The following is a 144,179-nucleotide window of genomic DNA, read 5'->3' as shown; positions in this document are numbered from 1 at the left end:
TCCCAAGAGGAGGAGATCATCATGGGTATTTCTAGATCATTCATACAACCTTTATTCAGGGATTGGTTCAGACACTCAGAATGTCTTTTGTGCCCTACTTCATCTATTCAATAGTCTCTTGACTTTGGTGAATTCTATGAGGGAGGGTAGAAGATAGGGAGACCAAGAGTGGGGCAGAAATCTGCTCAGAGTCTAGGAGGGCAGTCTATGCCAGGTCAGCTTCTGCTTCCAGCACTTTAGTCTGCGTCTGGCTCATCAGAGCCTGGCACTACGAGGCAGATATGCTGGAGTACCCGCTCTCAAAGTTTGAGGTGAATAAGGATCACCAAGGGAAATTTAAAATCTATAATCCCTGTGCCCTGATTCCAGAAATTCTGTTTAAGTAGACCTGGAATAAAGCCGGTGATTGGCATTTAACCAACTACCCAGATGTTTCTGATGCTCTGACCCTGTGTTGAAAAATAATTGTAAAAGGAAATTAACTAGAGTATTACCTAGTCAGTTTTTTAAAAAAAAATACTTTAAAGTATGTTATTTTCACGAAAATTTGATTGAGATAAGCAGTCATGGGGACAAATTCATGTTCTCTATAAGCTTTTGAGTTACAACCCTGATGTTATAAATTTCTGAGTTTTCATTCATTTAGAAAGTGAACAAAACTAAAAATATGGGACATTTGACACATTAGATATGTTTTCCTTATTTTTTTATTTAAAATAAGTTGTGATGGCTTTATTCACTACTTTTCTTAGTCTGAACAATGGTTTTAACATTTCCTGAAAATATAGCATTGTTTTTCATGCTCTTATGGCCAGGAAGTCCCAGGGAGTGTTGGATACATGTTTGCTGTAATGGTGATACGGTAACAGGAACTATGAATATATGTGCTGCATTGGCAAAAGTATGCAATTTGGGCTAGACGTCTGGTCTCAACTACTATTCAGAGATAGTACCTATCATGAGTGTCATGGGAGACAGTCTCATCAGCATGTTCTTGGGAAAAAATCAGGTATGGACCAGTGGGCCACTAGGAGTGTTTCTTTTGCAAATAGATCTGGTGATTTTTTTGGAAGAGACTGTGAAACCTTTATGACTTGGCTCCCATTTCAAGCAACTTCAAATAAAAAGGCCTACCAGAAAGTGAGGGAGCATCCAGGTGGATGGAGTCTCATTTTGATAGGGGACAAATCTGAGATGTCCAGGGTCAGTACTAAATTCACAGTTGGCTGATAAAGGGGGAAGGCACTAATATCATTGTACCCTCCTCACAAGACACACCTAATGTGTATGTTGGCCAATAAAAATTTGTAGAAGTTTCTAGAGAAGGGAGGTTAAAATGGAAGAAATGTGAACAAAAAGTTTACTGAAAGGAGGTGCTCTGCAGTATGATTGAGGAGAACAGAGGCTCTGGATTTGGATGCCCTGGTTTCATGTCTACAAATGAGCTGTGTGGCCCTGAACAAGTCTTTTAAGCCTGATATGTTTCTGTTTCTTAACATGTCAAGTGAGTAGATAATATTGTGAGCACTAATGATATCATCTATACTACAGTGTAATAAATATTAGCTATTTTTATTAGAAGCATTAATAGGGCTATGCTATTAATATAACACAGTAGAAAATTAATAATACCATCAATGGTGCTATGTATATAGGGTATCCTGGAGAGGAGTCCTTGAAGTCCTAAGCATCTCCATCTTGCCAGACTCCTTCCTAGTCCACTTTGAGAATGCGATCTGAGCAGTCAGAGGAATGTTCTTTGTTGATTTGGAGGGAGAAAGGGTTTCCATTTTTAGAGCACTGAACCTTACCCCTCTTCTGATGGGGGTGATCAGCGGGCCTGAGTAGAGTTCTTCAGAACCACCTACCTCCCATTCAGCAACACTGCCATTGTCTTTAATGAGCAGCATCACCTCCCACTCTGGCAGGCAAGACACTCTTCACCTCTAAGCATCTCCCCCCCAGGTTGGTCCACATTGTATTCTGGCTGGGATTTTTTTTGAATTTGTGGAGTAAAATGAAGGGGTTTTCCTAGAGTCTGCATAATGAATGCTGGTTATCCCCCCATTGTTCTCATAATTATCATATGAGATATTATAAAAGGAAAGGACTGGAAATAATTTTAGATGTGCCTTTTTTTTTTTTTTTTAAATCTGCAATTCCCAGAGCTGGCAACATTTTTGTGAAGTTGACCCATTGTTAGGGTGATATTGTTTTGAAAATAAATGTAAATGTTTCTGGAAAACAACCTGACAATATGTAACAGAAACCACAGAATATTGGTTTTCCTTTATCCAGTCATTCTTCTCAGTGGAACTTATCCTAAAGAGATGATCCACCACAAGCAGCAGTTGGCTTCACAAAGAACTCGTGCGTCATAGACACAACCTAAAAAATTGACAATAAGAGAATGGTTAAGGCCGTGGTGGAATTTCCACTCCTTGTACATATCAATTAAAACTAGTCACTCGGGAATCTCTTTTAAGCATGAAAAATATGTAAACTCTGCAGGTGAGTAAAAGAGAAAGCAATCAAAAACAATACAGATTTTTATAATTTAAAATGTGTTCACATATGTAACTCAATGGAAAACACACATACCAAATCACTGGGCAAAGCCAGTGATTATATATTTTCTACTTTTAAATATTCCCCTTTAATGCTGAATAAACCTTATTTTTTTGACATTAAAAGTAACAACGAATTTTAGAAAACTAAGTTGGGAATTATTTGAGTTCAACATTACTTATGTTCATGAGTGTGTGTTCACCACGATGATGTTCACATGGCCTTCATCAAAGCAGAAACACAATGATATGAAGAGATCTTGGTCTTGAATTTTCTGTCTTTCCCTCCTTCCCCACAACCCCCACCCCCAGGTAATTCAGTATACATCCCTTCTCTTTATGGGCCATGTCCCAGGCCAGTCCTATGTCATCTCCATGTGGAGGCCCTGCCAAATTGTCAACTCACCGACAGCTAGAGGAGTAACCAAAGCCCCACTGGAGGCAAATCTCAGTGAAATGATGGAGAAACCACCATTGTGTTAAAGGGTGTGTGTGTGGAGGGGTCATTTTCTCTCTCTGTCTCTCTCTCTCTCTCTCTCTCTCTCTTTAAGATTTTATTTATTTATTTGAGAGAGAGCATGAGAAAGAGGGAGAAGCTGACTCCCTGCTGAGCGGGGATCCTGATGTGGGACTTGATCCCAGGACCCTGGGTTCATGACCTTGGCAGAAGGCAGATGCTTAATGGACTGAGCCATCCAGAAACCCTAGGGGTCATCTTCTCTTTTTCAAAACAAAACAAAACAAAACAACAAACAAACAAACTAACAAAAACCTGTTCCTGTCTCTCTCCACCCCATTTTTCCTAGAGTAACATTAGGCACTGGGTTTGCACAACTTGGAACCTGCAAGTGGATTCTGCTCTGACATCTGTAAGGCCTCAGGGAGTCTGCCTGTTGGGAACAAGATGGGGAGCCTTCCCATATGTGAATTTGTCTGCTTTATTTATTCACGTCTGCGTCTGTGTTGTTTTGTTTGTTTTCTGCTTGGCATAAGAAGCTTCTTGTCCTTGGGGATCCAGGCCCCACCCCAAATGGCTTACACTGGGTAACCCTAGGGGTAGGAATCCAGAAGTCTTCAGTCCATCTTTCTCTTGTAGGATCAATATCTGGAATGAGGCATTCCCTTCTCTGCCTAAGGAGTGGGAATCTTGTTGTGTTTTTGCTCCTGCTTTGTGATATCCAAGAATGCTAATGATTGTGCAAAGAGAGAGAAACGACATAATAAGGGATTTCTACTCATTATAGATTCCTCTAAATGTTCGAATCCACTTAACTTGCTATAATGTATGTTTTCTGTCTATTATAACTTACTGGTTAGACTGTAATATAGATGGCTATGGGCTGCCAGCTGAGAGGGAAGCAGGCTTGGTATAGGAAGGAAATGAGAAATGAATGCTCAGCAGAGTGACTTCAAGACCAGGGTCTTCATGGGAAGACAAAACAATAGAAAAGTGCTGCAGAGAGAAAAGAGTATAGATGAGTTGAAGTCACTAGCTATGTGTTTATGGGCAACATGGCCTCCAGGAAACCCAGCTCCTTCCCTGTGGCTGGGCCCGCTGGTGCTGATGGAGTTAATGCTGTTCCTGCTCTGATGGAAGCAGGGGGAGGCAGCTGGTGGGTGCTGGGCTTGGCACAGGGCATCAGGCCTCGCTGTACCCTCCTCTTCTGGGGCTGCTGGATCACTGCATTGCTGAGCAGCTGTTATGCTCTGGCTGCCAGAACAACCTTTGGAAATGTACTTCCAGAAGCAGCAGGGGTTTCTGTTCAGGCCCGCGAAAGGCGAGTTAAGGAAGACTTTGGAACTGCACTTCTCAAGAGAGATGCAAAAACAGTTTTTCAAAAATCCTCAGTCCCAGGCCCCTAGGCCTCTTTGTCATGGGTGCAGCCCTTCAGTTGCTGGCACCAGAAGGAGAAGTGAGTGAGGCACTTTCTAGGCTCCTGTTAGTGCTCACTGGCTTGCAATCAACTCGGAATAGATGGGTTTACAGAAGCAGGAAACTTAGCAACAAAGCTCTGAGGCTGGTCCTAGCCCAGCAGAGAGGTTTGAGAGTGACCAATAGGATTCACTGCACTTCCTTACTGGGCAGGGATTGGGATCAGACCCACCAGTCCTGGGCTGGAGCCAATGGAGAAGATATGAGAACAGACTTGGAGCCAGCCACTTATTTGAATTTTAGCTCTGCCATTTACTAGCTGTGTGATCCTAGGAAAGTTTCTTAATCTCTCTGGCTCTCCATTTCTTCACCTATGAAATGAAGATAAAAATCACAACTACGGATGAGATGAGTTAAAGTGTGAAAAGCGCTTAAAGTAAAAATCACCTTGTCTACACGGGTCATCAAGGTAAGTCCCTGTGTTAGGCAAATAGAGGCTGAGTGTGCCCCTCTCGGGCTGCTTGTATATTCTGAACTGGCGAGAGAAAGGCCTTGGGTGGAGGGAAAAATAGCCACGGTGGTATGCAGCTCGAACTGGATTGGCAATTCCCAATTCCCAATTCCATGTTCCGTGACACCCCCTCAATAGCTTGAAATCAGCCATGCTGGGAGTGTTTACACCGCAGAAATTGGCAAATCCTCCAATCACTGTTTTTGTTTTGTTTTAAACAGCCAGTTGTTAAACATTTTACCAGCCTACCACTGTCTTCATAGCTTGTGTTTCTACAGGTCCAGGCAGTAGCAGAATCTCTGTCTCAGCAGATTTCCGTTCTATCTGGCCCAGATCTATCCAAGCATCCTAGCATAAGAAAAGGAATTCTAAGCTTCTACTAGAATATAAGGTAGCATTTCTTGAGCACCTGTTGTAAACCAGGCAGTGTGTAAACGCTTTGTAGGCATTAGGCTGTTTAATGATTACAGCAACCTCAGGAGCATTTTCACTTTACAAGGGAGGAAAATGACACCCAGATTGGGTAAGTAACTTACTGAAGGGGATGGCAGAGTGTGCTACATGGCAGGGTGGCTCCTGGCTATGTGTCAGTGCGTCGGAAGATGTAAAGTCATCACCCACCTGGAGTTTCACGAGCTCATGGCATCCAAGGGCTCCATATTGAGCACACTCCATGGTGGTTTATAATGGAACTAAAATTACCTTCTAAGGAAATACTTAGAAACACCAAGATCTATTTTAACTCGGCTAAAAGCTGTTGTTAACCTAAGGCAATCATCCAAAATAAATCTTTGACTTTTTCTATGTGCAGGATACTGTCCTGGGAACAGATTAATAAAGAGAAGCATACGACTTAGTTTCTGGTCTTAAGGAGCTCTCAGTGAGGTGTTGCATGGAAGGTCATTCCTATCCCAAAGCAGGTGATCTGGGAAATCTTTAGGTGAGAGTTTCCCAGGAGCCAAGGTGAGAAGAGAAACTCTCCGAGGCTCAGGTCCTCATCTGCACAATAGGATCAGAACTATACCATGGCCCCATAGCCTTATTATGGGGCTCAAGTGAGACTGTACCTTATTTTTTTTAAGATCTTATTTACTCATGAGAGAGGTAGAGGCATAGGCAGAGAGACATGCAGGCTCTGCACAGGGAGCCCGATGCGAGATTCAATCCCAGGACTCCAGAATCACACCCTGAGCCAAAGGCAGATGCTCCACCACTGAGCCACCCAGGTGCCCCGCAACTGTACTTTATAAACGTTAGTTCAGTGCCAGGCAAACAGTAAGAATCTTTACATCATCCATACTAACTGATATTCTGATGACCATTCAATAGGTTAAGAGGTCTGCAGAGGCTGAGAGACACTAGATCACAGTGAGGGGAAAATAATTTGAAACAGCCCTTCATCACTTTAGAACATTTATAATTAAAGAGGAAATACAGTATAATGCTTACGAGTGAAATACACTTGAATTCTGGCTCTGCCACTTACTTGTATGACCCTGTAGGTTAGGGTCTTGACTCTTTATAGTAGTGTCCAGAGCAGTTCTTTTGAGAAGTCAGATGAAGTCACTCATGTGGTCAAAACTCTCTGATAGGTAGTCATTTCATTCAGAATAAAAAGTCCTCAAGATAGTTGCAAGGTCCTGTGATCCAGGGTCATTGCTTCTTTGGCTTCCTTCCTTTCCCAGTCTCTTATTCTGCCCATACTTGGCTTCTGAGCTGTTGATCCTGCCTCAGGGCCTTTGCATTTGCTATTCCCTCTGCCAGAAGTGTTTTTCTCCCAGATATCCACATGGTTCTTTTCTTCACCTGTTTAAGCCTCTGGTCAGATATCACCATCCCAGTGAAATACAGTCTGATCTTCTGTTTAAAATTACAATGCTGGGCAGCCCAGGTGGCTCAGTGGTTTCGTGCAGCCTTCGGCCCAGGGCATGATCCTGGAGACCCGGGTTCGAGTCCTAAATCAGGCTCCCTGCATGGAGCCGTCTTCTCCCTCTGCCTGTGTCTCTGCCTCTCTCTCTCTCTCTCTCTGTCTCTCATGAATAAATAAATTAAATCTTTTAAAAAAATTACAATGCAGAACCCACCTCCACACTGATTCTCCAGGTAGCCTTCATTTAGATCTTATTCCATGTCCATAGTACTTCTCATCACCAAATATTCTAAGTTATCTTGTTATGATTACTGTTTTCTGATCTCCCCTCCATGTGGGCAAAGGACTTTTTATTTCATTTGTCGATATATTCTAAGTCCTAGAAAAATGGCTGGTACAAAGCAAACATTCAAATGTTTGTGGTATGAACAAACGAATTCCTTAACCTCTGTAAGTCCCAGTGTCCTCTTCTTTAAAATAAGAGCATTAATAGTAATTTGTGGGATTATCAGGAATTAGGTGAGCTGATAGAAAGTATTAGCACAGTTTTGTTACATGATGAACCTTCGATAAGTTATTACTAATCTCATTTATACTAGTTTAGGTATAATCTCCATTTATAAAGTAGCTCATCTGTTAGTCAAGGATTGTTTTAATTAGTCAACATCAATTGCTTACATGATCAATTACATAACCATCTATGAAATAGGAAGCAAATTTTAGCCAGGCCACAGGGTTTTCAGACTGGGAATCAGGGAATGAAGCTATTCCTTTTATCTCCTGGGTGCTGCAGGATGCCTCTGGCATCTGGGCATGTGCCCATCCTTTTGCTTTTCCTGGGAAGGCTCACTGCTCCCTCTGCTCCAGGAATTTGTGATGCACATGGCTGTGTATGACCTGGTTGTCAACTTTTACCCCAACTCTACACCACATCCCCCATGATTTGTACATTCCGTGGATCAATTCTAAATTCTAGGAGCGAGCATACGGTTGATCTTGCTGGGCCAATTGTCCATTGCTGTCTCATTTGGGCAGAGCTCCTCATATATAAGCTTCTCCTTACACTGGGCTGTGGGAAGATAAGTGACAGAACTTGGAAACGTGGAAGACAAGGACTGTCCCAGCTCTCAGGATGGCAATATAGCACAGTACTCAAGAACCCAGACTAACTTTACATGTTGTCTTTGCCGCTGACCTCAGCTAGGCCACTTGACTATTTGTACTTCAATTCCCTCATTTGTAACATTGGGTAATGATTCTAATAACCATAACCTCATAGACTAGTTGTAAAATTAAATGAGCTGATGTTTTATTGGGTGGTTTAGAATATAGACAGATGTATATAAGTACGTGATTTTTAGAAGCCCCGTCTAGGAAGCCGATGAATATTTCCAAAGCAGCTGAACCCATCCAGCAGGAAGTCAGCATATGTGAGCATATATATAAGATGCACGCCTTCTCTCCCCCTGTGCTCTCTTCATGTCAGTTCTAATGAGTTTACACCAGAGTATGTGCCTGGAGAATCCAGGGAGCAAGGCCCCTGATCCCTGCTGCTCTGAGAGATTAATCTGTCTCCCAGTACCTTCCGATCTTACGGGAAAGATCAGGCCTCTGAGTTGAACTGTGTGCATTTCTTGGGAACTGCATGCTGGAATATCTCTACCATCAATATCCCTCACAGATTAAATACTCCTTTTCCTTTTCTTCAGTCAGCTCAGACCCATTATCTTTGAATCACTGCTCTATATCCTAGACCTGTGCCTCTCTTCCTGGCCTAAACTTAATCTCTGCCCCTAAAAGCCATCAATTGCTCCAGGAGTGCAAACTCTGCCAGCTGTTCCTGGAATGGTAGTTTCCCCAGGCCCCTGAACACCACTATCTAAGAATTCGAATCCTGGAAGGAATCAGGGGAGGTCAGAGACCATGCATCCATCTATCCATCCATCCATATTTGCCTTTTAGCAGATGGCAGCCAGCGCCCGAGGGTCTTTCTGCTGGCAGAGTTGTGTCTGTGACATATGCACCAACTCCTGAAGTATGTTTCACGGCAGCCTCTGTATTCAACAGGTGGGTGTGGCATCCTTCATTGCTTAGCCAACAGAGGTCAAGCCTGGCTACTCTAGTGGCTGGGATGGGATTGAGACCCCTGCTGCTGAGTCTCAGGCTGCAATTAATCAGAGCCAGGGGCCAATTCAGGGTTTGGATGTTAAACTAGGCAGTTAAGCAAAGGGAGCAATTAGGAGCCAGAATCAGGGTACTTGGGCAGGGCTGACGATATGGAGGTCAGGACCTGGGGGAAACACAGGCTAGAAATGGAATTCAAGGTCAAGAGTGTAAGAGAATGGAGTGTGAATGTCAATCAAAGTAAAGAGCATAGGGAAGCAGAGTGAACAAGGGCAATGGTGACAGTTGTCTTGTTCATGAGCTAGAAAAGTAGAGAACCAGAAAGGCAGAGCCCCAGTGCAAGACATGAACCAATGCCCAGTTGCCTGGTGGTGTGGCCTTTCCTGAGATTCTTCATTTCACTCTTTAACTTTCCATCGACTCCTGGTCCTCTGGGTCTGCCTTAACCCCACCACCATGGAGACTACATGTGGAAGGATGGTCAATGGTGATGAGCACAGGCTTGGAACCCCAACAGCCTGAATGCAGATCCTACCTCTGCCCTGTACTAACTGATTAACTTTGGCTGGGTCACTAAACCTCTCTGTGCCTCAGTCTCCTCATCAGTTCAGTGGACATAGGAATAGTACCTCATTGAAGGGCTGTTAAAGGAGATTGAATTTTAGTCAATATATGCAAAGCACTCAGAACAGAGCCTGTCACATTAATATGCATCATATACATATTTGCTTATTATTATAAAATAAATGCTTTGGTCCTTGGAGAAAGGGTCATGTACAGGCCATTAGAGCTTGGACATTTTCCAAATCTTTTGGAAGCCAAACTGTGCCAAGATTGAGGAGGGAAAAAAAGGGTTTCGAATTTGGGATATTGTTATTATTGTACATACGGGGGGGGGGGGGAGTTCATTTTTCCAAGATTTCGCCTGATTGCCCCAGAAAGAAAACATTTTCATTGTGTGGTCATGATTGGGAACACATGTGAACCACACCCCGTGTAGCTCAGCCCCTTTCCATCCTTAGTCTGTTTGCCTCACTCCCTCTCTCTGTTACTAATTAGAAAGAAACCAAGTAGAATTTGGTGTTTCCTTCCCAGTCTTGGTAGGGGAGCCTGTAGTGGATTAATTACCTCAAGCAGTTCTGGCTTCCCTAAGGAACAATCAGTGATGGGGCTTGGGGTCCAGTGGCTTAGGGAGGCATGACAAATTTAAATCTCTACCCGAAGGGAACAGAAATTAATTTTAATAGGAGGCAGTGTGGTCTGAAGTTTAGTGGAGGAGGATAAGCAATCAAAAGTTATGTTTTCTGTCTTAGCTCAACCACTAACTTCTTGTGAGACTTGGCTCTGTTGTAGAATTTAGCTTGTGGGGAAAATAAATCTACCTTTCAGCTAAGAAGTGCTGATGGTGGACAATGACAGCACTAACATTTAATGAGTTATTACTGTTAAGTTCCAGGCATGGTACTTACTATTTATGTACACTTTACATATAAAATACATGTACACATTTACATATACATACATGTATGTGTATATATACATAATATATACCTATATAATCATGTGTATATAATAATACATACACATATATATTTAGCCCTCACAGATAGGGCAGTGATTAACCCCACTGTATAGGTGAGGAAACAGGTCAGTAAATGATGGCATGTGGTTTGCCCAGGGACCCAAATCTGGAATGTGAGGGCACACATACATTATTTAGTTTTGACATAACCTCAAATCCAACATCATAACAGCTTCATCATGTTGTGTATTAATGCAGGCAGGTACACTTATACATCTTAGAATTTTTTAAAAAGAAAATCAGGAGGTGTATTTGAAGGGTTAATAAGATGGTTCAGTTGGCCAAGCAATCCATCCCTCAAATATTCCCTCATTACTTTGTATTACTCTACTAATTTACTTTGGATACGATTTTTGGCTTTGAGGTTTTAATAAATGAAACTAATTTTTAGAAAGTTTCCAGAAAACAGCTAGTTCCCAACCATATAAACATAGTATTTCTCCTGAAGGGATAAGAGGCCCAGAGCTGGAGCAGATTATGAGCAAGATACTAGTACTGAAATCAGAAGGCAGTGCAAAGGGAGGGAAGGAGAGCAGTGGTGGATACAGCAGAGCTTCAAAGGCCTTGCCGGAATTGAGGAAGAACTGATGTCCCATGGCAAATAGGAGGTAGAAGCCAGCACAGTCAGCTGGTCATCAAGAAAGAGGAACCATATAAGCATTGGTTTGGGTGTTGTCTACAAATGATTTCTTTGCTCCCAGAGTCACTTCTGATTGGCTCAGGTTTATGTGCAAGCACATTGCACAGCCGTGGCCATGAGCCGCTTCCAGTAGAGCATTGCAGCTATGTAATTTTGTGGTATTACCAGTGGCCCAAGATCTGCAGTCAATGGCCAGTGGCCAGATGCAATCTTCCTAATCCCTCTGTAAGGACAACTCCCAGGTCCCTCTTATTCTGGAACCTTTGCAGTACGAATATTGTACAGAGCCTCCATCTTCCTCAGCTTGCTCACTCACGTGCTCCGAAGAACTCTAACAGAACATTATTAAGGGATAAGGAATTCCCTGGGGACATGAGGGAAACGAGGTAATTTCTTTACTGGTGGATATTGTGTGCCCCCATTAAACAGCAGCAAGAACCCCAGAGAAGAACGTGTACTTGACAGTCTAAAACATAGCTCAAAACGGGGAAGGCAGGCTTGTTTCAATCATCTGCCCCTTGTTCTGTAATAAAAATGTATTTTTTTTTCCAGAGAACAATTTAGTGTGGCCAATAAAAGCCCAGCTAATTTCTAAATCAGCATGGAGCCAAGTCAGCCACCCAGGAGCTCTCTCCTAGGGCAATATTTCTGAGGCGCACACAATCTATACTAAAGCGATCAGCTTCCCTCCATCCTGCCAAGGGGATACGTTAGCGAAGCCCAAAATATGACAAGAGGAAATTTATGTGCAACTTTTACACATAATATCTCATTATGACTCTTCCCAATCTTTCAATTTTAAAAATAAACAGCCTTTGTAATGATTTTACCAGGAGAACATCTAAACTAAGATTAAAAAGGAAAGAGGGAAGAGTTCAGTTGCTGTGATTTCTTTCTTTCCCTCTCTTCAGGGAAATTCACTCCTTCCCTCTACCTTCCTTCTCTCCTTCGTCCCCTCCCTCCCTTCTCCCTTTCTCTTCTGCCTTCCCCTACTTCTCCGTTTTCCGGCTCCTTCCCCTCATCTAAGGAAAAGGAAAAGGAAAAGTTTTGGGATCTGATATCTCACCTAAGGGAACAAGATCTTTTAGAAGCAAAAACTACTCTGATTCTTTGGTACCTGAGAAAAGTTCCCACTTAGAATTCAGGGTCATTTGTCCAAGGCTCTTTATATCCTATCCCCAAAGTCTCCTGTGTCAGTTTCCTTCTCTTTCCTGTTCTCCTGTCTTAAAACACGGTTGCAGACAGACACACCCACAGACACAGGAAAGCCCATGGGCCTCTTGTGTTACACACCCTGTGTTGCCTACCCTACTTATGCTGGGCCCAGGACTCCTGGCTTGGTGTCCCCTTGTTTTGTGAAACAGCCAGCAGAGCAAGAAACAATGGAATGTGGTCACTGGGTGTAGCCCAGCTCTTTAGAAAGACCCACCATTTCTTCCTTTGGTATTGTCTTGAGCTTTATGACTTTGCCCATTTTTATTTGATAGAGACATCCAGCTCCTGGGCTCTCCCCTCCTTGCACATACACATCTCTCCTTTCTGCCTGGGCACCATCTCCTGGGGCCTGTATCTTGGGACACAGCTATCCCTGAGAACATCTCCCAAAAGTAGAGCTCTGGGGCTGATTGTTTATATTCATTAACTTATTTGTTCAGGCATTGTCCACAGAGAGGAGACTGTGTTGGGTCTTGAAATCCACAGGTGAATTAAACAGCATAGCTAAACAAACAAACAAACAAACATACATACATACATACATACAGCATAGCTTGTCCTTTAATAACTCCTTTTAGCTGGGGACACAGTCATAAATGATTCAAGCCATTACATCATGAAAGTGCCAGAATGAAGGGTGGATTGGGGTGGAGCAGGTGTGACCAGCTGTGCTTGGGAGTCTCAGGCTGGCCTTGATTCGGAAATGGTTTGCCTTTGAGTCAAACCCTGGGATAGGACTTTCTGAGGAGCACTGAAGAAGGAAGTGTTAGTGAAACTTTCCAAGCACCATATTTCCTTAGTATCTATGACTTTGCCTTCTCAATCTGAACTAGACTTCTGTGATTGGGGTTTTACTTCAAGCTGACAAAGCACGGTTTCCTATGTGTATAAGAAGGAAGGTCTATTTTTAAGGGCACCTGAAGCATCAGATAGATTCATTAAATGAGGGGTGCCTGGATGGCTCAGTGGTTGATCATCTGCGTTTGGCTCAGGTCATGATACCAGGGTCCTGGAATTGAGTCTTGCATCAGGCTCCCTGCTGAAATCCTGCCTTTCCCTCTACCTATGTCTCTGCCTCTTTCTCTGTGCCTCTCATGAATAAATAAATAAAATGTGTTTGTTTTTTTTAAGGATCCAATCAAATTAGAGGCAGAGATACTGAGACAGAGGTGCTGGTAGTTTGATCCATGGCTTGGAAATCTAAAGGCCGTGGTTGAGGCCATGAGAAGAGTCAGAATTACCACAGTGAGCTGGACAATGGTTGTTATCCTTGGCCTCTGATGGAGACTCTAAAGCCCTACAGAGTATGGCCCATCTGCCTCACCTCCCATTCATCATGTTCTTTGCTGCCAATAAACAGATTGGCCGTACTTAATTGGGCATATGTCGCATGTGGAGTATCATCTAGATGGCACTTGTATCCATGACCTCATTTAACCTCCTTGGAAGGAGACCCTCTCATCTCTATGATATGGATGAAGCAACAGGTTCATAGATATTTAACAACTTGGCCATGACCCCATAGTCATCAGTGTCAGGGTGAGGATTTGGTTCTTGGATTTCTAAAAGCCAGGCAGTATTTCTTAGGGCTCTCTTGCAGCCAAACTGTTTACTTCTGGTTGCATCTTTTGATTACCCATGCTCTTTCCCTGCCTTCACTCCTCAGCTTGAGTTTCCTAACCAGCTATCCCTGCACAACCACCCTGATCTTCGAAAAATGTCCCTCTGTGCAACCTTGACCTTTTGTGAAGTCTCTTCTTGAACGTTCATTGAGTAGCTACCCACTGCTAGGCTCTGGGGTAGGTGTTCTCATATGTGGATTGGCTTTAGTCTTCATCCTAAATTTGAGAGGTAGGCCAGAAGCAGGCCCCTGCTACCCATTAAACAAAAGTGGAGGCTGAATTCATAAAGTCCAACTGACATGCAGAACATCACATCTGTGTAAATTATGAGATGAAGCCTTACGTCAAGCTCTGCCTCCCTCCCCTAGACAAAATTCATTACCACCTCCTCTGTGCTCCCCTCACAGCTTTGCTTTGTTTCAATGATCGCTATGGTGCATGGCATTCATAGACAACATATTTTGAACAGTGAATGGATAAATGAATCAGTTTATATTAGGGAGGAGTTATAGTTTAGTAGGAAAGCACATGGATTCTAAAAATGGACTGGGAGGGCTCAAACACAAACTCTGCCACTTGCTAGCTATGGAATTCTGGACAGGTGGGCTTCCCCTCTGTGTCATTGGCTGGGATGGACCACCTGCCTTCCTGTGACCAATCACTAACAAATTCCTGAAACTGGTCCAAGCTTCCTCTGTTTTAAATATTTGCTGTGTTTTCTATCACAGAGACACACAGTGTACCCCTATCATCATCATCATCATCATCATCATCATCATCATCTCTATTTTCATTCAGAGGAAATGTGCTAGCCTGTGTTTTTCACAGAATTGGGACATGGGAACGACATTGAGGGAAGAAGAAAGGAAAGAAAGAAGATAGTGTAAAATTAACATTTGCTAAGCACTTACTAAGTTTTGAATTCCATATTTGTCCATAGATGCCCATTCTCTAAACCTTCCAACCAACCCCCTTTCAATTAGAGAAATCATGTAGATTCAGAAATAGAATCTGTCTGAGATCATAAAGCTATTGAGTATCTGGCCAAGATGAATATGTCTTCCAGTTCCAAACCCAGTGCTTTCCTAGTCACAGAATGAAGAATTCTTACTCTCTGAAATTCAGTGTTAGGGCATGGGGTCAGAATTCATGATCTGAGTGAAACTTGATGGACAGTAAATTTTGATTCCTGAGTAGGTCCTATGTACCAGAAGGCAAACAGATCTCAGGACACGTCACCTAGAACTGCTCTTCTGAATTTTTACTTCACCTTATCTCTACTCTACCAACCCAAAGGGCAAAGGAAAGACAGTCTTGCTCTTGAAAAAAATACTATATATGAAAAACCCCATAGTGAAGGAGTTAACTGTCTCCCTTCTTTTTTTCCCCCCTCAAAGTGTAAACAGGCTTTTCTCCTCTTTCCTCTTTAAGTGATAAATTTGAGTCTACAACACAAAGTGGAGCACATTATGTAGAAAGTGCTTATTTTCTTCTGATGTTTGATAGGAATTAGGATTGGTAAAAACCCAAACTCTGTTTCCCCTTTCACGCAGCCTGTCATTTTTGTCAAACAAGAAGCTGATTAACTTTCAATCAAAAGAACAAAAGTCTCCAGAAAGATTCTTCTTGAAGAAGCAGTGGCTTAGGTAATTACCCCATGGAAAATAAATTTAGTGTTGAGCTTGTGACTTAACTCTAGAGCTGGTGTACCCTTTCTATGTAGGAAACATGCTGACCATTAATGCATTTAATCCAGCCTCTGCCACGGGAGAACGTTATTAACGAATAACACTGAAATCTCTGGATATTCAGCAAGCAAGTTGGAGAAATTCCTGTTTTATGAATGTAATTCAGGTCAGCCATTGTGAATGGAAGGAGGAGGTGATTCTGTCAGAAGGAAATAGGATGAGTGGAAGGGAGAAAACACTTGTGGTTGATTATAAAAATGGCTGCATGTGATTTTCCTTCCTCTATCCATGGTGGTGCCTTCCCACACTGTGTCTGGACTGCCTTCATGACTTGACTTGCCAGTGTGACCCAAGCAATGCTTGGAAAGTGGATCCACATTAGGTTCTATCTAGCCACACTTAGAACCTTGCGACCAAAGCCATGTACATGAGGCTGAGCTAGCCGATTGGTCTATGAAGAGATATGTGGTCAAGTCAACCTCAGAGCCCCAGCTGACTTTGTGCCAACCACTAGATGTGTCAGTGAGGCCATCCTAGACCACCCAGCCTCTGCCAAGCCAACCCTGACTAGAAGAGGTCTCCCCTACCCCTACCAGAGACTCATGAATATCAAGAATCTCAGGAAATCATGAGAAATGATAAATGTTTACAGTTATAGAGGTTTGGGGGTGGCCTGCTATGCAGTGAAAGCTAAGCAATCCAATGATCTTCTCTTTCCTTTCCAAATTTCAATCTTAGTCTATTTACTATGACACGGTATAGTTGTAATTGGAATATCAGAATGCCTAGTTTTGAGATTTACCATCAAAGACTCTTAGGCACAGAGCCTATACTTAGTAAATTCAAAAAGTTGACCCCCTTGTTTATGTCTTTCCTCTTTCAGAACTGGTTTATTTTGTTTCTGTCTAATCATTTGACTATAACCCATCCAATTTTCTATTATATAATTCAGTCCTGATGCCATCAGGTAGGAGATTCCAGACTGATGAGACATCAGGTACCCAAGCTGCTTCTGTCTTGAATTATCTCATAGTCATTGACCCACCTCCACCTCCCACCTCCCCAATATTTTATTTTTCCTCAACTCTAAGAGATACATCCTTATGTCATATTTTAAACTATGTTGGAAGGGGTGATGATTCAAGAATGGGTAAGTTCCCGAACTCTTTGGCCTACTCTCTTATGAGTGATTTAGACATGCTCCATAAGACAGTAGCCCCTTGTCTGGCCCCAGGGAATCTGGGTTCTGGCTTGCTTTGATGAGCTACCTTTCCCTGGTACAGACTGGTATGAATAACTGGTCAAATCCAGGATCTCTTCCCATTCTGTCTTCATTTCATGAGATCTAGCAGTCATCACAGTCACATGTGTTCTCTTTAGCTCAAACCAACTTTCATTTCAGGGTCATTCCCTGGCCCTGGAAAAACCCCAAAGACTGTGAACTCAAGCAGGTTAGGAAAATCACCAAACCCACACAGCTTTGAGTTTGCTAGGTGCTAGAAACCTCCTGCATTTTCTGCAAAATGAGGAGACACCCCAAGCCTCAATGCCAGACCAAATGGCCCATTTTCATACAGATATGGGGAGAGAAGCTGTCACATGTGTTTTCCTACTGGCAGCCAGCCCTGCCCATCTCTGGTCTCACCACAGCCTGCCTTCCCAAACTCAACCAGGAAAACACGTCTGTTCACAATCTCACTTCATTTCTGGCTTTATTCCTTTTTTTTTTTGTAAAAGAAAGCTCAAATAAACTTAACCTGGGGTTTCTCAGGGGATATTTCATGTTCTTGTTTAAAGCACAGAGTATGCCAGTAACAACATGGGAAGGACACCAGAGTTATAATAGAATGAATGATACCTTCTTATTAGTCTAATGGAGAGGGAAAATAATGTTGTGGAAGCATCTAAGACCTCTGAGGCTTTGTTTCTAGGTCAGACAGTGAAAACTCCAGCTATATATCTGAGAATCCAGCTTTTTTTTATGGGCATAACATTATGTTGCTGGTTGTCCATACCAGTGCTGTTTTGGAGATGCCTGGATAAATGGCTTTTGGAGTCTGACCCCAGACAGTAGCTTCCATATGAACAATTTCTGCCATAGCTCTTTCAATTCTTTTATCAGATAATTTCTCAAAAGTACATTATAGTTTGTGTCCCAAAGCAAGGACAGCTTTAGTTGACCAAGCCATCAGGGATGGGGCTGTGGGTCAGAGGTGCTTTGTCTCTTATGGAGGAAACTCTTAGCCATCTTACTCTTTTTAGTTTTTGCTTTAGATGTAATTTTGTGACATCAAGAACTGAAATGGGTGAGGATGAGCTGCAAAGGAACAGTGTTGGTATGTTATTGAAGTTAAGTTGATATAAACTTAAATTAGAGTATTAGAACTATAGGATGTTAAGTGTAGTCCCCATAGTAACCACAAAGGAAATAGTTACAGAATATACAAAAAGAAATTAGAATGGAATTAAAACATTTCACTATAAAAAAATCAACTAAAAAGAAAAAGAGACAATAATATCAGTAGCGAGGAACAGAATGCTATAGAGTATATAAAAAACAAATAGAATGGGATCCCTGGGTGGCGCAGCGGTTTGGCGCCTGCCTTTGGCCCAGGGCGCGATCCTGGAGACCCGGGATCGAATCCCACGTCGGGCCCCGGTGCATGGAGCCTGCTTCTCCCTCTGCCTATGTCTCTGCCTCTCTCTCTCTCTCTGTGACTATCATAAATAAATAAAAATTAAAAAAAAATAGAATTATTGAAGTCCTTTCTTATCAGTAATTAATTTAAATGCAGATGGGTTAAACTCTCTGATCAAAAGACAAAGCTCAGTAGAATGAAAAAGATGGTACACTTTAGATCCAAAGACACAAATGGTTGAAAGTGAAAGGTTGGAAAAGACATTCCATACAAATAGCAACCAAGAGAGAGCAGGGGTGGCTGTACCAATATCGGAAAGAAAGGCTTTAAATCAAAAAAGTTGAAGAGACAAAGGACATTTTATATTAATGAAAGTTTCAATGTAGCTAGAATATGGTCATCAATATAAACAATACCAACCATCAAAAAACAGGCAGAAGTTGAATGAACAGAAGAGAGAAATAGTTTTACAGTAATAGCCAGAGACTCCAGTTCCCCGCTCTCAGTAATAGATAGAACAACCAGACAGAAGAAGAGTAAGTAACTAGAGGATGTGATCACACAATAAAGCAACCAGATGCTCAAAGCAATACATTGCATGTTGTTCTTGATTGCACTTTCTGGGACATTATCTATGATCAATGATATGTTAAGTCACAAATTAAGTTTTAGTAGATTTTAAAAGATAGATATCATACAAAGTATCATCTCTGACCTCAGTGGGATGAAGTTAGAAACCAATAACAGAAAACTGGAAAATTTGTAAACTTGAGGAAATTAACACTCTTAAACAGCCAGTGGATCAAAGAAGAAATCACAAGGGAAATTAGAAAATACTTAGAGACCAGCAAACAGAAAACATACTAAGACTCTTATGTTGTATCACATACAGAAATGAATTCAAAGTGATTCAAAGACCTTAATGAAAGAGCTAAAACCATAAACTTCTTAGGAGAAAACACAGGGGAAAATCTTCACACCATTGGATCTGACAATGATTTCTTTGATATGACACCAAAGGCACAGACAACAAAAGAAAAAAATAGACAAACTGGACTTCATAAAAGTGAAAAACTTGTGTATGTCAATGGACACTATGAACAAAGTGAAAAGGCAGCTTACATAATAGGAGAAAATATTTGTGAATCATATCTGATCAGTGATTGGTATCCAGAATATATAGAGAACTGCTAAAATTCAACAACAAAAATACAAACAAACCAATTAAATGACTAAAGGATTTGAATAGATAATTCTCCAAAAAGACATACAAATGTCCAATGAGCACATGAAAAGATACTTAACATCACTAATCATTAGGCAAATGCAAATCTGAACAATAGTGATATATTGCCTCACATCTATTAGGATGGCTACCATTCAAACAAAACAAAATAACAAGTGTTGGCAAGGATCTGAAAAAATTGGAATCATGTACATTGGCAGGTATGCAAGATGGTGCAACCACTGTGGAAAACAGTATGCTGTTTCCTCCAAAAATTAAAAATAGAATTACTGTATGATCCAGCAATTCCACTTCTGGGTATATAGTCCAAAGAATTGAAAGCAGGGTCTAGAGTTATTTGTATATCAATGTTGACAGAAGCATTATTCATGTTAGCTAAAATGTGGGAGCAAACCAAGTGTCCATTTACAGATGAATGGATAAAGTGTAGCATATACCTAAAATGGAATATTAGCATTAAAAAGAAAGGAAATTTTGACATTTGTTGCAACTTGGATGAACTTCAAGTATGTTATTCTGAGTGAAATAAGCTGGTCAGAGACCAATAAGGTGTGATTCCACTTATGTGAGTTTCCTGGAGTAGTCAGATTTATACAGAAAATGGAACATTGGTTGTCAGAGGCTGGGGAGAGTGGAGAATGGGAAATTACGGTCTACTGGATACAGCATTTCCACTTTATGAGATTATAATAGTTCTGAAGATGGATGTTGATGATTGCACAAAATGAGTGTACTTAATACCACTGGACTGTGTATTTAACCATGGTTAAGATGATAAATATTATGTTATATGTATGTACCACAGTTTTAAAAAATGCTTTTTTATTTAAATTCAATTACCCAACATATAGTAGTACATCAGTAGTTTCAGATGTAGTGTTCAATAATTTATCCATTGCGTACAACACGCAGTGCTCATCACATCACATGCCTCCATCACCCAATTACCCCATCCTCCCACTCAACTCCTGTCCAGCAACCTTCAGTTTGCTTTCTAGAGTTAAGGGTCTCTCATGGTTTTTCTTCCTCTCTGATGACTTCCCATTCAGTTTCCCTCCTTTCCCCTAAGATCCTTTAGGCCGGGTTTTATATTCTACATATAAGTGAATTTTGTTTTAAATGTCAGAGCACATCATCCTGGTCCCAGAGAAGAGATCATAATAGTGAATGAAAGAGTCAGTTTGAGCTAAGGGGTCTGAGGTGGAAGGTCCATGAGTGCATTGGAACTGACTTAGAGGAATGCCTGATGCATTTGCTCTAGTTCCTCTGGGAACACTGGGGAAGATGACAGTTCAGTGGGGATACATGGACCAACCGTTCACTATGGATGGGCTTGGGGGCCTGAAACAACCAGACTTTGAGTTGAGGATCTTCAGTGAAAGGGGTTTGGAAGCTAGAAACTTATCCAACCAGGGCCAGGACTCTATTCCTCAATGTGCAGCCCCTTTCCATGTTTTCCAATGTTGCCATGGAGCTGTGGCTTGTTTCAGGCAGGGCCGAAGATCCAGAGATACATTAGCCTTGAGAGTTGGGTATCCCAAGACTCTGAGTTCTTAAATATGCAAAAATGACTATTAGTGTCCTCATCACTGAGGTGTATGGACGGGCTAGGGTGGAGCTAGCTAGCTGAACCAACTCAGCAGGGAATTGTTTTATGAAAATTCAGACTCCTACTGAGATTGCTATTTCAGAATTAATTCAAACAGCTGCAGAGACATCATTCATGGGTGTGAATCAAAATGATACAATTTGCCATCTTTTCCCCTGAGGAAGACCCTGATTTCTCCCAAGGGCTCTTTAGAATTAGATTTCTCAAAAAAAAAAAAAAAAAAAAAAAGGATTAGATTTCTCAAACTATCATGAAAAAGTTGCTACCCTGGACTCAGTCTTTTTTTTTTTTTTTTGGTCTGCAGTAAATATATTCTTTGTAACAGTGTGTTTTGTTTTTGTTTTTTTCTTTTCTCTGTCCTTTGACCCATGGTGTAGGATGAGGGTGTTCTGGAATCTGGGGGTGGCTGTGAGTCCCCAGATGTAGAACAGAGGGAAGTAGAAGTGGGTGGAACTTGTTTACTTCCTGCAGCACTGTGCTGCTGGATGTGTACCAGCTATGGATTTGGAGTGACTGCTAGAATTTCACTCCAGCTGCCAGCAGAAGAGGCAAAGAGCGTTCCCTTTCTACCCGCACCCTGCCTTCTCCAGGCTCTGGGAAACAAACAAACAAACAAACAAACAAACAAACAAACAAGACAGGGAGGATGTGGAGCCATCAATGAAGGAAACCACATATTATAATTTCAGCAATGAATGCTTCAAAGTGGGGAGTGAGGTTAGTGTTACTTTGTGCAAGAAAAGGTTAAAAAAAATCAATTCATTCACTTAATAATAACTATTTTTAGTAGACATGCCAAGTACTAAGCATATTCTATGTGCCAGTCACTGTGTAAAGAGCTTTGCATGCATTTACTCATGGAGTCCTCACCATACCAGCTTGAGAGAGACTGGGACACTCAAGTGTGGAAAAGGAGAGTGAGACACAGAGATGTCAAGTGGTTTGCCCAGTTTTTTGCTGGTAAGGTTTGAACTCAATCTGATTCTAGAAACACATTCTGAAAAAACTGGCATCTGGTCACCTGCTCAGTCTGACTTTGGCTTTGGAGAAATTCTAATTTTAAAGTTGCCAGGGTACTTGCTATTCATGTTAGATACAGGGGTTTGGAGTTTGGGTTTGTTTTTTGTTTTTGTTTTTTTTCCTTTTACAGCTGAGTTGTCAAAAGACAATTGTACAAAATAAAAATATGTCTGCTTTGTTTTTTTTAACATTACAATAAAACATCTAGAAATAATCTCTGGACAGAGCAGAGGCAAAGAGACCACATTAATTCTGGAGGCCTCAGAGAGGCAAATTGTAGTTTGGAAATAAGATGGTGCTGATTTGTCTGCTGTTGCTTCAGCCTGGCCTAACCACAACTTTGGGCTGGCCAGGCAGGGGTAGTGAAGTGAAAGTCTTTATGACTTTCTCTAAGGTAACAAAGATACTGTGGCCTGGACAAGCTATGAAGATGGGTAAGCATTAATCTCACAAAGACAAAAGAAAAACAGATGCCTCTAAGAGGGAATTAGGAACTATAAAGATCAGAGATAGCTATAAGAATTAAAAAGTATGTAACATCCCATTTTCTCCCTACCATTAATTTTTTTCTTCCCACCTTGCTGAAGGCTATGTCTGATTCCTTTTCCTCCTTCTTATTAACTTAATCAAATAATATTCATCAGATACAAACAGGCATAAGTGGGGTTGTCTGGCACATATTTCAGGGTGGCACAGAGTAGGGAAACCTTGTATAGATAAGGTTGATGTAGGTATCCTGTTAGAAAATAATTGTGCCTCAGTGAAAGACATCATTCACTTATGAATTCATCTGTTCATCCATTCATCCATCCCCCAGTAAGTGTTCCTTAAACATTTTTTATGTGTAGGAAATGGGGAGATACCAGGATTAATGTAAAGTCCTGATCTCACAGAGCATATATTATAGGAAGGGAGGTAGAATTATTGTCATATATATAATGGACACTACAAGCATCCATTGGCATGTGTGCTATAGAGAAAAATGAAGCTAGGCCATGTGAGCATGTGAGGTTAGATTATGTGGTCAGGAAAGACCTCTCAGAGGAAGAGATACTGAAGCAAAGATCTGCATGATGAGAAGAACCAGTAATGTGAAGAGCAGAGTAAAACCACTATAGGCCAGAGAGTTGCCTGCATGAAGGCAGGTCTCTGAGACAGACACAACCAACCATATTTGCAGCATTGAAAGAAAAACTGATGGTCTGCAGCATACTGAGCAATTATAGAGTGTTTAGATGTGAGGTCAGAGAGGTAGAAAGTGGCAGAAATTGTTGAGTGTTAAAAGTTCAACTGAGGAATCTGGCTTTTGTCCTAAACCTGATTAGACACCATTGGTGGATAGAAGCCTGGGAGTGGTTAGATCTGATCAGTGTTTCAGAACTGTCTGGTACGTGGATGCAGGATTGTACCAGGGACAGGAGTGGGTAGCAAGAGGGCTGTTGCTACAGGCATGAAAGGATCTGTGGAAGTTAGAGATATTTAGAAATGGGTAAATTATGGAGAAGTAGAGGACAGGATTTCTGTGGTAGAAATCATGAGTTCTCTTTCATCTTCTCATTCTTTCCAAAGAAATGTATTGAGTACTTACTTTACTATGTACCTGCTATGCAAAAATTAGTAAGTTAATTTTAGCATTCCATGTCAACTGTATTCAAATAAAAATAATTTTTTAATTAAAAAAATCAGTAAGTTAAAATCCTTGACCCCAAGGAACCCAAAGTCCTACTGGGGAAAACTGGGTGACAAACAAATAATTAAAATACATTTTGATAAATACTGCAATCAAGGGGTATACAAAGGGGCTATGAGAGTCCAAAGGAAAGAGTGATTAGCTATTTTAAAATTAAATATGTCAGCCTTTTGACAGACATTATTTTTATTGAATTCTAGCCATTGGTCCATTGGGTTGGGTTAGTATGATAAAGCTCAATAAAATTTATGTCAGTCAAATGTTTACATTCATGTTCTCAGCATAAAATTGTTTGATAACTCTAGACAACTCATTTCTTTTTTTCTTTTCTTTCTTTTTTTGTTCTTAATTTTTTATCTTCTTTTTAAATTTTTTTTCCTTTTTTTATTCTCTCTCTCTTTTTTTTTTTCTGGACAACTCATTTCTGCTTTCTACACATCTGTAAAATAGTTTAAGTCATTACCATCTCCAGCCTTGTACCCTGGGATAGATTGTGGCAGTCAGACCCTGGTTTCACCAGCTCAACAACCTGGGTTAAAGCCAGGAGCTCTGGAAGCCCTAGGTGCAGGGGATGCTCATGCTCTCTCTGTGGACCACTGGTGATGAGAGAGAGGTTGTACTATTTCCAAATTGTCCTCTTTCTTTACTTTTTCTTTAAATTAAAGTCTAGTATTACATACAGTAAAAATCACTTTTTCTAGTTATATAGTTTTAGGAATTTTGAGAGATAAGTAAACGTAAGTACCACCAAAATCAAGGTATAGAACATTAACTACTCCCCCTCAAGTCCTCCACCTACCCCCAACTCCGAGTCTGCTTTGTCTTCTGTTCCTATAGTTTTTGTCTTTCCCAGAATATCATCTGTCTTGGTCTGTTCAGACTCCTATAGCAAAAATACCATAGACTATGTGGCTTATATAAAATAAATTTATTTCTCAAAGTTCTGGGAGCTGGGGATCCAAGATGGAGGTGCTGACAGATTCAGTGTTGGTGAGTGCTTGCTTCATGGTTCACAGATGGCTGTCTCTCATTGTGTCTTCACATGGAGGAAGGGGTAAGGTGTTCTCTGAGGTCTCTTATAGAGGGGTGCTAATCCCATTCATGAGGGTTCCATCTTTATGACCCAATCACCTCCCAAAGGCCCCATCTCCAAATACCATGACACTATGGATTAAGTTTCAGTATCTACATTTGGGGGACATATTTAGTCCATAACATCCTCTAACAAAACGATATAGTATGAAGCTGTTTTTATTAGCAATTGTTTTTTTTTAATACTGAATAGTATATCAATGTATGGATGTACCAGTTTATCAGTTCTGCAGTTCAAAGACATTTGGGTTGTTTCCAGTTTTTGATGATTATGAATAAAGCCACTGTAATATTCACAATAGCTTTTTGTTTGGTTGATAAATGTAAAGTTTCATTTCTCCTGGGTAAATACCTAGGAGAAAAATTGCTGTCATATACGCCTATATGTTCAACTTCGTAAGAAACTGCCAAACCATTTTCTAAAATGGCTGTATTATTTTGCATTTCCACTAGCAATTAACAAGAGTTCCAGCTAATCCATAAAATTGCCAGCAGTAGATAGTGTCAGTATTTTTTTTTCATTGTAGCTATTTTAGTGGGTACCTCTTTGTGGTTTTAATTTGCATTTTCTTAATAAATTAATGTTGAGCATCTTTTCTTGTGCTCCTCCCATATATAATGAATTGTATAAATGTAATGCTTGTTATTCAAATAAACCAATATGTGTTTAGTTTTCTCCTTGCAGTGCTAGAGATGCAGAAATAATTAAGTCTCAGTGTCTCCCCTCAGAAACTTCTTGCTATGTAATGCAGATAAATATATCATATATCCAAACGTAATGGGAGTGGTTTTATGGGAGTTCTGAGTAAGGTAAGACTGCAACCTTTTAGGACAACAGGAAAAGTATTCAGAAAGTGCACAGGCTTTGAGAGGGCTTCAGAGTTTCATTTGGAAAAGCACACTGGGACCAGGCCATTAGAGAGTGGGTCCCCAGGAGAGGGAGGAATCCCATAAAAGATGGAGACAGTGAAGAAACTGACTATAGTGGAAGCAGAAGTGTATGTGCAGGACAAAGATGGGGAAAAGGAAATTGCACAGAGTATGAGCACAGATGTCTGATTTAATCAGGGAGACAGGCTCACAGATGAAACAGAGGTAAGAGACAATGGTGAAAATATAGCCTGCGGTCAGAGGGAGGAATATTGAGAGGACTTGACATAACAAATGGTTGTCACTATGTTCTCTAAGAACGTGAGGAGAGATGAGGTGGGGCTCAGACTTGGGTGAAGCAAGAAGTATGCAGAGGCTCTGAGCGTGTCCTGGCTCCACTTTCCCTCAGCCTGGTTCTTCTGCCCTGACTGCCAATGCTCAGAATACCCTGATGGCTACATCCCTCAGGGAAGGGGTGAAACAATTTCATCCACAGCTAAGATCCTTCCTTGCTCCCTCAGCTCTGTTTCCATCCCCACCCTCCAGTCTGGGCGGCAGCCAATTGGGCAATTTGCATTTTCCTCCTACATACCATGGACATCACCATGTTCATCTTCAGCTGGCTGTCAGGTCAGAGGCTCCTAAAAATGAAAAATTAATAAGGCACCTCCCAACACCGTCTCCACTGGAACAATCTCCATTATGTTGGGGCCAGGGCAGAACCAGTGTAGAAACCTCCCACAGATCCCACTCTGTTGTTAACAAAGTTGTCCTGTAGTTCTCAGAGTCTCATTTGCCATATCACAAAGATAAATGGGTGATGCCACCAGAGAAAAAGTCCAGGGACTGATGGCATGATACTGGCAGTAGAGGATCTTCTCTCACTCGGAAAGAAGACTCAGGCAGAAAGGTGAGGCATGCAGGCCACAGCCATAAAAGACTTGAGCTGAGAGCTTGTGTCAGTGCGACCACAAGTCTGCCCCAATCATTGCAGATACCATGCAGTTGCTTCTGGGAACCAGGCTCTGTGACAGCACTGAAGAACAAGATGGTAACTTGAAGCCTTGTCAAAAAGTGTGATTTGGTTTTGCAGCCAACTCAGACATGTGAAGCTTTTGCGTTCTCATCTGTATTGGCACCATGTAAGAGATACTAATATCACTGGATGATATTTGTCATCTTGCTGTGTGTCAGTCACTCCGTTAAGCATTTTAGTTTCATTGAGTAGTTCATTTGACCCCCATAAAAGCAGTATGGGTAAGATTTATTTCTCCATTTTAAAGATATGAAAACTGAGCTTTAAAGAGGTCAAGTAACTAAAAAGAAAAAAAAAGAGGTTAACTTGTTCAGGGTCATCTTGAGAAAGGGACACAAGTAGGGTGTAAATCCAAAAGATCTGATTAAAGAAAATGTATTCTTGGGCAGCCCGGGGAGCTCAGCGGTTTAGCGCCGCCTTCAGCCAAGGTGTGATCCTGGAGACCTGGGATCGAATCCCACGTCGGGCTCCCTGCATGGAGCCTGCTTCTCCCTCTGCCTGCGTCTCTGCCTCTCTCTCTCTCTCTCTCTCTGTCTCATGAATAAATAAATAAAATCTAAAAAAAAGAAAAAAGAAAATGTACTCTTAAGAGCCCTCTACATGAAGTCACTTCCTTGTGATGTGGAGCAGTCACCTCTAAGGAACTAGACAGACTTTTTCTCACTTTGAAATGAGATTACAGTGAAATATCAAGTGACCCATCAATGTCGGGCTTGAGATTATTTTGAGTGATGGTTGCCATGTTCATTATACTCTGGCTAACTGTGACATAAGAAGAAATATATATTTGGTCTCTGTCCCTGGTTCTTGACACATAGCTCTTAAAACTCTGGTAATTTCTAGAGTGATAGGGGTACTAAGAGCATCTTTTCTTCTAATATTTGGTCTTTGACCCTGGTTCCTGACAGAGCTCCCAAATTCCTTGCAATTTCCTAGATGATGAGAGTGTCTTAGGTCCTAATGAGGTGACTCGTGGTAGGCTTCTGGATGGGGGCTGGCCACCAGAAAGACCAGGCATGTTTAGAGACTTAGAATTTTCAGCCCTATTCTCTATTTTGGGGGGGAGGAGAGATTGAATTTATAATCAGTTATGCCTAAGTAATGAAAACTCCACATAAAAATCCCATAATGATGGGGATTGGAGAGCTTCAGGATTGGTAACACAACCATGTGCCAGGAGGGTGATGCAGCACAAGCACACGGGAACAAAATCTCAGAACCCTTCTGGTCCTCACCCTATGTTCATCTTCACTGGGCTGTTCATCTTTATTCTTGGTAATATCCTTTATAACAAACCAGTAGAATAGGTACTAAAACTCTGTAGGTTAACTAACTGAGCTCATTATCCAAGTCTGTGGCTGCCATTTCTTTATTTTCATGCTTCTTATTCTGCACAGTCTATGTCCATTTTAGTGTTTTAACATATCATGTTTTTCATTAGGGATATCTAAGAAAATCTGCCATAATTGTCTTTCACATGTTTTTTGTTTTTAGATATTATCCCTAGATATCTTATATTTTTATTTATATTAAAAATTATGTCCTTAAAAATTAATTATTGTAAATATCTCTTGCCAGTTATAAGGATGTCAGCTTTTTAATATATTAACTGAATGGTCAACTATCTGGCTGTACTCATATTGCATCCACTGGGTTCAGCCAGGAATACATAAACCACTCCAGGATTTCAAGCAAAACTGGCTTTGTAGACGGGATTGGATGGCTCATAAAACCCCTGGAAAAGCTGAAGAATGTAAAATTAGGATGAGGGGCAGCACTGATTTTCAGCTTTGGGTTCAGAATAGCAAGGAAGGAATTGTCTTGCCAGATATTGAAATATACTGTAATACAACTGTAATAATGCCAGGTTGATATTAACATAACAGAAATCTAGGAGATCAGAGAAGCAGAATAGAGTGCCCAAAAGGATTCTAGTGTAATGGCCATTTAATAAATTATAGTAGTATTTCAATCCGGTGGAAATTTAACAAATGATGCCTGCATAACTGGTTTTCCATCAAAAAAGAAAAAGTTAGATATTCACTTTATGTTATATTTTAAAAATTCTAGCTAAGGTAAAAACACATTTTTTCAATGTAATGAAAAGTTAGGAGATAATGTGTTGAAACCTAAGGGTTTGAGAGACCCTTATAACTAAAACAAACCCCAAAAGCATTAAAGAAAAGGCGGACATTTGACTGTATAAATATTAAATGTTTTAAAATATTTTAAAATCAATACTGAAGCAAATCCAAGAAAATAAATTCTACACATATGCTAGATTAAAGATTAGAATATATTAAAATAGATAATAAATACAATGGAATATTACTCAGCCGTCAGAAAGGCTGAATACCTACCATTTGCTTCAAAGGGGATGGAACTGGAGAGTATTATGCTGAGTGAAATAAGTCCACTGGAGAAAGACAATTATAGTATGGTTTCACTCATATATGGAACATAAGAAATAGCGAAAGGGAAAGGAGGGAAAACGAGTGGGGAAAAATTAGAGAGGGAGACAAATCATGAGAGACTCCTTACTCTGGGAAACAAGCAAAGGGTTGCAAAAGGGGAGGTGGGTGAGGGGATGGTGTAACTGGGTGATGGGCACTTGATAGGATGAGCACTGGATGTTATACTGTGTGTTGGCAAATGGAATTTAAATAAAATATTTAAAAAGAATATATTAAAAATAGACAATAAGTTGATAAACCATTCTTATTTGACCCAATAATCCCACTCCTGAGAATCCAATTTATAGAAATAAAAATACCAACATGTAAGGATCCACACATGGAAATAAACATTCATTGCAGGATTTTTAACCTTAACAAAAATGGAGATGAGGGAGTGAATACCATTCGGAAGTATACAGGTTGAAGAGATTGTGGTACATTCACAATAGGGAATATTATTTTATCCCTAAAATAATACCAAAGAGCCAAACCAAATGATTTGAAAGGATTACTATAATCTATGTGAGGGAGAGAATCAAGATAGAGGAGCAAGATGTACTGTGGTTTTATATATATTATATAAATAAATATATATAAATATATATATATATAATAGCAAAGCATTTGCTATCTATAACCATAGTGATACTTAAATCTAAATAATAGTTAAGCCTCAACTGTAGGCACTGGGTAATGTGATCATTGAATAGGCTATAAAGTCTGTGATATGTAAACTTCATTATTAACTTTCTGGAACAGGATGAGAGGACAGGAAGGGAAAGCAAGAGGTACACATCAAAAGTTGAAAAAGATGTCTAGGGGTGGTGGAAGGGGAGGAGGGCGGGGGGTGAGGGTGACTGGGTGGCGGGCACTGAGGGAGGCACTTGACGGGATGAGCACTGGGTGTTATTCTGTATCTTGGCAAATTGAACACCAGTAAAAAATAAATTTATTATTAAAAAAAATAATAAAAAATAAAATGTGACGGAGAAAAAACTTAAAAAAAAAACAATTGCACATTATCATTGCAATATTGTAGATTTTTTAAAAAGTTGTAGATATATACTTGGAGATAAAATATCTCTGATCAAATATATTTCCTGAAGCTCTTTTAATAGATTGTAAATGCTAAATAAACATTTTAAGAAATCAAAAAAAAAGCTGAAAAAGAAATCTCTACTAAAGTATTTAAAATAAGAAGCAACTTAGTATTTGTATATATATCTATACACATATACAAAGAGGTTCATGAAAAGGTGATCAATAGCATTGATTTTGGTCATCTTGGTACAGCAGGTCAAGGGACCATTTATTTTTGCTTCACTTTATTTTTACAATAAAATGTATTTACATAACCATAAGAAACTGTGAGGCTAGTGTCATTGTTGAAAAATAAGAAAGAAAGAAAGTTATTTTGTTTCTTGCAGTTGTCTACATAAGCCTGCTTGGTCACCTCAGTGGTACCCAGAAGAGAAGTCTCTGTACATATCTGATTTATTTTCTCCTTTCCTGAGTTTTCTGCTCAGTGTTAGCTCATCGGAGTGGACTTTCCTGACCGCTTTATCCACTTGCCCACCACAAATCATTCCCTAACTTTTTACACTGACTTTATACAACACTAAATGCAGGCTGCCCACTTTTATTCTGCATGCGGTTGAAATCAAAGTTTATTTTCAGGCTCTCTCTTTTAATAATAATTTTAAAAACTCAATTCAGGCTATTTGTTTTCCTCTGGAAAAAAAAGAAATCTAGCTTTAGCTGTGACCTAACAGATTTTATTTTGAGGTTTTATACCCCCATTTATTCTTTTAAAAATAATTTGTGATTTGTGTTTTCCCCTCTTTGGTCAGGTGGTGTTTGAGAAAAATTTTTCAAAGAGAAATGAACTAGTTATGTATTTCAGGGCTAAATACCATTTACTACTGATTTCCGTTCTTCAGGGACCAGGGAGGCAGGTATCAGAAAATAGGACCTATAAAGTCTGTCCTTTGGAAATGCATTAGGGTTTTTTGTGACTAGGTGCATTATTTTTCTTGCAGTGCTCCAAGGACACAAAAAGGGCATTTTTTTATATTTGGTTAAGATAACGCATTCTATATAAATAAATTGTGCTTATTGATTACATTCTTCAAGTCTATTTTTACTCACATGGATTTTTATATTCTAAAGTAGTTACACAGAAATTTTCCAAATTTATTTTAACAAATTACCATGTTTTGAGAGTCCTAACTCAATGTTTACATTTTGCTGCAAAGGTTTTTTGCTATATAAGGATATACATCCTTTGTAGATCTCTTTTATGGGCTGTTACATTTGATTTTTATATGATATCCTTCTTTATCCTGTTGAATGAATATGACCTTGATTCCTCTTTGCCCTGACATCAGTGTTTTCTCTAATCCTTCATCATATTTGAATTTGTCTCATAACACACCATCATTACATTTTTCTCTATCCTCTCTTGGTAACTTAGAAACTCAGTTATATTTTTAAGTCTGCTAGTGATCCCCCTCTCTAATCATCACAATGAAACCTATATTTTTCCCACTGACACATCACACATCTACTCCCCCACTCCTATTGATATGAATGCTTTAGACGGTGTCACTTTTCACCTTACTATGAAACCTTTGGACTTGCAGTAAATCCTGTCAAACACGAGTCTGTAGATCAGCTATGAGCGAGGGGTGCCTGACCTCTGCCCAGCTCTAGTTCTCCAACAGGGGCAGTTAAAGTTCTTATCCTTTATCAGGGTGAGTTAGGGTTAGAATGTAACAACCCCATGACCATTTGGGACATTCTCAATAATTCAGGCACCTTTCAGTTGGATACAGTGTATTTCTATCTTCTCTTTGATGATTTTTGATAATACAGATTTACAAATAGCATTGTATGATATGTTTCATCAAATTAATAATACCGTGGGCCTGCATTTTACAATAAAATTGGGACCTCACTTCTCCCATTATGGTGGAATTTTATCATATTCTAAGTACCTACCCTTTGCTACTGCCTTCCACCCCCCACCCCACTGTAGGATTTTGCTAAGAGTTGGGTTTTGGCTTGGTCTTCCCTTATGACTCATGTCATTTTTTTTCCCAAGAATATTTACTTAGTACCTATGCTACAAATTCGTAGTAGCATTATCATCCAGCCATGTATCATTATATATATACTCATGTCATGTTCATATAAACATATGTATAGTGTCCATGTAAGTTTACCTGCTATATACTTAGTCATTGCCTATCTCTATCCCTTTCCGTTTCATATTTTCCAATATGTTGAAATCCCTGGTCTTATTGTAATGACATCAAAATTCACTGATGTTTCCTCAGACAATGGACAGGGATCATACTCTCACACTGATAGTGCTCTTGGAGACCTTTCCTGATTGATCTTTTCTGCCAACACATGTGTATTTCCCTATGGGTAGGATACCGACATTGTAACTCCTCCTCTCAAGAGTCTGTGGAGTTGCAGAATAGTTTCCCATGTTAAAGAGAAATCTTATATTGCAGGTTTACTCTCCTATGTAAAAATAATCAGTTATTTATAACTGGAAACATTAAGTATTTATTTATTTATTTATTTATTTTATTTATTTATTTTTAATTTATTTTTTATTGGTGTTCAATTTACTAACATACAGAATAACCCCCAGTGCCCGTCACCCATTCACTCCCACCCCCCGCCCTCCTCCCCTTCTACCACCCCTAGTTCGTTTCCCAGAGTTAGGAGTCTACGTTCTGTCTCCCTTTCTGATATTTCCCACACATTTCTTCTCCCTTCCCTTTCACTATTATTTATATTCCCCAAATGAATGAGAACATATAATGTTTGTCCTTCTCCGACTGACTTACTTCACTCAGCATAATACCCTCCAGGTCCATCCACGTTGAAGCAAATGGTGGGTATTTGCCATTTCTAATAGCTGAGTAATATTCCATTGTATACATAAACCACAGATGAATGGATAAAGAAGATGTGGTTTACGTTAAGTATTTATATCTGGCTTAGAATTTAGGAAGTTGTAAGGTTTCAATTTTTTTCAACAATTTTTTTTTTCTTGAGACCCAGTGAGAAAATTAAAACTGCAAATTTGTCTTCCTTTAACTCAAAGAAAATGATCTTGTGTTTACTTTAAAATTATTACTTTCCCTCTCTTTCCTTTTCCCTCCTGTTAATCTGATGATTCCAATTAGATATCCTGTTTCTGTCCTCAAAACTCTTATTTTTCCCCTTGAATCTATGGCTATGTGTTTCCACATTATTTTAAGACACCCTTCATCAACTTCATCTTTCAAATCATGGCAAGGTTATACAGTTTTTAATTTATTGACTTTTGAAACTGCAAAATCATTAGCTGCTGAAATTATTTTTCCCTAATTTTATCTCCTCGAGAATTCTTTCTTAGACCTAGCATCTCTTCCCCAAACCTAGGATGAAAATTGACCCCTCATAATAAGGAAATCTTAATGGGGTATCATTCCCACAGTTGGACAGACAGACCCAAAAGTCTCTAAACATCACAGAATTCCACTACATTTAAGCAGAAGCTCAGACTCCTGCTAGCCTTAGGTGTTTTCTTAAAAATAAAACCTATTATTTACAATGGATAGAAGGACTTATTTTGATTCCTAAAACCTCTGTGCTCAACTCCGGATAATAAGTTTAACAACACTGGTGTAATTGAAATAAACATTTTTAAAAAGAGATTTTGTTTATTTGTTCATGAGAGACACACAGAGAGAGGCAGAGACATAGGCAGAGGGAGAAGTGGGCTCCCTGCAGGGAGTCCCAACGTGGGACTCAATCCCAGGACCCCGGGATCACACCCTGAGCCAAATGCAGAAGCTCAACCACTGAGCCACCTAGGTGTCCCAGAAATAAACATTTTATGTAATAATTCAAGAGGGGTTAGGAGACAGATCCTCCTGGAGCATCATGAAATACAGGAGTTCTGGTAGTAGAGGCTTTAGCTTCCACTCTGTCAAAGGTCCAATGATGTTGTAGATCTCACCCAACAGAGACCAGACCTAAAAGAGAGCTACTTTCCTCTACCTTCCACTCTCGGCATCTGATAGGCCTCCTCCCCATTTCTATTCTTCACACAGTCTGGGAACTAGACGTGGTAGCAACTGACACGCATGCCAGAGGCCAGGACATGATGCGGTAAGATCTTCTGTGCAGGACGGAAGCCTGAGGCTGAATTAGGACCAGGAAGAGTAAACAGCAAAATAGATGGGGTCCAGGTGAGTGGGATTTCCCTGCTGCCCAACGTGCACACGGGAGGCAATGCTCAGACCCCATGTCCATGGCGAGAGCTCAGAGAAGAGCTGAATGGGTCAGCCTCATAGCCCCAATTTTAATGTCCTTCCAGTTCTACAAGGGTTGAATTATTTTGTTATAAGTCCATTACTGATTAAACTCTTTCCAGGATTCCAGCAAGATCTTTCTGTTACTGACTAAACCACTTTTCTTTCATTTCACAATGAAGAACCGTTTCCTGACTTATACCCAAAGCTTTGCAAAATGGAGTTATAATGAATCACAACTAAAATTCCTCCCGTACAAGGGAAAAACAGTGATTTTATAGTGAAGATCCCTGGCATGACCTTAACCAAGTGATGAAGGTTAATATCACCAGTCATGTCATGTGGATGTCATGTACCCCTTTAGGGATCCTTTCCAAAAATCCATAAACATGAGGAAAATTAGACAAAATTCAAGGACATTCTAAAAAATACCTGGATCTTTCAAAATAGTCAAGATCATGAAAAACAAAGGAAGACTAAGAAACTGGCATGGACTGGAGTAGACTAAGAGTGAAGTGAAGTGTGGTATGCTGCATTTGAACCCCAAACAACAACAATGGACATTTTGTTTAAAGGTTTTATTTATTTACTCATGAGAGACAGACAGAGAGAGATACAGAGAGAGAGAGGCAGGCAGAAACACAGGCAGAGGGAGAAACAGGCTCCATCCCAGGTCTCCAGGATCAGGCCTTGGGCTGAAGGCAGCGCTAAACTGCTGAGCCACCAGGCCGCCCAACAATGGACATTAATGGAAGAAATGTGTGAAATTCAAATCAAGTTACAGTAAGATATCAATGTTGGTTTCTTAATTTTGCCAAATATACCATGATAATATATGATCTTAACTTCAAGGGGTACGAAAACTGAGTGAGAAGTATATGAGAACTCTCTGTACTATTTCTGATAATTTTAAAAATAGATTTAAAATCAAAATAAAAAGTTTATTTTGCAAAGAACCTTCTCCCATAATCTAAATACCATAGTTTACCTCTCTTCAGCTTTAGGCTAGACGCACTTTAATTACTTCTTCTTTAGATCCAGTTACCTATAAAATCAGGTATACCAGGAATATGATGCTGACTCTCATAAATATGTATTGAGCACCTATCATATTCCAAAGGTCCGATGGTTCAACTGCAATGCATAGATATTACTCAGAGGTTGTGGCAATACCATTGTCACTGGTGGGGAACAGCTTACTAGAGCCTGTTTATTTCTGCTAGTTTTCTGTCCTCTGTGTTGATAGCCATCTGAATGTTTAATCAAGATATGGAGGACTTTTTGTTTTTCCTGAGATTTTCTTTTTGGTAGCTCTTTGAACACATTCAGTATTCTCATTTGGGGACAGCATTGAGTTTGCTAGCAGTTTTCCAAGTAAACGGGAAGAGTCTCTGAAATGGTATCTCTCAGAGTTGTTCAAATGACATGGGACACCACTGGATGCACACCTTCATTCCTGCCCTCAGTCGGGTCCAAACCGGATGGTGGGTAGAACAATGGGAGACAGATAGCATCAATTTCTTCGCCAACAAAAAGTGCAAGAAATAGTATTTCCCCTTCCCCTGAAACCTGATGGGAATTCAAGAATCAAGAATGATCCTGGGGTGAGAGGAGAGGGTGTTTGGGAAAGGAAAGAGGAGAAAAGGCAGAGGCTGAGCCAAGGGTCCCGCTCTCTTTTGCCTTCTTCCTCTGTAGGGATGCATGTGGGGGAAGGAAATAGGCCATTAGCAAGTGTGTGCTCATTCCTGACAAATTTGAAATAATTCCCGTCAGCCATGGTCTCATCATTGTCAGATGGGCCTTTGGAAGTTGAGTGTGTCCTCTCTGCATTTAAAGTCAGAGGAATGGGTTTGGGCTGCAGCCAGATCCCCTCTGGCCATCAGCATACCCTGCCTTGAACTGCAACAAGAAAGAAAGCAGAATTTTCTCTAGGACCCCAAGCCTCTAAGAGATAAGTAGGCATCCATATGTTTTCCTTGTTATAGAGTCTTTTAAAATTATATAAAGAAGCTTAGGTCAATTCAAAAATCTGTGACCAAGGGGCACCTGGGTGGCTCAGTGGTTGAGCATCTACCTTTGGCTCAGGTCATGATCCCGGGGTCCTAGGATCGAGTCCTGCATTGGGCTCCCCACAGGGAGCCTGCTTCTCCCTCTGCCTGTGTCCCTGCCTCTCTCTCTGTGTCTCTCAGGAATAAATAAACTAAATCTTTAAAAAATAAAAGGAAAAAAAAATCCCTGACCAAATAACACCTCGTTTTCCAGAAACAGAAAACATGGTGCTTCCTAACTTCTCCTTAGGCATGATTTACTGAAAGCGTTCTTGGTTGGATGTCAGAAGATCTAAATTCTCAAGCGTTGCACCAAGTAGGTATACTCAGAAACAATAGGTGCTGGTGGCTGTAAAAAATGCATTTAAAAATATAATACAGGCTTTTGATTGTGAGATTAATGTTCACCGTATGTTGGGTGGAGCCTGACAAGAAGTATCACATAGGTGGATGATCAAACTTAGAAGTAAAGGGCCGTGTGGCTAAATTTCCAACCTATTCAAACAAAATGAGAAAGCATCTTGGAGCCATTACCTACATAAAAAGCAGGAGGCAATTACCGCTGCAAGTCATACAGTTATTAAAACTGCATTCTAACCCGCTATTTCTACCTTGTGCACATTCATTTATACAGCATGTGGATCAGCGTCAGACAAGACTGAGACAAATCAACAAATGTCTGATAATCTCATTCTTATATTCTACACCAATAGCCACAGGGGCTCAGACTAGGGGTTCGGCTCAATAGAAGAGGTCTTTTTTCTTAATGAGGCAGGTTTATGCCTGTAATGACAAGTAGACACACTCAGCATCTTGAATGGCTTGCTACTTAGTATTCTATTATAGAAAACATCTCTTTTCCAAAAGATTGTTCTGGGGTTCATACCCTGGAACACAGGGCTTCTTCTTGTTAGTAAATTTCTTTGAAGTGAGTCCAAGATTGTATTTTCAACTGGAAAATAAAACATAACAAAACCTTAGAGGAATGATTTGAGTCCTTGCCTTTTCTATGCTAACAACATTTTATTGGTTATATAAAAACTCAGAAATTGTACAAATATCAAGAAAGAGCCCAGGGGAAAATATACCAGAGATAAGGACATGGTAAAGAGGTACAGTCTCTCTTCCAGTCTCCTGTGAAAGCAAATTCAAGCTTGGGAAAAAAAAAAAAACCCTCTCCAGATGGGCTCAGGAACAAACCTCCACATTTTATTGGTCCCCGGGAATTAGATACAAACTCTCCAAAATAGAAATTTTTAGGATATTTCTGGGTAGTGTTCTATAAATTGTGAAATCTATAAAATGAAAATGAGCACACATTAAGTCAAATAATCAAAAGACAGGAAAGATAGATAAGGGAGAGGATTAAAAGATGCATTATTTGCTTGGTTTTTGCATTAAGGACCTATGGCAAAAGTGATAAATCACAGATTTTATGACAAAAATAATGTATATTGGAAGAGTAAAAGGGAAAAAGAACTTTGAAATTTAGAAGCAAGCAAACGATAAGAAGCCTAGAGGAGCATAGGGCATATATACACATAAGAAACATAAGAAAATACATGCGTGCGAGAGATATATGCACACTTTTTATATATGTGTGTATATATACGTATATGTATATACTCATATCAAACATGTCAGACATATCAGAAGTAATACTTAAAGGAATATTAGAAGAAGACATCCTTGAGTAACAGAAAACTGTTAGCTAAAGTAACTCATTAATCCTTATAAAAAAATTAAAAACAGAATGAAACTCAAGATTTGCCCAGGTGATATATGGGCAATTCAAATATAAAGTATGCATCCTCCATGGAAGTGGAAACACAAGGTAGCTTGATTTAAATAGACCCCAACTCATGGTAGCTTCATAGTATGATATCTGCCAAGCAAGTGTCTGAATAAATAAACCCCAGAGTTTAGAGGGGGACCAGATAATGGCCCCAATATCCCTCACCCAATTATTGTGCAAGGGCAGCTGAAAAACATTCTCAGACAGGCATGGGCTCAGAACAGAGGCGATCCATGTCCTCTTGCTGAGAGAATTGCTCTAAGTCACTCTACCTGAGCAAAAGATAAATCAATATAAACAACTCAAGAATGAGGAAGTTGTGGTAATAAGGGATTGATGGTGTCCCTTTGGGCATTGTACTGCTTAGCCTTTATTGAGTTCTTTCCACCGCTGACTAATGGTGGGGCAGATGGCATGTGGCAATCTCTTCCCCTTAAGAGGGAAAAGCATTGCCGTTGTAAAACAGGACAAATGGACATGTCCCCTCCCACCAGCCCCAGAGGGAGAGCCAACAGAAAACTCCATCACAACACGCCGGTCCTTTTCATCTGCTTCCACTGTGGTCAGCAAGGGCAAAAATCAGTCAGCCCCCCAGAAGGAGCACTGGGTATCTCTTGCTGGCTTCGGTGGCATCCTCACAGGTAAAATGGGAAATGAAAGAGCAGAGATGAATTCTACATTCATGATTCTCTTTCTGTAGCTTATTATGTTTTTTAATCAAACATAAGTTCTCTGAATTAAACTGATGCAATCAGAACCTGATTTTTCTGGGGCACCTGGGTGGCTTGGTGGTTGAGTGTCTGCCTTCAACTCAGGTTGTGATCCCGGGGTCCTAGGATCGAGTCCTGCAACAGGCTTCCCAGAAGGAGCCTGGTTCTCCCTCTGCCTATGCTGCCTATGTCTCTGCCTCTCTCTGTGTCTCTCATGGATGAATAACTAAAATCTTAAAAAAAAAAAAACCAACCCTGGTTTTCTCTCCCATTACCGCCTTCTCTTTTACATGTCATGAACGATTCAATAAGGCAGACAGTTAAGTTTCATATGAGAATTGCATTTATACGTATAATGCAAAGCTCATTTTCACACTGTCCAAAATTTTCTTGTGCAGAACCCTGTCTAATCACTGGGGAAGAGTTCTTAGTAGTGAGAAATATGTATTTTTTTAACCCCAAACATGAATATATTGTCCCAAAGTTAACTGATCTTCAGTGTGAAACTTTCCTGCAATTTTCAGGACGTATTGCAACTGGGATATACTGATTTTTGAATGGTGCTGGTGCATTTGCAAGTGTTTCTTCCTAAAGGCACAGGTCACAACCAATCAGGACCTGTATGACAATCAGGAGATAAATAATCCATATAGCAGGAATAGGAAGAAAACCCATATGCAGTAAGTGTGCTGCAAATAACAGAAAGCAGCAAGCCTGCCTTTAACCAAGTAGGAAGGCATGCAGACTTCTTTCCACTTTATGATTCTTCCCTCAGCACTTATTCTGTAATCATCACACAATCATGAAAATTCGGCATTCTAATTTCATCCTTAGGGAAAATATGTGGATACTGGCACCATGACAAGTGTAACAGTATAAAAGGACAATTACCTTAGACTTACGCTCCTTTTTTTTTCCCCCAGATTTCCAGGAAAGAACTACATTTTTTGAGATCCATAGCAAGAGAATTTTGCTATGATTTCATATGCATGGTCTTCCACTACGCTAAAAACTTACAAAATCTGTATGTTCCACACTCAATTTCTTGTGCTGGAAGTTTCACCATCATTCATTTGTTTTCGATCATCTCACAAATGTATTTAGAGTATCTTGTATATGCCAGGCACTGTGGTGGCCAATGGGAAGCATTGTGGTGTAGCAGTGAAGAGTGGCACTCTGGGCACACATAGTCTGGATTCCAACCTAGCTGTCATTTGCCACCTTATATGGCCTTGCCCAGGTTCCTTAACTTCTCTTATTTCTTCACTTATGACATGAGGAAAATACGAAAACCAACTTCACAGATTATTGTGAGGATTGCAGGAGAGCATACGTGTAAGATATTTGTATTATTATTATTATTATCAATAATAGTAGTGGTAGAAGTAGTAATTATTCTGCTCAGGCTGGCATCACAAAATACCTCAGACTGAGTGGTTTATTTTTTTTTATTTTTTTTTATTTATTTATGATAGTCACAGAGAGAGAGAGAGAGAGAGAGGCAGAGACACAGGCAGAGGGAGAAGCAGGCTCCATGCCCCGGGAGCCCGACGTGGGACTCGATCCCGGGTCTCCAGGATCGCACCCTGGGCCAAAGGCAGGCGCCAAACCGCTGCGCCACCCAGGGATCCCCTGAGTGGTTTAAACAACAGAAACTTATTTTCTCTCAGTTCTGGAGGCCAGGAAGTCTAAGATCTAAGTCTACAAGGTTAAGGTTTCTGGCAAGTTCTCTTCCTGGCTTATAGATCGCTGCCTTATCCCATGTTCTTTCTTCTCCCCTGGTGGAGAGAGAGTGAGCAAGTTCTCTGGTGTCTCTGCTTATAAGGGCACTAATCCCATCAGCCCAGGGCTCCACCCTCATGACCACATCTAACCTAAATGCCCCATCATATTGGGGGTTAGGATTTCAACAGTAATTTTGGAGGGATGCAATTCAGCCCATGGCATTATTTATTATTTCCACTTTTCAGCAGCTGCATTTCATCACTTATATCCTTAAGAGGAAGAACATGCATTTTTTTTCAAAGATGTCAGAACCCACAAGGAAGCATAAGCCAAAAGAAGCCACCTTTGGACCTTCTAGAAATGATTCAGCTTCTCTTTTTATGGACTCTCTAAATCCAAGCATTGTCTATATCTTTGGGATCTGTTGACTGCCCTATCACACTCTTCAGTCACTAACAGGAGATAGGGCTCCAGTAAACACCACCACCTAAGGACTTAAGCATTTCTGAGGCAACATTTAGAATGGCCACAAGCCATCCCTTTAATTTGGCTGAGTCTTGTCCACAATGTCAAGATTTAACAGTTGGCTTATGCCATGTGCACACCAGAGATTCCAACCACACGGCTCCCAACAAACTTTTGTAATCCATTCTTGAAAAGAAAAGGCAGTCCTCTCACTCACCTCTGGATGGGCTGATCAGGGTTTCTGGAACACCCATCTGACTTTCTCTTTAAGGAAGGACCCTGAGGTTTACCTGTGGAGGATGACACACTGAGCTGAGATGGCCTACTTTCACGACCAGAGCAATATCCTCACCATGTGCTTCTTCAGATAAAGCTGAGGAACTGAAAGACAGTACACTGGACATGGATCCAGACAACTGTTAAATACTCAGGCTTTTTGCAACCCAATTGTTGAATCTTAGCTTGAAATTGGTCCCAGCGAGAATATTTATACCATGAAAATCAGCAAATAATAAGTGTCAGGGCCTTTCTCTTCTCTAGACATGTGAGCTTATCAGCATAGCACTGAACTTTAGTATCTCCCATTATCTGCTATTTCAAAAAAATCCTACATCGGGTTAGGTCTCAGCAATACCTGGGAGGATTATATATATATATATATATATATCGATTCTTGGTCTCCACCCAAAATTCAATGCATCGTACTCTATTCCTGACCTGGCATGTGTATTTTGGAAGGAAAAAAACTGGAAAGTACATTTTTTAAAAACATTTATTTATTTGAGAGGATGCACAAGAAGGGTGAGGGGCAGAAGGAGAAGCAGACTTCCCGCTGAGCAGGAAGCCCAATGTGGGGCTCGATCCCGGGATCCCAGGATCATGACCTGAGCAGAAGGAAGATGCTTCACTGATGAGCCACCCAGGTGCCCCTGCAAAGCACATTTTGAAGGAATTTGTAGAAGCTGAGATATATACATGAAAGATCTTCGAGAATGACAGTGAGGAATGGGAATAAAACAAAATAATAAAATAAATGAAGTGAGGTGTTTTGTGCACATGCCAAAAACATGCCAAGATCCACGACACTGAAATTATTCTTCCATCTGTACCTGAGGTACAAGGGGTAGGATCAGAAATGCACTGAAGAAATTTTGGTGCTAAGTGTGATACTTGCACGTGTCCCTGCAACACTGCAAACCAGTGATGGAAGTCCTACTAGTTTCAGGGCCTGCAGTACTTACCACAATGCTTGGCATGGAGAAAGCATTCAGACCTACTTTTCTCTTTTCTTCTCCAGACTCATATGCTCTTTTCCTGCCATTAGCTAGATTCTTTACTCCAAAAATGCTGAATCTGGTTTCCGGTTTCTTGGGTCCACCGTGCTCACTCATGACACCATCTTTATACCTTCTGTAATCTCTGACTAGATTGTCCTACCTCTCTCCAGCCTGACACATGGACCGTTCCTCCCTCAGTCCCAGAGCAGTCTCTGGCAAGAAGCCCTTCCTGACGACCACCAAGCTGACTTAGTTGACTTCTCCTGATATGCTCTTTGGAAATACTAAATGGGCTTCCAGTTCTAACACACTTTCCCTCTTGAAATAGCTCCAACAAGAGTGTTAATCTCCAGGGTACACATATTTAACCCCCATCACTGAACCAGCTAAGTATACAAAGAAATTCTCTACAAATGCTGAGAAGAGAGAGCCAAAGGCCTAATTAATTTTTCAACACTGAAGTCTGAGTTTTACAATTTGTCTCTTTTTTATGGTAATAAATTTCTCTAAAACAAGCAGGGCCTGGTGATTGGGCAAGAGGCCAGCAATTCTCATTTGGCAAGGAGTTTTCTTGACTCAGACTGTGTATACTGGGAGAACAATGCCACAGGTCAAATGTCAATATTAGCCCAGTTCCCTTCTAATGAGTGGGCCTTTCATGTGTGCTATCTGCCAAGAGATAGCCTGGGACATCTCCCTGTCTCCCACTCCAATCCCTACAAGCACATTGGGCCTTAGCATATGCCAGAGTTTTCAAATTCATGTCGCAGACTTGCAGAATTGCTGATCTGCAAGTGACTTTAGAAGTTATTTATTTGATTACGTTAACCATTTATTTACCTAATTTGTACATAAGAAGCACACATGCTTCTAACACCAGCTTTCAATCCATTCTTACCATTTACCCAATCCTAGCTGTTCAGAAAGATAACCTGAATGTCAGCCCGCCCTTCTCTCTCTATTCCAGAGTCAAGAACTAGAGCCTTAATATTTCAAGAGATCAGACTTTCAATTGCAAGTTGCAGCTCAAGGTGGAAATAATACCTGCCTTTTTCCTAAGAGCATAGGTGATGTGCAACTGCTCAGTGCTTTAAGTACTTGTCTGGATTAAAACTTCACAGCAAGGCATTGGTAAATGATCAGGAGAATGCTCACTTAAGTCCAATATAAAACCAAGCCTTTTGAAAGCTGGGTTTTCTTTTTGCTTCAAGTGTTAGTTTTGCATTCCTATGTAGCAGCTTAAAATAACCCAAATGTATTAGCTCACGGTTGGTATGGGTCAGAAGGCTGGTATAGCTTCAGTGGATTCTCAGCTCAGGCTCTCACCAGGCTAATATTAGAGTCAGCAGAGCTATTATTCTCATTTGGTGCTCAGGGTCCTCTTCTAAACTCACCAGTGGTAGGTAGAATTTATTTCCTTATGGTTGTTGGATGGAAATCCCTGTTTTCTTGCTGGCCATGAGCCAGTGGCCACTCTCTGCTCCTAGAGGCCGCCCACATTCCCTATAGCATGGATCCCTCCCCTTTTAAGTTAGCAATGCTGCACTGAATCCTTTTTTATGATGTTATTTATTTGAGAGAAAGAGAGCGAGAGAGCGAGAGAGAGCATGTGTGTGCACGCACGTACGAGAGAGAAGAAATAGAACAAGAACACAGGAGTAAGGGAAGGGGTAGGGGCAGAGAAAGAAGCAGACTCCCTGATAAGCAGGAAGCCCAAAGTGGGGCTAAATCCCCGGACCCCAAGTTCACTACCCCAGATGAAGCAGTTGTTTAATCGAGAGCGCACCCAGGCACCCCTGCACTGAATCCTTCTTGTGCTTCAAATCTCCAACTTCCTCTTCCATGATGCTGGAGTAAACACTGTTTTTAAATGGCTTGTGTGACTAGGTCAGGCTCATTGTATAATTTCTCGATTGACTAATACAGGACCTTGATTACCCCATCTGCAAAATCTGCAAAAATAGCTTTACAGAAGTGACTAAATTAGTGTTTGATTGAATGACTTAGAGTAGGTACATATCAGGGGCCAGAGATCTTGGGGGGCCAGCATAGATTTCTGCCTTGCACCCTCAGAGCATTCCAAAATGTGGATTTCAGAGAGAACATGTAAGCTGCCTTTCTACACTTGCCCTGAGTTTTCTCTTGTATATAATGGTTTTCTACAATCTTTGCCTAAATGTCTCACAGGCATGTTGACGTCAGCATGTTCTCATTTCAGCTGTGTGCTACAGTAGAATGAGATGAATTTGGAGAGACAAGGCAGATATAGCAGAGCCATGCTGGCCATATCAGATTGCACCTATGTTGTACTGGGATGGTATTAAAGGGTTTCAGGTAGGCATGTAATGTGGGAGGTAGTCATACCATAATCAGGTGTGCTGGGAAGGAGAATGAGTGCATGTGAAGAGGTCAGTGTGGAACTGTCACGGTGCCCAGGTAAGAACTGATGGTGGCCCTAAATTAGGGTGGTGTCGGTAGAGCAGGAAAGAGTCCTTTCCTGCTGGTACAGCCTAACTAGACATTCACCTGGCATTCTCTACACTCCTCTTCCGTGTTACTCATTACATTATTTGGAAGTGTTGCTTAGCTTGTCTTTCTCCCTCTCCTGACTGCACTGTATCCCTGACACGGTGTCAGGCACATGTAGGCGATCAATAATGGTCCTGAATCATCTAATATATCCTCTATATCATAGCGAATCCCAGCCCGAAATTCAACTGCCTCCCCTTTAAAACCTCTGCTGGCCTTGCTCCTGCTCTCTCTGCCTCAGTTCCAGGGGTGTGCTCAGCCTGACCCAGTAGGAGCTGCGTTCCTGTGGTCTTCCCTCTCTTTCCCTAGTGTAGAGGGCTAGCCCATTCAACCCAGATTAGAGTTCTCTCCTCCTGGCTCATGGTGGCTCTTGTTCACTCACCAGGACTGGACAAGCTTCATCACACCTCTGGCTTAACCGAATATTTTATTGTCTCCCGGTCCCCCAGAGGTTGTATTACAGAGACCACTTTGCTCCACGTTCCTGGTATCTATATCCACTTTTTCCCCCAATGTGCCATGCATCATTGGCAACACTGCCTCTCTTAGCCTTCTGAACCAGCTCACCAACAAATAGTGGCAGGAGTTTCCATAGCCCCAGAATCACCAGGACAGAATATTTCCATTTAATAGACCACTGCTGTCCTATCCCAAACACACCCTTGTGAGTTCTGACGAGTCCAGCTGGAAGTGCTTCCCCTGTCCAATCTTCGATAGGACTGCTCCTCTCTGCTGGGTAAGTCCTGTGAAAATTACTTTACTCATAGACTTAATTGACTTCACTTGGGTTTTGCTTTCAGTCCTATTAGAAGACAAACCATTTGCTCCCACACTCTATACCCCACCCCCTTTGAATGAGTGTCAAGGGGACTGTTTGTGTTTTGTTAGTAAGAGTGTTGTTGAACTTCAGGCTCCAGTAAGAGCAAGACCCTCTTGAGTCTTGGTAACCAAATCCCACATGGCCTCACTCCGTTGGTTTTGTCCGCACAGCTCTGTTCCCTGGTGGACAATTTGTAAAATTAGGAAATTAAGAAAACAGAGACTGAAAAAGACCTGGGAAATGCTTAGTAAGGAAAATCCCTTCATAGAGATGAAGCCTCAACAGCAAATTTGCTGAGGGAATTTGAACTGTAGGCTCTCATCGAGGGTGCTAAAAACAATGAACGTTCTCCCCCCAACACACACACAACCCCTCTCTTCCTACAAAACACAGTAGATGCTAGGTGAACATTCATTTATTTTCCCTAGATGCTTGGGAGACTAAAAGTACCTTTGAGTTCAAAATGACAATTTATGGATGAATGTCTTCCACAAAAGACTGGGACTCAGCTGGAGAATTGATCCAAGCTCTTTTTTGCTGTGAGTTTTCTTAGAAACCCATATCATACTCAATCCTTTCCTTTTCTGGGTTCACGGATTTCAAACTCCCAATCACAGAAATATGAGGCCTATTGCTCAAACGAGGTGGAAGATACCTCTCTTCATGCAATTGATATGATCCTTCTTTCCACGTGTGAAATATCACACTTGTAAACATTTTATCCACAGGTTTATTTGAAACGAGAAACTCTTTTCAGGAGACAAGATGAGGCCCTGGTTCTGATTTTCTCCATGAATGTTCTGAGTCAGCCAAAAGGATACCTATACCCAATGGGCATCAAGAATGGGAGAGAAAGGAATTCCATATAAACGTTTCTAAGGCAAAACACAAAGACGGGTTGTATCTTCAGTGTGACCACAACTTTCACTTTAAATAAGTTTTACTTAAATCACAGCGTTTGAAATTTACATCCAGGGTCTGCCAGGCATTAAGGCTCTCTGATTTTATAGGAAGACAGTTCCCTCTTAACTGGCTCACGGGGTACAAAGGGAGGCATCTGGGCACCATGTGAGGCATAGACACCCTTTAATGTCACCTCTCCCGGGCTGAGAAGTCAGCTCTGCACTCTGGCACGGGTCTTGATTCCACCTCCTTGGCTGTGAGCTAAAGAAAGAGGGATCACAAATTGCTCCCAGTCTGTGGCCTCAAAGAGACAATGAGCTCTTTCAAGGCAGAAGGTTGTATCTTATTTGGTTGTATTCCTTGGTCTTGTCCCCATTGTCTAGAACTAGGACAGAGACCAATAATGAGAGAGAGAGAGAAGAGACAGAGAGACAGAGAAAGGGGGAGGGAGGGAGAGGAAGAAGGCAGCAGGGAGGAGAGGGAAGAAGAGAAGAAAGAGAAGGTGGAGGTTAAGGAAGAGAGGGAGAGAGGCAAGAAATAGAGACAGAGACAGAGAAAAGCCCTGCAGAACATGCCACTGTAGAGGATGTGAAAGTAAGAAAGGCACAAAAACAACCTCAAATATGAAATTCCCTAAATCTCCAGCAATATGTTGCTTCCTTTCTTTAAGCAAATCAGCTAGAGGGGGACTGTCACTAGTAAAGCCATGGGACCTACCCTCCTTTCCTTGTCACTAGACGTACCCCGAGGTCAGAGGAGGCCCATAGATCATCACCACCTCCTCCACCGCAGAGGCAGGGGCAGTGAGAGCTGATCCTGTTACTTCAGGGGGAAAGCAGCGATAAAGGAGTGATTATGTATGTATGTATGAAATGTATGAAATGTAATTGTGCATTTAGGGAACAAATTTGAGACTTCACATATTTTGTTAATTTTTGCAACTTATTCTGAGAGTTGAGATTGAGATGTTTTGTGGACATTTTATGGAGCATGACCATAAACAGCGCCCATCAAAAATACCATTATTCAAGCAAAAGGTCCTTAGGTCCCCAGAAAGACTTCAGGTACCTATCCTAAGTTCCCAGGCAGCGCCCTCATAGGGAAGAGTGGATTTGAGCTATTGGTGCTACGTGGAATCCAACAAGTTATCTTCAGAGTGCGTTTTATGGGCTGGGCACTATGCCAAAGCCTCCCACCCCCTTCTTTTCTACACTAGATCACTGGACATACCCAAGAAACCTATTTTCACACTCAAGTGCCTGGATCTAATTTAAAGATGAGAAAAGAGATATTAACTACTTTGTTCTGGTAAAGCTTGTATTTGAAATTAGGTCTATCTGCTTTCAAAGCTCATTCTCTTTCTATCATACCAGGCAACTAAAAATAACCAATTGGAACTTAATTAGGTTGTGCTTTTACATGACCCAGTAGTGACAAAGACTGTTCTGGAGACAGGGACTTAGAAATTCTGAAAGTCCTAAAAATGTTGATCATCCTAGATGATTGAACTTCTTGTTCACAGGCCCATGATGTCACTGCTGGCATGGCCAGTGTGTACTGTGAGAACCACTGTTCTTCCGTATAATACAGTAGAAACTCAACATGGGAGCCTAGGAGTAGAACTGATCTTGATGCAAAGTGATCCTGAGACAAAAATAATTATCTCCTCACCCGCTTCATTTTCCTTTTCCTTCCTTTTTTTTTTCTTCTGCCTCCTCTTCCACTTATCTCCCTCCTCATCTTCATCCCCTCCTTCTTCTCCTCTCTACATCCTTCGCTTCTCCCTGTACTGGTTGCTTTGCCTCCTCCAGCTAACTTCCTCCATTTATTTAGACAAGAGAGAAACCAAAATGGCTACAGAATACTCCAGACTTATGTCACACCAGCCTTGCAATGGCAGAAGGTGGAGACATTTCATTCTTCTATTATCAATACAGGAAATCTTCTGGAATTATCTCGATGGATCCTTTTGGATCAGAGGCTCACCCTACGTACTGATCTCTATGGATAAGGTCTATGACTGGCTGCCCACTCTTGTGGTCTACAGCAGTCGGAAAATGTGACTTGTCATTTCCATCAGAGCCATATGGGAAAGAAGAATGGTTATATCTCAGGAGGGAAGGTAGGCTTTTACCATAAAAAGGGATGAAGGGGTTAAAAGCAGAAAGTAATTGACAAATATCCACAAAGATTCATCTTGACCTAACCTCACTTAAATTCCCAGAAACATGTGTCCTTCTCTTCTTCTTTGATTTCCAAAATTTCTAGTTCTCTTCCAACTTTGGAATTATTCCTTATAACTTATTCTAATATCATCTTCTTACAGCTGATACTAAAACATTGATATACAAACTGTCTAACAAGCCATGGAGGCCCCTCACTATTTGACTAGCGGTCACAATGATAACGACGAAAATGGTCACAGATACTCTTTACTGAGTGCCTTCGATGTGGTAATGAATCTGGACTCTGAAGTCATAGGTAGATAAGGCTGGTTTCAAACCAACTAATCACTTACAAGTTGTGGGATCTTATCGCTGAATTTCAGTTTCCTCATTGGCAGTATGGTGGAAGGGGTGATAGTAGCATTTCCCTCGGAGCACTTCAGTCAAATTTAATGAGAAATGCGCCCATGAGAGCATCGGGCACAGTGCTTGGCATGTAGGAAGTATATCAATTAACCATAGCTACTATTTGTATGCCCCAGCCACAGCTCTGGACACTTTATTTGATCCTCAACAGTTGAGGAGACGGGAACTTATTGCCTAACGTATCCCACAGGTGAGAAAACAGAGGTTCAGCCAGAACTGGATTATTTGCTCAAACACCCGTAGCTCATGAGTGACAGCCTGGGATTTGAAGATAACTCTCAGGCTTCAAAGACTTAACCATTAACTGAACCATTTTGGTTCACTTTTGAACCAAAATTCAGGTCACAATCTGGTAAGGGACAAAACATTTGAAGCTGGTTCTGTACCTGTATATCCAGAGTGCCCAGCGGCCGGGCTAGATGGCAGGAGTCCCTGCCGGGCTGTGCATGGCTCCCCTGGCGCTGTCTCACCCTCCCTCCTTCTGTAATGTTCCACTGCTCATCCCATAGGCAGCCTACAGGGTGGTTTCAGAATTGCTGCCAGGCGCTTGCTGCCCAGAGGCTCTGGGAAGCAACGGAGCTGCTGCCCGGTGGTGTTATGTCTTTGACACTCTGGGAGCATTTTGCAGGACGGGAGGATTGAGACGAGGGCCCAGGCCAGAGGCCTGTCAGAGAGGAGCTCGGTGGGGTGCTCAGCTGCGGGGGATGCTGCTGCTGAAAACAATTCTGTTGAGCAGAACCCGGAGCAGGGGCCAGGCCGCCTCCATTCTCCTTCTACCGCCCTTCCAATTTACGTCCGATCCCAGGGTAAGTGTTCCCATCTGTGTTATTCTATTAACTGAAAAGGAAGGAATTAGCGCATGAACTTGTCACATCTTGTGACCTGTTGAGCGCTGAGATGGGAGGTGGGGCAGAGCAAACAACATTCTTTCTCTCAGCGCTTTTCAGGCTCATGGAGGAAGAGCCGAAGGCCCCTCCTGCCTCCACGAGACACCCCAGCCTCACCCCTGCAGTCACACGAGGCCTGACCAAGCCGCACCTTAGGGAGAGCCGAAGGGAAAGGGTGGCAGCACCTCAAAGGAAACTTCGTCCTCTCTGCCAAGCTGCAGGTGGAAGACCTGCCCATGGAAATGCTTGCTGGAGACGCTTGGCTGACACACAGCGCTGCCAAGGGGAAGGACCTCCTTTGTCACAGGGGCACCCAAGCCTGGGAAGGTGGCACAGGCCCTCTGGCTACATCCCTTGGTGGAAGGACCGTACGGGAGGGTCTCAGGGAAGTTCTGACCTGGAGCTGGTGGTTGGCAAGGTGGCTCCTTGCGCAGAGCTTTTCAATGTGACGTGACAACACTTTGAAGGTGTCTTTGATCCATGTTTTCTTTTCACAAGGCTTTTACAGGAATCCATGCCTGACTAAGTGTTGGATACCAATTTAGGAAAAGAACACACTCGGGTATGAAGTGTTCAGGAGAACTGGGCTCCATCTCGAGATTTCCTGATGGCGTCGGTTTGTACCAGTTTGCCTTGGCAGAAGCTCAGTTGGGAAATGAGAGGAAGAGGGAAAAAATAGAAGAGAGAAATTCTTCTTTTTGAATTCAACCCAATGGTGCCCCCTGTGACTGGCAGAGACCAAGAGTCAGAACCATCATAGGCTCTCCCTCCAGAGAGGGCAAAGGACAGGACCTATCTCATGGGCGAATTGGTCAAGGCTGAGAGAAGAAGGCTCTGTAGGCCCCCAAAGAAGTTTTGCCCAGAAGAAGGGGCTCCCTGCCAACTCGGATTGCCACCAAGAGGCATTGTCTGCTTCCTACTTCCCATGTCCTCTCAAAAAAGAAACACTCTGCTACATGAAGACAAACATTGATTCCAGGATCTCACAGACCCAGCCTATGTCATGACCTCTAGAAATAATTTCCATCAGCAAGAATATAAAAATGCTTTTTTTTCTCTCTCTCTCTTGTTGATTTCCTCTGTTTTTTATAATTTTATGGCACATACTGGGAGCCACTGTTGAGGTAGTTCCAGGCAGGCTAGTCTCTGCATTACCCCTCACCAATAATAAGCCATGAATCAGTAAGTCAGGGCTGAGGCCAAGGAGTCTCATTTTCAAGAAACCTCTGATCTACAGGACTATCATGCAGATGGTACATGGGCCTGCTTTGAAACCCTTTGCACTGGGGACTCCATCTAGCCCCAAACCCACAGATGATACCTGATTCAGACAAATCCTTCAAACCTCAACTTGAATCCTTCTGCTGAAAGGATATATTGGATCCCAACACCACCTGATGATAGTAAACACGACAGAAGAACATGCCATCCGCACCTTTGGGCTCCTTTGGTACATAATGTCCTCAATAACGAGGGCTGTTCTAGATTTTAGATAAGCAGTGATTAATTCAATAAGATTCATTCAAAGAACATTTTATCAAGCCTTTTTTTATATAAAATACTGTGATTGCCATAGGTAATATACAGATGATCACAATGAATGGTGGTCTAGAAGGAGTTACAGCCTTGTAATAAACAAATATTTTCAATTGAATATAATAAAGACACTAGATAATATCTATCAAGCTTTTAATATGACTCAGGGGCTGTAAATATATTAAAGCATTTCATCAACTGTATGAGATAGGTGCTGTTATTATCCACATTTTACTGATGAGGAAACTGAAGGTCCAGGAGGTTGGGTAATTTGCTCACGAATATTCTACTGGTGATGCTGCACTGGTGCTCAACCAGGCATCCAGCTCCAGAGGGCATATTCCTTAAATGTAGTTATAGTTCTCTGGGGAACTGATGAAGGTACAATGTGTCTGACTGGGATGGAGAGGGCAAATTATAATTATCTCACACACTGCATTTTCCTCTATATATTATTTGGTCTCCACAAAGCCATGACCTGCAGGTTCACCTCCTTTGCCCGAGCTTCTCTTACCATGTCCAATGTTCATTGCTCATCTGCACCCATAGGGCCAAAGCCACTAGGAAGCAAACACATCCCCACATAGACTAATTATCCTTTCCCCTAAATCTCTCTCTCTTCTTACACTTTCTGGCCAAGGAGACTTAGATTTCTCCTTGAAAAGGAGAATCGAGACTACCAGCTTTGGCCTATCTCCAGCCTGAAAATGAATACATCATAGGCTAGAGCATCAAGAAAAGACATTACCATTCTTCCAATAAATTTTCAACTTACAATTGAAATAAAATAATCACACACATGTTTATTCATTTCAAGTCTGTTTGGTCTTGAAGGTAAGACTAGGCCTCACTTTTCACTATATTCACATACCTAGTATGGTATCTTTAAAAACTTAATAAATATTGTGAAATCAATAAATGAATCCCTACACTGGATTCTGTATGTTTGTTGATTCTTCAAAAGTTGATGGAACACCTATGTACCAAGTGTTTTCTTGGTCTTGTGAATGTAGAGCCAAACAAGACTACAACCTATTCTTAAGAAGCTTATAGTTTTGAGGCACCTGGGTGACTCATTCTGTTCAGCATCTGCCTTCATCTCAGGTCATGATCTCAGGGTCCTGGGAACAAGCCCCACATTGGGTCTCCCTCTGCTTTTGCCCCTCCCTCCACTTGTTCTTTCTCTCTCTCAAATAAATAAATAACATCTTAAAAAAAAAAAACTTACAGCTTTGGAAAGCCACAGTGGTCTTTTAAAATCATAGATCAACTTTCTGGTCTGGCTGAGACTCTCCAGTGGCTTCCCATTTTAAGTAAGAGTAACATCTGAATTCTTGCATGGTCTACAAGGTTCTCTCTGACCTGGTGTATGCTCCCTACCTCATGCTGCCTTCCTTTTTGTTGAAAATGTGCAAGCTACATTGATTGGACTTTTGATCTTTTTCTACCTTGAACCTGCTAAGCTCATCCCCCACTTTGGGGCTTTGCATCAGCTGCCTCCCTGAATTCTCCTTTCCTGATCTTCACCTGCCTCTGTCCTTTCGGTCATTCATTGCTCAGCCTTAGTAACTGATCCTTGGAGAAGCCTTCCTAGATGATCCAGCTAAATTGGTCCTCTAGTTCTTTCCTTTTTAAAATTTTTTTTAATTTTTAATTTTTTTTTAATTTTTTTCCCTAGCTCTTTCCTACCATCCTGTGTTATTCCTTGTGTAGGGCTCCTGGATAGCTACTATCTTCTTATTTATTTATAAGTTTATACTCCGTCTCTCCTGTTAGCATGTATACTGTAATAAAAGTAACACCCTCTGACCTGTTCACTACTATATCCCATTATTAGAATAGGACCAGATACTTTGTGGATACCCAATAAATAAGAAACAAAGAATTGAATTTTTGAATAAAATAAACTTCCAGCCGAGGTGCTGGACATGGCCTTCCCTTTCATTCTATAGCAGGTTAAAGGAGTTTTGTTTGTTTTAATTTTCAAGAATCTGTTATGTTTTCTGATCTCTCCATTACTTTGTGGTTTTGTTGCATTGTGTTCTGAACTGTTTGTCAAAGCACTGTTTGTCCTGTTCAGAAAATTAGAGGAACTTTTTCATCAGTGAGGACTGGGTAAATAAACTGCATTACCTCCACAAAATAGAAAACTATGCCATCCGAAAGAAAGAAAGAAAGAAAGAAAGAAAGAAAGAAAGAGAGAAAGAAAACTCTGCCATCATTAAAATGCTAACGTATGCCTTTATTTATTGATATGGAAAGCTTGTCATATATATTATTGATTGAAACACTTATAAAACATTGTGAATAAGTTCATTGAAATTGTGTACTTTCAGAGAGCTCTTCGGTGAAATGTTCGTGGCTGTTTCCTGAAGGTTGTGAGCTTTTAGGTAATTTAAATAGGCTATTTATAATTTTTCTGTAGATTAGTATGCTTATAATAATTATTTCACTTGCTGAAAGGACATTTTTAAAAGATTTCTTTCATTTAGAAAATAAAGTAAAAAAGCCATATTTGGAACAAAACACAGACTGACAAAAATATGATTTATTATGCTTAAAACCTTCTCATGATCCCTAATGCCCACAGAGGAAAGTGTGAACAACTTTGTGAGGCCCAAAAACCCTCTTCCAGGGTACCATATTCTTCTCCAGGCTCCCTTTCCAAGAAGGCCCCCCACGAGGACTCTAAACCCAGGCATACCTCTTCTTTTGCAGTTCCCTAAGATGGCCATGCTTGGCCATGCTCTCATTTCACTGCAGCTCCCTTTAACGACAGTGCCCTTCTCCACCATGCCCTCAGGAGCACACCTGCGCAGCTTTGACGACTCCACGCCCATGCTCCCTCCTCTGAGACCTTTCTTTAAACTTCACACATGGCTGTGTCAAGCCCTCCTTCTCTCTTCCACCCACATCTTGGTATCTGCTTGTTCACATCCAGGTCCCATCTAATAAATAGCCGGCACTATGTCTTGGGAAGTAAGACATGCCTAGTAATTGTGGGAAATGGCCTTGTTCTTAATTCATCACCACCCTGCAAATCCTGGCATCACCTCCATCTGACAGTATGGAACATTTAAGCAAGTTTCCCAATTTCACAGTCGGTGAGTCAGTGGTAGTTCCAGGATTCAGATCCAGCCAGTTCTGCTCCACATCACATGCACTGAGCCATTACTTTCTGCTGTGGTCCACCTGCCACAGCACAAGACATGTTTGAGACTTTAGATTTGAGGAATGGTCAATGCCATGGAGTTAGACATTCTCTCGCTGAGATGAGGCTCCATCCTAAGTACAAGAAATAAACCTCAACACTTATATGTCCATGCCTTTTTGTGATTTAAATTATTCATCTTGTGTTATAACTCTTAAAGTTTTCTCTGAAGCAAATACCCTTTGTAGATGCATCTTCAATTAAGGCCCCAATCCTGATACCTTGTTTTTATTTGACATTTTAGTTAATCCCTACACAAAGGTACAGTGTAGTCTGTTACTAGAAATTTAAAGATAAAATTCAAGGGGCGCCTAGGTGACTCAGTCCATTGAACACGTGCCTTCAGCTCAGGTTGTGATCCCGGGGTCCAGGTACTGAGTCCAGCACCTCAGTACTCCCCACTCAGCGAGTAATCTGTTTCTCCCTCTGCCTCTGCCCCTCCCCCTGCTCGTTTGCTCTCTCTCTTTCTCAAATAGAATATTTTTAAAAATAAAATAAAATTTGATAACCAATAATATAGGATGCTATTCGATCGGTGGAATACAGTACGTAAGAGCATAAGAGCTCTGGACTCCTAATTCTCCTTTCACCTCTTACTCTCTGTGGGCCCTTGGGCAAGCCACTTCTCTTTTCTATTCTCCTTTGCCCTATGAAATGAACATGCTAATACTACCGTCCCCATACTGTTATTTTTAGGATGCCAACGAAATAATACAGGGGAAATGCTTCGTATGGTCTGGAACACAAGTGCTCAACCAAGCATCAAACCCAAAAATTAGCTATGGTTGTCATTATTTTCCACTCCAGTGACCATATCACACTGAGAAGAGGAGAGGCCAGGTAAGATGCTCTAAGGGTTGAAGTCCTGAAGCAAATGAACTTTCTTTACTAATCTCCTGCAGACATATCTTATAAGACTAACAAATCCTGTACTGCTAATATTTCTTCTCAGACTATATTCCTCTGCATTTTTTTCCCTAACAGGCTTGCTGCTTCCTTTTTTCTGTGTTTTTTTTTCCAGTAACACTTTTCTCTAATTTTGGCTTGCAGACACACTAGCCCTAAAGGGTGAGGGGTAGACAGGTAAGCACTCTATCCCAGAGAAAGGGGAAAAGGATGAAGATGAAATCTCTACTCTGCCACATACAGAACTTTCTCTTTTTCTACCCTCTTTTGGACCACAATGCCAATCAAGTGGAGCCAATCTAGCAGGATCTCAGAGTGGGAGCCCAAAGTGTATATATCTTGAATATTCAGACATGTCCAGGAATGCCTGGAGGGTTAGCCAGGCAAGCAGGGTGTTGGCCAAGGAGTCTCGTGGGTGGGATCCCAACCTATGATTCTCTCCCTACCTGGTCATAGCCCTGTTAGAGCAACTGTACTATTACAAGTCTTAGCTTGCCTGTTGTTTTTTTCCTAAATATTATTATTTTTTAAAAAAATATTTTATTTATTTATTCATGAAAGACACAGAGGAGAGAGAGAGGCAGAGACACAGGCAGAGGGAGAAGCAGGCTCCATGCAGGGAGCCCGACGTGTGGGACTCGATCCCGAGACTCCAGGATCATGCCCTGGGCCAAAGGCAGGCACTAAATCACTGAGCCACCCAGGGATTCCCTCTCCTAAATATTTAATTCACTGTGGCCTTCAAGGATATCTACATTATTAATATTCATCCAACACCCAACAGAGGGCCTGGCTCACAGAACATACACACTAAACATGTATGGAATAAATGAGTGAATGAATGACAAAGAACTGAAAAGCTTGTAAGTCTGACCCAAGGAAAATAGTTTCCTTTATACAGGAGAGGCCATTTTTTAAAGATTTTACTTATTTATTCATGAGAAACACGGAAAGAGAGGCAGAGACACAGGCAGAGGGAGAAGCAGGCTCCCCGCCGGGAGACCGATTGGGACTTGATCCCAGGCTCCCAGTATTATGACCTGAGCCGAAGGCAGATGCTCAACCACTGAGCCACCCAGGTGTCCCCAGAAGAGGCCATTTTGAATAAAACATAGCATAGTGAGTTTTCAAATGGAATTTGGCTACCTCTGTCCCTAAGAGCTAGTGACAACATACTGTAAGAAAACTATTTCAAGTGAAACAAATGCTCACCAATCTCTGTAAGTGAGAACACCGAATGTTCTGACTCTAGGTCTGTTTCCCAAGAGCACATAATGAGAGGGTCTGGGTAATTTCTCTCATGAATGCTTGATCACTCGAGGAGGACATTAAAGAACAGAAATAAGGAGACATGCAAACATCCTGGAAGACATCAAAGTGGGAGACGTCCCTGAAATGATCTGGGGATCCCTTTAACTAGATTGAATAAGAATCCACAGGAAGAGTCACTGGAGAAAGGACATGTCAACAGTAATAACTTTGCTATGCACTTGTTCTAGGCTTTAGGCATGATACTCAGTTTATTTATCACTAAAGTTGGAAGTTTTAATGGTATCCACCTTGAGCATTATTGTAAGATGAAATTATATAAAAATGCATAGTGTTCTGCATGGATGATAATTCCAGTGTGTGATAATTTAGTAAGCATGATGAAGTGGAGAATGATGATGAGGAGGCAAAAAAGGAGGAGGATAATGACAAATGATGAGATCATGTTGCAAAGCTTATCAGAAATACTCCATTCTGATCAGGGTAGAGAAGTCTTAAGGGAGTTTTCCCAATTCTGGCATGTGGGTAATGAGCCAGAGTAGGGCTGTTTTATTACTATTCTGACAATTCAAAGGTATCTTAAGACTATTGTGGTCAGGAGAAAAAAATCAAGGATTGCAATTTTGAGGACTTTTCCAGATGTATTTAGCAAGTGCCCATCTGGACCATTAGCCAATTTTTACTCCTGGTTGTAGAGCCAATTCATCCTTTGTGAGCAACGTACCAGAGAGTTCACTGGTGTAAGAGACTACTGTGTGTCCTCACAGGTTTCTTTTAGCGTGGGTGATGTGAATGAGTTCCTCTAAAAGTCTGTGCAGGAGTTAAATCTTGGAAAGATGTTCAATACAACAAGACATTAAAGGGCAATTTTCCTAGAGCTTTCTGTGAAGATAGATTAAATTAATATTCTTAAGAGTTTACTTGTAAAACGGGAACCCTGTGAATCTCTGAAGAGTCTGCCCTTTATTTGTAGAAAAAGGGAGGAGACGAACATGTATGGGAACACAAACACAGTGCTGAGTCCTGAATGTCATCAGAGAAGTGTGACCACGTGGTAGGACAAAATGGAGAAATAATTGCATATTCTAATGATAACCATACCCCAAGGGAAATAAAATTGGTCCTAGGAAGAGTTCCTTGAAATTCAGAAGGAAAAAGATCAGATCTGAAACATAGCTGGCCCAGATGATATTCATTCTCTAGGTGCAGTGTACAAGTTTGTGTGTTCTTATCACATTAATAAAGCTTTACCTATCCTTATTTTTTGTCTGTATGATGTATCTAGTTGGGAGTAATATATATAATCCAAACAAAAAACTCTCTTTGAATTTCTAGAAGATTAATTTACATATTTATTTAACTCAGTTATTAAGACTTAGCAGAGAATGCTAGTTACTTACTCACAATAGGATATAACTCCAAGTAAATTAGCTCTCATCCTCTTTGTATATGTTTTTCTATCCAGGAATCTGCTCTATCTGATATTAAAACTGACACACCTATGTTGTTCTTATTTGCATTTTCCTGGTACACATATTCTAAGTTCTGTATTCAAACCTTCTGAGACATTTAAAAAACTGTATCCTCCAAGAGGTGTATTTTTGTTTCTCATCTGAACCAGCAGTTTCTAAATGTTGTGGTGTTACAATCATTTACATTTATTGTCATAAGAGATAATTTCCCACTTCCTTCTGTGATCCTATGTTTTCTGTATTTCATGCTTTCCTACCATTTCCCCCTATTTCCTGTCTTTTGCTAGTTGAACTCTGCTTTGATTTCTTTAATCTCTTGCAGTAATTTGGGAGGAATCATCCTGTTTTTGTTTCTACTAAATTTTGCAAAATAACATACTTGATCTGATATTCCTCTAATTATCAAGGTCAAGAAGAAACAATAGCCTTTGACTCAATCCTATTTTAGTCGAGAAATTTAGCACATTTTATTTTTTTATCCCATCTCCCATTTCCCGGTATTTCATGGTATAATATGTGATTTTAGACAACTGTTATTTCTAAAATATTTTACGTTTTGATTTATAAATATTTACTTTAAAATTTAGAAACTCCCCCCTCGTTTCTCTCAGAAATGTTCTTGGCCTTGTTCTCTTAATTGCCACCTAAATGTTCTTGTTCTGTTTGCTTTTCCATTGTCTCTTCAGGGTCTTCTCAAGTGCTGATGGCCCTGGGTCTCTGTTCTGTGCCTTTTCCCTTCCAATTTCTATAGCCTAGTAGGTGATCTCAGATACTCTCAGGCATCTATCTGGTCATCATCTCTGTGCTTATGACTCTTGACTCTCTGTCCTCAGAGCAAACTTCTTTCCTGACATGGAGATTTGTGCACCCAACAGCTAGCTGGATATCTTTTCCCAGTCTTGAAGGGGTGGCCTCCTGTAGAAAATGAAACTTACCATTCAACCTTGTTCTAACTCTTGATTGTCTCTTGAAACTTCATGATTGTCTGAGCAGCCTATTTCACTTTTAACAGCTTGCAGTTGCAGAGGGTGTGCCAAGACCTGTCAGTGTCCCCAAAGGTGGGAGGAGGGAAGCTCTGTCAGTACTTAGATTCTGGCTGATTGGAAGCCAGATCCTCAGGCAGCAGCTTTTAAAGTATGCAAATATATACAGGCTGTCGACCAAGAAGACAACAAGACTGTAAAGCAACTAAAAGCATTTATTTGGGGTTTTAGGGATTGCAGTCTGGGAGATTGCAAGTGGGGAGTGCAGGCTTATAAAAGCAGAGACCAAAAGGTTACATAACTTGTTTTAAAGGAATCATGATTGGTGCTGAGCAATTAAAATGACGCTCTAAGACACCATTGGCTCTTGAGCTAACAGGTGTTACATTATCTCTATTTCAGTCCCAAGCTGAAGGATCTGCTCCAGACTGTGGTCCAGGTGCAATTGACAAGTTACAACTGACAAAAGTCAAAAGTCCACGGTGTTCTAATAATTGGAACAGTATTGAAACAGGAGACGGGGTAGGCTTTGCTTCCTCCACATCCTCCAGACCCTGTTTTTCATGACTTTCTTAGCCCTGCTTCCTTCACTTTGGAACCTTCTTTCATGAGGTATACTTCATTTTATTGTTTCCCAGATACTGTGGTTCTTTTGTTTTTGTTGTTTGTTTAGTTTTTTGTTTTTTGTTTTTGTTTTACCGATCAAAGATTTGTGGCAGCCATGTGTTGAGCCAGTCTTTTGGTGCCATTTTTCCAAGAATACTTGCTTACTACTTCATGAATCTGGCTCACATTTTGGTAATTCTTACAGTATTTTAAACTTATTCATGATTGTTATATCTGTTATGGTGATCTGTGATTACTGTTCATGAAAGCTTAGATGATGGTTACCATTTTTTAGCAATAATGTATTTTTTTAATTATGGTATATATGTTGTTTGTCTTTTAGGTTTTTACACATAATACTATTGCACACTCAGTAGACTACAGTATAGGGTAAACGTAACTTCTATATACACTGGGAAACCAAAAAATTCATTTGACTCATTTTATTGTGAAATTCGCTTTATCACGGTGGCCTGGAACTGAACCCACAATATCTCTGAGGTGAGCCTTACAGTGCTGTGGGACTGTAAGCATAAGCCAGGCTGGCCACCAGACCAGGTGATCTGGAGGTGTCCCCTGGGCAACAGGCACAAAAACCCATGGCTCCCTATGAGAATCTGAGCTCCCTTCTGGGGTGGGGGTTGCCAGTGAGCTCTGGGAGGCTGACAGAGGATGATGCCAAGATGGCACCTACCATTTGGGGAATAAAAACGGTACCTATAGAGAAAGACAAAAAAGATAAGGACAAAAGAGAAAGAGAGAAATAGGAAAAAGGGTGTGGGGAAGACATCCACTGGATTTAGTAAGGAAGGGGGAGAGTGCAGAAGTGGTACCCGCCAGCACCTTCTATCCTGGAGATTCTCCCAACAGGCCCAGTCCCACCAGACAGCTTTATATCAGCAAATGAATCACTCTCAAGTCTGGATGCTTTTCAAGTGGCTGCTTCTGCACTGGCCCTGGGGGTGAGTTGGTCCACATGAGCCTTTAAGAGGTGCTGTCCAGTTAGTCGAGCTTGTTTGGGTCTCAGGGATGCTGGCCCCCCTTGGATTTCAAAGCCAGATGTTTTGGGGGCTTCATCTCTCGGGTGCAAGTCTTAAAAGTTGGGGTGCCTGATGCAAGGGACAAAGCCTTCGCTCCTGAAGGAGCTGCTCCAGGTTTTTGAGTTCCTTCCTAGTTGTGGGTCTCCCCAGAGTTGTGGGGTAAGGCAAGACTGCATCTCAGCCTCTCCTGCCCATTACGTGTTTTCTCCATGGAAGCTCCACAAGCTGTCAGATCTTTTTCAGAGGCAATTATTCTATATGTCTCTGCAGATTTCATGTATCCTGGGAGGAAGTGAGTTCAAGGTTTTCCTAGGTCGTCATCTTGGACCAGCTTTCCTGAATATCTTCTTTTATATCTCAGAGACACACAAAGATTTTCAATACAACAATTAAAGAAATAGACTTCTCATGTTATTTTATTGTTCTCGTTAGGCCAAGGGAATGTGGTGTAGAGAGCTAACCAGTGATGAAGACCAGTTATATGCCTGGCACTCCATGAGGCATTTTTATACTCAATTCCCATTTTAACACTCTGATCTGAGGACTCGGGTATCTAATTCTAAAAGTGGAAATACTGAATCTCAGGAAGGTTAAGAAATTTACCCAAGATTCAGTTTTGGTTTTATTTTTATTTTTATTATTATTTAAAGATTTTATTTATTAGAGAGAGAGAGAGAGATAGCAACAAAGAGCATGAGCAGGGAGGAAGGGAAGAAGCAGGCTCCCCACTGAGCAGGAACCCAATGCAGGGCTCAATCCCAGGATATGACCTGAGCTGAAGGCAGATGTTTAACCTTCTGAGCCATCCAGGTGCCCCTCAGTTTTGGTTTTAAAAGCTTGATTTTTCTATTTTATCAATATCAGAACTTTTTCTCCATTGTTTCTTCTGATTCCCTTTATCTTTATGGCTTGATTTCCTTTCTTTAAAGAGACAAATATTAGTCATTTACATTTGGACTCACCCTTTTAGACTGTCCATTCCTTTCTGAGGCTATTTCCAGGTTTGGTTCAGCCCTGAAGGGGGAATAGGTTTATTTTACCATTGGCCAAGAAACCAGCTTCACTCTGTAGTGGGGTTATGGGATGTCCTAGACCCTAACTCCTATGACTCTGATGGAGCAATCTACTTCCAGGACTCAGTCTTTGAGATGAATGGGACCATGGGGATGATATCCTATAGGATTCTGCCTAAGAGATTCATTGGCATTCAGAAATATTTGGCTTCCAGTTCTTCCCATTTTACTTGAAGATGGGTGGAACTAGAAGAGCACACAGTTTTTTTTGAAAATGGACTACTGTGTTTGGAGTGCCATGTGGAAGGCTCTGATTTAGTGTTAATCCTGGAGGATTCATCCATTGGCCCTATTTGTCCACAGCCAGATTTCTTGTCTCTAGCACTTCGGATCAACCTAAAACATGGCAAAGTATTACAGTGATCAAGCTTAAGGGACTCTCAAATTTCCATGTAAATGGAATGTAAGAGTGGAGCTTTCCTACCTATACTTTGGGTGGTACAAAATGCCCACATTCCTGTAGTCCTGCTTCTGCCGACCAAGGCAAACAGATTGTCCTTTGAATGTCTCAAAAGCTCTTTTTTTTTCTTGTAATGCCAAATGCAATATTTGTTTGAAAAGACTACACCAGAAGTTTCCCAGCTGAGAAAACAGGCTTGTGAAAAATGGTTTCAGAAAATGAAATAAACCATGCAAAAGTTGTTCAGGGTGTGTTTGAAATGAACATCTGGATATGAACTGCTAAATTACCTCCTTCCTCCTCCTCCTCTTTCTCACAGCTGTTTGAAAGAGTCCTGAGGGCAGGGAAACAGGTCAATGGACCCAATTGCACCTTTCCCCCCTGCTTCTAATCCCTTTTGCACCTATGCACGGAATCTCACTCACATGTGTGTTTAATAAGTGGGCACAAATACAAGAAAAAATTATCTCAATTCCTGTTGACTCTCTACAGCAATACCAAAGGAAAATAAACTCTGGATTTTAAAATTTCTCAAACAAAACTTATGGTTCTAATAAAATATCACTTTCCAGTTGACTTTTTTATATCAAGAGCTGAACAAACCACTCATTTCTCTTCATTTCTTCAGAAAGAAGGAATGATTATTACGTCACACTTTCCCCAAAGTTAAGAAAATCCAGTCCCCAAGGCTCTGCCTTTTAACTTATAATTGAGAAACATGAACAGTTCTGCTTGTTCTTACTGAATTTCCCATTGCATCTGTTTATCACACACACCCCCTCCATAACCACCACTTCAACACACACATCCAAAGAAGCACGTTAAGTACATTGGGAAAGAACAAGTTGACATTTATAGATCTTCATGAGATTATCAGTGGTCACAACTAATGCAGAAAATATGAAATAATTGCCTCATATCAGAAGAACGTGTAGGCAAGTCTTTGGGGAGACATGATAGATGTTTTCACATAAAAGGAGGCTGACTGGTCAACTCTGTACTGTCAGAGGCCAAGATGGGCCTAAAGAGAAAAGGAGACTCAATATTTAAAAGGTTTTATCCTCTGTCTCCAAGTGTCTGTTTCCTTTATCAGCCTCTCATCTTTTCTAGAATAGGAAAGGAGCCTTGCTCATCCTTGGATCCTGGTGCTGTGCTGTCAAGTGTACATAGTGCATTGCAGATGTTCATTTGATGGATGAATTCCTAACTGACCGACTGAATCCAGTTCCTGGTGTAGGTTTCTCAGAAGAAACAAGAGAAAACTCCTTTAAGAAGAAATAGATGAATGCTTGCAGGGAAAGTTTGAAGAGTGTGGGGAAGAGGTTTCTTCCATTAAATGGACTCCAAGCCTCTTCCATTCTTTGGAGTCTGAAATTCTAAGTTCTTCTTCCATATTGTTTACAGAGAGATTTCAGTCCACATGCCAGGACCATATCATATGTTAGCCAGTCCCCCTTCCTCATATCTCCCAGGCTATACTCGAAGACACTAAACTGGTTCTTGCTAGGACCACTGTAGAAACAGTCTTTAAGCTCGACTCAAAGCTGCATGCCTCTAATCTATGCAACTCTTTCCATCTGATCTTGTTTTGTTGTTTTGACCTCCTACTCTGTACCAAGCAAACTGCGTAGCAGTGGATACCTACTGGGGAGCTGTTGAACTGTATGGCAAAGAAAAATCACCTGGCCCAGGAGATTAGAGAAGGCTTCCCTAAAGAAGTAATGTTTGTGGCAAACAACAGCAAAATAGATGAAGAAAGCATTCAGGAGAAGATTCTGATAGTAGGAAATATGCACAACATTGCTTTGAAGCAGGGGTGCTACGAAAAGCTGTGACTGGAGAGTAGAACTCAAAAGAGAGAATGTGTGATGGGAAGTAGGGAGCAGAGGTCATGGTCCTATATAAGTCATACTAACTTGAACTTTATAATAATCCAGCCCAAATGTATTACATGAGAACCAACACATTCATTCCTCAGGCCAATGCCATTCACTAGGCTGTGCCATCTACCAGGCATAGTAGTCTTCTCATTTCTATCTGTTTAGCATTTCCTCTCTCCTCAGAATGGACCCTAGGGCTCCCTTCTCCAGGAGCCTTTGATGATTTCCTCAAGTGAGGACACTCCTCTCTATGGGTATTTGTACCCCTCAGAGCACTTCTACATTCTGCCTCTCTGCTACCTGGACTTGTGACATTCCATCCCAGACACTATGAGTTTCACGATAGCAGAGGCTGTCCCCTACTGCTTTCCCTGCCCCATTCGACTTGGTAAATATTTGTTGATGAATTGTATACGACATTCTGCTCAAAATAGAGCATTAGTCAGGAGGAGCACTGGTCAGACTTCTTAGGTTAGAATCTGGACACTGACCTATTCAATGTGGAATCTTGGGCAAGTTGCTTCATCTCTTCCAGTGTCATTTTCTTCAACTGCAAAGTAGGGGTAGTGATAATACCTATCCTCTAGGAATTGCATGAGCACTAAAAATAACATGTGTGAATAACTCAACCAAATGCTCAGAAATGTTAGTCATTATTATAAAATCCCGAGGAAAGATTAGAGAGACTGAACTGTCAAGCCTGATTCACACTCACTTTTTCCAGTGAAATCAAAATCTTCAGAGGATTTTGTATATCTTATGTCCCATTCTGGTATCCATGCCCTTAACCACCCTATAATAATGTCACTTGAGAAAAATTAAAGAAAAAAGATGGCCATATATTTTTAAAAGTTGTGATATATTTGACATATAACATATTAGTTTCAGGTGTACAACATAATGGTTTGGTGTATCTATTCCAAAGTGATTACCACAGGGAGACTAGTTAACATTCATCACCTATGGGACGCCTGGCTGGCTCAGTGATTGAGCATCTGCCTTTGGCTCAGGGCATGATCCTGGGTCCTGGGATTGAGTCCCACAATGGGCTCCCCGCAGGGAGACTGCTTCTCCCTCTGCCTGTGTCTCTGCCTTTCTCTCTGTGTCTCTCATGAATAAATAAATAAAATCTTCTAAAAAAAAAGCATTCATCACTGTAATTACAGTTTTTTTTTTCTTGTGAAGAGAACATTTAAGATCTTTTTTAGCAACTGTCAGACATGTAACATAGTATTATTAACTGTATCCCTGTGCTGTACATGATATTCCCAGGACTTAATATTTTATAAATGGAAGTTTGTATCTTTTAATGATCTCACTTATATGTGGAATCTTAAAGGTCTGAGCTCATACAGAGATTACACAGATACAGAGAGTTCAAGCCATGCTTCCTTGCATGCACATACATACAGACAAAAGTTGGGCCGAAGGAACCAGCTAAGTGAAATCACTTAGTCAAAAAGGGAAAGAATGCTTCGGGATGGTGAAAGGCACTTCCTCCTTGAGCCCTCCCACTCTGCCTCCTGTCACTGTCTGACACTGGGTCTTCCTCAAGTGACTGGTTTTTCCCCCGATAGATTGTATCCCATCCAGTCTCTTATTGTACTGTAACTAGGTGTGTAAATTGCACACTATGTAATTTATTGTCCAGCCAGGATGCTTCTGGGAGGAAAGGGATGCTCTGTTAAACTTTACACTGGGATTGCAGATGTGAATTGTATACAATTCACTATTATGATCATCTAAGTTAGAAGCAGCTGTCACGGAGCACCTGGATGGCTCAGTTGGTTAGGCATCCAACTCTTAATTTCAGCTCAGGTCATGATCTCAGGGTTGTGAGACGGAGCTCCACATCAGGCTCCATGCTCACTGTGGAGTCTGCTTGAGATTCTTTCTCTCCCTCTCCCTCTGCCCCTCCTCCTTCTCACTGTCTCTCTCTCAAATAAATAAATACATAAAATCTTTAAAATACAAACAACAACAACAAAAGACCCAGTAATCATGCTGATTGGGTTACACAGCTTTCAGTGTCTTTCAAGTTCAAACCTTCAGCTCCCAGCCAAAGAAGAGTAAAGGCTCTTTCTGATCCAATTTATTTTTAATTGTATCAGAACATTTTTAACTCAGTGTTGCACATAGGTTTCCTGGAAGGCTATATCAATATATTGTGAAACATCTGGATCTTTGGGTATTAGGATGTTGGAATATAATGAGCAGTTTTCATCCCAAATCTTTAGAGTCATGTAGATAAACCGATTGGTTTCGATTCAGGGAACTTAACTGCCAGCTTCAATTAGCCCGGGTTCTTTAATATATTCTTTTTCTAACATAGTAGGCAACTTCAATAAATTATTATTTATAGAGTACTTATTAAAATGCTACAGGGAAATCGTTCCTGGAAACATCTCACTGTGTAACTGTAAATGATCAGGCCCTTACTTGCTGATTGAGTGTTTGAGGACTGAAGTCAGATCATAGGATCACAGCTACTCATGCCTAAAGACCTCAGACAGCATCCATGCCAACTCTGCATGCAATCTCTGAACCCCTTCAACAATATCACTGCCATGTAGGCACCCAGGAAATATTTGATGTCTTGGTGATGGAAGGACTCATTTCTGCCCAAAGTAGCCTTTTCCTTCACTGGGTAGCTTTGTCAGATAAAAAAAAATCTTTCCTGATTTTAGGTGGAAATATGCTTCCCAAATTTCCATGAATTGAGCCCCATTCTCTAATATGGACTGAATTCTGTGGGGGAAAAAAAAAGAAAAAACAACAAATCTCTTTCAGCCCCTTTCTTCTCTCATGAGAGGTAGTGCAGACTCACATCATCTGAGCCAGTAAGAAGCAAGCACGGTACAGTACAGCAAAGTGGTTTATCCCGTACACTAGGGCCAATGTGCCTGAGTTTAAATCCTGGCCCCGCTTTAATGAGGCAAGGCATTTAACCTTGCAGGATCTTAGTTTTCCCATCTGTACAATGGGGAATGTTGCTGGGTATCTGTGCTAGGCATTTTTGAAAGATTATAGGAGGTGATGTATGTAAAGTGCTTAGAAGAGTGTCTCCTGGTCATGGCAAAATAACACTGTATTATCACATAGAATCCTAGCAAATAGAGTCTGGAAATAATCCTTAATTTGTAAAATCAGGGCTTAGTGTGCCAGGAGTTAGTATAGAGTACTTGGTAACCCCAAATGGAGCCATCTCAAGATACCCTTGCAATCAAGCATTCCTAGTTCTTTGGCTTGAATGCTGAGTTACTTTTTGGAGGGAATAAATCCTAGTAATTAAGAGTCAGGGCCTGGGAAATTGTATTCAATACTGGATATACATTAAATTGATTGGATAGGTTTGTTTATTTTTTAATAGCAATAAAATAAGAATTATTGAGGGTTCAAAAATGGATATTTTCTCAAAGCTCCTCAGGAAATGTTAATGTGCAATCAGATGAAGAACAGTAGATTTAAAGTGAGTCTTTATGGGTCAGAATCTGGGTTCCTTCAATAACCAGCTGCACAAATTTGGGGAAATCTCTAATCTCTTCAGGCCTCTGTTTTCAGATGTTTTCACATCTGTAAAATGGAGGTACAAATAAAGCTGCAATAACATTTAAATGAAATAACACATATGGAGAGAAGAGTATTCAGTGGGTATTTGTTCTATTTATCTCCCTTTAATAAGTATCTTTCATTCTTAATTCCCACCCCATCTCCATCTGTCACCTTTGCCTCAACCTGTTAGCAGGTGTCAAGGAGTGCTGAGCACCATCTTGGCTATAAGTACAACCCAAGGTCCTAGACACTAGGATCTATCAAGAAACCCTTTCCTAACCTGGGTACATCTCAGGCTGATGGTGGCCCAGTTGTATTTTTGAGTAACTAAAAATGGCTTGCATTGATGGAGTGTTGGGATAGACCTGGGTCCCAAACAGCAAACTTATCATCCTAGGTGATGGCTTATATCAGCATTGGAATTATCTGGGTCATATCACTCACTTACGGATCTGCTCCAAGATTGCTCTACATAACTGCTGCTCAAACTGCAGAACCCAAACCAGCAGCAAGGCCATCACCTGTGAACTTGTTAGATCACTGTTAACAAAGACCCACTGAATCAGGAGGGGATTAGTTAACAGAATCCCCAGGTGATCTTCGTGCATGTTAAGTTTGGGAAGTATTGTTTTTCATCAGCATGAAGAGGAATTTATCCCCAAGGTTTATGAAATTTTCCAGAAACAATCTTCATTCTGCTACCCACCAAAAATTGATGCCTAGATAAAGCTCTTAACATCCCCTTGAATCAAAGCCCTCTAAATTAGTAACTTCTATCTCGTCACTATTCCTGTACCACTGGCTTAGCATTTATATAAATGCCTTCTTTGAGTTATTTTCTCATTTGGATTTTCTAGCTGATTCTTGATCCTTGTTGAGACACAACACTTGATATTTGGCTTACTGGCCCCCCCCCCCCCAAGACCAATGCCCTATTTTAGTCGTAGAAAGAGGGTCTGCTGTTGGCTCTTCCAGCTTTCCCCACTGACTGATATTCCTTCTCTATGATGTTCCACTCTGTGGGCATGCCATCTTTAGAACGTTAGGGGCTATTGGAGGCTGAATTTTTACAGAAACAAAGAGAAGTCTGGCCTTGGGTAATATGTGCTAAAGGCTTTCACAGAACAACAAAAACAACAAAAAATCCCAGGGCAAAGTCAGAGACTAGTTCGCCCCAATTATCATCTGACTTTACATTGTCATCAATACATAATGAAATCCCTGATTTCACTGGATTTCAAATAGCTGGAGAAAAGATGGAGGAACATTAGTGAATAAGAACCTGGGGTAAGTTTTGGGGTGTAAAAGGCGTCCACACACACATGTACACATATTGAACATCTGTCATTACACTGGACAGTGTGGATGCATGGCTAACAACACCAAATCCTGTCTCCAACTCTCATCCTTGGCCCTTTGTGGGGCTTACACCTTGGAGGAAAATAATAGACATGTACCAAATAACCACCAAAGTGTATGTTGCATAATAACAGAGATCACCACTCATAAAAGAGAGGTACCCATACCAAGAAAAAAATATGCAAGAACATATAAGAGGAGACAGATCTATTCAGATGTTTCCTCTGAAGAAGCAACAAAACTGAAGGGTGGGTAGCATGCAACAGGCCAAAGCGGGTGGGCCAGGGAGGGGTGGCCCAGCTGGTGCTAATGTCCCATGACCAAGGAAATCCGTTCCTCTGGAGGAACTGAAACAAGCTGGGCTGAGTGGAGCCCAGAGGAGGGAGGTAGCGGAGGAAGGGAGGTGTGGGAAGCTGAGGCTAGAGTAATGGTGGGCATGTTTTAGCTCTCATTCTGAGAGCACCGGGAAGCAATGCAGGGGGCAGGGGGTGGGGAGCAACAGGACCTTATCTGTGTTCCTAAAATAGTGATCCTTCTGAGACATAGAGGGACAGCTGGGACCAGGACAAGAAAGGATGAGAGAAGCAGACCAGTTAGGATTGCATCGCAGCCCCCAGGGTGGGAACATGGTGCCTGGACGGTGGCGGGGCGTGGAGGGGGCAGTGGAGAGAGGTGGGATGTTCTGAGAGAGAGGCGGTAAAGTTGAAAACACTCAGGTTCATTCAGTGGGCAGCAGCAGGGGAGAAGGTGGTGTTAAGCACCATAGTTTGCAAAATACCCTGGATGCTGCTCTTTTGACTGAGGCAGGGAGCATTAGACAGATAAGCAGATGGGGAGGTTGGGGTGGTCATGAGTTATATTTTGAACGTTGTGAGTTGGAAGCCTTCCCTGACCTCCCCAGACAAAGATATGCAGAACTGGAGTTTGGATGGGAGTTCTAGGCTGGAGGGGAATATTTTGTAATAATAATTTAAAAAGTAGAAATAACAAATGTTACCATTTATCGAATAGTTACTCAGTGCCAAAGCTAACCATCTATTATCTAATTTGATCCTGCAGGACTCCATGAGATGATGGATCATCCCCATGCTTCAGATGAGGAAGAGGAGGCCCGGAGGCAGCAGAAGTTCCTAACCACTGTGTCACACTGCCCCCTGCTGAGCACCTACTAAGTGCCAGGCTTAGAAAACAATGGTGTTTGAGACATGCCCAGGAGTTTCTCCTCTGGTCGGGCAAGCTCATGGATTTGTGCCTCTCCTGCAACCAACTGAGGGAGGAGATGCCATGAGGTAGGGAGTCCTGCTATTTGTCAATGATACTGTCACTCGTCTGCAAGCCACACCCCTCTTGTATTCACTTGCACAGGTACACAGCACACCCACGCACAACTTTCTCCCTAGTCTTCTCACTAAACTTTCCAACCAGAACAATTTTTTTTCCTCCCAGGTTTTAGGTGGCCCATGGACCGGTAAGTTAAATAAGTAGAGTTTCACCACACACCCACCAGGCAATACACCCCATTAGGCTTCAATTTCAGGGTCTCAGACAAACAGGAGGGAAGGGCAGCCCAACAGGGTTCTCCCCTTATAAAATCCACTAAGGCTCTTATTTGCCATAAGCAGCTTCTACTGTGTACCTGTCTGGGAATTGTTCTGCGGACTACAAGAATGATGCCCTTCAAACTAGCTCTGAAGCAAGAGACTCACCATGGCAGCTAAAGGAAGCACATGTATACAAAATGATCCCTTCGAGCATGTTCTGCTTTGGCCCAGACATTGAACATAGCATGGAAGATTTTCACTGCTTCCATTACCCAGAAGAGTTTGAGATTTGAAATATTTCCATAGTTCTTACATGGAACAGAGCATATAGATCAGTACTAAAAACATAAGTCACTCTTAAACTCTTGTTTCTTATTATTTTAGTAACAACAGTCTGGTTGAAACTGAAGGAATCCTGCCTCTGTGTGTGTGTATAAATAAAAATAAAAACATTTTCAGTGGTCCCATTTGGATTTAACTAAAATTCAATTTTATATATTGTCAAGTGTGTTTTTGCCTTTGAAATACTATCAGTCTCCTAATTTTTTTCTTTTAAAAAAAGCTGTTTAAGAGTAGCACAGATGATGATGATTAGTGCCAATTCTATCATGAAGTGAGAAATCTCAAGCAATTGGGTCTATTACGGTGTCTTACTTTTATGCACTTTATAAAACTTTTCTCTCTTGGACAGTCATGCCTTCCATATTTTGTCATTTTCATTAAACGCATATCCCAGATCATAAAAGAAATTATATTTGGATTATCCAGCACAAGACGATTCAGAACAAAAATATTACTATGATTTATTTTTACTCAGAATAAAATATATTCATTATAAGTCATTTGACTATTAGAGAGAAATAGAAAACAGTCCTATTGCAATGAGGGTAGAGAAATAGCTGTTAGCTATTAATTATCAATGGAATTATCAATGCTACTTGCATGTCAGAATTCTCCAGCAGTTTTCCATTGTTCTTAGAATCCAAGGATTTATATTAAATCCAGTTGCTTCCATGGCATCCCAGAGCAGAGTTCAGGATAACTCCTATCTCCCCAAAATCCTATAATTGTCCACACATTAGTGTGCAACAATAGTAATTGCACCAAGTCCAGATTCTAAGAATTTCTCGATTTCCACCTGAAGGTGTTCCTTCACCTGTGCCCTGGATTACATTCATTTCTGCTTTTTCAATAACTTTGCCCTCTCTGAATATGGATCTTTCCAGAATATCATTTGCTCAACTCTCTCTATTCTTAAAAAAAAAAGAAAAAAAAGAATCTTCCTTGATTTTACTTCCCCCTTAACTCTTTTGCTGTCTGCCCTCTGTTAACAGCAACATTTCTCAAAAAGTTGTCTACTCTACTGACATCCAGTTTCTACAACTACTCATTTCTCCAAACTTACTCCAAATTTGGCTTTCATTCTTATCTGTCCGGGAAAATGTCTCTTTTCAATACCATGGGAGGTACCACACCACTAAATAAGATGGATACTTTCAATCTCTTTTTCATTTGTTTACTCATTCATGCATTTATTGACTGTCTGTTGTGTACATAGCTTTTGTTCCAGGTATTGGAGATACAGCAGTGAAGAAAGCTGACAAGAACTCCTGTTCTTTTGGACTTCACCATTGGAATGAAGGTCACAGATAATAAATTTAAGAAGTAAAGGTGCATATTCTGTATCAGTGAGGGATCACTCACCAGACTTCAATTAACTTGACCATTTCCTGCTTGGGACACTCTTGGCTTTGGTGATCCAACACTCTTGCTTCTCTTCTTCCCAATCTGGTTGATTTTTTTTTTCTTCAGTCCTCTTTGTCAACCTTTTTCCCCCCCTTTTTGTTGGTTACTTCAGGTTGAAGTCCTTCAGGATTTTGCTTTAATTGCTTTTTTTGTATTCTTTTCATTCATTTATTGGCCCTCGCTTGTGTATATTCTATTTTATTCCTAGATGAATTTTAAAAAAATATTCCTTATTGTTTCAACCACCACTAAGATCCCAGTGATGCTAAAACTGATGAATCAAACCCCAGAGATGGGTTTATTGTAAATCTAAGGAGGTTGTTGTGGTTGTGCCAGGCCACTCTCTTCATGGACTTCTGTGAGTGTTGCAAGTTTCCAAGGATTGATTGTACAATGTCTCAGATGTGGAGTGAAAGAGGAGTTACAACCAAGGAGCATTTCCTTGGAAGCATTCCTGGCAAATCATCTAAAGAAATTTTAGAAGGAAAGAAACTGAGTATGATTAGAGTAATTTGTAATAACTTCTTTTCTCACTATAAATAAATACTACCTTTTATACCTATGTTTGTGCTTCCAATTCTGTTCATTTATCTCTAAAATATGTTCCCCCAAATTGCATAATCTTCAGGCATAAAGACTGGATCCTTCTCTGTCCATAACTGGCCTCTTTTCTGAAGTCTAATTAGTGCCAAAATCTTTTTAAATTTATACTCATTCCATCATTAGCCTTTAATCCATATTTGAGAATTCCTTCCTTTCTTTCCAGATTATTATATCTGTCTACCTGGTCTTTCCAATCACAGTGAAGCTCTCAACTGTCCTCTCTATACTTTGTCAGCTAAATACATTCTTCCAGTGTTACCAATATACATTTTTATAAACAGAAATTATCAATGTTACTTGCATGTCAGAATTCTCCAGCAGTTTTCCATTGTTCTTAGAACCCAAGGATTTATATTAAATCCAATATTTTTAACACTGCACCCATATGCCATAGGATCTCACCCATACTTATGTTCCCATTATTATTCCTGGCTTCCATTCTATGAACCAGCCTCTCCTCATTTCCTTGCAAAGATAGCACTCACTTCAACATCAGGATTGTGCTATGTGATCTTTTCGCTTGTTGAAATTCTCTTATCCAAGATTTTCACCTGGCTAACTCTTAAGGTTTTGGCTTAAATATCTTCTCTTTAGAGAGTCCCTCATCCCCTAGAAGCAGGGATAGAATTTGCTTCACTAAAAATATATGGGATAAAGAAGAGGTGAGTTACATCCAAAGCAGGATCAGCTTGCCACTGTCACAAGAAGGTAGATGAATCCAAGGTAGAAAGACTATAATAAAGACTCCTGTGGGGATCCCTGGGTGGTGCAGCGGTTTAGTGCCTGCCTTTGGCCCAGGGCGCGATCCTGGAGACCCGGGATCGAATCCCACTTCGGGCTCCCGGTGCATGGAGCCTGCTTCTCTCTCTGCCTGTGTCTCTGCCTCTCTCTCTCTCTCTGTGTGACTATCATAAATAAATAAATAAATAAATAAATAAATAAATAAATAAATAAAGACTCCTGTGTGTTTATAATGTCCTGTTTCTTCTTCATCTACGGTATAGAGCCCTATGACTGAGGTCTCATCAGTGGAATGTAAATGGTTCAGATCTGGCCCCATGCAATCTTCCAAGCACATTCTCTCTTCCCTTGTCTTCTGGCAGGATGCAGGAGATCTAGTGTGGGCCTCTGAGGCCCTAGAACTGCATGGAAGATACCCACTTGAACTTTTGATGATCAAGAAACAAATTTCATTAGATTAAGCCTGTGAGATGTGGAGCTTATTTGTACTGCAGTTAGTATCACTTGTTATAATGCCTCAAACAACAAATTAAGAAATAAGCACCCACCTATGTCCTCATCCCCAAACCATTTCACTTTCTATTCAAGCAGATTTTTTTTTGACTTTCCATACCCCTATATGGAGATGGAGCGGCTAAAAGAGTTCACTTGGAAGGCCAATTGGATTATAGTCCTTGCAGCAACCTCAAGATTCAAAGGATTGTTAATTTTGGTGGGCAGTAGACATAGTGGTTAAAAGTTAGGACTTGAGAATCTTTCAAAAGTTGACTTACTGCATTATGGCCTAACTGTATGCATATTCTTTGTCCTTTACTTTGTAGTCCTTTCCCTTGTCAACTCTGGGTTCAACCATGTGACTTCCTTGGTTATGGAGTTGTTTGCAAACCTGATGCAAGCAGCATCTTGGAAAGCACACTTACGTTTCTCCTTTCTCCTTCCTCTTGCCTAAGTGGGCTTCTTCATTCTCATACTTCCTCCTTGCCATAAGAATGTGCTATTCTAAGCTCCTAGAGAAATGTGAGAGATGCATGGACAAAAGTCAAGGTCATCTTAGATGACCTGACAGCCAGATGACTCCCTCACCGGAAAAAGAGAAAGAGAGAGAGAAAAAGAGAGAGAGGGAGACCAGCCAAGATTAGCAGAGCCACCTTTCTAGCTCCCAGTTGACTTCAAAGGCATGAATGAGCCAGGCAAGACCAGAAGAATGTTGTCTACTTGAGTCTTATTAATGATAAATTATTATTGTTTTGAGCCATTAAGCTTGGGGGTGGTGGGCAGCCCAGGTGGTGCAACGGTTTAGCACCACCTGCAGCCCGGGGTGTGATCCCGGAGACCCAGGATTGAGTCCCACGTCGGGCTCCCTGCATGGAGTCTGCTTCTCCCTCTGTCTGTGTCTCTGCCTCTCTCTCTCTCTCTCTCTCTCTCCCTCTCTCTCTCTCTCTCTCTCTCTGAATAAATAAATAAATAAATAAATAAATAAATAAATAATCTTTTTAAAAAAGTTTGGGGGGTGGCTTGTTGCAGAGTATTATGGAGGTGATAGATCGATGTGAAATAGTTCAAAGTAAAAATCCCAGGGCTAACATTTGTTAGCTCTGGGAACTTTGACAAGTTTCTTAATGTCTCTATGCCTCAATTTTTGCATCCAATAAATGGGATATAGTGGTATTTATTTCAAAAGATTGTTTTGAAGAGTGATCAAGATGATAGATGAAAAGCACAAAGCTTAGTTATTGGTGTATTGAATAGATCAGTAAATCTTAGATATGATGAAGAGGAGAGATGAAAGAGAAGGAGAAGGGAAAACAGAAGGGCAATGAAGATTTTTTTTTTTTTTGTAAGTTAAGAGTTTGGATTCATATTGTCCAGCATTTTGGACACTTTACTTTGTAGTGTAAGTATCTAAGAGGAAAACAAACATTGAAGGAATGAAAACCAATAGGCAAGCCACTCATTCATCACTGTGAATAAACTAAATTCTGTATTTTATAAGATGCATCACTGGGAGATTTGTATACTAGGTATATGTGAGTTCAGTCCCTTCGAAGACATTCTTCACCAAATCCTGCTTCAAGATTTTACCTTTGATATTTATCAAAGATATTTTATCAAATAATACCTTAAAAACCACTCTTGTCTTGGTTTCAATGTTGCTATAAGGGTATTTTCCATTTTACCTATCAATACTCCCATTAGAAGTTGTCATGTAACACGTTTCTTTTAAAATATAGCAAAATACAGAGAATGAAATGGAATCTATTATTTCTCACTAGGAATCAATCTGTGTCCTTTTTGACAGACTTTTTTTTTAACCCTGACCACCAGGAAGCTCAAATATATTTCCCATCATAACAACTGCATTGCTCTTAAATTTAGCATATTTATTGAATTCTCCAAAGATTCTGGATCCCTGTGAATACACCTCTAATGCTCTTTCTCACATGCCATATGATTTAGCCACCTCAAGTCATGCATAAGCAAATGGGCCTTTTTTAACGCGTGACAACAGTCTAGAACCAAATGTTCATAAACATTTGTAAATCTAGACCAGAAGCTGTTTCCTAAGGGCCTCAGCTCAATCTCTGAAACCTGTTTTACGGTCTTTCAGCCTTAGTTTTAGAAAAGTCATCAGGTTGCTAACTGCTTTGGCGATCATAAAACAAAGTTTGCTCCTAAACAGAGGAAAAGACTCTATAAGAAGGGGAACTTGTTCACAGAACACAGAGTGAGCAAAGGCCCCTCAGAAGCTTTGCTGGCAAGAGTCCCAAGCTCATGTTACCAGGAATATTTACATTAAAAATATATCTCCAGCTTGACCAGCAGTTCTGAGGTCAAGCTCAAAATCCTGCCTGGGAGTTCTTTGGTTTTATTACCATTTGTCAGCTCAAGCTTTGGCTATGATTTCCCTGCCTTCTGAGGCATGAAGGCAAATAGAGCAGAGGGAAGGCTGGAAATAGCAGCCCTGATAGTGTGAGGTGGGGATGAGGGGCTTCTGAGGTGTCTCAGCAGGAAGTGTCTACTGATGCCCTGGTGGCCAAGAGTTTTTCTTTTACATACTGGTCTTTTTATATGCAAGGAAATGCCTACCAGGAGGTCACTGGGACTCTATCTTGCCTTCTTTTCTGGGACATGCTCCTAGAGATAAACTTATTTGGTCCCCTTTCTCTGTCCCCTGGAGCTCCCTAAGAGGCCTTGCCAGCTGCAGGAGGGAAAAGGAGAGATGTATGAAGCTTCCATTGTAATTGTAGCTAAATTATGATTTTCACTAGGTTGCTACTCAGTCTTAAATATTTTATCCTAAGTCTGACATTGCTAAACACCTGTCAGGGAAGCATTTAAAATATGATCTTATTATCCACATTGTTTTGTTTTAAAACAATACACAGATCTATGTTTAAAGAAAAATAAAATGAATAAGCAACTCCAATTTCCATCTCTCTCAATAACAACACCAGTCAAAGTGATTCTATGAGAGACTATATAATACAGAAGAAAAATATCATGGTTACACAGAATCAAGGTTAAAGAATGCCATCACATTGCAGCAACATATAAATAAATCTCCAGCTCTCATTCACATGTTCAGTTCTAATTATGAACATCTTGTCCCAAATCATGCTTCATATTTTACTCAGTGCACCTTTCAGGCTTCTTAGCAGATTGCTTTTTCACCAGTATTAGTTACCTTTTGCAGTTTGGACTTGACTTTAGGCACTAATGACCTTTTTTCTTTCACTTGCTGCATTTAGATCTGTTTTCCAGTTCATGGATTCTCTCTTCAGCCATGTCTATTCTGGGGTTTATTTGTTCACTAAGGCATTAAAAAAAAAATGAGTTTGCTTTATTTTTTTGAGAAGCACTATTTGGTCCTTTTACAAATATCCTAATTTTTATACCACATTTTCATTGTGTTTTCTATTATGCCATTTAATCTTTAATTGCATTTAACATTATTTTATAGAATATTTCAAATTATCATAGTCCTTTCAAACCTTAGAGTTACGTGTGTATGTTGACTCATTGACTCTCCCTTATGAATTTTCAGGCTGACTCCTGGTTCTTCCCCTGCTCTGGGTATCCCATATGAAAAACACATCTGGGGCACCTGGGTGGCTCAGTTGGTTAAGCATCTGACTCTTGGTTTTGGCTCAGGCCATGATCTCTGGGTCGTGGGATCAAGCCCCACATCAGGCTTTGTGCTCAGTGTAGAGTCTGCTTGGTATTCTCCCTCTCCTCTTCCTCTGCCCCTCTCCTGTCCTCATGTTCTTATTCTCTCTGTCTGTCTGTCTGTCTCTCATTCAAATAAATAAATCTTACAAAAAAGAAGAAGAAGAAGAAGAAGAAGAAGAAGAAGAAGAAGGAGAAAAAAAGAAGAAAAAAAAGAAGAATAAGAATAAGAATAAGAAGAAGAAGAAGAAGAAGAAGAAGAAGAAGAAGAAGAAGAAGGAAGAGGAGGAGGAGGAGGAGAACACATCCTCTCTGGGTGGTAATAAGGAGACAAAAAGCAATATATGTACAGACAGCAGACAACCTAGATCCTTCCAGTTCCAAGGCAGCCTTCCCATAATAAGCAAGGAATCTTTCATTTTACAACGCCACAATTCCTCTGGTTTAGAAACTCTTTAGAGCATACAGCCTCAAGTTAATTGTTATAAACAGAAATCATGGTCTCATTCCTTGGTGTGCACCAGACACTCTTCCCCAGTACATCCTCCAGGGGGTGCTCACCAGACTCCAAGTGCTTCTTCCTACCATCATTCCCACGGATGGATGGTAAGAAATCTATTCCTCTGTTTCCATATATATGGAAACTAAGGGTCAGAACAATGAAGTAATTTTTCAAGGTCACTTAAGTAAATAAAAGAGCTAGAATTTGAACATTATTCCTTCTGATTCCAGGGTCTGTGTTTATTTTCCCAAGAATACAAGTTGGAGAGGAGCCTACTGGATCAGAAGCCCTCTCCAAAATGCAGAATAAAGGCAAGTTTGCTTTATATCTTTTATTTCATGTTAAAAATTAATATGAATCTTGTATATGCATAAAATTTAGTGTCAGTTTTAAGGTGGAAATGAGAAGGTTTCATATTTTGAGATAAATTACCTAGTTGTCATTTTAATCCCTTTGCTTCTGTTGGTATTTTTCTCCCTTTTGTTGGCTAGCTGTCCACTAAGAATCCATGCTCCCTCACCATAATGGTGCTGTGGTGGGAATGTGGTTACCTGATCAGGAACTAAATAAACTTCCTAGCCCTTTTTGGGTAATATGACTAAGTTACTTATATAATGGGATATGGGTAGAAGTGAAATGCATCATTTATAATCACAACTTGTAAAAATGCCCCAACTGTAATTCTCCATTCTCTCCGACTGACATCTGAATGTAGATGCCCAAGCAATCTCAGAAATTATATAGTCAAGATGGCCAAGCCTCTCATGGAACAGAGAAGGACTTGCCTCTTCCAGTTTCCCGTGGCTTCCACCCTTCCTTGGCTCAGAACTCATATCTCTGCCTCCATCTTCACATTGTTTTCTCAGTATTTATCAGATCTCCTCTCCTTCCCTCTTATAACAACAGGTGGTTAGATTTAGAGCCCTCTTGGATAATACAGCATATTCTTCCCAAGTCAAGATCTTGAACTTAATCACATCTGCAAAGACCCTTACAAGGTAATGTTTACAGGTCTGTTTACAGCCCCAGGGATTAGAACCTGATCTCTTTGGGGACCACTCTTCAGCCTTGTACAACACCCAAGATGGCGGGAGCAGATCCAGAGCCAAAGATTATGCAGGAGGAAGGGGCTGTCAAAATGGGGAGAATGGTGAGTTAGGGCTACTATGATCTTTCATTAACTTCTTCAGTGATGATAAGAAGATATATTTTACACATGCACAGACATGCACACACAGTGAGGAGAGAGATTCAGAAACTCTCAGTAGGTGCTCGAGCCAAGCAGACTCCCACACAGTTACCTGGTTTGCAGACTGAAGCCCTGAGGAACATCATTGTAGGGGGAGTTGCAGGCTCATCTCCAAATTCCCCCCTTTTATTTACTCACTCAACCACTATTATTCAGCACCTGCTGTGAATCAGACTCTGCTCTATGTGCTGGGATACATCAAGGGAGCAGATGAAAGCAAGAGTCCCAGTCCTTGCAGTGGGACTGACACTTAATACACTTCATTAATGACTAAATTAAGTATAAATAAGAACATTCCAGTTTCCAATCTTCTGGCATCTCTCCTGTTTCCTTGACTCCCCAAAGATTAAAAGTAAAAGCCAATAAGTCATTGCTGGACATGCTCTCATCACTCGGGCTGCATTTGGTTTTTCTCTTAGAAGTGTTTTCGGTTTGTTTTTACTTGGGGTGGATTTTTTTCAGCACCTAGTAGGTTGTTGCATAATTTCCTACTGATTTGTAGGTGGGAATGACTTTCCAAGGGCAAAAATGTACTCTGCGCCTGACAGCTCCAACTGCACAGCTTTGCATCCTAGTGTTTATACTTTTGTTCATCTGTCCTTGCATTGGTGCATCACCACCCCCACCCCACTCCCATTCTCCCATTTAAGCTCTGTACAGGCTGCCGAGAGACAGACAGACAACCTGTCCCAGCCCCACCAACACTGCAGCCTCTCCTGTCTGGCCCTGCTCTCAGCACAACCCGATGAAAACATGTCACTGCAGACAAGCGCTTCACCTTCTCACCTCTCCCCTTCGCCCTCTGCCTTGTCTGAGCAGCAACAGGGGAAGCTGGGAGTGAGCAAAGAGATTAAATCAGGTGGTTGAAAGCTAACACCGTCTCTAAGCAACCCTCAAAGCGAACCTAGGAATTTCGACTGTAATTTTATCCCCCAGGAAAAGGAGCAAGAAAATGAGAAAGTCAGTGCCTTGCTGGGCTCAGCATTGGGGTGCCCAGGCCAAGCTGGCGACAGGGAGGGGACAGCAGCCTGGTCTTAGCTGAGGAGCATCTGGGGACAGAAAGAAAAGTGGGGCTCACATAGCCATTCATGTGGGAGCAATCAGGAACAGGCCTGCCAAGGCTCCGGGCTCTGGGAGACGTTCAGAAACTCCAAACAAGTGTATGGAAAAGATATACTTTGTTCCTCCCCCCCGTGACACACAGTGAGAAATGCTGTGTGTTGTGTTTCCATGGGAGGCTTTTGTGGCTAATTTTGAAAAATGAAGTGAGCAGGTAAACTGGAGCTAATGGCCCCAACCCCGGAGGCAGACATCTGGGGCGATGTTGACTTTGCTGCTGGAGAGCAAGCTGGCCTTTGCACTGCTGTCCCCTCCATCTCCACTCCCTGCCCACCTCCAGGGGGGGCTTCAGCTCCTAAGGAGCCCTCTGCCCAGGTCCCGATGCTGGGTTATTGCTGCCTCCCAGCCTTTTGCTACAGTGCCAAAAATGTTTGTTTTATTACTGAACTTGGCCTGGGCATACCTTGAGGGTGCCCTCTCCCTCATCCTGAGAGGCAACAGCTTTCCAACAGCCCTTGCCATGCCAGGGGAAGGGATTCTCAGATCCAGGGAGAGCTAGACTTGGTAGAGCTTGCAATATGAGCTAGTCTTAGGGACCAAGATGGTGGGGAGAGAAGTGACCTATATGCCAGACACTGTGCCAGCTAGGTGCTCTGCACACCTCCCCCTGCCAGCTTAGGGCATACATTTTTTTTTCTCATTTTATAGGTGAGAAAACTATAGTTTTATGCATGTAACAGAACTAAAACCACAAAGTAACTAGTGGCCTGGTTTAAAAGAGAAGTGACCCTTGCAAATAAGGTATTTGTTCATGGTATTGGAACATCAGTGATCTTTCTACTGAACTGCAGTTGGTTTTTAGAGCATAGAAAAATGCTTGGTTTTTCAATACATACAGAAAAATCCTAAGGTATGTGTGGATATCCCAGCTAGGCAGCAGTTGATGTGATTTAGAGGGTCCCTGCTGGGTGAGATGAAGTGGCCTTCCCTCTAAAGCAGGGTTTGCTTCCTACCCCTGAATATGTGTGTGTAAAGGGACTGGAAAGGGAGGGTCAGAGAAAGGCTTGCCATACCTGGTCTGAGAAGTGAGGTCTGACTTCCTTACATCTCTGTGCCTGGGTCTTTTCCATTTTTGGCAACAGGAGTCAGGCCCATCAATACCCTGGAGTCCACAAGACTGCTAGAATGGGGTTTCCCAGTGCCTCTTCTCTATCCTTTGCTTAAGTCTGGTGTCATGGACACAAAGGAGAAAACAAAAGTTAGTAAGTACCTTCTCCCTGCTAAGTGATCCCATTCTTTGATTATTCATTCATTCATCCAGCCACCCATCCATTCAACCATCCATCCAACTACTCATCCATCCATCCATCCATCCATCCATCCATCAATCCATCCACTCATCATCCATCCATCCACCTTTTCAAATTTTCTTAACATTCACCACATACCAGGCATGGTGTTAAGTGCTTCACATGAACAGAGAAGAGAAAAGACACCTACAGTGACACGTGGATGTAAATTTACTGCAGGAATGGTGCCCAGCCCCTTCCCAGGGGGTAAGTCCAAAGTCTGGATATGTACAGAGAAGCTGGGATGAACACACAAAAACAGCACAAGTACAGAGAGGGGAGCATTCTGTTGATGTAGATCTGACGAACCGTCTCATGTTAGCCATACACAGACTCTTGTATCTGTTTTTACTCGTCCACTGCTGTCCTTGAGCCTCCTAATCTCCCATCCAACACTCTGCTGCTCTTCTTTCTCCATACAGTTGTACTCTGACTCCATGTCTGAGTTTGCAGGGAGAGAATGTCAAGCAGAGCTCCGGCGTGGGCTCCCGTGCTTTCACAAAGAGCAATCCTGTGTTCCCTTCATCCAAAACATCAGACAAAATGTCTCCCCAGGCCTCTGCAATCCGTGTTGCCACCTCATTAATGACTATCTGGAGGAAGGTTTTATGAGGTATTAGGGCAGATGTGAACAGATATGAGAGAACAAATGTCTTCTAGCCTGCGTCATGATGGGGTAAAAGCAATGCTGACCTTTTTGTATATCTCCCCAAGTCATCAGCAGGCATTTACTGGGCTTTTGGCCTGTGCCCGCCCTGTGTTGATGAGCCTGGGGAGACACAATCAAGCAGGGTTACTTTGGTGGAGGAGTGCGGTGGCTTAGCCTCAAAGCGTGCAAGAGATTCCTGTGAAGGCGGGGTTCCATTCTTTCCTGCTGTCCTGGTAGCTGCAGTGGGAAGTCACAGTGTCATAACATCTAGAAAAAGTTGTGGATAACTCAGTTTCTAGTAGTGCTATCTGGTGGCTGTAGAGAGTACCTTGCATAAAGCGAATGGTCCATAAATATTGACTAAATGGATGATCCTATAAATAAACGAATGAGTGGGTGGTGGGAGAGTTGTAGCCTCTGATGTTCCCAGACAGTGATGATGTACATAGTGCTATCCAGAGAGAAGACGTAAGGTGGGCAAGAGCTACACCCAAGGAGATGCTTAGCACAACTTAAATTAAGTACTTTAGATTCTGCGAGAGGAACAGGACTTCAGGGCTGGTTTTTAATCATTGTAGAGAAACTGAGGCACAAACCCAGTCATCAGGACTGGTTACAAATGGCTGGGATGATAAAAGAACTAATAATAATAAGGGCCAAAATATACTGAGCTACTATATGTCAAGAGCTTTCTTTTTTTTTTTAAAGATTTTTATTTATTCATGAGAGACACACACAGAGAGAGGCAGAGACACAGGCAGAGGGAGAAGCAGGCTCCATGCAGGGAACCTGATGTGGGACTCGATCCCGGGACTCCAGGATCACGCCCGGGGTCAAAGGCAGGCACTAAACGGCTGAGCCACCCAGGAATCCCGTTAAGAACTTTCTAAATACTGGGATCCCTGGGTGGCGCAGCGGTTTGGCGCCTGCCTTTGGCCCAGGGCACGATCCTGGAGACCCGGGATCGAGTCCCACATCAGGTTCCCTGCATGGAGCCTGCTTCTCCCTCTGCCTGTGTCTCTGCCTCACTCTCTCTCTCTGTGACTATCATAAATAAATAAAAATTTAAAAAAAAAAAGAACTTTCTAAATACTTTACATTTACTCTCCGTAGCCGAGAACTGTGAGATACACACTGCATTTATTCCAAATTTGCAGAAAAACAGAAACAAAGATGGAGGTTAAAAAACCTTCCACTTTCTGGGTGCTAAGATTCAAATCCCAGCAGTCTAATTCCCGAGGTGGCATTCTGAAGACAGTTACCGGGGCAGGGGAAGAGTTCAGTTGTCTAGGGCTCCGCCCAGACAAAAGAGCAAGATCATTCTGGACTCCACCTGTTGGGGGAACTAAAGCAACCCTGCAGGGTGGCTGCAGGGACTGGACAGAGGTGTGCCTGGGGACAGCACCTTCCTTCACCAGTGGGCAGGCACCAGGCTGTGACACTGGTGGTTGTGGTAGTCTTGGCGCACGTGCCTTAGACCTCTTTCTTTCTCTCTGTCTCTAATCTCCAAGCCCACACTCATGCATCACAAGCTGCAGGTCCCAGCTCCATGCAGGTGGATCCCATGCAGGTGGTCTCCTCTCCTAATTTATCTTCAGGTTTCCACTGCACGCTCCCAAATGCCTTCTGGTGTGTGCAGCTCAAGCCTCCAGCAAGGCCCCAAGGGAGCCATCTTTGTCCAGCTCAGCCTACACCACCTTCCTGCTTCCTCTCTTCTGCCCACACCACTGTCATTCTGTTTCCAGGGGCTCGAGTCTCAGAGGCTCCAGATGGCTCTCTCTCTCTCTCTTCTTCTCTCTCTCTCTCTCTCTCTGCACGACATGAAATCACTTATGAATCCTTGTCAATTTTCCTCTTTTAACTTAAAAAAATTAATTAATTTTCATTAAATTTCAGTGCCTGCAGCTGCTTTTCTCATCACCATTCCTACTGCCCATCCCTGAGTGCAGTTGCTTCGTGTTTAAAATAGCGTATGGATTCTTGGTGGATTCTTGCCTCCAGTTTGTCCCTCTTTGGTTCCATCCCCCACATGCTGCCAAACCAATCTCCCTTAAGTGCACTTCTGAACATGTCACTCCCTTGAGCAACAAGCTTCGACGGCTCCCCATTGTCTGCCAAATAACGTCCAGATTCCTTATCATGGCTTTTCACATCCACTTAGATCTGGTCTCAACTCAGTGCACATTTATTGAGTCCTGCTTAGTCCCAGCCCCTGCGCTAGGCATTGTAAGTGTAAAACTGAACCCAGGATGCTTCCTGCCCTTGGGGGAAGAAAAGAAGAGAAGCTGGTCCCCAAATCTCCAACCAGTGTTTCTTCCCACTCACGCCCACTGCTAAAGGTATGAAGGTGGATTTCTGCTGTTCTCCAGAACTTCCTTGACTCTGTGTCCAGGAACTTCCTCATTTCCATCTCCAACCAGTCCTCTCTTGCTTTAATATCTCTTCCCCCTATAACCAACCATGGGCATCCCTTTCAAAGAGGAATGCTCCTAAGCACTTACTTTTGCACGCCTTCCCCTGATAGATCACTGTCTGCTGCACTTTACAGATTTGCATCTACCTTTATCTCTCCCCTACCTTCATTCCCCAAACTCGTGTTCAATAGCAGGCTGGTCCGCAGAGGATTCATTTATGTATGTGCTTGGAAGAAAAAAATCAGCGACCTTTAGAACAGTTTTCATTCAACAAAATTTGACAGTTTTTTTTTTTTCTCCTTCATGGCTTCTCAGAGAGCTTACCAATTCTGTTTTTTATGCATTCGGAATCTGTGAGAGAAAGGTGGAGTGTATGATGTTTTCAAAACATATGGTAATATGGGAAATTTTCCTCACATTTATTTTTTTTTTGTAAGATCAGTTCACATCTCCCGGAAATAGTGTTCCACAAAACACAGTTTAGGAAACCCTCCCTTAGAAAGTAAGACCTTGGGGTGCTTGGATGGGTGGTTCAGTCCATTAAGTGTCTGCCTTCAGTTCAGGTCATGATCCCAGAGGCCTGGGATCTAGCACCGCATTGGACTCCCTACTCAGCAAAGAGCCTGCTTCTCCCTCTCCCTCTGCCACTCCCCCTGCTTCTGGTCTCTCTGTCAAATAAATAAATAAAATCTGAAAGAAAGAGAGAAAGAAAGAAAGAAAGAAAGAAAGAAAGAAAGAAAGAAAGAAAGAAAGGAAGGAAGGAAGGAAGGAAGGAAGGAAGGAAGGAAGGAAGGAAGGAAGGGAGGGAGAAAAGACCTTTGAGTAATAATGAAAATAGTAATGCTAAGAAAAACTTGTTTTTTGAGCATTTGCCCTGTGGTAGCCACCACACCAAGGGCTTTTGCATGCAGGTTTTTATATAATTTTCAGAAAAATCCAATGCACAACAGGTGCTAATTTTAACCCATTTTGCAAATGGATCAGGAAACAGGCTCAGAGCTCTTGAGGGACATTCCCGAGGTTATTATTATCATCCAGAAAGTAGTTGGCTTCACTGTAGCATGAAGCCAACCTGGCTAGACCCAGTGCCTATGCTCCTTGAGGGAGGATGCCTGTTTTTAAAATCTCTGTGATCCCTTTTGCCCCCAAATTCATAACGGTCTGTGACTCTTCACACACTCATGCCTTTGCTTTTGCGGTCTGATTTCGCATTTGTGCTTTGATGCTTTCCAACAGAGAGTAGAAAGAACACTGCTACACTGCTCCTTGGCTCGGAAGACCTGAGTTTTTGACTCCAAATCTGCCTTTAATTAACCATGTGTCATTAGGCAAAGAATTTCTTCCCTCTGGGGCTCAGTTTCCTCAGCTGTAAAATAACAGTGAGGTTGGACTCGTTGATATCCGAGGTCCTTTAACCTCTTTTGACCATGCTCTTCTTTTTGCCAAGTTTCTGTGATTAATAGAATTAGATGAGCTCTTTGTTGCCCATTGTATCTGCCACCAAGACAGCTGGAACCATCTCTCAAAGGAATCCAGGACGTGGCCAATTCACTGTGTGGACTTGGAGGCCACTTCAGTGACCCACAGTCACTGGCAACGTGAGGAGCAGAAACACTGCCTTTTACCGAATGTGTTCTTCCATTACGGTATTTTTTGTAAGTGTGAAACATCAAATAAACTTCAAAATTTTATTTGGATGACATTAGTATAAATGGGTAAAACAAAACAAAACAAACAAACAAAAAAACAACAAACAACAACAACAAAAAGAAACCCCAGATGGGATACATTTCCCTTGCAATATATATGTGATTAAAAATGGAGGAGAAAAATGTTTGCAGCAAATATGTTTTGGATTTTCTGAACCAAAAGCTCTTGCAGAATAGTTTGAGGCTTCCAGAGCACCAATATGCAGCTGCTTTGGCCAGCCTTCAATGACCCATCAAACCCCAGTTGTCTTGGAAACCCGCCTGCATTCTGGGATGTGCTCTCCATTGAGTGGCTAAAATGGCTTAAAGTCTTCCAGAGTAACATAGTTTGACTGTAGTTCACCCCTTGGGAAAACTTCATACAAACAAGATGTCTATCTCCTGACCCCAGAGCCATAAGTGGCATAGCTTGAAGAAATAAAACAACAATAGAGACTAATGTTTGTTTGGGGGTTTTCCTGAAGCAAAGCCCAGAATCTCAGGGATGGAGGATTTAGTCCATACGAATGGCTCCCATTTAATTATCCTTACCCAGAGCATGAGGAATTAAGGGTTAGCCCAAAGCAGCCATCATGGTTGGAAGGGAGAAGGAGAACAACCAGACAGAAGCCTGAAGATTCTCTTGTTCATTAAAACATTCTGAGGCTTGGACTCACAAACCTTGGATATTCGTATGAATTCCGTAGTAGCTATGATCATGCTAATTCTATAATTTTAATTATGACAGTGAGCACTTATTGAGCACTTGCAAGTGCTAAATCCTTAAATGGATCATTTTATGTATCTTTTTAACATCAGGAGCAGATTCTGCTGGTGTCTGGGCCTATCTCATAGGTCACCATCAATACTAAAGAGAACTGAGTCTCTTTACCTGAGTGTCCTCTGGCCACAGGAAGAGTTTGGCCTGCTGTACTGGACAGCCAGAAAGGCCAAGGCGTTATATGAACCAACAGTGACCCCCAGATAATCAGGGCTATAAATTGGTCAATAAACACCCACTCAGCAGGATAATTCTGAGATATGTTCTGTATGGGTTTTCAGACAGTCTCCAGCAGGATCACCAGGGGCATTACATGGCATGTTCCAAGAACATTCAGCTATCCAGTGAAAAAAACACCCCTAACACATTGTAAAGGGAGAAGCCCAAGACGATTTGAAGCATACTGGCCTGAATACCATGAAAATTGGAGGTTCACAGAGCTAAGGCAGTGACTGTTCTCACTTCGTTGATTCCTCCATACAGGCCCATGTGCCATAAAGATAACCTTGAAGCTTTGCAAGAGTGGGCTTGGGGTTTGGTATATCTCACGTTGAAAAAGCACACTTCCGGTTTCCTCAAAAGGAGTAAAACCGAATAGTTTCATTGTCTTTAAAATACCATTCTTTTATTTCTGATTATAAAAGTAAAATATGCCCATCTCGTAAAATTTGAAAAATAATGAAAATATCAGGAAATATATATCCATAATCTCTAACCCAAGGACAAGTACTGGCAGTTAATGCTTTTTTTTAAAAAAGATTTATTTAGTTAGTTTAGAGAGAGAGAGAACATGTGAGGGGGTGGGAGTGGGAAGGAGTAGAAGAGGGAGAGAGTAAGAAAGAGAAAGAATCTTCAAGCAGACTCCCCATTGAAAGTGGAGCCTGGTGTGGGGCTCTATCCCAGGACCCTGAGTTCATGACCTGAGCCAAAATCAAGAGCCAGCTGCTTAACTGACTGAGCCTCTCAAGTGCCCCTTGGCAGCTAATGCTTTTTGAATGGATTTCTTTATCCATAAAATGGGGATAATAAGAGAACACACCTCATTGAGTTGTTAGGAGAAATAAATGATTTAATACTTATATTTTTCTTAGAAAATTTCCTGATAATTATTAGCTAGTGTTATGATTTTCAAGACATTCCAAACATTTTCCTGTGCACTTATATGACATCTCATTATATCTTCTCACACATTCACACACACTCACACACACAAAAAATCCATGTGAGGTGTTTACCAGATTACCCATGTTATGGCTGAATTGAATGAATAATCTCAAAATAAATTGTTTTCCTATTTCACAGCTAAGATATGGCAAAGCCAGGATTTGAGCTCATGTTTGCTTTGCTATTTTTTTCCTGTAACATACCACATGTGTAACAACATGAAAAGATTCTTGAACCTTTGTTCGCCTGTGTCTGTTAACCAGTTCCTTTCTCAACATTTTTCTCTAGTAAATAATTAGTAGGAAGTTTACCACCACAAAAATGACCAATATTCTTCTCATTCTTGACAACAAGACACAGGAGAGCAGAGGATCCTGTTCAGGTCGCTTAATTCTGTGCCACAGGGAACTTACTTTAACAATTATCCACCCTTAACTTCTACACCTTGTGTATTAGGATAGGCAACCTGCAAACAACTCCAAAATCTCAGTGATTTTATACAGTAGCAGTTTCCTTCTTGTTTATATCAGGGTACACAGCAGGCCAATGTCGAGAGTCTTGTGCCATGCAGTCATTCAGGGATCCAGGGTTATTTTATCTTGCAGTTCTGCTCTAGATCCTTGTGTTCCTCTTCATTCTCTGCGATTGGGGAGATCTCCAGTGAATAGGAGAAAGAGGAAATGGAGGATTTCCAGTGAACAGTTTTATGGCCCAAGATTGTAAGTGAGGCACATCGCTTATGCTCATCTAAGATTGATCAGAAATAATTATTTTGTCCCACTTATGTAGGGAGGTTGGAGTATGTAGTCAACTTGAGTGCCAAGGGGTAGAGGAGACCCCAGAGAATATGAAAAACCATCTGTGTCAGCCATGCCTCCCCTCTTCCTATTTTTCCCCTTCTATCATTTTTGAAGGAAAAATAAAAGTTATTAACCTCTGAACAGCAGTTCTCATTCTCCTAACATTTTACAGTTATGAGTCAGCTCCCCAACCTGATTCACTGCTCTCAAAGCACTGAAGACCAACTCCACCTATGTCAAAATCTAGTCCCTAGAACAGAGCCTGACACAGATTAGATAGGTATTTAACTTTCATTGCATGGATGAATAAAATATGTAACTTTGGTGGTGTTCAACTTCTTTATTTGCACAAAAAGGTATCAGTCTCCTTTGATGTGTCACATTTTGTTCTAGATACGGGGCAGTGACTGGCTGAGCCCTTCACAAGCAGATGCTGAGACAGAGTTTGACATACAGCATTGTGTTGGAGATTAACACTTTTGGAAGGGGGAGGCAGGAAGTAAGATTAGGCAGATGAAGAAGTCAACTTGTGGTAGAGGGCTGACAGAGACTTGGGCTACCATAGGGGAAGTTCTGGAGTATGTATGATTCATCAGAGTTCTTCCAGTCATTGGTTATGGGCTACCATGGGAAGGGCATACCCTTGGGAATGGTGGCTTTCTGCAACTGAGCAAGACTTTAGGAGTTGACAGCTGAGATAAGTCCTTCTGTGAAGGGTAATCTGAGTGGCACAGCTCTCTGTCCACAAATGGGACTATAAAAAATAAATGTAATATAGGTTTTGCTCCAGTATCTGCAAGAAACATGATTATACACACTGCCCATTTCAAAATACTATAGTAAGTGTGACAGTAAAGATTTGCAGAAGTTGCTTTGGGTGTTCTGGGGAGCATTTTGACATACTTGGGTGATAAAGTTGTGGCAGTCCCCTAGGTGAGGCTTCAAGGTTAGGTTTCCCAGAACATATGGCCCCTGTTCTGACATTTGAAACATGCACAGGAGTCAACAGCAAAAGATGTGGGTAGTGTGTTTTCTGGACAGTGAATGCAGCCTGAACAACAGCATGAAGACGGTTTCTTTTCTTACTCCTTGGCTACTCCCTTCCTTACTAATAGAGTAGTTTCTTTATTTTCTCTCTTGCTTCCTAAATATTACATCTACCTAATCTTTTTTACTTATGCTCTCTTTTGCATGAGTTCATCGTTTTTCCCAATGCCTCACTAACCCCCAGTTCTAGCAGCTATTACCTCTAAAGTAGCCTTTCTCAAATGGGACCATTTGATGACTTGAATGACTCTTCTCAATTCTCTCAAGGATGGTACATAGCTAATATCATTTTCCATGCACAGGAGGAAAATCAATTCATTGTACATAATGGATACCTCAGGACACCTGGGTTCAATTCTTTTGGAACCCTGGTTGAGAAAGGCTGTTATAAACTAAAGACCCCAAATTTATATCTCCATCCTTACAGCCTCCTAACTGAACTTCAGTGTGGCTGAGTTGATTTCCAGCTGTCTCTCGTATATCTCTAGTACCACAGATTCCACATGTCCTAAACTCCCCCCTTTCTTGCCCTGCTTACACTTGCTCCTAATTTTGATCTTTCTCTTTCAGTCGGTGGTACCACCATCCATCTGGCCACCAGAATCCTCAATATCCCTTAATAGTCAACATATCCAGGGGGACTGTTAGGTCCCCTCACATGCCCTTCCATTTTCTCATTCCACTCCCAAATCCATGCTTTATAACTATTTAAAAGCTTTTTCCTTTTATGCAAACTCTTATAATAATCCCCTCAACACCACACACACACACACACACACACACACACACACACACACACAGTTGTTCTACTCTAGGATCTTCCAACTCCAGGCTTCCCTTGCTACCACTACTAACTTGTTTAAGGGAAAGTCTTAACATGTCATTCCCCTGATCAAAAATCTTCAGAGCTTCCTAGATTCGTTCACATAATAGTCTTTTCATCAAAAGCCAGGGGGGAGTTAGGGGCTGCTACCTTGTCACCATGGCAATATTCTGTGAAGCCCCCAAATAAGAAGGATGATTCAGCACCATCTGAACAATAAGTGCTGTCCTCAGTCACTCGCAGCTCCCATTCACACGAGAAATATGTCTAAACTGGAAACCATTCATGTTTTGTGATTGCACCTAGAGATTTAGTAGGTGCCAAACAAGTGTCCTATGAATATTTATTGATGAATACAAAAGTGAATAAATGAATAAACAAATACATAATATCAGGTACGTACAATTCCTCATCTATATATTCAGAGTTCTCTACCTCACTGTTGTAACTTCCCGCTTTCTGCCCAACCACCGTGATATCATGATTTATCATCTACACTCCAGCCCAACGCCATGCCTGGTCATGCTCTGAAATCTCTTTGTTCTAGGCATTTGTCAATACCATCCCTTCCCTCCTTGAAGTCCTGGTTTTACACTTTTCACTTGTCAAGATCCAACCCATCCTATCATGTCATATTTTTCATGATTTTCCCCCCTGATTTATCACCAGATGTTAATTCTCCATTCCTAGAAATAGTACAGCACAGGAATGTGCGCCCTTATCATCTTCTTTCTGGTAATATGATTGTCACTACACAGGTAATGAGGCCCCATCTGCATATCTACCAAGAGAATTCCAGCGTGACATCTCAGCTGAGGTTGTCCGAGTTTCTGCCTGAGAACAAAACTCATGAGCCTTGTAGAAAAAATGCTGCTGCTACTGCTGGTGGTGATGATGATGATGGGAAAAAGTTCAGGGCCCTCTTTTCAAGTTTTCTTCGAGTCTTCTGTGTCTGCGCCTTACCTGTAGTTTGGTTTTTAGTTAGTCCCTTATTACATGATACAGTCCTACATTTTAAACATACATTCCAGCTTCAGCCTGAGCTAGTGTGAACTGGATTTCTGTCCTGTAAACAAGAAATGCTCTGCCTAATATCCAGATTCAGACAATGTCACTCTTCATGTTGGCTTTTGAACAAGACTTGTACTAACTCCAGCCTCCCTACCTGCCTCCCTTCCCCTCCTATTCTTCCTCTCTGTCTCTCCCTTCCTTCTTCCCTACCTCTCCTCCTTTCTCTATTCCTGCTTTTAACATTTTTTGACTCTTCTCTGCAAGACTGAGCTTTTGAGCAAACACTCCACTATTAGGTCCTAGAACCACTCTATTACAAGCTCCCTGTGAAGAGGGTGGTGGAACCCAAAGGAAGTATGGCTCAGTAAAAGAGCATTCGCTGTCATAGGTCTGGGTTCGAAATCTAATTCTGTCGCCTACTCTCTGTATGACCCCCCAAAACATACTCCGACCCTCTATATTCCAGTTTATTGGTTTATAAAGGTTCATATGATTATGAGGATTCTACCCCCACTACACTCATAGGGTGGGGTTGGGACACAGGTGAGGCACACGGGACTCCTAGGGTGACATGTTTAAGGGGGAACTCCTCCTTCAAGCCCTGACAGTGAGCACCTCCTTGCATTTTTCTCCTGGGAGCCTTCCTTGCCTCATCTTAGTCCAAGACTTGAGAGCTGTATTGAGCTGTTAGCACATAAAAAGATCATAGAAGGAACTAGTCCACAGTAAGTGTTCAATAAACACTAAGTATTGTAATTTCATTGTAATTACAATAATGGCCATTCTTCTCTTTTAAAAATAGTTACCACAGGGATACCTGGGCGGCTCAGCGGTTGAGCATCTGCCTTTGGCCCAGGGCATGATCCTGGAGTCCTGGGATCGAGTCCCACATCGGGCTCCCCTGCATGGAGCCTGCTTCTCTCTCTGCTTGTGTCTCTGCCTCTCTCTCCCTCTCTCTCTCTCTGTGTCTCTCATGAATAAATTAATTAAAATCTAAAAAAAATTTTAAATGGTCACTATAATTACCATTCTTACTATTTTACCACCACCACCACTCATATCAGGAATACACTTATGCTCATTTGACTTTACAATAAAACTAATTTGATTTTTTGGCAGAGAGTTTCTTTCCTGTGCTTTGTACCTTTTAAGCAAAACGGCAGCCAAACACACAGGTGGGCACAATGTAGCTTTAGAGGGGAAAACACAGTTACAACAAAACCATGAAGACTTTTTAATTAGTGTGATAGCTCGGGGCTGCTTGGTCCACCTGGCTTTGGGCAAGCTATTCTCTGGAAAGAGGGGGCAGAGTGGGACTGATAACTCCCAAAAAGCAGAGTAATGTGATGGTTAAGCGCTCAGGTTTGGGTATACCCGGATTCAAGAATTGGCTTCTCCACTTCCTCACTGTGTGACCCTGGACAAGTCATTCTCTCTCTGAGTCATTTGTTCTTCCATCATAATAGGCCTGAGTTCAGTTGGCTGTGTGACAATGACATAGGACAATGCCTGTGAATAACGGAGCACAACCATCAGAGGCTGAGTATCCCTATAAAGGAAGCATTTTGTCTTTCCCAATCTTCATGTTATTGTCACCAGTGTGGTACTGTGATGCTGCCACCCCTTGTCCCTATACTTCCAACCCCAGTGTAAGATCACCCTCTCTTGGCGTGTGTGGTCTGGGAAAGAAACCATGAAACTCAAACCTCCTGCTTTGAATGGGACACTTTTCCTTGCAAAGCAAGCCTGCAGGTGGGGGAGACCTTACTGTGATCTTCCACCACTTGACATGTATGAGCCGGATTTTACAATCCAAGTTCTTCCATCAAGGGAGAGAACAGTTGCTCTAAGATTTTTTTTTCTAAGCCTGTTCTACCCACATTCTTCTCTCTGTATTTTCTGGATATCTATTGGCCCTGCCTGGTGAAGTAGCTGTCATCTTAATGATACCTTTCCGTAGCTTCCTTCCACCCTGTGATTCAGGATGAGGCTACCTCCCATAGGCTTGCCATGAAGACCAGGTGTCTACACTGAATCCCTGGGGGAAGATACCTTAATTCTGAGCAATAGCTAGGATGTTTGTATACTTTCAGATTCAGACTGGGTGGAAGGGAAGGATGCTGGTTGGGTCGGGGCAGGACCGGATGGGATGCTGGGTAGGATTATCTCTAGCCAACAAGGACATCTGGTCCCCCTGGCCATTACATATTACCCCTTCCATGGCCACCTTAGGGAATTACCCATTACAGTGTTTGTAACAGATCTGTAATTGGGCTCCTGTCTTAAAAGAAGCCTGTATCATCAAGAGAAGCAGTTATGGGCCTGTATTGAATGGGAGATATCAAAAGTGGTCTCCCTAAAACCATCTGACCTTTCAGTCTGGAATACAGTCTCCTTCCCTGAGAGCCACGAGGGTGGTTGATCTGGAGCAAAGGCAGTGCTACCCCAGGCCTCTTGGCTGGGATTCCATGTATACGAGGCTGTTTCTTCCCTCCCACACTGCTTAGGGAGCCCACACAGAGGAACATCTGGCCAGATGCAATCTACAAAACATGCTGTGAAACATATTAGCTCCCTCAGGCCAGTGGGGACCCCACCTAGTAAATGAACAGGAAAGGGCCCCATGGTGAATTCTATGAGATCTGTCTCCCACAGGACCTGTCTTTCTGTAAAGAATGAAATCTAAGCCAGCGATTCACACCGAAATCTGACAAAACCTGGAAGGCTATCTCAGGAATCAGGGATCAGTCAGGACCTGGAGCCATGCCTGCCAGTTTGTCTCAACCAAGTGGAGCAAGAAGAAGGGAGGAGAAGCCCTGTTTTGTCAACAGCAAAACATCCACAAAGAACTAGCCTTAATTCGGTAATTGCTGTGTCTCCAAGTACCGTGCTAAGCACTTCAGATGCAAACCTTTGTTGGATTGGCACAACAACCATTGGGTCTATACCCATGTTGTGGATTGAGCATGTGAGGCCACAGGATTCAAAACTTGCTTGAGGGCACAAAGCCAGTGAGTGCAGAGCCAGGAAGAAAACCAAGTCAGCCTGCCTTTGAAGCATTTGCTTGTAGCCATGCTGGGAGTAAATCAGATTTTCTGTCTGTAGACACCTCCAGCTTCCTGCCATAGCCTGAGATCCTCCAGATGAGCGAGGGATGATGGATATGTCACAGCCTCTCATCTCAGAATAGCCATCTCCCAGGGCAGGGACAACATGTGTGTGTGTTTTCTGGGGTGACCGCAGTGGTAGACAGGCACTGCTGACTTCTCAGGGTGAAAGGTGAGCATCTGCATGCAACAAGAGCACTTCTCTTGTTGGCTGTCATTCAGGTGTGAAGGCAAAATAGGGGGGAGGACAAGGGAGGAGTTGCACATAATTAATTGAACGACTTAACAGGTTCCAAACTTCTGATTCCAATTAACCTCTGGACTTAGTTCTCTCTCGATCTGCTGACTCTCAGCATGATAGACCCAAGCCCCAGAACTTGAGAAGCGTTTTTCTAGTAGCTTCCATGTGATCCTGGTGAGGAAAGGACTGACTGGATTCATAACCAGGGCTTCCGTGCGGAAAAATAAGCCAGTGATTACAGGGAAAGAGCTCAGCCTCGGGGAAGCTGATACTGGTCCAGCACCTCGACCACTTCTGAGCACAGAACATCGGAGGACAAACAGATGACTCAGACCAGCAAGCCCGAGATCTGAATCAGCAGCACCTGCAAATAACCACCTGTCCATTTGGACCGTTTGCTCCCACTTAACTGCTGCATTGTCAACATCCCACTTTCCATATCTCTCATTGCTTCTCATTTACCGAGGCTGATGGGAAGTGAATGGTCCTCGGAGTGACTCCACTGGATCTTCTCTCCCTGAGCTTCTCCAGAACTGCAGGTCAATCAAGCCACAGGATTGGGCCCTGGGCTGGCCCGATACAAATCCTTACTGCACCTCTTCCCACCTTGACAATGATACTTAAATTCTCTAGGCTATAAGACTCCACTTCCTTATCTATGTAATAGGAATATTAACCGCACCTGCCTCACAGGTGTATTTGGAAGGACAAAGTTAAATAATGTACATAGCAGGACCTAGCACATAGCTGCTGCATAATTAGCATTCAATATAGTTTTGTTTTTATTATTACTACTATTATCAAGATTAGAGTTGCAAGTGTATTCGTTTGCTAGAGCTGCCATCACAACATACCACAAAATTTTTGGCTTAAATAACAAAAGTTCTGGAGGCTAGAACTCCTAAATCAAGGTGTCCTCAAGCTTGCTTCCTTCTGAAGGCTGTGAGAAAGAATCTGTTTCAGGCCTCCCCCACAGCTTCCGGTGCTTTGCTGGTGATCTTTGGCATTCCTCGGCCTAGAGATGCATCACCCAATCTCTGCCTCCATCTTCACATGGCATTCTCCTGAGCACATGCCCATGTCCAAATTTCCTTTTATTGTAAAAACATCAGGGTTCTGAAGGATCCAAGGTTTGTCCTACTCCAGTATGTTTTCATCTCAACTAATTATATCTTTCATGATCCTATTTCCAGATAAAGTCACATTCAGAAACACTGGGGTTTAGGACTTCAACACAGAATCTGAGGAGCAAGGGTGGATGAAGAGGGAAAAAGCCAGAATCACAGGTTAGTGCAACACATGCAGCTAGACCCAGTGAATAAGTGTGAAGGTCATTTGTCCAATGGAAGGTTCTCAAAATGATGTTGCAAAATCAAGTCAGCTTCAGATTACTGTAGCTGCCCAAGGCATTCCAGTGTAGTGGACTAGGTCTGTGAGAAAGAAAGACCTAGTAAGAACACTGTGACCAGTGGGTACTTCTACCATTCTAGATGAATGGATCCAAGTTTAGCCCCAGCTAGGGAATAGAAATAGGTCAAAGATGCTCTGGTTTCAGGTAAAAAGAAGGGAGCTCTGAAGAACTCTTTGCCTATCCAGCACGCCCATAACACAAGGAGGGAGATGCCCTCATTTCACTGCTTCCTCACAGTTGGTACAATATCTGAGTCTTGCAATTTTACAATGGGCACACATTAAAGGATGCTCTTAATCTGGAAGCTAAATATGTCATTTCAGAATTATACTGATTTCTTGTTTTTGGCTCTTCCCCTTCTTGAGGATTTATGTGTGCACACACTCACAGACATGTGAATATCTCAAATAATTTTCCAGAATCTTTATTTAATTTATTCTTCACAATACTCTTTTTATAAGGTTCTATTATTGTTACCATTTTATAGATTTGAAGACTGAGCTACAAAGATGTCCAGAAACTGTCTTTACGTCACATACATAAAAAGGACAGGAGGAGACAGAGGGGAATTAGGAAGAAGTGATATTTCATCAGAGGTAGGATCCTGAACTCTTGATCCACTAAAAATGTCTAAGCCAAGGGTGAGCAAACTATGACCCATGGGTCAGATCTGGTGCACTGTTTGTGTAGGTAAAGATTTATTGCAACACAGCAATGCACACTCATTTCTGTGTTATCTGTGGGTGCTTTTAAAATGATGTTGGAGTTGAGTAGCTACAACAGAGACCATATGGCCCACAGAGCCAAAAATATTTACTATCTTGCCCTTTACCAAAAATGTTGACTGAAATGGACTTAAATCAGCTCTTAATGTCTAACTTTCAGATCCATTCTGTGCAGGTACACTGTGAGCTCTATTTGAGCACTGAAGCTGGATATGCCCTGAAAAAAATCCATATTTTTACTGTCATAGTCCTTGAAATTAAAATATGCCACAGGTAAAATGGTGTACCAGGATGCAGCTAGTAGGGTAGAAAAATGCCAACTGGTCTATGCAACTGTCCAGCCTGCCCCCTTTAGTCCAGTGAACTACGTACGAATCCAGCCACACTGCAGGAAAAATCACCGTTCCAATAACTGACACCATTGGCACCTCTTCCACAGTCAATAATTCCCATCTAAATTTCCTTCTCTAAAGATTGCATAAATTATCACCTATATGCAAATATGATTATGACTTAATTACTAGGGCTGATTGGTAATTAATTTTTTGATTATGATCAATCACTTCTCACGAATCATAGTAAAACATTCAGGGCAATCGGCAGGATGCTAATAATGCAGCTTTCCTTCAAACTTTGTAACAACTCCCCAAACCAGTCAGAATAATCTCTTTGCTGAAATCTTCATTTTGGAAAGAAATGATCTGAAGGAAAATTCATAGGAGGGAAAAAGTAAATAAAACTATGAAAAACTCTGTATTTTCATAGTTTATTACTCATAAAGAAATGCAGTATAAAGAGAGTAGTGATTTTAACTCATCAAAATGACATTTAAACATTAATACTAATGCCCAAGTATGGAAGCAGATTTCAAGAAGCAGACCTTCGAAACATAGATGCAATAGTTTTGAAGAGAACTTATCAGATTTGTCCAGATTCAAAATACACTTATTCTTGACCTGACTGTATCACTTCTGGGAATTTCTCTTAGAGAATTTTTATAAAGTTTGTAATCATCTGTCTGTCTATCCATCCATCTATCTCATAACACATAAATATAAGATAGGTTTTTACATTTTAATTCTGCTTATGATACTGAAGAAACTTTAGTACAGACATGGATACAGATTTGTTTAACGAAGTGTGATGTATACATATGACAAAGTCTTGGGTGGCAGTTTAAATAATGCATCATTTAAATAAATATATATACATGAGGGATCCCTGGGTGGCGCAGTGGTTTGGTGCCTGCCTTTGGCCCAGGGCGTGATCCTGGAGACCCGGGATCGAATCCCACGTCGGGCTCCTGGTGCATGGAGCCTGCTTCTCCCTCTGCCTGTGTCTCTGCCTCATTCTCTCTCTCTCTGTGACTATCACAAATAAATAAAAATTAAAAAAATATATATATATATACATGAAAAGTTGCCCAAAGTTTGTTAAGTGAAAGAAGTGAGCTACAGAATTGTATGTAAAATCAGACTTTATTTTGCAACAATCATCTAAGGGTTTTGCTAAAACAGAAATTGCTGGACACTTTTTGGGATTTCTGATTCAATAGGCCTGGGTCAAAACCTGAAATTTTGCATTTCTAACAAGTTCCCAGGTAATGCTGCTGCTGGTCCTGGGACCACACTTTGAAATCTATTGATCAGTGAATGATAAATTGTATGTCTGCTTATATATGAATGGAGACATTCTGGGAGAAAATAATATTATTTTTTTAAAGATTTATTTATTTATTCATGATAGACAGAGAGAGAGAGAGAGAGGCACAGACACAGGTAGAGGGAGAAGCAGGCTCCACACGAGAGCTTGACTTGGGACTCGATCCCAGGACTCCAGGATCGCGCCCTGGGCCAAAGGCAGGCGCTAAATCGCTGAGCCACCAAGGGATCCCCCAAAATATTGATCTTGGAGCATAGGACTGGGGAGTGAAGAGAGTCTAAATTTTACTTTATAATACTTATAGTATCTGAATTTGCACTACTAACATTTATAATGTAACCGTATTAGCAATACTTAACTGTTTTTAAAAACAACCTGCCGCTCACTTGATTCTTTCTTACTTCCCTTTTTATGCTAAATACATGTTTCTTAAATAATTTATAAATTCCATGTATTTTCCTCTTGTCTGAGAATAGAGAACACATTGTTGATATGGACTATATTTGTTATCTATTGCTGTGTGACAAACTCCTCCAAGCTTAGTTTAAATTTGGTAACAGAGACTTATTATCCCACACAGCTTCTGAGGTTTAGAAGTCCAGAAGCAACTTTGCTGGGTGATTCTGGCTCCCCTAAAGTCTCATTGATGCAGTCAACTAGGATCACCATCTTTTCAGTCTTCGAAGTAGGGCTAGAGAATCCAGTTCCAAATTTACTTACGTGGCTGTTCAACAGGCAGGCTGTTTTCATTCCTCACCAAGTAAGCCAAGTGAATTTTAATTATAACCTGAGCTCCCAAACACCTTCAAATTGGTCACGTGATAGCTTGTCACTAAGTATTTCCTGTTAATACAAGTCTGTTTTTTCATTGCAAATTAATCAATCACCATTCCAATAGATAAGAAGAAAAGGAAGGACTATAGGAGAGAAAAGAGAAAGAAAAAGAAGGGAAAAAGGGAGAGAGAAAGGGAGAGAGAGAGAGAGAGAAAAGAAAAAGGAATAAGGAACAAAAGCAAGGAATACAGAGGAAAGCAGTCCCTGTAGTTGAGGCTAGAACTCTTACCACATTTCAGATAGTAGCATAAGCAGATGATACACTAATGTTTAACTCAGGATTAGAGTGAATCCTTTGACTTTTCAACATTCATCGAGCAGTTATCAAGTGCTAGACCTTGCCTCTGCAGCTCATGATACAGAGCTGTAAAAGACAAGGCTCTGCCCCAAAAATCTTCACAGGGAAGACTGACCCCACAGACAAAAAAAGAAAAACAAACAAACAAAAAACAGCCAGTGCATGTTCAGTACTAGTATGCTGTGATATGAATTATTCTTGCATTTATTTCATGTAATTACAATAGCTCTGGAAAGGAGAATGTTTTTGCCTATTTTATAGAGAAAAAAAAAAATGGAGGCACACTTAGGTTAGGACATGAGTTAAACCCAGGACTGTGGGCCCTCAGAGCCTGAGCTCCTCATCACATTAGCCTGAACCACTTGCAACGTGTCTTTGAGATAAGTCCTTAAGTAAGTCCTTTAAGGTGATTTCCTACTTTGCTATAAATAAGGGGAAATATGAGAACACAGAGGAGACTGGTTCCAACCTAAAAGCATCAACGAGGGACCTGTGACATTGGGTCTTTAAGGAAGGCTTGAGGCTCACCATGGAGAAAAGAAGATGATGGATGTCTTGGCCAGCCGAACAAATATTGCAGAGAGAACCACGGAAAGGCATTTCTATAGACATGGAATTCTGGTTGGTGCCTACTATACAGAAGAAACCAAGGGGTGGCCTGGAGGAGAGATCTGGGACAAGGCATGAAGGACTTTGTGTACCAAGTAAATGATTTGAACTTAGTGTTATAGGAGATGGAAACCAGTTAAGCTCTTTAAGCAGAATGAGTTAAGATTGATCTTTTAGAAGGCCCCCTCTGGACCAAAGTTTGGGAGTGATCACAGGAAGGGAAATTACTGGCAGGGAGACTGGGTCAACAGGGAGACAAGCGATGTCGGTCATGAAAGTAAAAGTGTTGAAAGGGACTTATCATTCATAAAAATAATAACAGCAATAATAGCAGAGAATATTTCTTGAGTGTTTCCTATACAGTACACACTGTGCTAAGTTTAATATATTCTAAGTAGTATCTCGTGTTTATTCTGAGAACAAGATAGGCATCAATTTTACCAGAATTTTGCAGAATGAGGAAACTGAGGCACAGAGGTTCATTCATTTTTTTAGATTTTATTTATTTATTTATTCTTTAGAGACACAGAGAAAGGCAGAGAGATGGACAGAGGGACAAGCAGCCTCCCTGCAGGGAGCCCAGTGCAGGACTCGATCCCAAGACCCCAGGATCATGACCTGAGCCAAAGGCAGATGGTCAACCACTGAGCCACCCAGGTGCCTCCAGTCACAGACAGACACAGACAGAGTTGTCCACAGACAACTCACAAACAAAAAAAACCATGAATCCACGGAAGTCCTTTAAATCTAGAGGCTGTGTCTTAACCAGTATGTCACATAGATACATTATTTCACCTTCCTTTGAACCAAGAGTAGGGATGGGACTCTTTGTTGGAATGGCAGACAGTCTTACACGTCAAGGAGATATCTAGTTCCATCACATATTTTCGGAGTAAAAGATGATGATGCTGTTCAGAAATGACAAAGTCAGAATGGCCTCTTGGTAGGAGAGAGTTGTTTTTCCTCCTCCTCCCACACCAATAGTAAAGATACATTTGCTCTGAACCATTAGTCCTCTCTGGCTGGGTTGCCCTGGTGACCAATGGCATTTGCAAGGCAGCTGGCTAAGGTCACGGGTCAGGCTTTAGCTATAGAAAACACACCCTGGGTCTTTGTCTCCTCAATAACCAAGCTGGTCTCACCAACTGAGAGAGCTAATTGGCCCCGTCTCTTTGAAATGAGGACCCAGCATAGCTGGAAGTTAATAAAATGCATCTAGAAGTGCACAGGATCCCGTCAAAATCACCAGGGAAGACTTGGAGATTTGAAGACTTCTGAGCCCCAGCCCAGACTTCCTGAATCAGGATCTCTTTAAGGGAATCCTGTGGATCTACATTTTTTTCCTTAAGTTTCCCAGGTTATTCCTTTTTTTTTATAATAAATTTATTTTTTATTGGTGTTCAATTTACCAACATACAGAATAACACCCAGTGCTCATCCCATCAAGTGCCCCCCTCAGTGCCCGTCACCCATTCACCCCCACCCCCTGCCCTCCTCCCCTTCCACCACCCCTAGTTCGTTTCCCAGAGTTAGGAGTCTTTATGTTCTGTCTCCCTGTCTGATATTTCCCACACATTTCTTCTCCCTTCCCTTCTATTCCCTTTCACTATTATTTATATTCCCCAAATGAATGAGAACATATAATGTTTGTCCTTCTCCGATTGACTTACTTCACTCAGCATAATACCCTCCAGTTCCATCCGTGTTGAAGCAAATTCTTATGAACAGCTAGGTTTGAGAACCACTGCAAGTAGCCTCCTCTCTTGTGTCAGTCTGAGGATAATCAGGGGAGAATGAGGACTCCATGTGCTGAGCTGGAGGAAAAGAATGGAAGAATTGGTATACTTGTCTCAACCTTGTCACTCTGGAGTGCTTATGACTGGTGGAACAGATAATAATAGGGGCATGGATGGGCACAGGCCATCCATGTGACTTAATATTCCTGCTTTATAGGAAGGAAGGAGCTACTGCTTCTGGATTCCCCAAAACCCCCAGAATAAGTGGTGAGAGTCTAGCAATGTTTACACCTGCAGAAGATACAGACCAGTTGTTGGGTAGGAGTGCCATCCTCAACTATGGATTACTCAATTTCCCAGCTGCAAGGGGTTGTCTATGGGGAAAACTGGCAACAGAGACTGGCATTGACTTAAGGTCTTTGCCCTGCGTTCCTTTGGTGGGCAGCAATGGGGAAACCCAGGTCTCAGGACCTCCATCTCTTTGGAGAACTTGGATTCCTTTGACATCCTTGGATATTGGAAGATGATTGTCACTTTCCAAACTTGACTTCATATAGGGACTGAGAGTCTGGTCCCATTTCAGCTATTCCTTCAGTCAAGTCTATCAAGAAGCATCCAGCATCTTTTCCAGGCCTTTCCATGTGTGTTGATGGTACCTTCCTCTGTAAGCACTGGTCTGGGAACCCAACTCTTAATCCTGAGGTGTATTGCTTCCCCTGAAAATCTGGGCAGACTGTGATGGCTATGACCAACCAGATGTAGCAAAAATGATGCAGAGCCAAGATCTAGGCCCAGGCTCTAAGAAGCCAACAACTTTCACTTCCTGTCTTCAGAAATGCTTGCCTCCTAGATCCCTGGACAATCATGTAAGGAGGCAGATATCCTGCTAGAGAGATCACTGGAGAGTCCCTGAGAAAACATGAAGAAGAAGAGGAGCCCAGGTGAGCCTAGACAGCCTGCCGAGAGTGCCTGTCTTCCGCCAAACGTGTGAGTGAAGTCATCTTGGACTTTTGGACCGAGCAAGTCACAGGCCGAATACCACTCAAGATGCCAGACAGCGCCACAAGAATAGCCCTACCGGGCCTTGCTTGAATTCCTAACCCATGACAAAATCATGAGGCATAATAAGATTGGTTTTGTTCAAAACCACTAGGTTCAGGGATCCTTTGCTAGATAGCAACAGACAGTTGGAATAGAATCCCAGAGTCTGAGTGAAGCCCTCTTTACATGGAGGGTGGTTAGTATTCCATGTAACATCTATCTCAAGAGCTGTAATGTTGGCTACAGTCTACCAGGGAGAGAAAGTCAACACCTTCTGGAAGCAAAGGGCCCCTCAGCTCCCATAGTATTAAGACAATCCCCTATATACACAGGGGACTAAATGTATCAACCTATTCCTAAGACTGCCCCTTTAGCACATGCTTGCCTTCTCCTTGCTCCCCTAGCAGGGGATGGGGCTTTAAGAGGAAGCTGTCAAACACTCCACTTCACAGAACTAGGTCTATTTCAAAGGTTTTTGTTGAAATGGGGGTCAAAATAAAAGAAAGTCCCTAGGACTCCGGGAGGAATGACTTGGAAAAGTATAATGCAGTGACCTCTATGATGATGACTCAGCTGACCTGAGCCTGCCCTCAGGAGTAGATGGGGTCTGGGGAAGAGATGAACCCCTGGACCCCACAGCTGCAGAGAGAGGCTTTCAATCAGGACCATTACTAAAACACAGCTTCCAGCACCAATCATCCCAGGCAGAGAATGTTCAGGATTCTTCAGCAAAAATGCGCACACTCTATCTCTTCACCTCTGTCTCGGGGTTCTGCGCCCTCCTTGTTGGATGAAACCAGGAGCGCCTCGATCCCTTCAAACCTCAGTCCCAAAGACAAAGGCAACAACACCCTCCCCCGAGTCGTTATGTCCAGGGAAAACCAGATCTGTACACGCAAAGAGGAAGTGCCAAGGCAAGGGCCCTGCTAAGATTACGGGCTGTTAATAAGGAAAGACAGAAGCCAGGAGGTTTGATGTACAACTCGACAAGCAGAGGTTAAGGGGAGAGCCGGGGCAGGCTCATTTGCAAACTTGGTCCTGTTTCATTAAGTGAGAGCAGAGACAGCCTGTCTCAGTCCAGCAGAGAAGGACCTCATTATCCACGTAGGGAGCAAGAGATAAGAATCTTTTAATAATTGTTGGGAATTTTTTTATTATGATGTGGAATGCCAATTTAGGCCTCTCCTCGCAGACTGGATACAAACAGCCTCCTTGGGAGTTAAAGCTGCTCCCCCCCTGGCTGTGGTCATTAAGGACAAAGAGGAGAGAGACAGATGTTTGCTGGAAGAAAGGCTGCTGCTCAGGGGGCTCGCGTGACTGCCAGGGGCCAGCAGCTTCTGGACTGCCTGTCCTGTCTCCAGAACCTTCCCAGAGTCCTCAAAGGCTTGTCACACTGGCCCCTGTTTCCCTACCTTCAGTTTGCTCCGAATTTCTTCAGGATACCCCTAGTATCTGCGAAGGGTTGGGCTGGTTTCCTCTTCACTTTAAAAACAAAACCAAAAAACTTTAGGTCCAAGGATTTAAACAGAACTTTGTATCATGACTTGAGAAACAACAAATACTTCCTATCCTAAGTAGCAGTTAAGCATAGAACTGTAATGAAAACCAGACAGTGCTATTTGTTTTACCTGGATGCTCTCGCCTACCAAAGATTGGGCTCTTTGTCTGAAGGGGAGCTGAGGAAAGAGTTAGGGGTTCCAGATCTCCTAGAACTAGTCAGATGTGTTGCCCTTGATATAATCTAGGGATTGAGAGAGAATTGAAGAGGGAATGATTTTTCTCTCTCTTTTTTTTTTTTTAAAGGTTTTATTGATTTATTCATGAGAGACAGAGAGAGATGCAGAGACACAGGCAGGGGAGAAGCAGGCTCCAAGGGAGAAGCAGGCTTCATGCGAGGAGCCCGATGCGGAACTCGATCCCAGGACCCCGGAATCACGACCTGAGCCCAAGGCAGATGCTCAACCTCTGAGCCACCCAAGTGCCCCCTTTTTTTCCTCTTGATGGGATTTTACCTTGTGATCTGTGGGACAATCCAGATGTCTGACCCTCCTATTGGGGACCCCTTGTCAGAAGGCTGTTCAGGCCCCATCGGAGACCCACACGTCCTGAGGCCACAGTGGCCCAGGCGGTGGCCGCCGTGTGCCCTCAAAGGACGAGGAGATGAGAACTCGAGGCCTAACGGGGCCTGCCAGGCGCTGATCCTCTGGCCCTGGGCTGCTCTGGGGGCCCCGTTTGATCCCACACAGCTGGACTTTCAGCCCCACGCCCCCAGGGATTCCCACAAGTGGGTCCTTAAATCTTTCAGCCAGCCTCGGTCCCCCTCCCGCCCTTGCTCCGCGGGTCCCTTCCGTTTTCTCTCCCTTTCCCCCGCGTCGTGCCCGGCGGGTGGCTGCCGAGTGACAGTGATGGTGGCTTCTAAGTCCGAGGTGTCAGGAGCACGGCACCCGGTGGAGGCTCGGGAGCTGTCTGAGCCTTAGCGCAACGCCTGCGCCTTGGCTGGGGGTGCAGGCCCGAGGGCGGGAGGGCTGCGGCGGGCTCCCCGGCGGAATCCCTGCTGACAGCTGCAAGGCCTCCAGGCCGGGGCACAGGCCCAGCCGCGGCCCAGGCACCTGCGGCCCAGAGAGCTGCCCGCGCCTCCTGCCCCCTCTCTGCTGCCCTTCTCACGTTGCCCCAGGGCAAGAATGTTAGCGTAGCAACGAGAGCTACCCAACAGGCACAACGAGGGGCCACTGAGAGATGAGGGAGTGTGAAGCCCCCCGTGTGAGTAGCAGCTGCAGGAGGGGCCTGAAGCGTCTGGGCCCCGGGTCGGTGTAAAAACGTGATCACCGTGGTGGTTGCCTGTCTCTGTGGAGAGTGAGGGGGGCAAAGAAGCAAAGTCTGGCTGTGACCTAAGGCCCACCTGCGGCAGGTGAGGCAGGACGAGGGTGGAGCTCGGGTGCAGCTTTGGGGACTCGTGCGGGATGGGAGTCCACACTCTGCTGTCACCTTGTCTCACATAGTAAATGGGGGTGATCGTACCTCCCCGGGTGCTTGGGAGGATTGAGGTCATAGCTGTGAAATCGCCCGTAGAGGGCATCGGGAAGAAGTCCCGTTCACACCAAAGAAAGACAAGGGAGGGGATGGAGGTGCGGGACCAAAGGGCTCAGACCCGGCTTGCCAGGACCCCGGTCATGGTAGCCTCCGCTCATTCGATTTGCCTGAATCTACTTAGCAGGATGCTCTGCAACCAGGATACCCAGTGCCCAGTGCCTGATGACGTGAGGTAGCCACTGCCCTCAGACAGCGGATACACCAGTGCAAGAGAATGCTGTGAGCACAGATTTGGAACACAATTTGGGAAATCTGAAATAAGGGCAGGAAAATGTCCAGGGTGCCCAGAGGAACAAGCAATCTCATTACCTGGGCTAATCATGGAAAACTTCATGGGAAAAGTGCTTTTTGAAGTGGATGTTGGGTCGTAAAAATGCTTGAAAGAGGGCATATATGAAGGCACAGAAGTGTATGAGGGCACAGCATCCTCCCAGGGAGCCGAGGACTCGAGCTAAACTAGAGAATTCCTATAGGTGGCATGAGAACAGGTGTAAGATTGGTTGTGCTTTCTTCTGCGGCCCTTAGAGCATCAAAGATGTTAGGGGCACTTGCTCAGGTTTAGATTGGAAAGGGACAAGAATGATAGCAGATAGAACATTCAAGAGGCTGGTGCATTTGCCCATTCTGGAGACGACAGAGGCTTGTCTGCACCAGGACATTGGGGGTAGAGAGGGAAAAGCTAGAGGAATACTTGGAAGGCAGGTGGAAAGGCTTGGTAAACTGGTTGAGCAGCAGCAGACATCTGTGTGATGAAGGCTTCCTGACACAACAAACAAACCCAGTGGCACTCATCAGAATGGCCCTGAGTCCGCACCCCCTCAGCTGGGTGTCAGTCCCCGCAGGAACTCGAAGGAGGTGGGATGAGCCCATCTTACTGCAGCAAGCCTCGATCATGGGCCTGGCTTGTGATCTGAAGCTCCTCTGGGTACCCCAGACATTTTTCTGCCCTTATTTTAGATTCCCTGAATTATTTTCCAAGTGTCTGTGCACACGGCGTCCTCTTGCTCTGGTGCGTGCACTGTCTGAGCTCAGTGGCTGCTTTATGCCGCCAGGCACTGGGCACTGGGTATCACTGGTTGCAGAGCATCCTGCTGGGCAGATTTAGGCAAATCGAAGGGGCGGAAGGTATAACCACAGAGGGGTCACAACTACAGTGGATCGTTCAGAGGATTGTTCAGTGGATCATCCGGGGCAGGAGACCTTTGTTTATCTTCACTTCCTTCCAGATGTTTTGCATACATCACCTCACCTAGTGGACCAGAGACCAAGATCCAACTTCTGCTCCCTGTTCTCCTATGCACTTAGCACTGCCACTCTAGGACCCATGTCCTCATTTGTCAGACAGGATGACCAGTGGAACCAACCTCATCCAGTGAGTGGAAGGATGGAGTAAGCTGAAGACATTTCACATGGCCCACGATAACTTCCCCACTGTTCTATTCCGCAAGTGCTTGTCGGACACCCTCTAGGTGCCAGCTGCTGAGAATACAGTGGAGAGGGACAACCAGGCAGTGTTCATGGAACTTGCTAAGTGGGGAGGCCGGTTATCAACAACAGAGAACTCAGGACATGCTGCATGGTAACGTGTTACAAAGAAAAAACACAACGGAGTAGGGCCCAGAGTGGAGTGGGGGTGCTCTTTTAGCTAAAGCAGCCAGAGAAGGCCTTTCTGAAGAGGGGACATTTGAGCAGCTATGGGTGGAGTGAGAGAATAAGCTTCACAAAGTTTGCAGGAAGAAGTTTCCGCACAGAGGACATGGAGACACAAAGGTCCTGAGGCTTTTGGTGCAAGGAGCAGCAGGATGGCTCAAGGGGAGGGAGCGGGCTGAGTGAGGAAGATGAGGCCTTGGTGTTTATTCCGAAGGAGACCAAAGGAGTCTGTAAAGGTTGGCTCTGCCATGGGACTTATAGTTTTAGAGGGTAGCTGAGGCCCCCGTGGGAAGGTGAAAATTGGGGTGGGGGGTGCCTCCTGGGAGCTCCTTGCAGTTATCGAGGGGAAAGGTGATGAGGACAGGGAGCCCCCTTCCTCAAGCAGTTGTCACTGGTACATTGCCTGGCACACGTTCGGACCAGTAAATGGTATCCATCCTCATTTCATTCTTTATTAACTGTCCCTTATTTGCCTGTCCCTTGCATTTCCCCGCTGTGGTGTGGGCAGGCCGGCCCCAGTCTTTCCAGTCCTTGAGTCTGGAAGCACTGGGTTGTCCTCCTCCCCTGGAGTCAGTGCTGCCGGGTCATCAGAGAGTCAGTCCAGCCTTAGGCGATATCCTCAGTCCCTGCGTGTTGGTGCTGAGACCTGGGGACTCACTTTCCACTGCTGTCACGGAAGGCTTCGGCCCAAAGGCAGAGCTACTTGGGCTGCTTATCTATGGAGCATCTTCCTGCCTGGTCTGCTGGTGTCGATTCGCTAGATGGCCAGGCTGACTCACAGGTGGCCTGGAGTTGCAGTCCTTTCCAGGGGACATCGGTTCCTTGAAACTGCTGGGTTCTGAGCCTCACCATCCCCACCCCAAAGGAGATGCCACAGCCCAATTAATAACCAAAGGGCAAAGTGGGAATGGGAGCAACCCAGAGACAATATCCTCTGGGAAAATGGGCCAGCAGGCTGCGGACTATTCCTTTAGTCTGAGCAGCCAACGTCCTTGGGACAGTTTCATGTCCTGGAATTTGCAATCCAGTCTGTATACGGAGGGAATCCGGACTCTGGGGAAAAGCTGAAAAATGCTGCTGCCCCATAACCCAGGGAGTGCAGGGGCTGCAGACACTGCTCCTGGAGAAGAGGCTGTAGCTTCTCTGTATGACCTCAGCCCTGCATCCCTGACTCACCCGTGAACTCAGCCCAGCTCAGCCCCAAGGCAAACAATTACTGCATCACTGGGCAGTGGTCTCAGGTCTGCACTGCTGTTGATACCACTGAAGTCTCGGAGCTATGTGAGGTGTCCTCAAAGGGAGACCCTCACTTGGTGCCTGTGCTCAGGATCCAGGACCCAGGATCAGGATCCAGAACAAGTCCAGCCCAGCCCCATTAAGGCATGGCCAAGACACCTTTGTGTGTGTGTGACCTTGTGACTTCTACCTGCTTGTGGATTTCTCAGTCCCAGCTTGCCCTGCTCTTGTTGTCTAGGCTTCCTATATGTACCTTCTGAGTTATCCTGTGGTCTCACCCTTTATCTTATTCCCTGTGCTGCCAGCTTTTTCAGGTTTTCCCCCATTTCTATCTCTGGATCCCAACGAACACACAGACTTTGATGCCACCTCAGTTCCGGTTCTGATATCTTAGTAGAAATTCAAGGACCAATACTCAGATACTAGACGTTTGGTACCGTTAACAGAAATTGCAGAGCCCAGAAACGAGGGGAGGGGTACGAAGGAGGGGTTCATTTAAAATTTAAATTATTTGCACACTTTGAGCCAGCACATATATCTTGGTATTGATCGAAGCTCTTTGAAGCTATTTACGTTTTCAGCCCACCTATAAGGCTGAGATTTATACTGCATTTGGTGTTTAACTAGCCTCTTAATGCATCCTGTTGAGCCATAGTGTTGGGGGGTGTATTGTAAATTTCAGCCTTGGCGCTAAATTGATTTGCTTAGTGGAGTTGAATTTAGGCCATTAAAATAAATAAATAAAATGAATAAGAGGGACTTCCAGGCCCTCATGTCATATTAAAATCAACCAAAGCTAGAGAGACACAACCTCTGGAGTCATGCTTGGGTTTTGTGTGCCAGACTTAGGGCATGAACGATTCCTTTCAGTACGGCCTTACATAGTGAATACCAGCAGTGTGGAATTAAGGGAGAGACACGTGGTGAACTTGCTGAGTTGAAGTTAAGAAGACCTGAGTTCACACTCTGACTTTATCTGCACGCCCATAGCTGGATCTGCTTTTTCCCAGTTTTTAAGTGAGTGGCCTGGCCCAGTGATTAGATGAAGCTCCAGTCTCCTCCCACGGATCTCATCCCCTTGGCGTCAACCTGCTGGTGTTCAGCTGGCTCTGACAGAGGTCCAGCTCCTGTGTTGGAACAAGAGGAACAGGTCTCAGCCATGTAGGGCTGACTTTGGAGGCATCTCTTTAGTGGCCCCTAAGAATCATGGAAGGTCTCAGATTTTTCTACATTCCATTGAATCTAACCACTTCCATGAGTCTTAGGCTGCCAGTATCCAAGCTAATTGGAACATAGGCCAGATAGTTTCCAAAAGATTCACTATAGATAAAAGACTTATTTTGTCTTCTAGAGATAGGCTAAAAAAAAAAAAAGTTCTGAAATCAGCAGACAGTTTAGCGCCAGTTGCTGTCCTTCTGGTTCTCTGAAATGACAGCATTTTCCTCTGCTGTCAGTATAAAGATGGTGGTCATTTGAGTGGGCTTTTTATAATGACTCATAGCACACTGGTCATAAGCTACTGTGAAGAGTGAGTTGCCACCGAGGTTTTTCTCTGAAGGAGGAGCAGGTCTGTGAAGGCTGGGTGACCAAGACCCTGGTGGCTCCCGGAGCAGATCTGTGGGGAAGAGAGGGCCAGCAACACTTCCTCTCTCCTTGGATGGGTCAGGCAAGGTCTTGGTCACTCTCATTCAGCCTGGGTCTCTTGATCAGCGATTTCAGCATTTCCCAAAGACGGCACAGTCCTCTCTTCACAGGGCATGGACTATTGACTCTGACAGTGCCTAGTTCTGAAATTGAAAGTGAACTTGGTTTATTCACTTTTTATCCACCCTTATCTACCTTTTCAATGGTCTTAGCTTTAACCTTGACGTATATACTCATAGATTGCATCTGAGACGTTACACATTCTTGAAAATGTTGGGATCATGGGAACACAAAGGGCAAAAAGGAGAGAACATAAACATGTTTGTGTTTGTGTACACCCTTCCTTGTCCCCTATTTTTTCAGTAGAGAAATATTTGCTGGGTATCCTCTCAACAAGATGAGTATATCTTTGGCATATAGATATGTTAGCAGTAAAGATAAATGATACAGCAGGCCCTGGTGATTCCTTCTACCTGAAATGTAGGATGCTGGGGGTATAGGATGCCAGGTGGACACAAACTGAACAGAATGTATAAATGCCAAGTTAGGAAGTTTGGACCTTATTCTGTAGGACATTGGCTTACATTGAAGGAATTTTGGGCAAGAGAGCACATTCTATAAAATGTGTATTAGAAAAAGTTTTCATATGAAATATTTAGGGAGACTGGACCTGTGTGAGCTTTGAGGCACAGGGATTAATTAAGGCTCAGTTACTCTGGGTGAGAGGTGGCAAAGCCCAAAAATCATGAGGCACTTGGAATACAATTTATTAATAATTAATCACAAATGAGATGACCTGGGATGCCTGGGTGGCTCAGCAGTTGAGCGTCTGCCTTTGGCCCAGGGCATGATTCTGAAGTCCCAGGATCAAGTCCCACATTGAGCTCCCTACATGGAGCCTGCTTCTCCCTTTGCCTGTGCCTCTGCCTCTCTTTCTCTCTGTGTTTCTCATGAATAAACAATTAAAATCTTAAAACAACAACAACAACAACAACAACAACAAATGAGATGACCATTTCCCTAAGAGGCCCAAAGTTTATAATCCCTCCATTTCCTATGCACACACCCATACACCCACCCACCCACATACACACATCCTTACTGCATACCCCACCACACCCCTACCTACATGCCCCCACACACCCCAATCACATCCACCCACACTCACATCCCTACCTCACACCCACACACACACCCCTACCCCCACACTATGCCGCCACACCACAGAGGCTGCTCATTCACTTCTGAAATATCACTTTTAAAAATGCATTTCAAAAATTATAGAAGTTACCATGACCCTCTTTAATTTCTCTGAGAACATGATCTCTTCAAAAGCCTGGACGTGGCTGAGGAACTGGAGAAAGGATCAATATTGCTGACTCCACAGCCCTTCAGCTTCCCTTCCCTCAGTCCAGTGGGAACATTGGGCTTCCTCTTTCCCCCAAGGACGTCTGCAGAGCAGGAGAGAAGTTGCCGCAAACCTCTTCCCTGCGGCTTGGGCCCTCTTCAAAGCAGTGATACTATTTCAGCAAGAAGTCCATGCAAGAGCTCACCCCGTGGTACAAATCCATTTAAACAAGCTCTGGTTTATTTACTGTAACCAGAGCAGAGTGGAACTGGGACTGGGATAATTAAGCCCTAATTCATCAACACTTTAGGAACAGCACGTTTGGAGTGGGGAATTCCAAAACAGGATGGCTGGACTGGGGCAGACTGGCTGTGGCCAGATTCTGGGAAGAGGCAGACATCGTCTTGGGTCGCCTGCTAATTCTGACCTACACAACCATCATCCCCACCTCTGGGTTCAGGGTTTGGGGGGCCAGCTGGGGCCTGTCAACGAGTCTGTTCCCATGGAGGTTTCTGTGTACCCCTCATGAGGTGATGTAGGTGAGATCAGATCCTGGGAAAGCATGACCATCGTCTGTGTGCCTGGCACTGAGCTGTTTTTTAAAACTAAAATTAGGTTCTAGGTTGCATGCCAAGCCCCATTTTCCTAAGACAGCATGCTGAGAAAACAGCCATTCTGAGTGTTACCCAGGCATTTCGCAGTATGATGACCTGCTCCCACCCAGGGTCTGGACATTTAGATAAGGACCCTAAGATCAGACCTTAGTGTTCCTATTGTAGGTTCCCAGCTGGCTTTTCCTGGGATGCCTTGTAAAATAGCTGGTTAGAGTGGAGTCTGTGAAAAATTAGTAACCACTTCCCCAACATCTCCTAAATCATAAGTGCTTGCTGCTCTGCTCTCCACCTCTTGCCCGCTTGTGACCTGGGACAGATAGATGACTGCCTCCCCTGGCTCACCGCACCCCCATCCTGGAGCTTGTAAGCAACAAACCTTATGACTCTACTTCCTTTGAGTGTATGGAAACTAGGCCTTCAATCAAAAGGACCCTGGAATTTCACTTCCCCAAAATGGGAGCTCTGATGCTGAGGAAGCTACCTGCTGACCTCTCATGGGTGGCTTGTGCTCCTCATTCAGCAGGTCATAATCTGCATATTCTTAACTCAGCACACTGGCAGTAGGCCTTCAGCACAGAGGAATCTGAGGAGATTGGTTTCCAGCCTACTCTCCACACACCATTTCTGGCCAGTGCCTCTGGCCATGTCTGTAGCTCCCTGGTTACTCAAAAATACCAGCAGTCTGGGGACCAGACATTCTGCTGTCCTTTGTATATGCTCTCCCCTAGGCCCCCCGGCATCATTCACATGGCTCTACCCTTCCTTCAGCTTCTCTCAAGCTTTACTTTTTGTGACTTCCACAGGAAGATTTATATCTTTTACTTGCTGTTAACTAGTTTTCATTCATTCATTTACTGTTCATTCATTTAATCAAGAACTATTTATTGGTGTGTTTAATTATATTGCAGACATAGCCTGAGGTCTGGAGTGAATAAAATAATATCTCTGCCCTCATGGAGATTACATTCTAGAGAAGGTAAGGGAAAGAAAAAAAAAAGTGTATTTCAGACTAGGAAGAAAACGAAGGATAAGGGAAATAGAATGTGAAAGAGTGGGTGTTATTTTACATAGGGCGATAGGGAAGATGTCTATGACAAAATGACATGTAAGCAGAGACCTGAACAATGTGAAAGAATAAGCTTTGGTGATGTTGACAGGAAGAGTTTAGGGTAGAAGGAGAAAAGCAAGTGCAAAGCCCCTGGAGTTGGTTCATGAATGGCATATTCTAGGAAGACTTTTCTCTTATTTCTATTTCATATCCATAATGTATAACCTTGCTATAATTTTTCATTTGCCTTCTCCCTGGAATGAATTCAGGGACCTCAGTTTATTCATAAATATCTCCCCAGGGCCTACCACTGCTCTTGGAATATAAGTTGATGCTTAATAAATGCTTGTTGAAAGAAAAATATTCTTATTAATACTCCTAACAATCATATGAAAGAATATATCATTATAACTTGATAGATGAGGAAACAGAGAAATTGAATAATGCTCATGTTTGCACAGCTTGTACACGAGCAGTGTTGTCTGGATTCTGACCCATGTCTTTAAGGCCCAGAGCAAAAAGACTTTCACAACAGTCTTACTTGTGGAGTCAGAACAGATCCTCCTAGAAGCCTAGGGTCATGAACCTGCAAAGTGGAGTTTGTGCCATAAACAGGCATCCTGAACTGGCCTGACTCTGCCTATCTGCATACCTACCTTTCTGGCTACCTCCCATCATGTTCTTAGGACTAATGAATGCTGTATTTATGACCTTGGGCTTGCCCTGCAGCCCATCAGAGGGTGTTATTTGAGCAGAGCAGAACTTAGCTAGACTGCAGCTGATATCGGGTCCATCTCCAAAGCTGGGTGGTAGAAGGAAGAAAGGATGACTATGGAACACTGGTGAGAGCTGGAGCAGGATGCAGGGTGTGAAGAATAGAGCAAAGCAAAGGGTCTCGGGAGGGAGGATGGAAAGATTTTCTGTCTACACACCTAGCTCCAACCAGCGGGCCTTCCACTGGGGCCCGGGAAGTGAGAAAGAGGGGACATTGGTACCACTGCTGGCTGGGCTGGACAGGCAACAGATCACAGGGGCTGCTGGGAGCAGGGCAGTTGGGCACTGCCTGTGGTGTCTTCAGTGGGCAGGTGTGGGCACCAGTAGGCACAGGGTCCTATGCAGCCTGGTGGTAGGCCCCAGGTCCCTGGCTCTGATGGGTTTATTCCAGGCCTGGATGTTTGTCTTGGCAGCCCTAGAGCATTAGCCTTGGCCTCCGCATGATTCCCCAGTGGCCAGACGGCCAGGCTAGTACACCTGAAAGTCATTAGATTGGGGGTCCTATTTTGTTCTCACATTTCCAAGCAGTGACCTGCAGCCATGTGTGACGGGCCAGGCACTTTATCAACTCGCTTTCCCCAGTCCCACCCATTTACCTTTCCTACATCATCTGTCCCTGCCCAAGACCTACCAGTCCTCCAAAACCCAGAGTTAACAGGGACTCTTTTCTTTCCTCTTTAATCAAAATTTGTAAAGGTCTTTACAACCTATTTAAGTTAATCTTCTTCATTTTTCCATTGCTGAGGACTCTAAGGCTCAGAGTGATCAAGTGACTTGCTCAGAATCACACAGCTGATCAGGTGCAGAATCGAGGTAGGAGCTGAGGCCTAGCTGAAAACAAGAGGCTATTGATGTATGGACACCACACAACCACCCACCACAAATACCCTGGCTGGCCTGCATTGGCACTTCCCATATGTGATGCCTGTGCCCACCTCTTTCTCCTAATGGGAACCCGGTGCTTGATTAGTCTGACTGGAAGCTACCAGAATACCTATTCTCAATCTAGTATATTTGCAGTCACATGAGCCTCTTATGAAATTTATCTTCTTTTGAAAATAAGTCTTCTAGCAATATATTTTTCTAGCCTTTGTATTTTTCTAAAGCCTGTCTCCACCAGGGACATTTTGTCCTCCAGAGAACATTCGACAGTGTCTGGAGATACTCTTCTTTGGTTCTTAGAACTGGAGCAGGAAGGGAGTTCCAGTGTTTCATGGGTAGGGGTCAGCATTCTGTTCAATGTTCTCTAATGCACAAGGCAACCCTCCACAATAAAAAATTATCCAGCACAAAAGGTCAACAGCAACAAGGTTGAGAAACTGCTCTAAAGTCACAAATACATGCATGTAACACTTTGGGTAGATTTTTATATATCGAGAAACAAATACCATTGACAATATGGAATTATGAATCACTGATGTGGTGTTAGAGGCAGGTTGTGCACACTCATCACAGCGTCCTATACACATCACTTCCCAAAGCCAGCTTCAGTGTCAATGTCAGTAGCTTGAATTTGACCATGGTGGGAATATTTACACCATAAAAATTGGCAAATACTGCATATCAAGGCTTGGGGGGGGGATTGTTTTGTTTTGTTTGGAGAGCCAGTTTATCATCACACCATTAAGAACGTTCCATGTGGTAAAGATTGTACATTATCATTTAATCCTCACAATACTCTGAGGTAACTAACATCATTACTCCAATTTAATATTAGGAAATGAGGCACAGAAAACTAAAACTACTTGTCATATATAGTATCATTATTAAATGGTGGGGATAGGATTTGAAAGTCACACTCCAGAGCCTTCACTTTAAGGGTTACCTGTCTGGACAAATATTAATTAGAAACAACTGTAATGCAGTTACGTATTCCTGAGTTGGTCCATCTGAGACAGAGAAATGGATATTTACATTAAGTGCTTCGAATTCTGATATCATCTTACAAATTTAATATCTTGATAAATGATAGCATTTGTATTTACCTTTTGGGTAAATGTAGGTGTTTTACAAAAAATGGAAAGTAAACCAACTTACTGCAGAGTTCTTAAAGTCCTAAAAATAGCTCTCCTTCAAACTGTTGCTTAAATGTCACCTTTTCAGTGCAATCTTTTCTAAATATTTTAAAATTGCAACTTCATTTTCTCCCCAAAAGCACACCCTATGCCCCTTCCTTTCTTATTTTCTCCATAGCACATGTTCTTTAAGGCTGTATATTTTTTTTTTCCACTTCAGCATCCCCAACACCTAGAACAGCACGTGGTACATAATATATGCTCAAGAAAAGATTTATTGAGTGTACAGATAAGTGACAAATGCAGAGCTTCTCCAAATAGAAGATAACCCATCACTTATGAAAAAGCCGCATGTTTGATATATATTTATGAAAAATGCAGAGAAAGTAGGATCTGCCTTTAGACAAATGTGGTAGACATCTTTCCAATTAACCAAAATCGGAAAAGACAAATTGGACACCTGAAATGGGGGTGCTGGTTTAGTTGAATGATGTTGCCCTTCTGAAATAGTTGGAAGTTGTAGCTTTATCCCCAAGTCCTCCCAGAGCACCGAGCATTTGCCACCAGGGGATGGATTTGGGGTCCACAGGACAGCAAGCTATGGGTACTAAATACATGCATACAAAATGAAATCTACCAATGCTAAGCCTTGCAGAAGGCCATATTTATTAAAGAGGGACCTCCTTATCATCACTGGCTCCATGGTCTTGGTTAGTGCTTAAGTCTACTGAGGTTAGATAACTGTAGGGACTAGGGTTGTCAGGTGTAGTAATAAAAAATAGTTAAGTTTCAATTTCAGAACATATATATATATGCATATTTGTATATATGTGTGTGTATATACACATAGGTGCATATACATATTATATATATGTAACATATATGTTTAAAAAGTATCTGTTGTTCATTGTTCATCTGAAATTCAAATTCAACTGGATATTCTATGTTTAATCTGGCAACCCTAGCAGAGAGCTCAAGCCAGACCCCAGAGTTGCTTGGTTTCTGTCGGTGACTCTGTCCCACAGAGTGCTGAGGAGGCAAGCATGGAGACCAGGAACAGGAAATGGTCCCAGGCCATGATCAGTCAACAGTTCTGGGCACAGGTGGTCCCTCTCTTCTGCCTCAGAGAGTCCTAATTGAGAAACGATAGCCCCATTCCTGACATTGACCTACAACTCTTTTTTTTTTCTTTTGTTTTGTTTTCATTTCTACCTGCATTTCAGTGATTTCCTTATCACTTATGTTATTGTGGGAACTTTGAGAGTCATTCTAAAGCCTGGCTGATTCACTGAACATGAGGGATGTTCCTAAAGATACAGATTCCTAGGCCTCACCTAATAAGTAGATCTGGGATCAGACCTAAGATTCTGTTTTCTAAAATCTCTTCAGGAAGTTCTGATACTTAGCCATTTGGGGGAGCCACCTGAATACTTCAGTTCTTCCAGACACTCTACACTATTGAGGAATCTTGGAATTCAGTTTCATGGGGTCAGGGATCAAAGCTGGAATGAAATTTGGCCCACCTATGGAATGGGAGCAACATTGGAAAACAGGGGCCACAATACTGTGTGAGGGAGGACCAAAGGCTTGGTTCATGAAAGGTTCATACAACAATACACTGCAGGGAAAGCTGGCACACACTTGACAGGGAAATCAGGATAAGGTGAGACTTCTAAGATGAAGTATGATGGCTGTTGCCATGAGGAATGTGGACCACGATTCTAAATTCCATAGAAAAAAGCAATTGGCATGAGGGAGGTTGGCAGCACAAAATCAAGTGGTCTGAAAAATTAATTCATCTCTCTAAGTTCAAATGTCTTTTATGGAAAATGAAGATTCATTCATTTCTTCATTTATTGAATATGAGTGTCCATGAGCCAGACAACTACTAAAGTGCTAGAAAATCAGCAATGAATACAATGTGTAAGATACTTGCCTTGGTAAAGCTTATAGGCCATCAGAGAACACGGATAATAAATAAAGAAATGGGAAAAAATAAATGAGAAAAAGGAAACAAGTAGTTATTACTGTAACTAGTAACGGTAGTGATTGCTAGATATATTGCTGTATATAGTAATTGGTTTATATGTGCTATAAAAGGAACAGGTAGCTGTATTAAAGCATGCTTTCAATAAATTAAAAACATTATACACACACTCAGAGGTATGAGTGCGGAGGACAAAGGGTGGAGGAGCATTTCAGTGAAGGTGCAGCCAGGAAAGCAAATCCCATGCTAGGTGTTTCAATACAGAGAATATAATGTACAGAATTCACCTCAAGATATAAGAAAAGCTAAAACAACAAAAGAAGAGGCAATCCAGAGATTAGCAACTGTAGAAAGCCACTGCCTCATCTCAGGCTAGAGGGACAAAAGAAGAAAGCAGTTTTACAGGAGCCCGGAGCCCTGTGGAAGTTCCACTTCTACTACCTTCCTATCTCCAGCCAACATTTCCTTTTGTCTGAGCTTAACCAGAGGCAAGCTGTCAAAGGAGCCTGAATAATGGAGCCCTTAGGTGTCAACCTCTGGAAGGACAGATAGTTGAGCAGGGATGAGGGTAGTAGCAAACAAAACAGCTCCCAGAGGGTCTCAGACTTTTAATGATTTGATAGTTGGCTGATAACCAAGAAGTTAGTTCATGCTCTAGCTGTCCAGCCAGAATCTTGAACCATATGTCATTGATCAATTTTACCTGAAGATCTTCCTTTTTTGGACTAAAGATAAAGGTTTGGATAGAGTCTTCAAAGAGATGGTCTCCAAAATGGGGTGGTAGAATCAGCTTGTACCAGGTCACAAGAGTGATTGTTAAATTTCCAGAAATCTTTGGTGCCAATTGTTGTCAAAGCCATTATTTTTTTAAAGATGTATTTATTTTAGAGAGAGAATGTGAGCAGGGGGAGGGGCAGAGGGCAAGAGAGAAGCAAACTCCCCACTGAGCACAGAGCCCAATGTGAGCCTGATCCCAGGACCCTGGGATCATGACCTGAGCTGAAATCAAGAGTTGGACACTTAACCAACTCAGCCACCCAGGTATCCCTATCACAGCCATTATTAAAAATTAATTTAATAAACTCACAAATAAGTTGCATTAAGAGCAAAGGTAATAAATACTCAAAATTCATTGCTTTCTAATGTTTACTACATGTTATTATTACCTATGTTTGTGAGGTTATTTACACCTATTGTGTTCATGTGGTGGAAACACCATTGAATAGAGTGCTACTGTCAGCCTATTCTTAATATCCACGTTCAGTGATTTCACATTGATATTTTGAAATTGCCCCTAATGGGAATATTTACGTTATGGGAATTTGCATATGCCACAAATCAAGGTCGGTTGTTTGGGGTTTTTGTTATTGTTGTTGTTGTTATTGTTGTTTTCCCAAGAGAACTAGTTGTTGACATTTACCAGCTTTTACCAGGGAGTCTCCCCTCCCCACTGAAACTTGACCAGACTTGGAAAAATGAAGAATAAAAAATAATGATGTCATGAATCCTTAAATGCCTTTACCTCTTTGATGAGAAAAGTCATTCAAGGGAAAGCAGACACTAGTTTCTGACACCTTGGCTTTTTTCCCCTTGCCTGAAGATTTAAATAAACAAAAAATTGTCTTTTTCCATGCCAAGACTTCAAGTAGTTAGAGAAGGCTTGAGTCTGACATACCCTGAACTAAGAGGGTACATTGGAGAAATGCCAAAGGAGTAGGAAGTGATGAGAGCTAGCAATTAGCCAGTGCCTGGGGTTTTGTTACACAACTCTTGTATGTATATATATATGTGTGTGTGTATATATATATATATACACACATATATATATGTTACATATATAAATTGTGTATATATACATATATATGCAAAAGATCCTTATGTACCCATATTTCTCCTTTATCAGAAGTTTATGCTGAAAGAGGGTGAATGTAGAAGTTAGGCAGACCTGGATTTGAATTTTTCAGCAATGTGGTGATACTGGAGAAAGTTTCTTCTTTTTTTTAAGATTTTATTTATTTGTTTGAGAGAGAGATAGAGAGAGCAGGAGTGGAATTGGGGGGAGGAGCAGAGGGAGAGAGAAGCAGACCCCAGCTGAGCAGGGAGCCCGACGTGGGGCTCAAATTCCAAGACCCTGGATCATGACCCGAGCCGAAGGCAGACGCTTAACTGACTGAGCCACTTATGCACCCTGGGGAAAGTTTCTTTTTGTTTCCTTGTCTAAAAGTTGGAGATAATAGTCTACACCTTATAGATAGACTGGAGAATATAGATAAAGGATATGACAAAAATTGACTCCATTCATTCATTCATTGCTTCATTTAGCAAATATTACACTTCATTGAAAGAACACAGTAAAGAAGGTGAACGCAGTCTGCCCTATGGAGATCATAGTTTTGAAAGAGAGACATACATTAAACATTTTGCATCAATTAATTTTGCTATTATGATGCTGAACCTACTGAAAGAGGGTACATGTCAATTAAGCAAAGCCACAGAGTCAAGAAGAAGGTGGGTACCCAAGAATGTTCATGTTTTCTTTCTCTATGCTGTCTCTCCCTCTCATAGCAGCCCATAGCAGCCCCTGCCCACATTTCTTGGGCCATATCCCTTCAATTTGCTCAGAATATGCACCAGGGTCTATACGTCTTCGCTTATAGCCTTTCTCTGAAACAGCTAAAGGCTGCTGTGCCCCGCTGCAGGCAGATAGGAAGTGTTAGAAATAACACCCGTGGGAGCAGTCTTCCCCAACACAGGGAATGTTTCTGGGCCATTCACTGTCTGCCAGAGTTTTCTCAGTAGAATCTGGCTCTAGGTGCCCACAGTACAGTTTGCTAGCACACCTTTTTTGGCTGTTGTCCCTTTGTCTCACTTCCCCATTCCCCTACAGGTGTTGTACCATCCAAATAAACTATCTGCACCATCTCTTTGACTCAGATCTACTCTTCTGAGAGCTGAAACCAAGAGAACTTTTCTCAAAGGCATCTTGTGTCCCTAAGTTCCCATATCTCATCCCCCACCTCGTCGGGCACAAAATGTGGCCTCCAAATCACAGACTTCTAGAAATAGATTGGTTATATAATGTATGATGTAAACCAGGGCAATGTGGAAAGTGAAGGGGACCAAGAATGCCCCCTTCATGTGAAAGTATGCCAAGAGGACAAGACATAAACCATAACTGTGTTGGCAAACATGGTCAGCCTTCCAATAGAATGTCCAGGCCAGAGTTCTGGGGGCTGGCAAGGGGGCTGTGAGCAGCCCTCAGGAGAAGGCAGCATGGGCACTTAGGTCATCTGTCAGAACCTCGGGGCCTCACATTCCCAGAACAGCAGCTCACTACATGCAGAGGAAGTTCATTTCTACCTAGAGCACTTGCACAAACTTACTGTTTTTAGGAAAAAAACAAAAAACAAAAAAAACCCCACAAAAACAGATTTGTCAGTCTGTCATCTCCTTTGGGCAGCCTGCACCTTTTTAGAGCCAGAGAGTCGGGGGCAGCCCCAGTGGCACAGCAGTTTAGCGCGCTGAGTGCCGCCTGCGGCCCAGGGCGTGATCCTGGAGACTAGGGATCGAGTCCCATGTCGGGCTCCCTGCATGAAGCCTGCTTCTCCCTCTGCCTGTGTCTCTGCCTCTCTCTCTCTCTCTCTCTCTCTCTCTGTCTCTCATGAATAAATAAATAAAATCTTTAAAAAAAAAATTAAAAAAAAAAAAAAAGAGCCAGATAGTCCCCAGTAAGTGTGAATCACACCAGGGCACAAGAAATGACTGACTCAGAGAGCTTCGCCGAAATGCCCGCTGATGGTGGAATCATACTTAACTGGATGTATTTCCTGTGCACTGGGCTGCTGTGGGTGCGCCGGGGCCAGGGAGGAGGGATTCTCAATGAAGGAAGTTTCTATGCAAACCCTGCAGCCCATACAGATCAGGTTTCAGCTTCAATTTGCTCATTCCCCTTGCGTTTTTCTTTCCCCCCAAACATTTAAACTCAGAGAGCTATATAAGTTCAAATGTTCTTTTATAGAGTGAAATAAACAGCTTTTATAGCCTGAAAACAGCAAGCTTGGAGATCAACCATTCACCACTGAAGCAGGCGTGTTTAAGTCGAAGAAATAGATGGCATTCTCTTCCTTATTGTTAGCTATATTTTTTTCCCCAAACTAATAGGAGGTAGCGTGTAAATTAGCTGCCTTCCAAGTTGCCAGGGAAAGAAGTTAATGCAGCCTCTGGGCATTTTGCTACAAGGCTGCCCCCCTCTGGCTCCCACCACAATGTGATTTGTGGAGAAATCAAGTATGTTTAAGACAGAGCAGTTCAGAATTCGGGCAAGTCAAGGTCATGGTCTCAGGAGCTGCTCACTCTTTCCTCACCTTCTAGTTACCACCCTTGGCTTCTCAACACATCCTACACTTTTCTCTAGATGCCAAAATATATAACTGAGTTTAAGGCGAACTTTGGCAACCCATGGTTCCAAGCTACACATGATGAATGAGTTAGGTTGAAAGGCAGAGAACATGGAGAGGACAGATGAAGGCTAGCACTGGCCTTTTCATTCCAGAAATCATTGTAGCTTCATTCCTTTGGGACTCTTTCTTCATTTGGGGATAAGGAAGGCACTGGAACATTCATACAAGAAGTAGAGACTAATGCTGGATATACCAGGGGTCCCAAATCTTGCGTATTTGCACTGAAGTAGTCAATTCTTGTCTATTCATTTAACAAATAGCATTCCATGGGCACATCACAGGGTGGCCCTCGTGCTATTTCAATGCCTTGATGCCCTCTCTTTCACCAGTAATTATAATTAGACGTTGCAACCTCAGAAAGCATCTCTCTATAATTGCCCTGTCTTTCTAGCCACACTTCCTAATCACTCTCAAGTATGAACTCCCAAAAAAAACCCCAAGTCATCTTGCAATGTTCCCCTAAGTTCATTTTCTTCATGCAACTGAGTCTCTCTTCTACCCCTTCAGTCTAGGGGAACTTCCTTTCTTTTAATCTTTAACTTAAGCTCTTAATCTCTAATCTAAAATACGTACATTAATTTGTTAAGGCTGCCATAACAACATAGCACAGGTTGAGTGGCTTAACTACAGAAATTCATTTTCTCACAGTTCTGGAGACTGGAAATCCAAAATCAAGATGTCTTTCAGGAGGGGAATCCCTGGGTGGCTCAGTGCCTGCCTTCGGCCCTGGCTGTGATCCTGGAGTCCCGGGATCGAGTCCCGCATCGGGCTCCCCATGGAGCCTGCTTCTCCCTCTGCCTGTGTCTCTGCCTCTCTCTCTCTCTGTGTCTCTAATGAATAAATAAACAAAATCTTAAAAAAAAAAAAAGATGTCTTTCAGGAGGGTTGGTTCCTCCTGAAGGTTAAGGGAGAATCTGACCCATGCCTCTCCCCTTGCTTCCAGTGGTTTGCTGGCAGTCTTCGGAATTCCTTGGCTTTTAGAAGCATCACCCCAATCTCTGCCTTCATCTTCACATGGCATTCTCCCTGTGTGTATGTCACTATGTGCAAACTCCCCCCTGTATATAAGGATATCAGTCATGTTGGCCCACCCTAATGACCTCACCTTAACTAATTATATCTTCAATGACCTTATTTCCAAATTTTAGAGGGACACAATTCAACACCCTTAACAGTGTTCATTCCGTGAGTCAATAGAGTTGGGAGCTCCCCCTACCTCCCTGGGCACACATTTAATTTTTCAATGGCCACAATATAGCAGTGATCTCATTGAGCTTCAACTGTTGGTTCAAATATGTCCTACACTTGTTTATAAGTTGTGTGATATCATGACCCTATCTATTCCTTAAACCTGTGGATGCTCAGTGAATGTTTCTTGAATAAATAATAACCCATTCGGAATTACCTCCTTTTTGCTAAGGGCTAGAGGAGAAGCATGAAGAGCAAAGTCATAAAGAGTACCACCAGCCACCTCCTCTTATAGAGAGGTCATTAGGGAAAAAGGGTATTCCCTGTGTTCCCAGATGAATTTCTTCTGGCTTCCCCACCCCTTAAAGTCATTATTCATCCACCCATTTCTCTTGCTTTGGTAGGTAACCAACTCTTACTCTTTATTTCCAACCCTGCTTACTCCCTGCTGCCACCAAGACACTTCCCACATATGCCCCTGATGTGTACTGAATCTAAACAGCTATTATCACGAGGTTAAGGGAAGTATGGAAAACTGGGAGGTTATCAAAATATTCTTAATACAATTTATAGGCTGTCAGCAGTTGTTTATGCCTTCATATTAATCCAGGGATTTATATTTATTTTATTCTGATGATATAATATGATGTATAATTTCTTTTGAGAGTTTGGAATTGCTTTTGTAGAAATATAGGACTTGAGTCATGAATCCTAATGTCTTGCTGCCAACAGGCTTTTGTCATGCTGAGAAGGATGTTTCATGTCTCTTCCTATTCAGAAGAGAACGTTTCACACCCCAGTCAGTTAATAAAAATGGAGTGAGTGTGTGATCGTGATCTTGAGCAGGCTTTCTGGGAAGCTCTGAGTTGGTGCTACATTTGCTAGACACATTTGAAGTATTTGCTAGATCGATAACCCCTGATTTGGAAATGCTTCTCCCATTCCATCCTAAAGGAGAGGCTAGGGCAGCCATATTTTACACTGGGTGACTTTGCTTTTTGGTCCTACCTGAAAAATGCATGGGAAGGTACCCAACTGAGGTGGAGCCAATCAGCTTTACTCTTGAGAATATAAACTAAGCCTTGCAAAATGAGCTGTAAGATTGGGATTGACTCTGGATTGATAAGGTTATATAAGGGCTAGAACCAGTGATGCTCCCACAAACCATATGCTAACCAAAGTTATAGGGAAGTGGAAATGTACAGCCTTATAAATGAAGTGGGCCGCGCAGAACAGAATGTAGTCTGTGTGCAGGGAAAGCAAAGACATCTAACATCAGGTTGAATAATGACACACTTCCCTTTAATATGCTACTCTGGGAGGTCTTCTATTTATGCAACAATGCTGTCCATGATGAAGATCTTTTGTGTGGAAGCTCCAATCGAAAATGCATAGCATAGGACTATTCTGATTTAGGGTTCAAAGTAGAGATAACCGGTGGTCTGTGTATTAGTTACCTATGCTGCATAACAAATTATCCCAGAACATAGCACTACCAAACAATAAACACTTATTATCTCACCCAGTTTCCCTGAGTCCAGAATCTAGGAGCAGCTTGGCTGAGTGATCTTGCCTCCTAAAGCAGCAATTTGGCTATTGGCCAGGTCTGTCTTTGTCTGAAGACTTGATGAGGCTAGAAGATCCACTTCCTCAGTATCTCACTTACCTGCCTGGCAAAATAGTACTGGTTTTTAATATCACTAAAACCAGTGCTATGGGTTTAGAAGCCTCATTCCTCTATAGACGAACCTCTCCGTAGGTCTGCATATCCTCATGGTAATGGCAGTTAGCTTTTCTATAGCTGGTGACCCAAGAAAGAGCAAAGTAGAAACAATTTTATAACTTAGCTAATGAAGGACCACCTTAAATTTGACCATATCCTATTGGTTACCTAGGCCAGCCCTATTCAGGGAGAGGTGACTGTCCTGAGCAAGAAAAGCAGTTGAGAGTTATCTTGGAGCCTTAGATACCACAATCTGTGACCAAGATAGACACCAATCTAATCTGTAAGGAAGAGAAAATTGAGGCAACTTCATTATCTCAGACTGTTCCCAGCTGTTACTTATGTATGCACACTCGTCTACCTGCCAGACACACCAGTCTCTAAACATGTGTTCATATTATTCCCATGTTGTCAACACCCTTCCGTTCCTCTTTCTTAAACTCCCTACTCATATTCATCCTTCAAGGCCCTATTCATATAATCTACCAGCACCTGGGAAGATAGTCTGTGCCCCTTGTAGTGTTTTGTGTACTTCCTGCATTGCTGTCTTATCACATTTATTTCATTCGGTGGCTATATCTTAAAAAAGAAACTATGCAAAGTATTGTAGACAGGAAATAAGGTAGAGACTGATTAAATGGAGAAGTGAGAAGCCAACAGGCATGATCTGAACACCGGCTAAAGCCTCAAATGAGAGGCAAATCCCTACAATTGAATCTCAGCTTCTGGATTAATCTCTTGACTTTCCTAGAATCCAGACTTTCCAGCCCTGGCTCAGGGAAGCACCATTCAATGAATGCTGAAAGGAGAAATGCTTTATAATTCCAAACCAGCACTGGAAACATCTTAGAATATGTGTTCTTTCCCCAGGCCTTCAAATTACTAAGTCGTTCTCATCTATCACTTTGTGGTGAGTAAATCCAGAGCAATTCCCTGGTAGGACTAAAATGGAACTTACGTATCATTGGGCCAATGACCACATGTCTCCCCTTGCCTTCTCCACTCAGCCTGTTAGTAGAGAAAATGGATTAGGACATTCCTTTTTGGGGAACAACAAACATGCTTTGGGGAGATGTGTGTGTGTGTTCCTGGAAAAGGAGAAGCAACTACCAGGCCCTGGGGATGGATGACACCTTGCTGTTGGAGATGTGTTTAACATAGTCATGATGCAACATTGAATTGCCTCTCTCCACTCCTGAGAGTTAATCCCATCAACTAAGATTTATTGCTGTATGTTATGTACCAGGCACCCTGCTATTACGCCTTTATAACAAGACTCAGAGTAAACAGTGGTGGTGGAACAGGAATCAAGAAGTCTCCAAACCTAGCCTCACACACTACCTGGTATCTGACATTGCTTCAGTGCCGAGCCCCCAGGATATTCTTGATTCTTCCTTCTATTTGTTCACTTTTTAAAGGACAAGATGAGAGTATAATTTTTAAGCACCGTTACATGTTCAGTCAATCAACAACCAGCTTCCTGAGGGCAGGAAGGTATACATGAGGCCATGATTCATCCCAGTTTACCCAGTTAGTCTCAGTGGTCTCAGTACTACAGTGAGTTCAGAAAGTTTCCCACTCTCTGATATTCTCAAAAATCCCTATTTACAGGGCACATAACATTATCACTCAATATAGAGGCATCATTTGCTCTAGTGCATGGAACATAATAGCTTCATGTTAGTATTAGTTATTTGAAAGATACTTAGTTCTCTGGGGAGCAGTATGATGCCCAGGCTGAGGCAGTACCCTCTAAACACAGCCTGTGCTTCTCTGAGGAGGCAAGGGGGGCTCTGACAAGCAGAAATGCCCCCAGCTCAATGTCTCCTACCCCAATATTCTGACATTTGCCCTTTCAGAAAAGACAGTGGGGCCAGAGGTTCAAGTACCCATGGTGTAACCTGATATTTCCCAGCCTGAAAGCCATGCACCCTTAGCCTGAGTCCCTTGCACCATGTTGTGGTCTGTCCTCTCATTTTCCCTACTTTTCCTCCTCCTCACTCTCTGCACCTGTGTCTTCTCCTCTCCCCTGAGTCTGGCCACTAATAATGCTTGCTTCTGCTGAGAAGCCCCAGCCCTGTGGGACCACCTAGTAAAGGGATGTCAGCATCTGCCTGGCCTGGACCATGCCGGTGTCAGTGGCCTCCGCCTTCTCTGTGGTCACTGCTGGACCAGGTTGAAAGGCATTAGTCAGTCCCAGCCACACCCCCATCCTTAGGGGCCCACACCTTTGATCCTCTACACGACTCTCTCCACAACCACATCCCGGTTATTGCAAGTTATAAACTGCCACGTCTGCCCTCTTTGGATGCCTCTGGTCTTTGTGCTTCTCTTTCTTCCATTTTTCTGTTGAGGGCTTTATACATGTTGGCCCCGATACTCAACCCCACTGCCTGGCTGGCTCTTTCTTACTTTATATCTAAACTGGCAATCCATCCATCCTGAGACTTCCCATGACCATTCTCTACCAAAGCATCCCTAAGCACACAGTTTATATTACAAGTGAAATGACTATATTTAGTTTTGTCGTTTGGTTTCTCCACTGGACTGCAAAGCCACAAGGCCAGGTATAATGCCTGACTTTTCACCATATGGGTCTGGTAGGTCACTTTTGGTGAGATATGGATATAGTTCCTCTGCACTGTACTCTCTTTCCTGGGCTATGACCATTCATATTTCTCCAAAAAGAATCATTTAGTGTTTCAGTTTTGCATTCAGCTGTGGAATGACTTCAACTTTCTATCTTTGTCCTTCTGACACCTTGTTAGACTTCACAAATACTCTCATGCTGAGGACAATAGCTCCTATATGTGTGTGGTTATTTTATTACCCTAAGATGAACTGTTGATTGTTATGACTGAAGAGGACTGGGTAAAGGTGGGTTATGGAAATTATTGATTATGGGATACTCTGTGCTCTGCATCGGGCAAGAATCTTTACATACTTCAAAACCACACGTAGTCTTAGACAATTTGGGCTGCTATAACAAAATACCATAAACTTGTGTTGCATTTAAATAGCAATCTCTTTTTCACAGTTCTGGAGGCTGGAAGCCCAATATCAGGGCGCCAGTACAGTCAGGTTCTGGTGAGAACCCTCTTCCAGATCCCAAACCACTGACTTCTCATTCTATCTTCACGTGGCAGAAAGAGAACTAGCTAGCTCTTTGGCCTCTCCTCAGAAGGACACTAATCCCATTTATAAAGACTCCATCCTTGTGACCTAATCACTTCTAAAGCCCCACTTCCAAAGCCTATCACCTTAGGGGTTAGGTTTCAACATGTGAATTTGGGGGGAGTCACAAACTTTTAATCTATAGAAGCAACCAGGGAAAGTCATGGGACTGCCTCACTAACAGTGATTCGGCATCTAGAAGGCTATCTAGAAATTAGTTTCCATGGTTTATTGATTGTTACTTTTAGTCTTTGCAACATTAATTTACCATCTCTTGCTTTTTGTGGTGACAATGAAGAGAAACCTCAACTCAAGCTGGCTAAAATGATAACAACTCAATGGCTCATGTAATTAAATTATTTCAGGTGTATCTACTCTATGCAGTATGATCGAGGATTTAACTATATTATGGAATTTGCTTCTATCTAGGCTTTTCTTGGCTATGCTTGTTCATTGTGGGCACCAGTTTCTGAAAAGCTCTTCTCAGGTCTCTTGAGAACCACCAACAGTTTCTAAGGTTCATATTCTTTCTCATTCACAACCAGTGTGTGTGTGTGGGTGGTGCACGCAGGGAGCTTCTGGCTTCATCCTCTGAAGAAATAGGCTATCCTCCCCTTACAACCTCAGAAAATGTCGCCTCAGGCTGAGGATTCTGGTGGTTTGCATGCTGGGTCATCACTGCAGTCTGGATGGAATGCGCTGTTTGTCAACCAGAGACTCTGGGCTAACAGTCAACCCCATTGCAAATGCATGGTGGGAAGAAGGGAGAAGAGTGAATCCCAATCGGAAATCAGCACACTATTGGAAGAGAAGCCAGGAATGAGCACTGGGAAGAGAACCAAGGGATGTTCTTGTGATAGCCTGCCTAAAGGTCCTGGTGGTTTGCATAGAGAGGCCAATCATTAGTTTGTTCATTGAAAGGACTTTATTCTAGCATCTACCATATACCAAAGGAGCTGAGGATGCAGAGATGAATATGATAAACAACTATTAATGAGCACTCACAGCCCAAAGAGGAGATTATTTTCTGTTTAAACAATACATCACAGAGGTGGCATTTTCTCTGGATCTTAAGCGATGTCTGATTTTCTCGGCAGAAAGTGTCGGGTGAGACTAGGGAGTGGAGGGAAGACATTGTAGGCCTGATGAACAAGCAGGGCAAGTCCAACAACGGTGGAAAGTTCCCTTAAGATAGAGCCCAGGAGGGAGGGATGAGAATTGTAAGAAGGAAGGAGGGACACAAGGAGGGCCATGTCTTGTTGGCTAGAGGCACCCCGGCTCAAGGACCTGGTGGTACTTTCAGTGGAAATTAACCACAGACCAGAGAGAATTGGCCAAACAATTCAGAAGGAAGTAACTGCTTGCTTAACTTTGGCCATCAAGGAATATAAATAGCATATGGCTTAAAAAGTTAAACTTAAAAAAGTGAAAAACATGCAAAATACTTCTCGTCAAGGAAAGATATTACTAAGTATTTCGCAAAAACTGGAAAGTGTAATAACTAAAACTAAGGCATAGATACTTGGACTCTATCTTGTTCTCTTTATTCATTTTTTTTAATTGAAGTATGGTTGACGTGCAGTATTATATTAGTTTCAGGTGTGCAACATAGTGATTCAACAATTATGTGCATTATAAAATGCTCACCACAATAAGTGTAGCTACTATCTGTCACCATACAACATCATTATGATATTATTTCTTATATTCCCTAGGCCAACATTTCCATCCCTGTGGTTGATTGTCATTTTTTTTCATCATGATAAGTGTACTCTTTAATCCCTATCACCTATTTCACCCATACCCTCCACCCCTTGCCCTCTGGGAATCTTCAGTTTATTTTCTAGAGTTAAGAGTCTGCTTCTCAGTTTCTCTCTCTCTCTTTTTCCCTTTGCTCTTTTGTTTTGTTTCTTAAATTCCACATTTGAGTGGGATCATATGGTATTCATCTCTCTGACTGGCTTATTACACTCAGCATAATACTTTCTAGCTCCATCCAGGTTGTTGCAAATGACAAGATTTCATTCTTTTTTGTGGCTGAATATTATTGCATTGTATATATATATATATCTTCTTTATCTATATAACTATCAATAAACACTTGGGCTGGGTCTATAATTTGACTGTTGTAAATACGCTACAATAAACATCCTTTATGTATGTATATGGTGTATGTATTCCTTTGAATTATTGTTTTTATATTCTTTGGGTAAATATCTCATAGTGTGATTGGTGAATTGTAGGGGGGTTCTATTCAAATTTTTGAGGGACCTCCATACCATTTTCCACAATGGCTGCACCAGTTTGCATTCCCACCAACAGTGCAGGAAGGTTCCTTTTTTTCCACATCCTTCCCAACACTTGCTGTTTCTTTTGTGGTTGATTTTAGCCATTCTGACAGTTATGAGGTGATATTGCTTTATAGCTTTGATTTGTATTTCCTTGATGATGCATGATGTTGAGCATCTTTTCATGTGCCTGTTGGCCATCTGCATGTCTTTGGAGAAATGTCTGTTCATGTCTTCTGCCAATTCTTTAATTGGATTATTTGGGTTTTGGGTCTTGAGTTGTATCAGTTCTTTATATATATATATATGTACATATATAAAATATAAAGATATATATATTTCAAGATTTTATTGATTTATTTGAGAGAGAGAGAGAGAGAGAGAGAGAGAGAGAGAGCATGAGCAGCGGGAGGGGCAGAGGGAGAAGCAGACTCCTCACTGGGCAGAAAGCCCAATGCAGGGCTTGACCCCAGGACCCTAAGATCATGACCTGAGCCAAAGGCAGACACTTAACTGACTGAGCCACCTAGGTGTCCCATGTTCTTTATATATTTTGGATATTAGCCCTTTTTTCAGGTATGTCATGTGCAAATATCTTCTCTCATTTAGTAGGTTGCCTTTTAGTTTTGTTGATTGTTTACTGTGCAGAAACTCTTTATTTTGATGTAGTCCCAATAGTTTATTTTTGCTTTTATTTCCCTTGCCTCAGGAGACATATCTAGAAAAATACTGCTATGGCCAATGTCAGAGAAATTACTGCCTGTGCTTTTCATGGATTTTTATGATTTCAGGTCTCAAATTTAGGTCTTTAATCCATTTTGAGTTTATTTTTGTGTATGGTGAAAGAAAGTGGTCCAGTTGCATTCTCTTTCATGTGGCTGTCCAGTTTTCCCAAAACCATTTATTGAAGAGACTATCTTTTTCCCATTGTATATTCTTACCTCCTTTGTTGAAGGTTTATTGTTCATATAATTGTGGGTTTATTTTTGGGTTTTCTGTTCTAGTCCATTGATCTATATGTCCATTTTTTAATGTCACTACCATACTGTTTTAATTACCACCACTTTGCAACATAACTTGAAATCTGGAATTGTGATACCTCCAGTTTTGTTTTCCTATTTCAAGATTCCGTTGGCCATTTGAGATCTTTTGTGATTCCATACAAATTTTAGGATTGTTTGTCCTAGTTCTGTGGAAACTGATTCAACTGCATTAAATCTGTAGGTGGCTATAGATAGTATAGACTTTTACAATATTTGTTCTTCTAACCTATGAATATGAAATATTCTTCCATTTCTTTCTGTTGTCTTGAATTTCTTTAATCAGTGTTTCATAGAGTTCAGAGTATAGGTCTTTTACCCCTTTAGTTATGTTTATTCCTAGACATTTCATTGTTTTTGATGCAGTTGTAAATGTGATTGTTTTCTTATTTTCACTTTCTGCTGCTTCATTATCAGTGTATAGAAATGCAGCAGATTTCCATACATTGATTATGTATTTACTAGTTCTAGTAATTTTTTGGTGGAGTCTTTAGGGTTTTCCACATACAGTGTCATGTCATCTGAAAATAGTAAGAGTTTTACTTCTTCCTTAGCAATTTGGATGCCTTTTATTTCTTAACGTTGTCTGGTTGCTGTAGCGAGGACTTCTACTACCATGTTGAATTGAAGTGGTAAGAGCGGACATCCCAGTCTTATTCCTGACCTTAGGAGAAAGGCTCTCAGTTTTTCACCATTGAGTATTATTTTGGTTATGCGTTTTTCATACAAGGCCTTTATTATGTTGAGATATATTCCCTCTAGATCTGCTTTGCCGAGGTCTTAAAATGGACAATTCTCTTCACAACTAAACAACTAAACATCTAAAATTTAAAAAAAAGAAAATGGAGAAAATATTAGCCACATAGTTGGAAGCAAATGTTTGATATCTTCAGTATTAAAAGAGACCTCAATTTTTTTTAAAGTTGTGAAGAAATCGCCAAGAAAACCTGAGAAATAATAGACAATAAGATTGTGAACATATTTTTAATCTTATTGTTAAAAAAGGAATGCAAACTGAAGTAGATTATAAGAATTCAGTCAGAATGACAAAGAATTTTTGTTATTTTTATTTTTGTTTATTTAACAATAATACTTACCAGTGCTGGCTTGTGGTGGGAGCTCTCATATTAGCACAGTCTTTCCTAAGGACAGTGGTGCAGTAGCTGTCACAAGTTTTCAAAATAGGCCTGGAATTTATCTGAAGTAGAGATGCCTGTGTGGCTCAGTGGTTAGGCATCTGCCTTTAGCTCAGGTCGTGATCTCGGGGTCCCAGGATTAAGTCCCACATCAATGTCCCTGCAGGGAACCTGCTTCTCCCTCTGCCTATGTCTCTGCCTCTCTCTGCGTGTCTCTCATGAACAAATAAATATAATGCTTTTTAAAAAAGGAATTTATCTGAAGAACATAAGTAAGGTATGATCTGAAATGTACATACAAGGATGTTTATCCCAGCATTCCTTTTGTTGTTGTTGTTGTTGTTTATGTAAGTAATCTCCATACCCAATGTGGGTCTCAGACTTACAACCATGACTAAGAGTCACAGGTTCTTCTGACTAAGTCAGCCAGGTGCCTCAGAAAACATTCCTATAAAAGGAAATAATATAATGTTCAATAACGGGTAAAATTATGGAAGGGATACATATATGGTATGACACTATTCAGTCAATTAAAATTGATGTGGTCGATAAATATTTATTGAGATGGAAAGATAGATATTGTACAGTTTAAAAACATAAGCATGTTTTAATATATTATGTACATTACAACACTATTTTAGTTAAATTTTAAATATATATGTCTAGTCTTTCATATTTATAAATATAAATTTATACATTTAAATATATCTCACGTATTCTCCAGATAAAAATGCTGAGGCCAACATAGACAAATACCAGGGTATTTATAGGCTTTTTAGTAGTTATTTATGAGTGGCAAACTTATGAACCTTATTTTTTGTTATTTTGTATAATCATATTTACTCTCATTCATTCCTTCTTTTCTTTCTTTCATTCTTTTAAATATTTAATAGATTGCATATGATGAAATATATAATATTCATTTAAGTGAGAGTCATTTAACTTAAATGCTGTGCATGTGACAGTCAAATGAAGTTTAGATGAGGAAAAGGTAGGAAACAGAGGTAGAGCGATGGGGTGTGGAATGAAAACTCAGGATGAGAGGAAGGGTCTGGCAATGGGACCAGTGCTGACTGGTAACCAGACCATGGTTCTAATCCATTCTGTAGGAGCAAAGGATGAAGCACACAGGGATGCAGCTTAATACAATCTGCAGAAACTTTTAATGGGTGGGTGGATTGATGGGTTGGTGGACGGTTGTTCACATGGACAGATGAGAGAAAGCCTGAACACATTAGCTTCTTTTTTCTGCAAATGGGGATCCTTTGTCCAAGTTTTCATAAGGATCCAAACGTATTCTGAGTATGAGGTGCTTGCACACTTTAATACAATCAGACATGAGGGCTCAATGGTCCTAAATATTGAGACTGTCTTGGGAGTGATAGAGGAGTAGTGGTTCCAGAGTAGAAGCCCTCTCTGTAGATAAGGAATCCTGGCAAAACAGAGGCTGTCCCTCTGTCCCTCCCCACCCCCCTAATAGCTCACACTTTTGTAGGGCTTGGCCCAGCGTGATACTATGCACTTTTTATGTATTAACTCATTCATTCACAAGGAAACTGAGACATACTGCAGGTAGGTGATGAAGATCCATGGCTATTCAGGAGCAGAACAGGGTTTGGGATATGAGCATATTTGTTGCTGAATCTGGGCTTTAACTATTGTTATATTCTATATCATATGTCTAGTCCCAAACGAGATGGGACAAGTGGATGGAGGAAAAGACACAAGGGTTAATGAGGAGGAGAGAACAGGATGACTGTGAAGCTTTGTGCTACATGGGTGATGGGCAGTATTGATGAGACATATAAAAAGAGGAGCAATCCTTTCTATTTAACTCACCGTGAGTTTGTCCGATCCCTTCCTTGCTGTAGAGCAAAGAACAGGGCCATAGGGGGTTAAACAGAATGACAAACTCTTGCCTCTGTCACCAAAGAGCTAATGGAGAGAAGCAGTTTCTAGCAGCTAAGTTTGCTCCAATAACCAGGGAAGATTCTGTTTAAAGAATATTTTCTCTGTCATAAATTCACAAGTGATTCTGTCTGCCTGCCTCAGAAATGTGGGACTTGACCTTGCCAGGAGGAAAAGATGCACCCTCATGGCCCGAGGCATCCCTGAAGGCAGGGTCCTGCCAGAAACCTTCCTCCACAGCAACTGTAGATGTGAAGCCCAAGGTCTGAGGGTCTCCTAGCCCATGTGTCTATTCTTGGACACCTCCCTCTGCTGTTGCAGGGCTCCCCTGGGTGCTTAAGAATTCCTTGCTCAGGGGCAGCCCGGGTGGCTCAGTGGTTTAGCGCCGCCTCCGGCCCAGGGTGTGATCCTGGAGACCAGGGATCGAGTCCCACGTCCGGCTCCCTGCATGGAGCCTGTTTCTCCCTCTGCCTGTGTCTCTTCCCCTCTCTCTCTCTCTCTCGGTGTCTCTCATGAATAAATAAATAAAATCTTAAAAAAAAAAAAAAAAGAATTCCTTGCTCAGTGAACTTGCCCACAGTATGGGCCATCCCACCATGATGTTGCCAGAAGGCTGGCTCCAATCTGGGACAAGCATGGTGGGACACAGCTGTATGTGCTAACCCTTCCCGATGGCCTCACAATTCCATTCCTATTAATAATATATCCGAGAAAGATGAGTGCAATGTTCACTGAAAGGATGCTCAAAAAAATGCTTCATTCAAACAGCCCCAAAACTGTTAACGGTCCAAAGGTCCACCCAAAAAAGAGATGAAGTTATTGTGGTATATCTATACCAGGGGATACTGGCACACACACAAACATAGATGAGCCTCCCAGATGTGCTGAGAGAAAAGAGCCAGACACAGAGACAGCACACTGAAAATGAGTTCAATTAGATGAAGCTTAAGAACAGGAGAACTCATTACAGGATCAGAGCTCGGAGACTCCCTTATATGGAAGGAGCAGGTGGGAGCCTTGTGGGCTACTAGAAATGTTCTCCATTGTGGTCTGAGTGGAGGTTTCACAGGTGCCTGCATTGTAAAAGTTCATAAGCTTGTAGAGTTGATTTGCGGACTTTACTATATGTCAATTGTGTCTCATAAATGGCCAAGACGCCTGGGCTTCCACAGTCTTGTTTAGTGTGTTTCTGAAGATATGTATGGATTCCAAAATATTTAAAAGTTGATTCACTGATTTCCAAATCACACAAGTGATTAAATTCCCCCAAAGCCCAATCATATTATAAAATTTTGAATGATTTTATTATGCTTTTGGTACTTCACACACATTTACATTTGAACACAGAGTTGAGCCCAATGAAGAGCATTTGATTAAAAGTAATGACAATAGTTATTGTTTATATAACATTTACTGGGCATGGTCTAAACCCTTCAGGTATGAGATACCACTACCGCCATCCTAATTTCTGTGTTGTATATTAGGGAACAAGCAGAGAAAGGGTAATTGATTGCCCGAGTTCCCACAAGTAGTAATTAGCCAGCTCTAGGGTCTATATCCCAGCATTTTGGCTCAGAAAGTAATATGCTCAACCCTACTTCTTCTGTTTAACTAGTCACCCCTTTGCAAGAATAACAGTTGTCATCTTTATCTTTGTTATATTACATTTAGGAAAGTCTCATTTCTCAACACTAGCATTACCCATTGAATTCGTCTGTTTTCTATTTATCTCGAAATAATATTATGTGCAAACTGCAATAAGAAACTATTTTCCAAATGTGTTTTAGTAGCAGAATTCAATCTTTCAAATAAAATTTTACCCTGAATCCCAAGATAAATAAAAAGTTGAGCTCTTCCAACTAAAGCGAGGTGAGTAGGAAGAAGGAGGAGTCGGGGAGGGGAGGATGTGAGGGTCTTGAGAGCTGCTCCCTTCCTCTGGACTACACTAAATTTCCTCCTAGGGAAGCTTTGGGCCACAGAATTCCAATAACAGTCTCATTTAAAAAGTAAATAAAAACAAGGATGGCGTTCTTTTGTGGGAGATGGAAACTTGCTGAAACAAGAACTATTGACCATATTGTGCCACTTTGAAATTGGCTTCCACCAGCTGATGCAAAGTGGCTTGAATTTAATTTAGCAATAGTTTCACAGAGTATCACTCTATAATGTAAGAGGAGGTGAACTGACAAAAAACTGGATATAGTCAACCCAAGGACCATGTGCATGTTCTGTAGAGTATAAAAAACAATTCTTTATGAAAATTCTCCAGGCCTCAAGTCTTCCAACCAAACACCTAGTTCTTTTAAGGAATATTCCCTGGACTAGGACACCATTGGCTTTCCAAAGTAGGGGACTTCCACTACTTGACCTTTCTGTGATCCAGTTTTGAAAAACCTCTGCTTTCATTTTTTATGTATTGGCAGACCTTCCTGAACTACTTTTCTGTATCAATGTTGCTTTTAGCTTTTGATTTATTTTAATTCAAAAAACGAATACATGTACATGGCAAAAGAGAGAAAACAAAAGAAAAAGAAAGAAAGAAATTAAAATAAAACAAAAATTTCCAATGGCAAAAAGAGTACCATGGAAGTAAATTTTCTTCCCATACCAGAATGCCAGATGTGCCCGCTGTAATTGTTTCATCCTTCGGAGATTTTCTCCATCAGACTGACAGGGATGTGAGCGGGCCCTTTGTGGTTTATTGTACACACTCCTCTGGATCATGTCATTGCTGTTTTCATCTGTGTGTTCTTATACTTGAAAATATGTGTTTGTTTTTATACTTGAAAATATGTAGCTTGTGAATATTTAACTCATTCTCGATAAAGACAAGGCACTTTTCTACATGTAGATGAAACATTATTTAACCAGTCTCCAGTGATGGGTGTTTGGGTTCTTACTGATACTTTGTCATTGTAAGTGAAGCTACAAGAGGCCTCCTCAGATGTTTTGTGACATCCAGATTTAGGATAAATTCCTGAAAATCGGATCACTGGAGCAACATTTATGTGAATTTAAAAAATTGATAGACATTGACAATCTGGCCTCCAATGAACACTCTAAATAGTTGAGGAGGGGTCCATTTCCCTCCACCCTCCCCAGCACTATGCATCATCAATTCCAAATGATTATACTTGAGCTAAGGAAGAAGGATTGCAATGTCTGGCATGGGGGTGTGCTTTAACCAGCCAGGAGTTCAAGTTCCACGGCGGTACCACCCTTGTCAGTGGAACAGTGATTATTCCATAATGAATCCTAGTTACAGGATGACTGGGTAAGCTCTCTGAAGGAGGCCTACCAGAGGTCAGCTGTGTCCTTATTTTGGTCAGCCCATGCTGCCCAGCAGATATTTGGGGCCTATGTCTAGGTCAATGCCATTAAAGTATGGTGTAAGATCTTCTGAACATCAGAGGGAGAATCTGAATCAGCCGTGGTGCTGATGTGCCTCTGAAGCCAGATTCCATGGTGGGTAAGACTAGTGAGCAAAGTCAGTTCTCAAGTTCTGACCCTCCACACAGTACATGAGAGTCAAGGGGTCAAGCTGGAATGACCTTAAGTCCCTGTGGGTAGTCCTGCTCCTCAGGCAGGTACAGAAACCATGCCTGTAAGACCAAGGCAGACCAAACTGCCAAGCCTTAGGTTTATATGGCCCTGGTCTCTATAAAGTGCCTGCCTTTGAGATCTTTTAAAGAAAGGCCTTAACACAAAACCTTTGAGTCAATGGGCCAAACCAACTATGTCTACATTATCAAGGAGAGACCCTTTTTATTACTCAATTTTTATTTAAATTCCAATATAGTTAACATAGTATTCCGTTAGTTTCAGGTGTATAATACAGTAATTCAACAATTCTATACATTACTCAATGCTCAGCAAGATAAGTTTCCTCTTTAATCCTCATCACCTATTTCACTTGTCCTCCCCCACCCATCTCCCATCTGGGACCCATCAGCTTATTCTCTGTAGTTAAGAGTCTGTTTCTCAGTTTGTCTCTGTCTCTCTTTTTTTTCCCTTTGCTCGTTGTTTTGTTTCTTAAATTCAACCTATGAGTGAAATCATTTGGTAGTTGTCTTTCTCTAAATTATTTCACTTAGCATTATACACTCTAACTCCATCCATGTTGTTGCAAATGGCAAGATATCATTCTTTTTTGTAGCTGAATAATATTTCATTGTGTATATTTACCACATCTTCTTTTTTTAATAATAAATTTATTTTTTATTGGTGTTCAATTTGCCAACATACAGAATAACACCCAGTGCTCATCCCATCAAGGGCCCCCCTCAGTGCCCGTCACCCATTCACCCCCACCCCCTGCTCTCCTCCCCTTCCACCACCCCTAGTTCGTTTCCCAGAGTTAGGAGTCTTTATGTTCTGTCTCCCTTTCTGATATTTCCTACCCATTTCTTCTCCCTTCCCTTCTATTCCCTTTCACTATCATTTATATTCCCCAAATGAATGAGAACATATATGGTTGTCCTTCTCCGATTGACTTATTTCACTCAACATAATACCCTCCAGTTCCATCCACGTCGAAGCAAATGGTGAGTATTTGTCGTTTCTAATGGCTGAGTAATATTCCATTGTATACATAGACCACATCTTCTTTATCCATTCATCTTTCGATGGACACCGAGGCTCCTTCCACAGTTTGGCTATTGTGGACATTGCTGCTAGAAACTTCGTGGTGCAGGTGTCTCGGCGTTTCATTGCATCTGCATCTTTGGGGTAAATCCCCAGCAGTGCAATTGCTGGGTCGTAGGGCAGGTCTATTTTTAACTCTTTGAGGAACCTCCACACAGTTTTCCAGAGTGGCTGCACCAGTTCACATTCCCACCAACAGTGTAAGAGGGTTCCCCTTTCTCCACATCCTCTCCAACATTTTTGGTTTCCTGCCTTGTTAATTTTCCCCATTCTCACTGGTGTGAGGTGGTATCTCATTGTGGTTTTGATTTGTATTTCCCAGATGGCCAGTGATGCAGAGCATTTTCTCATGTGCGTGTTGGCCAGATCTATGTCTTCCTCTGTGAGATTTCTGTTCATGTCTTTTGCCCATTTCCTGATTGGATTGTTTGTTTCTTTGCTGTTGAGTTTAATAAGTTCTTTATAGATCTTGGATACTAGCCCTTTATCTGATACGTCATTTGCAACTATCTTCTCCCATTCTGTAGGTTGTCTTTGAGTTTTGTTGACTGTATCCTTTGCTGTGCAAAAGCTTCTTATCTCGATGAAGTCCCAATAGTTCATTTTTGCTTTTGTTTCTTTTGCCTTCGTGGATGTATCTTGCAAGAAGTTACCGTGGCCGAGTTCAAAAAGGGTGTTGCCTGTGTTCTCCTCTAGGATTTTGATGGAATCTTGTCTCACATTTAGATCTTTCATCCATTTTGAGTTTATCTTTGTGTATGAAAGAGAGTGGTCTAGTTTCATTCTTCTGCATGTGGATGTCCAATTTTCTCAGCACCATTTATTGAAGAGACTGTCTTTCTTCCCGTGGATAGTCTTTCCTCCTTTATAGAATATTAGTTGATCATAAAGTTGAGGGTCCACTCCTGGATTCTCTATTCTGTTCCATTGATCTATGTGTCTGTTTTTGTGCCAGTACCACACTGTCTTGATGACCACAGCTTTGTGGTACAACCTGAAATCTGGCATTGTGATGCCCCCAGCTATGGTTTTCTTTTTTAAAATTCCCCTGGCTATTCGGGGTCTTTTCTGATTTCACACAAATCTTAAAATAATTTGTTCTAACTCTCTGAAGAAAGTCCATGGTATTTTGATAGGGATTGCATTAAACGTGAAAATTGCCCTGGGTAACATTGACATTTTCATAATATTAATTATGCCAATCCATGAGCATGGAATATTTTTCCATCTCTTTGTGTCTTCCTCAATTTCTTTCAGAAGTGTTCTATAGTTTTTAGGGTATAGATCCTTTACCTCTTTGTATACCACATCTTCTTATCCTTTCAGCAGTCAGTGGTCACTTGGCCTGTATCCATATCTTGGCTGTTGTAAATAATGCTGCAGTGAACATCAGGGTACATTTATCCCTCTGAATTAGTGGTTTTGTATTTCTTTGGGTAAATATCCAGCAGCGTAATTGCTGGATCATAGGGTAGTTCTGTTTTTTTAACTTTTTAAGGAAACTCCATACCATGTTCCACAGTGGCTGCACCAGTTTGAATTCCCACCAACAATGCACAAGGATTCCTGTTTCAAGGAGAGACCTTCTGTCTGGTTCCTACCTCACATTCTACATTCATAAAGATTGAATTAATGAGATTTTATTATGCAGAGCTCTGAATTCACAGAATAGATAAATCAGTAGGAGTTTAGGGTGAGGGATAGAATTTACCCCGGGGTTAATTTAAGAAGTTCTCTGTAGACTTACATTAAAAAATAAGATTTCATTTGCCAGGGCAGCTGTGGTACATGGAACAAACCAGGGCTTGATTTCCTGGCAGAGCTGCCATTTATGGGCTGTGAGACCTGGGAATAATAATGCCTACCTCACAGGTGTTAATGTGAGCACTGAAACAGATGATGTATGGGAGGGCTTCGGGAAGCCAGAGTGCTGTAACAAATGTGCAAGCTCGGCTTTCCAGGCCACAGCGGCCCTGAGAGGAAAAGCAGGTCACACACACCGATCCCCATTGGCCTCAGCTGGGAGCGTGGGAGCGCAAGCCCTCATTATATGTTTCCTCAGCTATTCAGGGTGTCCCCACAGGGTGTCTTTGGATCCTTGCATACATGGGGGGCTTCTCTGTTATTATATAGTGTTCTTTATGTTCTTCATTTCTGCTTCTGTCCATAATGCTGTGGTTCCTGCAGCTCTCAATTCATGGGGGTAGTGTGGGTGCGTCTCTTGCTCATGCCGAAGCTGCCAGAGCCACCTCCACCTCTAGCCCTGGAAAGCAATTTCTTTTTAGTCTGGCCCCAGAGCTTACTAGTCCATACAGCCATGTCTCCCCCCATGCCAATATCATCCCTTAAAAAGAAAATGCCTCATTCTGGTTATCCATGCATAAAAAAATCACCCCACAAACCTAGTTATTTAAGCAAAGGCAATGTTTATGACACTCATGAATCTGCAGTTTGAGCAGGACTCATTGGACAGGTCTTCTTAGTTCTACTCAGCATCAAAGACAGAGGA

The 144,179-nt window shown here is 42.0% G+C and overlaps 1 long non-coding RNA gene across 1 annotated transcript; it reads left to right on the top strand.

Annotated features, from left to right (window-relative positions):
- Positions 1–94,538: 94,538 nt before the first annotated feature.
- Positions 94,539–98,396, top strand: LOC144298833 (uncharacterized). Its single transcript, XR_013365710.1, has 3 exons — positions 94,539–94,791; positions 97,581–97,673; positions 98,286–98,396. It is a non-coding gene; the product is annotated as an uncharacterized LOC144298833 (long non-coding RNA).
- The last annotated feature ends 45,783 nt before the right edge of the window (positions 98,397–144,179 follow it).

The sequence above is a fragment of the Canis aureus genome, chromosome 26 (genome assembly GCF_053574225.1).
Source record: "Canis aureus isolate CA01 chromosome 26, VMU_Caureus_v.1.0, whole genome shotgun sequence".
Classification (NCBI taxonomy): Eukaryota; Metazoa; Chordata; class Mammalia; order Carnivora; family Canidae; genus Canis; species Canis aureus.
Note: the sequence above shows the minus strand (reverse complement) of the source record. Positions and strands in the feature narration are given on the sequence as shown.